This window comes from Mobula hypostoma, chromosome 5, assembly GCF_963921235.1.
Source record: "Mobula hypostoma chromosome 5, sMobHyp1.1, whole genome shotgun sequence".
Taxonomy (NCBI): Eukaryota; Metazoa; Chordata; class Chondrichthyes; order Myliobatiformes; family Myliobatidae; genus Mobula; species Mobula hypostoma.
In genome coordinates this window covers 12,771,320-12,915,498 of record NC_086101.1, presented here as the reverse complement: position 1 = coordinate 12,915,498, position 144,179 = coordinate 12,771,320, and the positions used below count along the sequence as shown (strand labels likewise).

General features: G+C 46.8%; 3 protein-coding genes across 5 annotated transcripts in view; all 3 read right to left on the bottom strand.

Moving 5' to 3' along the window:
• The window catches only part of LOC134346606 (valine--tRNA ligase-like), a 37,459-nt gene extending 14,531 nt beyond the window's left edge, over nucleotides 1-22,928 (bottom strand). The window contains exons 1-10 of one of the 2 annotated variants that reach the window (XM_063048043.1): nucleotides 22,659-22,928; nucleotides 16,408-18,812; nucleotides 15,369-15,474; nucleotides 14,375-14,445; nucleotides 12,686-12,811; nucleotides 11,952-12,056; nucleotides 10,409-10,487; nucleotides 7,485-7,612; nucleotides 1,639-1,794; nucleotides 1-94 (exon numbers count right to left, since the gene is read on the bottom strand). The exon at nucleotides 1-94 is cut by the window's left edge and continues 113 nt beyond it. In XM_063048043.1, the coding sequence (XP_062904113.1) occupies nucleotides 1-94; nucleotides 1,639-1,794; nucleotides 7,485-7,612; nucleotides 10,409-10,487; nucleotides 11,952-12,056; nucleotides 12,686-12,811; nucleotides 14,375-14,445; nucleotides 15,369-15,474; nucleotides 16,408-16,524 (982 nt within the window). In that variant the 5' untranslated portion in view covers nucleotides 16,525-18,812; nucleotides 22,659-22,928. Of the gene's footprint in view, nucleotides 95-1,638; nucleotides 1,795-7,484; nucleotides 7,613-10,408; nucleotides 10,488-11,951; nucleotides 12,057-12,685; nucleotides 12,812-14,374; nucleotides 14,446-15,368; nucleotides 15,475-16,407; nucleotides 19,034-22,658 lie in introns of those variants that run through there. The other variant, XM_063048045.1, reaches the window with a different exon arrangement.
• Nucleotides 22,929-25,725: 2,797 nt separating this feature from the next.
• LOC134346604 (zinc-binding protein A33-like) lies at nucleotides 25,726-41,014 on the bottom strand. The gene is made up of 6 exons (XM_063048040.1): nucleotides 40,568-41,014; nucleotides 40,393-40,488; nucleotides 34,529-34,762; nucleotides 33,879-33,901; nucleotides 33,673-33,791; nucleotides 25,726-26,333 (listed from the first exon to the last, which is right to left on the bottom strand). Exons 1-6 carry the CDS (start codon nucleotides 40,976-40,978, stop codon nucleotides 25,801-25,803), a joined length of 1,416 nt encoding a protein of 471 aa, XP_062904110.1. The 5' UTR covers nucleotides 40,979-41,014; the 3' UTR covers nucleotides 25,726-25,800.
• Nucleotides 41,015-44,194: 3,180 nt separating this feature from the next.
• On the bottom strand, nucleotides 44,195-132,586 carry vars1 (valyl-tRNA synthetase 1). 2 transcript variants are annotated; one of them, XM_063048041.1, is made up of 31 exons: nucleotides 132,261-132,586; nucleotides 128,817-129,201; nucleotides 122,799-122,942; nucleotides 118,225-118,369; nucleotides 114,128-114,321; nucleotides 113,858-113,942; nucleotides 110,325-110,425; nucleotides 107,392-107,516; nucleotides 104,780-104,944; nucleotides 103,746-103,827; nucleotides 100,126-100,245; nucleotides 99,249-99,357; nucleotides 97,874-97,962; nucleotides 94,648-94,738; nucleotides 91,904-92,028; nucleotides 90,445-90,548; nucleotides 88,707-88,865; nucleotides 82,072-82,162; nucleotides 81,034-81,139; nucleotides 80,047-80,117; nucleotides 78,360-78,485; nucleotides 77,439-77,543; nucleotides 75,729-75,797; nucleotides 74,352-74,430; nucleotides 71,697-71,824; nucleotides 65,759-65,914; nucleotides 62,060-62,266; nucleotides 55,106-55,217; nucleotides 53,800-53,972; nucleotides 47,034-47,183; nucleotides 44,195-46,342 (listed from the first exon to the last, which is right to left on the bottom strand). In XM_063048041.1, the coding sequence occupies exons 2-31, from the start codon at nucleotides 129,177-129,179 to the stop codon at nucleotides 46,274-46,276; spliced, it is 3,843 nt and encodes a 1,280-aa protein (XP_062904111.1). In that variant the 5' UTR covers nucleotides 129,180-129,201; nucleotides 132,261-132,586; the 3' UTR covers nucleotides 44,195-46,273. The 2 variants fall into 2 exon arrangements, with proteins under 2 accessions (XP_062904111.1, XP_062904112.1); XM_063048042.1 differs by lacking the exon at nucleotides 132,261-132,586 and adding an exon at nucleotides 132,061-132,124.
• Between the last annotated feature and the right edge of the window lie 11,593 nt (nucleotides 132,587-144,179).

The following is a 144,179-nucleotide window of genomic DNA, read 5'->3' as shown; positions in this document are numbered from 1 at the left end:
GGCCGAGGGCCACGTCCAGGCAGGTGTACAGTATATTCCTGGCGACACGGGCAGCATTCTCGTCCGTGCCCGCGAGCACAGGCTTCAAACATTCCTGAACAAAAATATGATCAACCTCTCAGGCACAAGACCAACTCGCACTTACGAGGACTTTATAATCAGCAAGGGAGAGAAAAAGTACCATGGGGCAGCGGCAAACAAAGCCCAACTGGGGTTCAGGGACTTGGGTGGGGTTTGAGGCTGGAGCCAGGACCCGGACTGGGTCCAGTATCTGGTGAACGGACTGGACAGTGTGACTGGAATGTGGGCCAGAGAACGAACCCAGAGCCTGTACCAGACCAGAGCATGCAGCTGGCGACGGGGTCTCGAACGAATTTGGGAGCCAGCACCTGCAGCTGGAGCAGGAAATGGAGCCCACATCTGGAGTAGAGAGTACAACTGGAGCAGGGGTCCTGGAGAGTAGACCGGACTGCGGCCCAGAGTAGACTGGATCCCGGACTGCAGCATATAGGTGGAGGAGGGCCCGGACAGTAGAATGGAGCCTGGATCCAGAATGGAATCTGTATCTGGAGCTAGGGCCCAGAACATGGACCATGACTGGGATCTGGATTAAAGTGTCCAGCCAGAGCTCGGACCCCAGAGTGCAGCGTGCAGCTGGAGCCCGGAGCGTGGATCAGACCTGGATCCGGACCTGAGCGTCCAGCTGGAGTCCGGAGCGTGGATCAGACCTGGATCTGGACCTGAGCGTGCAGCTGGAGCCCGGAGCGTGGATCGGACCTGGATCCGGACCTGAGCGTCCAGCTGGAGTCCGGAGCGTGGATCAGACCTGGATCTGGACCTGAGCGTGCAGCTGGAGCCCGGAGCGTGGATCGGACCTGGATCTGGACCTGAGCGTGCAGCTGGAGCCCGGAGCATGGATCGGACCTGGATCTGGACCTGAGCGTGCAGTTGGAGCCCGGAGCGTGGATCGGACCTGGATCAGGACCTGAGCGTCCAGCTGGAGTCCGGAGCGTGGATCAGACCTGGATCTGGACCTGAGCATGCAGCTGGAGCCCGGAGCGTGGATCGGACCTGGATCTGGACCTGAGCGTGCAGCTGGAGCCCGGAGCGTGGATCAGACCTGGATCTGGACCTGAGCGTGCAGTTGGAGCCCGGACCGTGGATCGGACCTGGATCTGGACCTGAGCGTGCAGCTGGAGCCCGGAGCGTGGATCAGACCTGGATCAGGACCTGAGCGTGCAGCTGGAGCCCGGAGCGTGGATCGGACCTGGATCTGGACCTGAGCGTGCAGTTGGAGCCCGGAGCGTGGATCAGACCTGGATCCAGACCTGAGCGTCCAGCTGGAGTCCGGAGCGTGGATCAGACCTGGATCCGGACCTGAGTGTGCAGCTGGAGCTGTGGCCCAGACCGGAGATGGGACCTGGGACAGCAGCCACAGAGGAAAGCAAGGGATCTATTTCAGTGTCTTTTCAAAAGCTGAACAAAACTCACTAGTTTCTATTCTCCGATCAAGGGCCACACTGAAAAACTCATTATTCTGCTTTGTAAAACATTAAAAGTAATGAAATAAAACACATTTGCTGCCACATTAACCAGATATCTAATGAGGACATTGTGACGGGTCAGTTTGGAACTCACCAGGTAGACATTAGACAGCTCATACAGCCAGAAGTTGTAGATGGCAGTGGTGACCTCCGGGAAGTCGTACTGCTTGAAGCTGCGGTCGCAGGTCTCCACCGCGTGGCTGAGGCGGCTCAGGATCCAGCGGTCCATCAGACTCTCCTGTGACGAGCGCTGTGCAGGGAGGGAGAAGGGGGAGAACACAGGGGCGGATGGGCAAGACAGGAGAAAGAACAAGTCAGAGAATCCCTATCAGCCCAGCCTCTGCCACCTCCAAAAACAATCCCAGCTCTCCAATCCCATTCCGAGATTCCACACTGCAGGAATTTATATCTTTAATCCATTTCGAGAAGTAAACTCAGGATATGACTTTCACAGTGAATGACATGGTCCTGGCAAGTGTTCTGGACCAGAGGGACTAAGGAATACAAGTATATCAGACCATAAGATATAGGAGCAGAATTAGTCCATTCGGCCCATCGAGTCTGCTGCATTTTATCATGCCTGATCCAATTTTCCTCTCAGCACCAATCTCCTGCCTTTCTCCTACCCCCCATATCCCTTCATGCCCTGACCAATCAGGAATCTATCAACCGCTGCCTAAAATAAAGTCTTGACCTCCACTGCTACCTGCAGCAACGAATTCCACAGATTCACCACTCTCTGGCTGAAGAAATTCCTCTTCATCTCCATTCTAAAAGGATGCGCCTCCACTCTAAGACTGCATCTTCTGGTCTTAGACTCCCCCCACCATAAGAAGCATCCTCTCCCTATCCACTATCAAGGCCTTTTAGCATTCGATAGGTTTCGACAAGGTAGGCCAAAGCCAGTGTGGTTTCCTGAAAAGAAAATCTTGCCTACTGCAATGCTTTGAGGAAATTACAAGCAGGGTAGACAAAGGAGATGCAGTACATGGTGTACTTGGATTTTCAGAAGGACTTTGACAAGGTGTCGCACATGAGGCTGCTTAGCAAGATAAGAGCCCATGGCATTACGGGGAAGTTACTAACGTGGGTGGAACATTGGCTGGTTGGCAGAAAACAGAGAGTGGGAATAAAGGGATCCTATTCTGGCTGGCTGCCGGTTACCAGTGGCTAAATTTGCCAATGATACAAAGACAGGTGGAGGAGCAGGTAGTGTTGAGGAAACAGAGAACCTGCAGGGAGACTTAGATAGTTCAGGGGAATGGGCAAAGAAGTGGCAAATGAAATACAATGTTGGAAAGTATATGGTCATGCACTTTGGTGGAAGAAATAAACAGGCAGACTATTATTCAGATGGGGAGAGATTTCAAAATGCACAGATGCAAAGAGACTTGGGAGTCCTTGTGCAAGATAGTCCAAAGGTTAACCTCCAGGTTGAGACAGTTGTGAAGAAGGCTAATACAATGTTGACATTCATTTCTAGAAGTATAGAATACAAGAGCAGGAATGTGTTGTTTTGGCTCTCTGAGGGTACTCGTGAGACCACACTTGAAGTATCGTGTGCAGTTTTGGGCTCTTTATTTTATAAAGGATATACTGTACTGACATTTTAGAGGGTTCAGAGAAGATTCACGAGAATGATTCCAGGAATGAAAGAGTTACCGTATGAGGAACATCTGGCAACTCTTGGGCTGTATTCCCTGGAGTTCAGGAGAATTAAAAAGGGGGATCTCATAGAAACATTCCGAATCCCATGGTTGTGGAGTCTAGGACAAGAGGGCACGACTTCAGCATTGAAGGACATCCTTTTAGAACTGAGATGCGGAGAAATTGCTTTAGGTACAGGGTGCTAAATCTGTGGGATTTGTTGCCACGAGCTGCTGTGGAGGCCAAGTCATTGGGTGTATTTAGGGCAGAGATATATAGGTTCTTGATTAGCCAGGGCAACAAAGGGTATGGGGTGAAGGCAGGGGAGTGGGGATAACTGAAAGAATTGGATCAGCCCAAGATTGAATGGTGGGGCAGACTCAATGGGCCGAATAGCCTACTTCTGCTCCTATATGGTCTTATGGTTTCATTGAGGTTACCCCTCATTCTTCTGAATTTCAGAGAATACAGGCCTCGAGCAATCAAATACTTTTCAGAGGACAAGCAGTTTAATCCTGGAATCATTTTCAAGAACCTCCTTTGAACCCTCTCCAGCGTCAGCACATCCTTTCTAAAATAAGGGGCCCAAAACTGCTCACAATACCCCAAGTGAGGCCTCACCAGTGCTTTATAAAGTCTCAACATTACATCCTTCCTTTATATTCTAATCATCGTGAAGTGAATGCTGATATCACATTTGTCTTCCTTACCAGACTGAACCTACAAATTAACCTTTGGGGAACCCTGCACGAGAACTCCCAAGTCCCTTGGCACCTCAGTTCCTTTTTTTTTAATTTTCTCTCCATTTAGAACATATTCAACCCTATCATTTCTTCTACCAGAGTGCATGACTACACACTTCCCGACACTGCATTCCATCAGCCATTTCTTTGCCCATTCTCCCAATCTGTCTGTCCTTCTGTATCCTCTCTACTTCCTCAAAACTACCTGCCCCTCCAACTGTCTTCATATCCTCTGCAAACTTTGCAACAAAACCATTAATTCCATCATCCAAATCATTGATATATATCACGTAAAAAGAATCGGTTCCAACACAGACCCCTGTGGAACACCACTAGTCACCGCAGGCAGCTCGAAAAGGCTCTATTTATTCCCGCTCTTTGCCTCCTGCCAGTCAGCCACTGCTTTACCCATGATAAAATCTTTCCTGTAATACCACAGGCTCGTAGCTTGTTAAGCAGCCTCATGTGTGGCACCTTATCAAAGGCCTTCTGAAAATCCAAGTACGCAACATCAACCAATTCTCCTTTGTCTATCCTGCTTAGTATTTCTTCAAAAAATTCCTACAAATTTTCCCTTGAGGAAACCATGCTGACTATGGCCTATTTTATTATGTGCCTCCAACTACCCTGAAACCACTTCCTTAACAATGGACTCCAACACCTTCCCAACCACTGAGGTCAGACTAACTGGCCTGTAGTTTCCTTTCTTATGCCTCTCTTCCTTCTTGAAGAGTGAAGAGACATTCGCAATTTTCCAGTCTTTCAGAACCACTCCAGAATCTACCGAGTCTTGGAAGATCATTATTAATGTCTCCACAGTCTCTTCAGCCACCTCTCTCAGAACCCTGAGGTGTGCACCATCTGGTCCAGGTGACTCACCTGCCTTCAAATCCTTCAGTTTCCCCAAGTACTTTCTGCCTAACTTCTCATACTTATGACCCCTGACACCTGGAGCTTACAGCAAATTGCTATTGTCTTCCACAGTGAAGACTGATGCAAAATACTTAATTCAGTTCACTCACCATTTCATTGTCCCCCATTACTACCTCTCCAGCATCCGTTTCCAGCGGTCTGATAGCCACTCTTGCCCCTCTTTTACACTTTATGTGACTGAAGAAACTTTTGGTATCCTCTTCAATACTGCTGGCAAGCTTACTTTCATATCCCATCTTTACATTCTTAATGACGTTTTTAGTTGCCTTCTATTGGTATATTTAAAAGCTTTCTGATCTTCCAAATTGACACTAATTTCTGCACTACAGTATTACATTCCCTCTCTCTGGCTTTTACGTTGGTTTTGACTTCCTTTGTTGGGCATGGTTGTGTCATCTTGCCTTTAGAATACTTCTTCCTCTTTAGGATCCTGTGCCTTCTGAATTGCTTCCAGAAATTCCAGTCAATGCTGCTCTGCCCTCATCCCTGCCAGCGTTCTTTTCCAATCAAATTTGGCCAACTTCTCCCTCATACTTCTGTCATTCCCTTTATTCCACTGTAAACTGATACATCTGATACTAATAACATTGAAGAGAAAATTGGATAGGTACGTGAATGGGAAGTGTTTGGAGAGATGTGGTCTGGGTGTCGGTCGATGTGACTGGACAGAAGATTATGTTGGTAGAGACTAGATATCTGATGGGCAAGTCCACTGAAAATTGTGTGCAGGTGGACAGGGTGGTGAAGGAGGCGTTCGGAACGTCGTCTTTCATCAGTCATGGGCACTGAGTGCAGCAGTCGGGATGCTGTGTTACAGTCGTACAAGACACTGGTGAGGCTGCATTTGGAATATTGCGCACAGTTTTGGTCAAACACCTGTAGGTAAGATGTTACTAAATGGGAAGGAGTGCGGAGACCATTTACAAAGATGCTGCAACGACCTGGGGACCTGTGATATAGATATAGCTTTGGCAGGATTGCATTCAATTCCTTGGAGCCTTGGAGACTGAGAGGTGATCTTAAGGAGGTGTATAGAATCTTGAGGGATAGATAGGGCAAATCTACAGAGTGTTTTCTCCAGGGTGGGGAAGAGATCATCGGAGCACAGGCTTAGTGTGAGAGGAAAGAGGTTTAATGAGAAATTAAAGCACAACTTTAAGAAAAAACTCAAAGGGTAGGAATGAGTTGCTGGAAGAAGTGATTAACTTCATAAGTTCAAAGTAAATTTGTCATCAAAGTACACATCGTTGATCATGTGCAGCCTTAAGCAGGCAGGGACAATTACACATTTCAAGGTTGTATCATTTATACATTCTTTGATAATGAATGAATCTCAGATGTTTTAAAGCTTGAGGTCCTGTGGGACAATTGCATGAACAGGAAAGGTTTAGAGCAGGCGTACCCAACGTTTTTAAGCCATGGACTCCTGCCATGAAAAGAGGGGACTGTGGACCCTAGGCTGGGAACCCCTGGTTTAGGGGGATGTGGACCCACAATGGAAATGGATGGGCATCTTGGTTGGCATGGAACAGATGGGCCAAAGGGATGTCCACGCCACATGACTCGAAGAAATACTTTTACTGTCTTCTGCATTTCCTCTTGAGAGGTGATATGGGGCACCAAGTATTTTTAGAGGCCATTCTAAGAGTCAACCACAGTGATATAGGTCACGTATTGACCATCCTGTGTCAGGACAGCAGGTTTCCTTCCTGAACTTCCTGAGGACACGGGGGCAGTTTGGCCAACTCATTGAGTCATGCCATCCCATCACCCCATGGGTGTTCCCTGTATCCTAGTCACATCAGCTGTTCCCATTTCAAAGGCTCTTGGATAGGCACTTGGATGAAAGTGAAGTGGAGGTCTATGTGGGAGGGAAGGGTTAGATTGATCTTGGGGTAGATTAAAGAGTCGGAACAACCTCGTGAACTGAATGGCCAGTATGGTGCTGTAATGCTCCATGTTTTTAATCAACATCCATGAGTCCATTTTGTCCTTGAGTCGGAAAATACATAAAAATCACTAGATATGACAATCATGCCTCTACAGTATTGTAATGGACCGCAACAACAAACACACAAATTGCATTTATTATCAACGAATGTATAAATTCAACAACCTTGAGATTTGGTTGCCTACAGGCAGTTACAAAGCAAGAAACCCAAAAGAACCCCAAAAAATAAATAAGACCAACCCCCATTGCCCACAGAGCAAGAGATAAGACTGACAAGACGAATTATTAGAAGGGCAGAGCGAAGGGAGGACACGAGTTCTGTCTTTCAGTAGATGTACACATGTATCTACCTGTATGTATGCTGGATTTTCGAATTTAATAATCTTACAGGAGTTTGATCATATATAGGGGTGTCCATAACCCAGGGAGAGACTGAAGAGGAACAGGCACTTTTTTTAGGCAAGTGGATGGAAAAAAATGGAGGGCTCTGGAGGATAGAAGAGTTAGATTGATCCTGGACTGGGCGATAGAGTTGGCACAACATCATAGGCCAAAGGGCCTGTCCGGTGCTGTACTGTTCTACGCTCACTGTCTCATGATGTCTCAATGCAGTCACAGCCGATGAAACACTGGGGTGGGGGGGAAGAGGCGGTCCCCGTCACCTACCTGGGCAGAGGCCTCTGGAGCGAAGTCCTGTCCGAGCCCACGGATGGCAAACTTGGTGGCGTTCCACAACTTGTTACAGAAGTGCCGGTAGCCGAGGACACGGTTAACGTCCAGGTTGATGTCCCGGCCTGTTGGCACAAACAGGAGAGGTCTCACCATGGGATCACAGAAGTGTTACAACACAGGTGGTTACTTGGCCCATCAAGTCTGTGCCAGACCCAGGCAACAGCAATCCAACTCCTTCCTCTTGTTGGATTAGAGTATAAGCTTGTTATTTTCTTGTAGCTTAACTTTCTCTATGGTTGCTTCATTTCTTAATATAATAATTTATTTGTGTGTTATTCATGTTCAGTGAATTTTCAGTTATTGTAGTATAGCTGACTCTGTATCTTTCCAGAAGGTTGTCTGCAGCCTATAGCATATACATGAAAATGAGTAATTCATAGGCTATTTTGGTACATTGGCCTTTGTTAATCAAAGTATTGAGTATAAGAGCTGGAATGTTATGATGAGGTTGTATAAGGCATTGGTGAGGCTGAATCTGGAGTATTCTGTTCAGTTTTGGTCACCAAATTACAGGAAGGATATAAATAAGGTTGAAAGAGTACAGAGAAGGTTCACAAGGATGTTGCCGGGACTTGAGAAACTCAGTTACAGAGAAAGGTTGAATAGGTTACGACTTTATTCCCTGGAGCGTAGAAGAATGAGGGGAGATTTGATAGAGGTATATAAAATTATGATGGGTATAGATAGAGTGAATGCAAGCAGGCTTTTTCCACTGAGGCAAGGGGAGAAAAACACCAGAGGACATGGGTTAAGGGTGAGGGGGGAAAGGTTTAAAGGGAACATTAGTGGGGGCTTCTTCACACAGAGAGTGGTGGGAGTATGGAATGAGCTGCCAGATGAGGTGGTAAATGCGGGTTCTTTTTTAACATTTAAGAATAAATTGGACAGATACATGGATGGGAGGTGTATGGAGGGATATGGTCCGTGTGCAGGTCAGTGGGACTAGGCAGAAAATGGTACAGCACAGCCAAGAAGGGCCAAAGGGCCTGTTTCTGTGCTGTAGTTTCTATGGTTCTATGGTTCTATTTCCTATCACAGGAATGTGCTTTATCTATCTTGCTTATAGAAATCAATCACAACTTTTTTCCACTTGGCTTTTGTTCATCCTTTGATCTTAAAACATTCTAAGAGCTGGATTATTGAGACTCAAGAGACTGGAGATGTTGTAATCTGCATCAACAGACAATATGTTGCAGGAACTCAGTGGATCAAGCAGCGTCTCAGGGGCGGGCAGGAGTCGGGGGGTTAGACTAGACCATCGAGATGCTTTTGAGTGTGGTTCTCATGCAATACCACAACCCAAAATGTCAACAGGTCCTTTCCTCCCACAGATGCTGCTCGATCACTGAGTTTCTCCGGCAGATTGTCCTCCAGAGTCTGGCATCTGCAGTCTCTGTGTTCCAAACATTGGTGTTCCTTTTGAACACTGCCCCCACCCTCGACAGTCCCCATCCAAATTACCCCCCCCTTTCCACTCGTCACTTTTGACCAGCTGGGTACGGCAACTGCTCGGCCCCTGACCACAAGGAACTGCAGAGAGTTGTGGACACAGCTCAGCACATCACAGAAATTTCTCATGCCTTGGAAAAGAAGCCAACGTCATCAAAGACCCCGCTCACCCCAGACCATCACACTTTTAAAAATTTACTGAGATACATTGTGGAATAGGCCCTACAACCCCTTCAAGCCACATTGCCCAGCAACGTCTGACTTATCTCTAGGCTAACCACAGGACAATGTACAGTGACCAATTAACCCACCAACCAGTACACCTTTGGACTGTGGGAGGAAACTGGAGCACCCTGGGGAAACCTACGCAGAGACGGGGAGGACGTACAAACTCCTTACAGACAGCAGCGGGATATGAACCTGGGTCACTGGTTCTGCAAAGTATTGTGCTAACCACTAGAGTACCATTCAACCTCACCCATCCTATCATGCAGATGATACAAAAGCTTGAAAGCATGTAAGACCGGGCTCAAGGACAGCTTGTGTCCCACTGTTACCACAGCCTTGAATGGACCTCTTGTACAATAAAGAGGCACCCTTCATCTCACAGCTTACCTCATCATGACCCTTGGACCTCATTGCCTTTGATCTGAATGGACAACGTGTAAAACAAAAGCTTATCACTCTTCGCTGCTACTGGTGACAAGAGTAAATAAATTCCAGTTCATCTCCATTCATAACCTCTGGTTCCACCAGTGATATTTTACCTTCTCACTGTCCACTCTACCGCGACCCTTCAGTGTTTAAATGTTTCCTTATTTCCTGGAGCACAGGAGAAGGAGGGGAGATCCACTGGATACATAAAAAATTATGTGGGGTAGAGATGGGGTGAATGCTTGCAGGCTTCTTCCTCACAGGTTGGGTGAGACGACAACTAGAAGCTTAGAGTGAAAAGTGAAATATTTAAGTGAAATCTGAGGGGAAGTTCTTCACTTAGAGGATACAGCGAGTGTTGAACAAGACACCAGCAAAACTGGTAGATGCGAGGTCAATTCTGATGTTTTAAGTAAGTTTGGATAGGTATATGGATGAGAGGGATATGGAGAACTGTTGTCCAAGTGTAGGTTGATTGGACTAGGAAGACCAGGCTGGTCCAGACCAGATGGGCCAAAGGGCCTGTACCTGAGCCGTCGTGATCTATCATTTCACTTCCATCTCAGAGCCCCACGTCTTGAGAACACCAGCTCTTCCCAACGTCAGCTGGCTAAACTGCCCTGAAACTAACCGGGATCAGTCCTCTAAAGTTCTTCCGCGCCATTGCTCGTTGGCCGGCTGCCCCAGTGACCCACTTCCTGTTCCTGTCCCACTGACTCCTGCCCCCCGGAGCCACCGTTCCCCAGCCAGGTTACCTTGAGACGTGTAGGCACACAGAGCGAATCTCAAGGCGTCCATCCCACATTCCGGAATCCCATCCGGATAATCTGATTTCTGACAGGGAAAATGCAGAAGAGATGGAGATCAAACACGGAGGCTCAAACAACTGGATGGGGAAAGCAAGCTCATGAAAGACTCACATTTACAATTTACATTGTCGTTCTTGGACTTGAGCCAACAAAATGTTATAAAAGTTGCTCTAATCAGGCAGGGTCTTTCCCCAATCTGTGCACAGTAACATCTGAGTACATGTCTGGTCAGTTTCTCTCAACATCACCCTGTCCCACACAGAAAGAGGCAGTGTGCTTTTTCCAAATTAATGGTCACCACTGTTCCAGAGACAAATTACAGCTTGCTTCAATATGTCCCAATGCTCTCAGAAACCTCTCTCCTGTTGTGTGCTTTATCTGCCTGGAATTCCCAACTGAGAATTCCCTATCTTCTCCTGGAACATTCACCACCGACAGGAAGTCTAAGAAGTTAGACCATAAGATTAGGCCATTCAGCCCATCAAGTCTGCTTCACCATCTGATCATGGCTGATTTATTTTCCCTCTCAACCCCATTCTCCTGCCTTCTCACTGTAACCTTTGGTGCTCCTGTTAATCAAGAACCGATCAACCTCCACTTTAAATATACCCAGTGACAGCTGTCTGTGGCAATGAATTCCACAGACCCACTGCCCCCGGCTGAAGAACTGTACAGAACTCTTCATTAGAAATGAGTGAGTGAGAAAGAATTTCATTTCAAGTTACAGAGAAGGTGATGAGAGGGAAGGAAAGGACAAAAGGAACACCCTGATGGAATTAAAGCGGAGGTTGATAGGTTGAAGTTTCTTGATAGGCAAGGGTGTCAAAGGTTACAGGGAGAAGGCAGAAGAATGGAGTTCAGAAGGAAAATAAATCAGCCTTGATTGAATGGCGAAGCAGACTCGATAAGTTGTAGACACACACACACACTCACACACAGACACACACAGAGACACACACACACACACAGACACACACACACAGACACACACACACTCACACACAGACACACACACACACAGACACACAGAGACACACACAGACACACACACACACACTCACACACAGACACAGACACACACACACAGACACAGACACACTCACACACAGACACACTCACACACAGACACACTCACACACAGACACACACAGACACACACACACACACCAAACAGGAGTGCTGCCTCGCAGTGGGAAGGTGTTAATGGAGAGGGAGAAGCTGTGGTAACAATCACAGCAAACGAGCTGGTTCTGATGTAGACGGGCAGCAAGATAGTCACACACCCTCACTGATCTCCATTGGTTGATACCTGCTGCATTCCTCCAGCATCTTGTTTTCCTTTGTTCAGTTTCCAGCACCTACAGACACTTGTGTTCAGTATTTGTGTTCAGAAACTAATCTGCCTCCCTGGATCGACCCAACTCCCACACACCAGTCTGTAGGTTCACAAACACCAAAGTGCTAAAGGCATGGCCTCTCCCAGCCTCACCTCCAGCGAGATGCCCGTGATCACATCCAGGGGATCGATGACGTTGCCCAGGGACTTGCTCATCGTTCGACCGTGGGCATCGCGGACGATGGCATGGAGGTAGACCTGAGTGAGCGAAGGAAAAATCCTGTCAGAACAAATGAACGGGGGTGGGGGTAGGGGGGTCTCAGCTGAAGATGCGTCTCTCAGCAAGGTTTATTCCTTACAATGCAAGGGCTCAGAGACAAAGGGCACACGAACCTTAACACCACTTTGAAACATCCCTGCTCGTAAACATAACGACAAGGTAACAGAGCAGTTAGTGTTACACTGTTATTCTACCAGCAAACTGGGTTCAATTCCCACTGCTGCCTGCAGGGAGTCTGTAGATTCTCCCTGTGACCACACGGGTTTCATCCGTGTGATCCGGTTTCCTCCCGCAATCCAAACACGTAGAGGGTCAGTAGGTGAGTTGGTCACATGGGTATGTTTGTGTGGACAAGCTCGTTGGGCTGGAAGGGTCTGTTACCATGCTGTAACTCCTTGTATAATTTAAAGATTATTTGTTTTTTTTTTAAATTTGTGAATGCTGCGTATCTGATGATGTTTGCCTCTGCTGGTCAGACTAGATTTTCATTGCACCTGTACACACGTGTACATATCACAATGAACTTGACTGACCTCAGCACTCCATCCCCCACAGGCCGTGCCGCGAGCCCGCAGCCCCTGCCAGTAAATTTCAGTGCTAACGTCACCTCTTTGAATGGAAGCTTCCCGGTCAGCTTCAGTCCCAACATCACCATCCGGGCTACCCAGAAGAAGAGGATGTCGTGACCCGTCTTGAGCAGCGTGCCTGGGTAGAAGACTTTCAAGTCCTCCGTCTGCAGAAGGAAATTACGTTCATTAATTTCACGAGGCAAATCTATGGCACGGGGTCTCTGCTCTTTTTTATGCAATGGACCAAGACCACTAAGCAATGAGGCCACAGATCCCAGGTTGGGAACCCCTGATCTACGAGAAGGGAAAAGGCCATTCACACCCACTGGGTTATACTCCTCTGGTGTACTCCCAATAACTTCCACAAGAGGCAACAAAAATTCAGCATGACCCCATTCAGCATCACCAATTTATAGACAGAAAGCATCCTATCCAAATGCATCATGGCTCGAGATGGCAACTGCTCTGCCCGTGACTGCGAGAAACTGCAGAGTTGTGGACACAGCTCAGTCAGTACGTCACAAAAACCAACCTCCACTCCACGGACCCTGTCTCTACAACCTCAGTAAAGCAGTAAGTATAATCAAAGACAAACAAGAGGAAATCCAAGCAACATACACAAAATGCTGGAGGAGCACAGAAGACCAGGCAGTATCTGTGGAAAAGAGTACAGTCAATGTTTCAGGCCAAGACGTCGACTGTACGCGTTTCCATCGATGCTGCCTGGTCTGCTGAGATTCTCCAGCATTTTGTGAGTGTAATCAAAGACCCCACCCACTCCAGGCATTCTCTACTCTCCCCTCTTCCACCGGCAAAGATAAAATCTGAAAGCACGGACCACCAAACTCAAGGACCAAAAGACCATAAGCCATACGAGCAGAATTCGGCCATTTAGCCCATCAAGTCTGCTCTGTCATTCAACTACAGCTCATATATTTCCCTTGCAAAACCATTTTCCTACCTTCTCCCCATAATCTTTGGAGCCCTTATTAATTAAGTACATATCACACATCACTTTAAACATACTCAATGAATTGGCCTCCACAGTCTTTTGTGGCGATGAATTCCACAGCTGAACCACCTTCTGGCTAAAGCAATTCCTCATCTGTGTTCTAAAGGGACACCCTTGTACTCCGAGGCTGTGCCCTCTGGTCTGAGACTCCCCCGACTATTGGAAACACCCTCTCTACATCCACTCTATCTATGCCTTTCAATATTCAATTGGTTTCAAGAAGATCCCACCCACCACCGCCCCTCCCCCTGCAATTTCAAGCCAAGAGCCATCAAATTCCCCTCATACATTAACCATTTACTTCCCAGGATCATTCTCATAAACCTCCTCTGGACCATCTCCAATCTTTTCTCAGATAGAAGCCCACAAGTGAGGTCTGGCCAATGCCTTATAAAGCCTCATCATTACATCCTTCCTTTTAAATTCTAGTCCTCTTGGAAATGAATGATAACACCGCATCTGCCTTCCTTACTGCCAACTCAACTGGCAAAAGTCAACGTTCTGGGAATCATGCACTGGGACTCCAAGTCCCTTTGCACCTCCAATTTATGAATTTGCTCCCCATTTAGAAAATAATCTACATCTTTATTCATTGTTCCAAAGCGCATGACTTGAAGTGATCCGTGCACAAAGAGACTGGTGCTCTCTGCCACCTTCACGGCTCCCCCCGACACTCATGCTCCCCGAGTTTCTGATGGAGTGAATCCTGACTCACCTCATCCGGCCAACCGAAGATGGAGAAGGGGAAGAGGCCAGAGGAGAACCAGGTGTCCAACACGTCCTCATCTGTTGGACAAAGAGACTGGGTAAGGACCAGGCAGACAGACACCAGCTCACCCGAACAGGAATCGCGTGGCGCTGAAAGGATTTGACCCTCTGCTCCGTGCAGGGGTTGACCAGCCATCCAGCTCGCTTTGCTACTTCCCCCCTCAGCAACACCCCCCTCCCATTCAATGCACCTTCAGTGCTCCCAACGGGAGATTCTCTGCTCTCCGGGAGAAGGAGATTCCCTCTCCCCCCTCCACCAAGTTCCTCACTGGAATCACCGGTGACAGTGCCACATTCAAAGCTCCCCTCACAGCTGCTCTCTGCATCAGCAACCGAGCATGCAGGAAGCGCATCCTGCAGGCCAGCACACAAAGGCACCCATGCACCAAGGAGGAGGCATCCATCACAAAGGACCCTCACCAGCAGGGACATGCCCTCTTCTCATCACCACCATCAGAGAGGAGGGACACGAGCCGGAGACCCACACTCACATCTTCCACTCCACCATCAAATTTCTGATCGGAATGGTCCATGAACCCATGAACACTGCCTCACCGTTCCTCGATTGCACTGTTTATTTATTAATTTACAGTAATTTTTGTTTTCACTCTACTACTGCCACAAAACAACACATATTACAGCATATCTCAGTGACAAGAAACTTGATTCTGACGTGATCTTCCACGCTTACCCGACACACACACACACACGCACTCACACACACTCACACACAGACACACACACTCACACACGAATGCCACCGAAACCTCTAGTTTCTACACTTTATTTCCTGCACCCTTTCCACTACTGGTGACATACACGTTTATAAAACCTGCTCCCCCCACTCCCCCAGCTCGATCAACAATCAGGAAAATGTCCCACACACCACATACACCCAACACACTGCTTCTGGTAAAGACCGGGTCACCCTGCAGACTCACCCTGTCGGAGTGAGATCAGCTCAGGAGAGACGTTGAACCTCCTGGCTGCCTTCTGCCTGGCAATCTCCGCAGTGCGGCCGCTCACCCAGTAGTGGCCATCGGCGTCCTGGACGAGCAAGGACAAGGGGGATTTAAATTGAGCTGCGACACCCTCAGAAAGAGGAGACTTGTTTCTCCAGCCAGTTAGACCCACCAATCATTACGTTGCCTCTACTCCATCCAACCAATCAACACAGTTAAGGCATCGTCTCAGCTCCACCCACCCAATCAGCTCGGCTGACACGCCCCCTCACTTCCATCCACCCAATCGGCAAGGCCAATACGTTGTCTCAACAATGTCCACCCAATCAACATGGCCGAAACATCACCCTGACTCCAACAAGGGACATGTGCAAATGCGCAAGCAGATTTTGTTGATTTCACCGATCAAAACGCAGAGAGGGGTTGATACGTTGAGGTGGAATGTGGAGGTGAGCGAGTGTTCAGCGCCGACTACCTGCCTCTTGCTCACTGCTGTGACGGACCTCTCGTTGCTGCTGGATACGGTGTCTGTGTGTGACGGCCTATTGCTCGCTGATTCTGATCTCCCTCTCCCCCTCGATGCCATTTGACAATGTTATCGAACTCCTGCGGTTTATGGAATAGACGGGGGGCTGTTTCAGTCCTGTGTTTTTTACATTCTGTGTTTTCGCCCGTTCCTTCTTGTTGATGTTCGGAGCAATTTGTTAGTTTTTTTATGTGTGGTGGTGGAGTTGGGGGTTTGGGGTTTGATGTTCTTGTTGCCATTTGCACAATTTTTTTCATGGGAGGGGGTTTGATCATGTTGCCACTTGCAAGGTTTGTTTTTTCTTTGTGTGTGGTGCTGGTGGGGGTTGTGGGGGTGTTGGTGCTCATCTTTGAACAACGTCCATGGTTTCGTGGCTATCTGGGGAAGACGAATCTCAGAGATGTGTACTGCATACATACTATAATAATAAATGAACCTTTGAACCTTCCAGAAGCTTTAGACGAGACTGGTCAGCGCATGCAAGGGGCTTACCTCTCCAGCAGGGACTGCGGGATCATTGACGGTCACAAAATACGCCAGCGTCTGATGTCCCCACCACAGCTGCCGAGAGCTGCACCAGTCTCTGCGGAGAAAGCAGGCCACAGGCATCAGCGCTGAGGGAACTGATAGAGGGGGGTAAAGGGGGGAGCCTGGAGCTGGGCAGTTCACTGGCACAGCGGGTAGAACAGCTGACTCACAGCTCCAGGTTCGATCCTGACCTCTGGCACTGTCTGTGTGGACTCTGCAAGTTCTCCCTGTGGCTTTCCTCAAGGTGCTCCATTTTCCTCCCAGATCCCAAAGACAGGCAGTTAATTCTAAAGTGCTGCAGGTGCAGGTGAAAAGTAGAATCTGGGGGCAAAGGGAATGTGGGAAGAATAAAATGGGATTAACGTAGGTTTGGGTGCATGATGGTCAATGGTCCGAAGGGACTGTTGTACGGCTTCCAAACACTGCCCCTGGAGCCATCCAAACAACTCCACTAATCCCTAACAAAAAAGGATGAACAAATGAGAACAAAATGAGAGAAACCTACCAATTACTAAACCTCGCCCAAGCCTGATGAGCCAAAGCCACACTAAACACTGGCTGCTCGCCACACCACACTCTCAGACACACACAGACACCCCTAGGCTGAGGCACAGAAAACATTAATCACTTTGTTGGAGTTTAATAATAGGAACTCAACAGTCAGTGGGAATTATGAGAGTCCAAATGTAGGGAGATTGCAGATCCTGGTTGGAATATTAAAATTGCAACAAGAGGTGATTTCAACAATGTTAGTATTGACTGGGATATCATTGTGCTGAGGGATTTGACAGGGCAGAGTTTGTAAAATGTGTTCCTGATTGTTTTGACAAATGCAGATAGTTTGACGAGAGAAGGGAGCACACTTAACCACCTCACAATAAGTGTGACTGGGAAAGTGGTTAACATGTCAGTGCAGAAGTACTTTGTCCCAGTGAGCATCGTTCAATTAGTTTTAAAATAATTATGTAATAAATGGACCAGTGCTGAATCTATATCTATCTGGAAAGCTGAGAAGTCTCAGAACTTCTCTCTCTGTCTCTGATACACACACACACACCATGCAAACTCAGGCATTTACCTTTATCCAAGCCTTGTCTTCACTTACACCCAGACTCACCTGATCCTCCCTCAACCTTGCTCCAGGGTGCCATGGTAGCGTACTGGTTGGTACAATACTCTACACTACCAGCGGCCCAGGTTCAATTCCTGCTGCTGCCTGTGAGAAGTTTGTATCTTCTCTCCATGACTGTGTCCGTTTTCACCGAGTGACCACAAGACTATTAGATATAGGAGCAGAATTAGGCCATTTGGCCCATCAAGTCTGCTCTGACATTTAATCATGGCTGATCCATTTTCCTTCTCAGCTCCAATCTTCTGCCTTCTCCCCGATAAGACCTCAGGTTTCCTCCTACTGACCAAAGACATACCAGTTGGCAAGGTAAGAGGTCATTGTAAATTGTCCCATCATTTGACTAGCATTAAATTGGGTGGCATAGTGCAAAGGGCCAGAAGGGCCTATTCTGTGTTTTCCTAATAAATAAATAAAATAAAAATCCCTCACGTCCTCTCCTCCAGGATTTCCCCTGCCCCTTACCTTCTGTGCGCCCTTTCTCATATCTCATGCCTCCAACACTTGCCCACCACTCCCTTCGCTACGTGGTAGCTCCCTGTGACCCCTGCATTGGCCTCTCCTTCCCACCCAAGTGTCTCACTCAACCCTTGCTCAGGTGACTCGTATCCCAAATGATCATGTGAGTGAGGCTGAGTGACGGATGGAGTGAACGAGACTCTGGAACACCGCGTGAAGGAGGGGCAGAAAGAAACACACACGGGGGAACAGTGTGTGAAGACCTTTGACCCCTCACTCCCTGGTGGGGGGCCTTTCGGTTCACAGGGCTCGAGAGTGAGTGGGGGGAAAGCAATGAAGTTGAGAATTACATCGAGGAGGGGTGAGAGGAGAAAGGTGTACACCACTCCGTGACCCTCAACCTCAGTCATCCGTCGTTAACGCTCTGAATTCAGGAGCACGCCAATCCACCTGATGAATGTTTGGAAGTTCTGTTCATGGCAGTACCGCTTTCAACCAGACGATGGAGGCAGCGAGCGGCCATAACATCAGTTCACGGCGAGGGTCGCCACCTGCTGTTGGTAACCGGTACTGCAGGAAAATGCTCCAACTCACCTGGAACAGAATCAGGTTTAACATCACCATCCGACACGAAGGGAGGGATTTCCCGCTGGACACCCATTTCAATTCCTCTTCCCATTCCCATTCTGATATGTCGGTCCAGGGTTTCCTCTACTGCTACGATGAGGACACACTCAAGTCGGAGGAGAAACACCTGATATTCCGTTTCGGTTGCTCCAACCTGATGACATGAACATTTATTTTTCCAATTTCCAGTAACTCATCCCCTTCTCCCTCTCTTTTTGCATTCCCCATTCTGGTTCCACTGCCATCCCTTCTCTTCTCTGCACCGGTCTATCACCTCCCTCTGGAACCCTCATCCTTCCCTTTATTCTGGGTCCATCTCCTCAACATCAGATTCTCTTCAGCTCTTCCCTTTCCCATCTGTCACCTCCCAGCTTCTCCCTTCATGCTCCCTCCCCTGCCTCACCGATCCTTACCCTCCCCCATCTAATTTTGGCTTCTGCTGCTTTCTTTCAAGTCCCGATGAACATTCTCGGCGCAAAATATTGACTGTTTATTCCTTACATTTAATGCTGCCTGACCCACTGAGTTCCTCCAGCACTTTGTTTGAGATTCTTGGGATTTCCAGCATCTGCAGAATGTTTTGTGACAGATAGACCACAAGACCGTAAGACAGAGGAGCAGAATTAGGCGATTCAAACCATCGAGTCTGCTCCACCATTCCTTCATACTGACTCTGGATCCCACTCAACCCCAAACACCTGCCTTCTCACCATATCCCTTGATGCTCTGACCCATCAAGAAACAATCAATTTCTGCCTAAAATATACCCATGGACTGGGCCTCCACGCAATCTGCGCAGAGAAACGCACAGATTCACTACTCTCTGGCTAAGAAAAATCCTCCTTACCTCTGTTCTAAAAGGTCGCCCCTCAAGTTGGAGGCTGTGCCCTCTAGTTCTGGATATCCCCAGCACAGGAAACATCCTCTCCACATCCACCCTATTTAGTCCTTTCAACATTTGGTAGGTTTCAATGAGATCTCCCCCGCATTTTTCTAAATTCCAGTAAGTACAGGAACAAAGCTGCTGAACGCTCCTCATATGTTAACCCCTTTATTCCTGGAATCATCCTTGTGAACCACCTCTGGACTCTCTCCAATGACAACACATCCTTTCTGAGATATGGAGCCCAAAGCTGTTGGCAAAATTCCAAGTGTGGCCTAACTAGTGTCTTATAAAGCCTCAGCATTATCTCGGGGATAAAATAATTCCAAAGAGAATAACTGATTCCATGTGGAAGCTGGTTGTGATCCCGGCTCCATTTGTCTCCTAAATGAGAGGAACAGCTGCTCACGCTCCACCAGGGCAGCCTGCAAACTGGTTCAATGTTCAAAATTCAAAGTAAAATTTATTATCAGAGTACATACATGTCACCACATAGACCCTGAGATTCCTTTTCTGCGGGTATAATTAGCAAATTACAGAACAGTAACTGTAAACTGTAAACATCAGGAACTGTAAACAGTAAACAAACTCGGGAAATACAAATAAATAGCAATAAACAACGAGCATGAAATAACAATATAACAGAGTCCTTAAGTGAGTGTAGTTATCTTCTTTTGTTCAAGAGTCTGATGGTTGAGGGGTAGTAACTGTTCTTGAACAAGTCCTGAGGCGTGTGTATCTTCTACCTGATGGCAACAGTGAGAAACGAGCATGGCCTGGGTGGAGAGGATCTTTAGAAACATAGAAACATAGAAAATAGGTGCAGGAGTAGGCCATTCGGCCCTTCGAGCCTGCACCGCCATTTATTATGATCATGGCTGATCATCCAACTCAGAACCCAGCCTTCCCTCCATACCCACTGACCCCTGTAGCCACAAGGGCCATATCTAACTTCCTTTTAAACATAGCTAATGAACTGGCCTCAACAGTTTGCTGTGGCAGAGAATTCCACAGATTCACCACTCTCTGTGTGAAGAAGTTTTTCCTAATCTCGGTCCTAAAAGGCTTCCCCTCTATCCTCAAACTGTGACCCCTCGTTCTAGACCTCCCCAACATCGGGAACAATCTTCCCGCATCTAGCCTGTCCAATCCCTTTAGGATCTTATACGTTTCAATCAGATCCCCCCTCAATCTTCTAAATTCCAACGAGTACAAGCCCAGTTCATCCAGTCTTTCTTCATATGAAAGACCTGCCATCCCAGGAATCAATCTGGTGAACCTTCTTTGTACTCCCTCTATGGCAAAGATGTCTTTCCTCAGATTAGGGGACCAAAACTGCACACAATACTCCAGGTGTGGTCTCACCAAGGCCTTGTACAACTGCAGTAGTACCTCCCTGCTCCTGTACTCGAATCCTCTCGCTATAAATGCCAGCATACCGTTCGCCTTTTTCACCGCCTGCTGTACCTGCATGCCCACTTTCAATGACTGGTGTATAATGACACCCAGGTCTCGTTGCACCTCCCCTTTTCCTAATCGGCCACCATTCAGATAATAATCTGTTTTCCTATTTTTGCCACCAAAGTGGATAACTTCACATTTATCCACATTAAATTGCATCTGCCATGAGTTTGCCCACTCACCCAACCTATCCAAGTCACCCTGCATCCTCTTAGCATCCTCCTCACTGCTAACACTGCCACCCAGCTTCGTGTCATCCGCAAACTTGGAGATGCTGCATTTAATTCCCTCATCCAAGTCATTAATATATATTGTAAACAACTGGGGTCCCAGCACTGAGCCTTGCGGTACCCCACTAGTCACCGCCTGCCATTCTGAAAAGGTCCCGTTTATTCCCACTCTTTGCTTCCTGTCTGCTAACCAATTCTCCACCCACACCAATACCTTACCCCCAATACCGTGTGCTTTAAGTTTACACACTAATCTCCTATGTGGGACCTTGTCAAAAGCCTTTTGAAAATCCAAATATACCACATCCACTGGTTCTCCCCTATCCACTCTATCTTTGATGATGGATGCTGCTTTTCTACGGCAACGTTTCATGCAGATGTGCTCAATGGTGGGGAGGGTTTTTACCAGTGATGTACTGAGCTGAAGCCACTACCTTTTGTAGGATTTTCCACTCAAAGGCAGTGGTGTTCCGAAACCAGGCTGTAATGTGGCCAGTCAGCACTTCCCACCTCACCTCCATAGAAGTTTGCCAAGGTTTTTGATGTCATGCCAAACCTCGACAGACTCTCGAGGAAGTTAAGTCGCTGTCCTGCTTTCTTCACAATAAAATTTATGTGATGGGTCCAGGACAAGTCCTCTGAGACAGTGACACCCGGGAATTTAAAGTTATTGACTCTCTCCACTCCTGATCCTCCGATGAGTACTGGCTCATGGACCTCCGGTGACATGAACATGGAATTCTCAGACTTTCAGTAGCCGTTCCACCTGTCTTTTTTTTCCTTTTTAGTTTTCTTTCTCCTGATCCACCTGTCCCCATCACCCTACATCTTTACCCTCCTCCCTCATCCTCTCCATCTGCCCATCACCCACACTCTCCTGCCCACCTTCCTCCCTTTGTTCCAGGCTCCACTTACCTCTCCTACCAGATTTCATCTTCTTTGTCTCTCCCACCTCTCACCTCCCAGTTTCTGACACATTTCCACACTCCACCCCTCCTTCTCTGGATCAGCTGCCAGCTCTCACTCCACCCTTCCTCCCACCTTTCTATGCTGACTGTCCCCGCTCTTCCTTTCAGTCCAGATGAGGGGCTTCGAGACAAAACGTCAACTATCTACTTCCCTCCATAGACAGAGTCACAAAGAAGTACAGCACAGCAACAGGCCCTTCAGCCCATCTAGTTCCTGCCATAACCATTTAAACTGCCTATTCCCATCAACCTGCACTGGGACCATAGCCCGCCATACTCCTCCATCCATGTAACAATCCAAACTTCTCTTAAACATTGAAATCGGGCTCACATAGACCATGTGCTGGCAGCTCCTTCCACACTCTCATGACCCTTCGAGTGAAGAAGTTTCCCTTGTGTCCCCTTAAACTTTTCACCTTTCACCCTAACCCAGGATCTCTGGTTGTAGTCCTACTCACCTCAGTGGAAAAAGCCTGCTTGCATTCACCCCATCGATTGGTGTTGGCATCCATCTGTCTCGAAGGACAATGGGTGATGATGATCGTCATAACAATCCTGGGCAGAAGGTATGGAGATCCTGAGATGCCCAGTCGTCAAAATCCCCCTCTCACCCTCAGGAGTGTGGTCGAAAGGAAAGCTTATGAAGCTTGTTTGGCACCAGCTTGGTTGTCGGATCTGCTGGAAGGATGTTCAATTATGTCCAGCTGCCTTAGGGACTCCACTCTGGATTTGCTGTCTGGGTTTATTCCCGCAGCTTCTGTCTCTCCCGAGGCTGCTCACGAGGCAGTGGGGATATTTACCCATATCTGGGGCTCTGGTTCACGAGCACCAGGGCGTGTCGAGAGACTTACACACTCAGCTCTCCTTTTCACAAAACTGCTAGCCAGTGGTGGAAGCTGAAAGTGAGAGTGACAAGCACTCACAATGTTGTACACCCCGATCAAATCTCCTCTCAATTGTTTACATTCTACGGAGTACAGTCCTAACCTAATCTATCTTTCCTTATAACTCAGGTCCTCCAGACCCGGCAACATCCTTGTCATTTTTCTCAGTACCCTTTCAACCTTGTTTACATCTCTCCTGTAAGCAGGTAACCAAAACTGTACACAATACGCCAGATTAGGCCTCTCCATCATCTTATACAGCTTCAACATGAGATCCCATCTCCTGTACTCAATACAGGATTTCGATAGGTCAATGTGTCAAAAGCTTTCTTTATGACCCTATCTACCTGTGACGTTACTTTTTACAAATCATTGGCCTATATTCCCAGATCACTTTGCTCTACCTGTGACGGAATCCTAAGGATTATTCATTATGGACTGTCCCTTTAAACAGAGAGAGAGTGTGTCCCTGTTTCAGAGAGAGAGAGAGAGACATCGAGCAGCTCGTGAGTTGCTATGGTGACGGAAGGGAGGAGCTACATGATGGACAGCTGGTGTTTCGTGCACCAGTATTTAAATCAGCGTAATTGTCTCTTTCGTAGACACATGTAGACACACAGGAGAATACACGCAGATGCTACTGAACTTTTAAGTGCCCACAAGGGTGCGGCTGAGGATCGATTAAGAAGAGTCGATCCGTGACTATCAGTGCGTGTAAGAGGGTGACTGGTGAAAAGCTATCCGTGTGTTTAACCCTTGCCTGGGTTGATCGCTTTACCACGTGAAGACGGTCCCATTAGTGTGGTCACAGTCGGTGACCTTAAAGGAGTTGGAGAACCACGGAAGGATCGATGGTATCTGCATACTTGTGTACCACAACACCTCTCTCTCTCTCCTCAATTCGACTCAACTCAATATCACGAACTGAACTGACTTCATTTACCTCCCATCGAAAGACCGTATCAAATACCATCCTAAGTTTGAGGTTTGATATTTACACACCTATAAATGTATAACTTTTGTTAACCTGCTTGATTTATCTGGTTTTATGTTACTTTATTACGCAGTTACTAATAAATAGCATTTGTTAACAGCAAAACCAGACTCCAGTTGTGTTCCATTTCTGCTGGTTCTTTTAACCCGTTATGGGGTACGTAACATACCACACTGCTCAGTGTCCGACCATTCACTGTGTAAGAGCTACCCCGGTTGTCCTCACACTTGTTGACATTAAATTCCATCTGCCATTGTTCAGTCCATTTCTCCAGCTGATGCAGAGCCCTCATTGTCCACTACACCCCCAATCTCAGTGTCATTCACAAATTTACTGATCCAGTGACCATATTATCATCCAGATCAGTGATATCGATGACAAACATCAAGGGACCCAACACCAATCCCTGCAGCACACCACTAGTCACAGGTCTCCAGTCTCCAGGCATCCATCTAACCATCTACTACCACTCTCTGGCTTCTCCCACAAAGCCAATGTCTAATCCAATTTACTAGCTCATCTTGAACGCTGAGCGACTGAACCTTCTTGACCAACCCCTCATGCAGGACCTTGTGAAATGCCTTGCTAATGTCTACGTAGTCAACATCCACTGCCTTGCCTTCATCCACTTTCCTGGGAACTTCATTAAAAAACTGTAAGATTGGTTCGACTTGATCGACCACACACAAAGTTATGCTGACTATCCTTAATCAGTCCATGTCTCTCAAAAATTATACATCCAGTCACTTAGAATACCTTCCAATAACGTTCCCACAACTGACGTCAATAATTTTCTGGGTTTTGTTTGGAGCCTTTTTTAAACAGTGGATCAATATTGGCTCTCCTCCAATCCTCTGGTAACCAGTCAATATGTAGAAACTTAAAATAATTTACTTTACCAATCTTATGTTTGTTGCTACGGTCTGTGATCTCTCTACAAATTTGTTCCTCTAAATCCCCGGTATGGTTGGCTGGTCTGTAATATAATCCCATTAATGTGGTCAGACCTTTCTTATTTCACAGCAGCTGTCGACCACACCCCTCCCAGAGCACCACAATATCATCATTCCAGGTGTTGATCCATGTCCTGAGCTCATCCCCCTTTCCTACGGTACTTCTTTTATTGAGATTTACACAGCTCAGATACCAGTCACACCACGCTCAACATTCTGATTCCTGACTTGGTCTGAGGTCTTACCAATATCTGTCTCAACAACTTCTCCACTCGCTGTTCTCATCCCCCTGCAACTCTAGTTTAAACCTCACCATGCAGCATTAATAAACTTTCCCACAAGCATATGAATCCCCTTCCAGTACAGGTGCAGACAGTCTCTGTGGTACAGGTCCCACCTCCCCTGGAAGAGAGACCAATGATCCAAAAATTTTATACCCTCCTCCCTACACCAAATCCTCAGCCACGTGTTAAACTGTATAATCTTCCCAGTTCTCACTAGCACATGGCACAGGGAGCAATTCTGAGATCACAACCCTGAAGGTCCAGCCCTTTAACTTAGTACAGAACTCGCTGAGCAGAAGCTGTCACTCGCCCGACCCAGGTCATTGGTACCGATATGGACCACGGCTTCTGGCTGCTCACCCGGCTAATGCGGTGAAAGAGTTAAAATTAATGGATCGATAATTCTCAAATCGTGTTTATTTCACTCTCCACACATTTATATTTACACTGACTTACTCCTGACGCCGGTCCCGGACCCCACCCGTTTACAGACCCGGAGCGGAACCGGAGCAGATTCTCAGCCACTCGTTTTCATATCCAATCGCGAATGAAGGATAAAGTTTCTCCGTGAATTTATTCCCAGTGAAGGTGTGGAGATGGGACTTGGTCTCCGCGTTGTAAAATGAAACTGTCCCGGACTGGTAACTGAGATAAACTCCCACCCTCCCGGGGATGGGACCGGCAGGGAGACGGGAGTCAGGGGAGGTGAGAACCCACATCTCGTCATTAAACCGCCCGATGATCCAGAATCCGGTCTCCGGACTCGGTGTGACCGATCCCTTCCTCTTCACAGACTCTGCGGCGACTCCCAGATCCCACCACCGATTCCCCGTCACCTCCACCTCCCAGTAATGTCTCCCCGATGTGAATCCCTCCGATCCCAGCACACAAGCCCGGTCTGTGAACCTCTTCCCGGTGTCAGGGAGATTCCTCCGGGTCTCGGTCCGTCTCACACTCTTCCGATCCTCAGACACCTCGAGCCACGGATTCGCCGTTTCCACATCCAGGGTGACAGAGACTGGGGGGAGAAGCAGAGAATTAGAGAGTCCCCGGGGATCGGGGGCAGACTCGGGCAGCGCGGCCCCAGGATCGGACCGGGGGAGAGGCCGCTGGGCCTCAGGCTCAGTCGTGTGGCCGACAGGACCCTTTCCCAGGGTTTTACACAAACACAGTGGATCGACAACTAAAACGTTTGCGAGGATTAACAAAATCTGAGGAAACTCAGTGGTTTAAGCAGCAGATGTGGAAGGAGATGGACGATGGATGTTTCACATAAGAAATGGGAGCAGGAGTAGGCCATTCGGCCCATCCAGCCTGTCCGCCATTCAATAAGATCATGGCTGATCTGTCCGTAAACTACCGGACTTTCCCCCATAACCCTTAATTCCCCTACTATGTAAAAATCTATCTAACTGCATCATAAATATAATTAGTGAAGAAGCCTTAACTGCTTCCCGGGGTAGAGAATTCCACAGATTTACCACTCTCTGGGAAAAACAGTTTCTCCTTATCCCAATCCGAACTCCTCTCCCCTGTATCTTGAGGCAATGTCCCGGAGTTCTAGTCTCACCGAATGGAAACAACTTTCCTACTTCTATCGTATCTATCCATTTCAAAATGTTGTATGTTTCTATAAGATCCCCTCTCATTCTTCTGAATTCCAGAGAGTATGATCCCAGGCGACTCAATCTCCCCTCATAGGTTAACCCCTTCATCTCTGGAATCAACCTGGTGAACCTCCTCTGCACTGCCTCCAAAGCCAGTATATCCTTCCTCAAGTATGGAGACCAGAACTGCACACAGTACTCCAGGTGTGGCCTCACCAATACCCTGTACAGTTGCGACATGACCTCCCTGCTCTTGAATTCAATCCTTCTAGCAATGAAGGCAAACATTCTGTTTCCCTTTTTAATATCCTGTTGTACCTGCAAGCCAACTCAACAAGAGAAAGGAAAAAGGAAGATAACCAGTGGAAATGTTTATGAGAAAGGGGGGGAGCAACACCGGAGTTAGATGAGGATGGGGTGAGTGAATACTGGAGGCATTTAAAGAGGAGGTAAGGCAGGCTGTTCAGCCAAATTCACTCGTGCTGACCAAATTGTTTCAGCGAGCTGGTCCCGTTTGCCCATCATTGCTTTAACCCTTTCCTATCCTTGAACCAGTTCAATTCTATTTAAGAATATATAACAGCACCCACTTCTGCACTTCCTCTGGCTGCCTCCTAAGCTCCAGGGAAAATTCCCAGCCTATCCAGCCTCTCCTTATAACCCAAGGACTTCAACTACTGCACAGAGTCTTGTCATCTTCAGAAGTTTTCAGATGACTCTGCCATAGTTGGATGCATCAGCAAGGGAGATGAGGTTGAGTACAGGACTACGGTAGGAAACTTTGTCACATGGTGTGAGCAGAATTATCTGCAGCCTAATGTGAGAAAGACTAAAGAGCTGGTGGTTGACCTGAGGAGAGCTAAGGTACCGGTGACCCCTGTATCCATCCAGGGGGTCAGTGTGGACATGGTGGAGGATTACAAATACCTGGGGATATGAATTGACAATAAACTGGACTGGTCTAAGAACACTGAGACTGTCTGCAAGAAGGGTCAGAGCCGTCTCTATTTCCTGAGGAGACTGAGGTCCTATAACATCTGCCAGACGATGCTGAGGATGTTTTACCAGTCTGTGGTGGCCAGTGCTCTCATGTTTGCTGTTGTGTGCTGGGGCAGCAGGCTGAGGGTAGCAGACACCAACAGAATCAACAAACTCATTCGTAAGGCCAGTGATGTTGTGGGGATGGAACTGGACTCTCTCACGGTGGTGTCTGAAAAGAGGATGCTGTCTAAGTTGCATGCCATCTTGGTCAATGTCTCCCATCCACTACATAATGTACTGGGTGGGCACAGGAGTACATTCAGCCAGAGACTTATTCCTCCGAGATGCAGCACAGAGCTTCATAGGAAGTCATTCCTGCCTGTGGCCATCAAACTTTACAACTCCTCCCTTGGAGGGTCAGACACCCTGAGCCAATAGGCTGCTCCTGGACTTATTTCATAATTTACTGGCATAATTTACATATTACTATTTAACTAGTTATAGTTCTATTACTATTTATTATTTATGGTGCAACTGTAACAAAAATCAATTTCCCCCGGGATAAATAAAGTATGACTATGACTATGACTATGAAGTCCTCCAGTCATCAATGTCCAACAATTTTAGAGTCCTCCACAAACATACAGAACATGTCACCTACTCCCACTTCCAAATCATTCATATGAATGATGAAAACAGTGGACCAGCGCCCAACCCTGCAGAACACCACTGGACACAGGTCACAACCCAGGCAGCTCTGTATCCAATTGGCCAGATGGTAGTGTAGCCCATGTGATCTAATTCTCTGGAATATTCTACCATAAACTACCTTTACAAATATCTCATTAAAGTCCATGTAGACAATGTCTCCTGCTTTTCCATCATTGGTCTTCTTCATCCATGCAGAAAGCCACACTGGGTATCCCTGATTAGTCCTTGCCTTTCCAAATGATTGTAGATCGTGTCTCTCAGAATCCCCTCCATTAATGTACCCACCACGGACGTTACGCTCACCGGTCTGTACTTCCCAGGCTTTTCCCGATAGTCTATCATAAATAAATGTTCAACAATAGCCACCCTACAGTCTTCTGGCCCCTCACCCGTACCAACTGATGATACACATATTGTAACGAGAGTCCGAGGTGAGGATGGTTAGGACCCAGGTGCTGGAGTATCCGAGACGAGAATCGATACACGATACGAGACTGAGACGAGAATCCAGAGTCCAGCTGACAACTGAGCACCGAACCTTCTCCTTCCACTGACTTTTGTGCTAATGGCAGCTCGCACTGATCAGGAAGGTGCATTACCGCCACCTACTGGACTGGAGTGTGATAGGAGCTGTCACAGGGATCAGGTCCTGCCTCCCAAACCTCTTTTAATTAAAAAGTTAACAACGGTCCTACATGACTTATCCATCCCTGCTTCAGGTGCCAGAATATCCTGCAGCCCAGGGACCACAGATCTACCCAATAATTGATTAAACAGCTTCCTACGTTTACCAAATATCTGTGGCACATCATGATCTCATGTTCCACTGTCTCTGATACCTTCAAAAAAATCACACGACTCATTCCCATACTTACCAACAAGCACCAAAGTGGAGTGAAAATCTGTGTGTCCTAACCCCAATCTCGCCAACCAAGCATCTTCCCTCTCATTCCTTCCCAAATGGCCCCTCTCCTGAACTCATAGGCAGCCATCAATCCCAGGGGATTATGGATTTACACCTCTGGTGGACTGTGTCCTCTCCAGGGTGCAAGCCCGTGTGGGAAGATCTGAAGAACCGGCTGTTGCCCATGCAGCAGCATCAAACTAATGATAATGGCCATAACTTCTGCTGTATGGACAGATAATCCTCGTGTCAGCCTTTTCCCCAACTCGACACTAAACCAGGGGATAAATATCACAGACCCCACCCACTATCGACTGGGTCTTTAGATCCATCGGTGAAAATAGGCAAAAAGGGCAAAATACTGCTGCCATAAATGACCAGACACCATCTCATCACCCACAAGACCCTGTCTATCCCCAGTAATGACAAATCTATTTCCACATCTGGAAATATCCAAATTTGAACTCCTGGCCAGGCCAATGTTGGGTTAATCTGCAAATCGACAAGACCATACTCCTACACGAATTCCCTAATTATCCACCCAAAACATTTACCAAATCTGTTAGTCTGTTCGCAACAATCCATTAAAGCCGGGTCACAGATGGAGCAGATGGTTGAAATCTTCTTCTCACAGGAGTGGGATCAAATACAAGTGGTCACATGTCTGAGGTGGGAGGAAGGAGTTTAAGGTGAGTCTATCTGAACAGTGAGTGGTTGATGTTGGAACTTGCTGCTGGAGGAGATGATGGAATCAGATACAATCACTGTGTTTAAGAGACACTCAGACAGACACTACAGTTCACAAGACACAAAAGGAGACTGACCTAATGCCAGCGAATGGGATGAGTATAGATAGGTAAATAGGTTAGCACAGAGTTGATGGGTTGAAGGGCCTGTTTCTGTGCTGTAAGACGCTGACTCTGTGACTCTAAATGAACTGAATGACTGAGACCCCACAGCCTCCGGTGCAGAGAATTCCAAAGCTACCCCATCCTCAGAGGGTTCATCCATCCTGAGACAGTGACCCCTGACCCTCAACTCCTCAGACAGGGGAAACATCCTCCCTACATCCCGTCTGTTGAACCCGGGAAGAATTTTGTGTTTCCCTGATATCTCCTCTCATTCGTCTGAACAGAGAACACAGAACAGTACAACACAGGAACAGATCCTTCATTCAATGTGACAGTGATTGATCGATACCGGTATCAATTCCTCTTCTGTACCAGTTCCCCAAAACCTCAATCTCTCAATCTTTCAGAAGTTTCTCTAAATCCACCTTAAATATATCAAATTATCAGGCCTCACATAATCTGCTGGAGGAACGCAGTGGGTCGAGCAGTATCTGTGGGAGAAAACGGACTGTTGACGTTTTGGGTCAAACCCCTACATCAGAACTGAGAGTGGTGAGGGGAGTCAGAGAGGATAAAGTGAGAGGGAGATGGAGCAAGGAGAGAGTGTGAAGGAACATTATCAGTAAAGGAGGTGATAATGGGAACTATTAGGAGAGAGATGAATGACAGATGGAACCAGAACCGGATGGGCCAGTGGTGAGAAGCATGTGGATGAACTGTTAATGCAGATGGTAACAGAAGATCTTTGTCCCCTTTGCCACAAACCCACCTCCACCACCCCATCACCCACATTCCACTCTCAGTCCTGATCCAGGGGTTCAGCCCATTCAGGATCAATGTGGTCGTTGATATCTGGAGTCACAGGACGTGGGAGAGGCATTTCACGTACTTCCCATGGAGACAGGTATGGGAGATTGGGAATTAAGACAAATGTGTTGCTATGTCTTGCAACGTATCCATATTACTAAACAGGAATGTCGATTGGATTCACAATTGGCTTGGCCACAGAAGACAGAGGACTGTGGTGGAGGAGTGTTATTCTGTCTGGAGTGCTGGTAATTCTGTTGGTGAGTGATATATGTGGCCTGCACACTTGAATTGGCACAAATTTGGTGGAGTTGTGGATAGCAAGAAGATTGTTGAAGGGTACAGTACGAAAGGATCAGTTGGAGATCTGGATGGAGAAATGGCTGATGGAGTTTAACCTGGAGCAGTGAGGTCCAAGAGCACAGCTCCCTCAAGTGGCAACACAAGTGCAGAGTCTGGTCAGGAAGGTGTAGGACAAGCTTGTCTTCACCAGTCAGGGCATTGAACGTGGAAGTTGGCAAGTCCTGTTGCAGCCATTGAAACTTTGGTGAGGTCTCACTTGGTCTCACAAGAGACCAGAGAGGCAGGACTCTGATGAAGGGTCTCCACCTGAAACTTTGACCATCTCTTTGTCTCTGCAGATTCTTCCTGACCTGCTGCGTTCCTCCAAATGCTTGTTTTTGGCTTTGCAGTATCAATAATAATAATAATAATAATAATAAATACATCATCATTTATTACTATTCGTAATGTCTACAACTGGTATCATCCCAAAGTCACCAGATAATAGCATTGACAAATTAGTTCCACACGGGAATATTTCTGTAAATCTTCAGAAGGCCACAATACTAAACACCACTAGAATAGTCGAAAGTTCCGAGCAATTGAGAAATTAGTGGCTTGTCCGTGCCCGTACCTCAGGCTTTACCAGCTTGAGCTGAGAGAAAAATAGAAGTACAATGATAATAAGAATTAATTTACAGAGCACCTTTCGTACAAACAATGTAACTCAAAGTGCTTCACAATGGGATAAAGTGGAGACACGAAACATGTCTGTTGAATGCCAGGTTAAATAAATAGGAGTATTGAGGAAATGGATACAACAGCAATGTTTAAGAGGTGATTCGACAGACAGATGAACAGGCAGGGAATGGAGGGATGTGGAACGTGGGCAGGCAGGTGGAATTAGTTTAATTTGGTCTCATGGTCAGCACAGACACAGAGTGATCAGGTTACTGAGGGAACTGAGAAAATACATCGTGGAGACTCTGGTCACAAAGAGTGAACAAGGGAGGATTGAACTCTGAGAACTGCCTGGTCACAGATCTCTGACCTGAGGAGTTTCAGAGACAGAGGAGTATACGGATGAGGGAAATTTAAGGGCAGAAAGTGAACATGTGATCACTCCGGCATTGAGGTAAAGGACAGTTTTAAGGGGTTCGATATGTATATTAAATGAAAGAGTAGCTCATGAAAGAATTGGTCTATTTAAGGAACAATCTGGAGCCATTGCCCAACGAAGTGGTTTTAAATTGATATTTCTTATCTGTATTTCCCAGGGAGGTCACGGAATCCAAGGAATTGAGGAAAATAAGTTCAGCAAATTACTTTTTGGAACATATGACATTACAAAATAGGAGGTGCTGGTGAAATCTTGACCGGGGTCAATCCTGGTTGGTGTGTCCGGGCTCAGTCTGATTCAATGATTCAATGTGGTGGTTTGTTAACAACAGTGAGACTCGTGAGTCCAGCAGGGGGCAGAGCTGAGTCTGCAGTCACAGACAGGTCAGACAGGGTCAGTGGCTCACGAGGGTCTCATGTGTATCTTTCTGACAATACTGGACGCCACACTGATACAAGCTTTATTTTATTTAGAGATACAGTATGGAACAGGCCCTTCCAGCCCAACAAGCCACACTGAGCAACAACCCACCTATTTGACTCGAGTCTAACCACAGGACAACTTTCAATGCCCAACTAACTTACCGACAGCTACATCTTTAGACTGTGGGAGGAAACCGGAGCACCCGGAGGAAACCCATGCGGTCAAGGGACGAACATACAAATCCTTACGTATGGTGCTGGAATTGAACTCAAAATCTGACACCCAGAGCTGGAATAACTTTGCACTAACCACTACGCTACAGTGACTGGCCTTTATTCCCTGTAATGTCATTAAATGAATATTAAATCCCCAGATTATGTGGTCGGGTTCAGAATTGTGTCCTGTCGGGTTTGTACAGTCTGGATGGGAACAGGATGCAGTGGGACATCTAACAGTCCCGTGTATTGGTTGTATTGTGCCCCTGTGTCTGTGTGTTCAGGGGTCAGACATCTCCAGCTGACAATGTGACACTGATGTTTCCCAGCACGTAGGATTAAAGCTGGAATAAAACTACAATTCCCCTTCAGCCCATTGTTACAGACAATCTTTGCTTCTAATTCTAATGACTTGTGTCTCGTAAATAAGGACAAATGAATCAGTGTAAGTTTTACCTCGATTAATGTCATCAAGTGTTTCTCTCAACGCTGAGTTCAACAAATAGAGGTAATCGAATTTTTCAACTGGAAGGACACCATCTGTCACTGAGAATTGCTGGGTGTCATCACTAATTCTGCAAATATAAAATTGTTGGTTATGAACTGCAATGTTGAACTGGTTTACAAATCCATACAGAGATTCAGCAAAGAGCAGATCCTACCTCCTCTTTCGACGAGTTTCCTCCTGAAATAAATAAAACACAAATCTGAACAGACTGAGACTTACAGTCCTCATCCTGAATTTCATCCAAATCATTACAAGATGTTGTAAATTCACATTCCTACAGTCACACGCATGTACGAACAACACAGAACCACTTGGTAAATGACCAGGAGTATTTCTGAAAATGTAAAAACAGTGTAGGTTTCCCTTAATTCTCTAACCTAATAGAAAGCACATTTACCTATTGATGATAAATCTGATGTGTGGGTCACATTCTGGAATTGATCCTTTGCTCTCACTTATTGACAGAGAGACCCTCACACCCACGGCACCAGACACACTCACAGTGTGTGACTGCAACTAGATATTAATGTAAGTTTCAGGGATGTTTGATATGGGAATTGAGGAAACAATCACCGGTTCAGTGTTATCTTCAGAGTAACTCATTCACAAGAAGATTGCAGATGGTCCACTGACATACCAATATTGTGGAAGTCCAGTTTTGGGACAACAAAAGTCCTGAACTTCTGAAACATTTCTCTGTCATAAATCAGTTTACAACCAACTGTAAATGTCACAGTTACTTCAAATGTATTGATCACAGTTTTGTCTACTTTTACAAAAGCAAACAGAAATATAATCTCTCACCTTGAGAAATATCACATTCTCTTTTTGATCCATCTGTTCCTGTAACCTTGAGATCTCCTCCTGAATAGAATTTAAATTCTTTTGAATCTCTCGAAGATTTTTCTCCATTGGATTTAGGATCCTCTCCTCTTCTTCCCTGAGATCTCTGAGTATGCGCTGCTCTTTCTCGGTGAGAATCTGGTGCAGTTCAGCAAACTGTGATGTGACGTGGGACTGAAGGATGTGTGACTGTTTCTGTCAAGTGAAAGGTGAAGATTAATTTACTACAACATACATCAAAGTTGCTGGTGAACGCAGCAGGCCAAGCAGCATCTATAGGAAGAGGTGCAGTCGACGTTTAAGGTCGAGACCCTTCGTCAGATTAATTTACTATATTGTTTTGTTGTACTTCCTTCTGACATGGAAGGTGTGTGTTCAAATCATCAAATCTATTTTGGTTCTCAGAGCAATCGCATCAATCCCATTTCCTCATGTCGTCCTGATCCTATTTCTCCCTCATGTGCCCATTAACTCTGACCTGAATCACATACCCCATCTTCATCTCAAAGTTCAATGCAAGATTATTATCAAAGTACAGATGTATCACCATGTACAACCCTGAGATTCCTTTTCTTGCAGGCAGTCACGTTAAATACAAGAAACACAATTGAACCAATGAAGGACTGCACCCATCAATGTGCAAAGAAAAAGCAACAAATGTCCAAATACAAGAAGAAAGACAAAAAAAAACATCATAATAAATAAATAAATAAACAATATAGAGAATGTGAAATGAAGAGTCATTGATCGTGAGTCCAGTTCAGTGGGAAACGTTCAGTGACGGGTGAATGAAGTTATCCCTACTGGTTCAGGAGCCTGATGGTTCAGTTGTAATTGATCCTGAACCTGGTGGTGCTGGATCTGAAGTTCCTGTACCTTGTTCCCAATGGCAGCTGCGAGAACAGATCATTGCCTAGATGATTTGGGTCCATGATGAAGGATGCTGTTTTCCTGTGACAACGCTCCAAGTCAATGTGCTCAATGGTGGGGAGGGCTTTACCTGTGATAGACTGGGTTGGATCCACTTTTTTGTAGGTTTTACTGTACAAAGGCATTGGCATTTACATACCAGGCCATGATGCAACCTGTAAATATAGTCTCTTCCACAGATCTATAGAAATTTGTCACAGTCCTAGATATCATGCCAAATATTCACAAACTTCTAAGAAAGTAGAGGTGCTGCCGAGATTTCTTTGTCACGCCACGAACGTGCTGGAACTCGGACAGATCTTCTGAAATGATAACACGTGGGACTTTAATGTTGCTGACCCTCTCCTCCTCTGATACGCCAATGAGGACTTGCTTATGTACCTACAGTTTCATCCTGCTGAAGTCAATAATCTCCTTGGTCTTGCTGATATTGAGTGAGAGGTTGTTGTTATGACACCACTCAGCCATATTTTCCATGTCCCTCCAATATCCTGATTTGTCAGCACCCTTCATTCAGCCAATGACTGTGATGTTATCAGCAAACTTAACTATGGCACTGGAGTTGCACTTCACCTTCCAGTCATAATGTGAGTAGAGCAGGGGGCTGACACATAACATGGTGGTGTTCTTGCACTGAGGGAAATGGTGAAGATGTTTTTACCAATCTGAATGGACTGCGGTCTGAAAAATGAGGATCCAGTTGCCAAGGAGATATTGAGACTTAGGACATGAATTTTATTGATTAGATTTGAGGGGCCGAGCTGTTGGCAGTGAAGAGCGTTCTGATGTACAGTGCCAATAAAAGGTTTTCACCCCCCTTGGAAGTTTTCATGTTTTATTGTTTTTCAACAGTGGATTTAATTTGGCTTTTTCTGACACTATGCAACAGAAAAAGTCTCCTTTGTGTCAAAGTGAAAACAGATCCGTACAAAGTGATCTAATTATAAATATAGAACACAATATCATTGATTGCATAAGTATTCATCCCCTTCAAGTCAGTATTTAGTAGATGTACCTTTGGCAGCAATTACAGCCTTGAGTCTGTGTGTACAGGTCTCTATCAGCTTTGCACATCTGGACACTGCAATTTTTCCCCCTTCTTCTTTACAAAAGTACTCAAGCTCTGTCAGATTGCATGAGGATCGTGAGTGAACAGCCCTTTTCGAGTCCAGCAATGAATTCTCAGTTGGGTTGAGGACTGGACTCTGACTTGGCCAATCCTGGACATTGTTCTTTTTAAGCCATTCCTGTGTAGATTTGACTTTCTGCTGGGAGCCATTCTCTCTCTGGAAAACAAACCTTATCCCAAGTCGCAGTTCTCTTGCAGACTGTATCAGGATTTCCCCTTGGACTTCTGTGTATCTTGCTGCATTCATTTTACCCTCTACCTTCACAAGCCTTCCAGGGCCTGCTGCAGTGAAGCATCCTCACAGCATGATGCAGCCACCACCATGTTTCACAGTCGTGATGGTGTGTTATTGATGATGGGCAGTGTTCGGCTTACACCAAACATAGCGTAAAGTCTGATGGCCAAAAAGCTCAATTTTCATTTCGTCAGACCGTAGAACCTTCTTCCAGCTGACTTCAGAGCCTCCCACATGCCTTCTGGCAAACTCAAGGGGAGATTTCATGTGAGTTTTTTTTCCCCACAGTGGCTTTCACTTTGCCACTCTCCCATAAAGCTGTGACTGGTGAAGCACCCGGGCAACAGTTGTTGTGTGTGCAGTCTCTCCCATCTCAGCCACTGAAACTTGTAATTTGCCAGACCAGAATGTTACTGATCTGATTCATCCAGGTTTCTGGTTAGGGAAAATTCTGAATTATTTTGTGGGGACAACTTGTGTACAACTGTTTTTATAAAGTCTTGATAGCCGTGATTTATTCATTCAGACTGTCTGTTGAGTCTTTGAACACGGCCCAGTCTACCGACTTTAGCAAACCTGCAGCCGCTCCTCAGCCTCCCACAACTACCTCAGTGTTGTCCTCATCTCTGGAGTCTTGCTCTTCACCCTCTGCCTGGATGCAGGTCGGAGGAGGACGGCCAAATGATCAGATTTCCCAAAATGCGTCTGGACATGCGGTCTAGGGAAGCTTTCCTCATCACAGTGTGACAGTGGGCAAGAGTATTTGGACCCCTGGGGCTGTAAGTGATATGCTGATGATAATTAGGCAAAGTCTTCTTCAAACAAGCCTGATTGAAGTCCCTAACCATTAGTTGAAAGTCATCAGGATCGGCTGTTGCCTGTTTGCTAATTGCGATCATTTGGGAGGCTGAATTGGTGATAGATTGGACATGTAGAGAGGTAGTTACACCCAAGGTGCAGGACACAGGAAACTGGGTGACAGTCAGGAAGGGGAAAGGTTTTAAGGAGCCAGTGCAGAGTATCCCTGTGGCCATCCCTATCAAGAATGGGTATATCACTTTGGACACTGCTGGGGGTGGTGGGCTCTTGACCTAACAGAGGAAAGTCACAGTGGTCGGGTCTCTGGCACTGAGTCTGGCTCTGTGACTCAGAAGGGAAGGAAGGACAAGAAGCACGCTGTGGTGATAGGGGATTCGTTAGTTAGGGGAACGGACAGGAGGTTCTGTGGGTGAGAACGAGATTCCCAGATAATAAGTTCCTCCTCGGATACCAGGGCCTGGGACATCTCAGATAGAGTCCTCTTGTGGGAGGGTGAACAGCCGGAAGTCGTGGTTCATGTCAGTACCAATGACGTGGGTAGGATGAATGACGAGATTCTGCAAAGACAGTTCAGGGAGTTAGGTGCGAACTTAAAGGGTGGGACCTCCAGGGTTGTGACCTCAGGAATCCCCATGCCACGTGCTAGTGAGGCCAGAAATAGGAAGATTATACAGTTTAACACATGGCTAAGGAGTTGGTGTAAGAGGGAGGGAATAAGATTTTTAGACATTGGGCTGTTTTCCATGGAAGGTGGGACTTGTACAGAAGGGGTGGTTTGCACCTGAACTGGTGAGTTACTAATATCCTAGCGGGAAGGTCTTTTAATGCTGCATGGTGGGGTTTAAACTAAAGTTGCAGGGAGGTTGGAACCAGAGTGCCAGAACAGTTTGTAGGAACTTTGTGGAGGCAGATGTCTGGTAAGATCTCAGACAAAGTCAGAAATCTAAATTTTGAGCATTGTGTGACGAATGTCTTGAGCTGCGTATATTTTGATGCAAGAAGTATCGTAGGAAAGGCAGACGAGCTCAGGGCATAGATCAACACCAGGAATTATGACTTTGTCACCATTAGTGAGATGGTTGCAGGAGGGACAGGACTGGCAGTTCGGTATTCCGGAGTTCCGTTGTTTTAGACATGACAGAGTGGGAGGGATTAAAGGAGGGGTGGCATTCCTAATCAGCGAACATGTCACGGCAGTGCTCCGTCAGGACAGACTAGGGAACTCAGCTAGTGAGTTGTTAGGGGTGGAACTGAGTATGACCGTGTCAATGGGGATATATTAAAGACCACCCAACAGTCTGAGGGGGGGATTTACAGGAACAAATTTGTAAAGAGATTTGTTGCAAGAAACACAAGGTTGTTGCAGAAGGTGATTTTAACTTTCCACATATTGTCTAGGAATCCCATACTGTAAAAGGACAGTTTGTCAAATGTATTCAATTGAGTTTCTTTAATTAGTATGCAGAAGTCCTGTCAAGAGAGTGTGCAATTCTGGATCTGCAGTTAGGGAATCAGACAGGGCAGGTGACAGAAGTTTGTGTCGGGGAACATTTTGGATCATTTGAACACAAAGCCATTATTTTCAAAGTAAATATGCAAAGAGATATGTCTGGTCCCCAGGTTCAGATTTAGAATTGGATAAAGGCCAGTTTTGATGGGATCAGAATGATCAGGCAAGTGTGGATTCGGACAGTCTGTTTTCCAGCAAAGCTGTACTTGGAAAATGGGAGGGTTTCAGAAGGAAAATTTTGAGAGTACAAAATCTGTATGCACCTGTCAGAATAAAATACTGACTATCATGGCTTGTAGAGGTGCCTGCATCAGCTGGGAAACATGCTGAAAATGGCAGATGGAAACTAATGCAGACAAGTGTGAGGTTTTCCTCTTCAGTAGGACCAACCAGGGTAGGTCCAACATGGTGAATGTTGGACACTGAGGAGTGTGGTAGAACAAAGGGATCTGGGAATACAACCCCATAATCCATTGAAAGTAGTGTCCCAGGTAGATAAGATCCAATGAAAGCTTTTGGCACGTTCACCTTCATAAATCAATGATTTGAGTGCAGGAGATGGGATGTTATGTTGAAGTTGTAGAAGACATTGTTGTGGCATAATTTGGAGTACTGTGTGCAATTTTGGTCACCTATCTACAGGAAAGATTAAGCAAGGCTCCTAATTAAATTATGAGATGTATAGGTAGGGTAAATGCAAGGAGGCTTTTTCCACTCAGGTTGGATGGGAATACAACCAGAAGTCATGGCTTAAGGGTGAAAAGTGAGAAATTTAACCTTCATCTATTTAAACGTGCCATAATTGTATGTTTGACAGCTATGTCCACAGAGTGCTTCAGAAGATAGAAAAATTGCAAATTAGTTAAAACGTTTGAGAAGTGTGTTGCTTAAAAGGAAATTACAGACTACAGTTTACAGTGAGAGGCAATTTAGAAGAAATACATTTAGTTTTGTCAGCAGCCCGCAGAACATTGCTGAGGTTCACCGGTGCCGTCTTTGAAGAGTCAATGGGGTTAATTCCAGGAACCAATTAACCATTTAACCAACTTATGTGACTGAAACTGTCGTGGTCACAGGGAGAACATGCAAACTCCACACAGACAGTACCAGATGTCAGATTGAGCCCAGGCCACTGGAGCTGAAATATTCAGCTATTCTACACTAAAGGGGACAATATCAGAAATTCTGCTCAGAAGCCTCACCCGAACTCCGGAAATCTTCTCCTTCTGTTGCTGCTCCATTTCCTCAAAGTCTGCTTTGCTTTTTGTCAGAGAGTCGAAGGAAGATTTAACCCGATCCTGGGAATTAAAGAGTGAATAGATTGGACACAATACTTGGTACAACAGAAACAGACGATCGAAAGTGATTTGTTTTTACCTTGTAGACTTGAACAGCTTCTTTAACCGGTATGAAGTTGTGGGACTTGTGTTCCCGCGCAGTCACACAGATCACGCAGATCAGTGTCTTGTCCGTCTCACAAAACAGCTTCAGTTCTTCCTCATGTTCCTCGCAGTAAAATTTACTTTGCTTCTCTTTCGGATTCAGGTTTAGTTTTCGAGCTTTCTCAGACAGATTTGCTAAGGCCCGATTGATCTTTAGGGTGCGGTCTGCAATCTCCTCTCTACATTCCGGGCAGGAGTTTCTCTGCTGCCTTTCCCAACACTGTGTGATACAGGAGCGACAGTAGTTGTGTCCACATTCCAGAGTGACAGGTTCGGTGAAGAAATCCAGGCAGATGGGACAAATTACCTCCTCGGTTAAACTCTCGACCTGTCGTTTCGAAGCCATGTTAACGCCCGGTACTTCCTGATTCAGAATGGTTTCGCTTTCGGGGAACTGCCGAGTCCCTGCAGTACCGAGACTGTCCACTACACGCGCCATTCTCAGTGATGAACGGTCCTGCTGCAGCGGTTCGGCCCGAAATGTCGACTGTACTCGTCTCTACAGATGCTGCCTGGCCTGCTGAGTTCCTCCAGCATTTTGTGTGTGTTGAACGAACATGATATTGCTGCAAGTGTTCAACGGGAAGGAATGGCAGCCATTTCTACATCAGGGTGGGATCAGAAACACAGTAAACAGGCCGGAGTATAAAAGAAACAGAGAGAAGAGGCTGGTTCATTGCAAGACAGGACTGACAGGGACAATTCCTGAAAAGCGAGACAGTTTTCAGATGAAGGATCTCGACAAAAGTGATGAACTGAGAGCTTGGATACAGACATGGAATTATGATGTAGTGGCCATTACAGAGACTTGGCCGGCACCAGGGCAGGAATGGACTCTCAATATTCCTGGATTTCAGTGCTTTAAAAGGGATAGAGAGGGCGGAAAAAGGGGAGGAGGGGTGGCATTACTGGTCAGGGATACTATTACAGCTACAGAAAGGGTGGGTAATGTAGCGGGATCCTCTTTTGAGTCAGTATGGGTGGAAGTCAGGAACAGGAAGGGAGCAGATACTCTATTGGGGGTATTCTATAGGCCCCCTGGTAGCAGCAGAGATACAGAGGAGCAGATTGGGAGGCAGATTTTGGAAACGTGCAAAAATAACAGGGTTGTTATCATGGGTGACTTTAACTTGCCTAATATTGATTGGCACCTGATTAGTTCCAAGGATTTAGATGGGGCAGAGTTTGTTAAGTGTGTCCAGGATGGATTCCTGTCACAGTATGTGGACAGGCCGACTAGGGGGAATGCCATACTAGATCTAGTACTAGGTAATGAACCGGGTCAGATCACAGATCTCTCAGTGGGTGAGCATCTGGGGGACAGTGACCACCGCTCCCTGGCCTTTAGCATTATCATGGAAAAGGATAGAATCAGAGAGGACAGGAATTTTTTTAATTGGGGAAGGGCAAATTATGAGGCTATAAGGCTAGAACTTGCGGCTGTGAATTGGGATGATGTTTTCGCAGGGTAATGTACTATGGACATGTGGTCGATGCTTAGAGATCTCTTGCAGGATGTTAGGGATAAATTTGTCCCGGTGAGGAAGATAAAGAATGGTAGGGTGAAGGAACCATGGGTGACAAGTGAGGTGGAGAAATCTAGTCAGGTGGAAGAAGGCAGCATACATGAGGTTTCGGAAGCAGGGATCAGATGGGTCTATTGAGGAATATAGGGAAGCAAGAAAGGAGCTTAAGAAGGGGCTGAGAAGAGCAAGAAGGGGGCATGAGAAGGCCTTGGCGAGTAGGGTAAAGGAAAACCCCAAGGCATTCTTCAATTATGTGAAGAACAAAAGGATGACAGGAGTGAAGGTAGGACCAATTAGAGATAAAGGTGGGAAGATGTGCCTGGAGGCTGTGGAAGTGAGCGAGACCCTCAATGAATACTTCTCTTCGGTATTCACCAATGAGAGGGAACTTGATGATGGTGAGGACAATATGAGTGGGGTTGATGTTCTGAAGCATGTTGATATTAAGGAAGTGTTGGAGTTGTTAAAATACATTAAGACGGATAAGTCCCCAGGGCCTGATGAAATATTGTAATGTAACGGGGCAACCTGAGTGGTAATGGTTATATAGTGTATAGTGTTAACATGAGTGAATATATTGACCATATGGTACCAAGAATGTAAAACAATTTTTTCACCATGTTTTGTCTTTTCTATATACTTTATTATGAATAGAGTTAATTTTTAAAATACAAAATGCAGCTCAGAAACAGACCTTCTCCACTCAATTCATCGCCAGTCGTTACCCATCCACTTATACAAATCCTACACTGCAGCTCCCACATTCGCCTCTTCAGTCACATCGGTTCTGGAGTGGAAGCGAGAAATGGGACACTGGAGAAGGTGCAATGCCCTGTGCGGCCAGCAGGTGGCAGAATTGCTCCGGTTATTCGTCCTCACACTCGGCTCTCACAGTCCGTAGAAGGAAGCTTGTGAAAGCAATATACTTTGTAGTTTTTCCCTGTAGTCTTTCAATCTTATTTACATCTTTCCTGTAGACAACTGCACACAATGCTCCTAATCTGAGTGTCCTGACCAGCCGTACCACCGTCTGGTTCGGGAATCCGTCCGCAGAGGACTGCGGGGACTGCTGAGAGTATCATCGGGGTCTCTATTCCATTCACCAGAGATAGTTATCAGAATCAGGTTTAATGTCACCGGCACACGTCATGAAATTTGATAATTTTACGGCAGGAGTACAATGAAATACATGCAACCAGATGCTGCTTGGATCAAGGAGCATTTCTTAGGAGCAACACACATAAAAGTTGCTGGTGAACGCAGCAGGCCAGGCAGCATCTCCAGGAAGAGGTACAGTCGACGTTTCAGGCCGAGACCCTTCGTCAGGACTAACTGAAGGAAGAGCTAGTAAGAGATTTGAAAGTGGGAGGGGGAGGGGGAGATCCAAAAATCAGACATATCAGAGAGGGTGCAGAAAATATTTACCAGAACGCTGCCTGGATTGGAGAGCATGTCTCATGAGGAATGGTTAAGTGAGCTGGGGCTTTTCTCTTTGGAGAGAAGGAGTCTGAGAATTGACTTGATCGAGGTATACAAGGTAATAAGAGGAATGGATCGAGTGGACAGCCAGAGACTTTTTCCCAGGGCGGAAGTGTATAATAAGAGGGCATAATTTTAGGGTGATCGTGGTAATGTGAGGAGGCTGATACACGGGCAGACACCATACGGCCTTTGACAGATAAGGGTCAGGGCCCTGTGCAATGGAATGCAAGTCAGCTCGGGATCCTCTACTGCTGCCAACTTCCTCCACTGTGATGTGTCATCATCTTCCACCTGCTCCACTGCTGAACTATTGTTTCGGTCACTTCTTGTCTGTAACTTTCCCCTTTGACCGTACCACCAGGGGTGGCCCTTCCAGGAGCTGAGCTCCACAAGTCATCACTGTCGAGGTCTCAGGAACTCGCAGGTCTCTCCACCATGACAAGGTGATGATTCTCAGAGAAGAAAATTACTTGCCTTTCCTCATACCTTTGAATTCCTTCTCCCACCCATCACCACCCCACCTCACTCTTCATTACTTCACATAAGCACCACACTTTCAAAGAGAATTATTTTTATTTCAGTTACTTTCAATTACAAATTGTATTTTAACCACTTGTTATTTCTTGAGGCAAAGTGATTCAAACTGTCGAACTGGCAGAGGTCAGCATTATCAACATCATCTGGTCAAGCAACGCACACAAAATGCTGGAGGAACTCAGCAGGCAAGGCAACATCCATGGAAAAAAGTAGTCCACATTTCGAGCCGAGACCCTTCGACAGGACTGCACCCAAAACGGTGACTGTACTTTTTTCCACAGATGCTGCCTGGTCTGCCTACCTCCTGTAGCATTTTGTGTGTGTTGCTTGGATTTCCAGCATCTGCAGATTCTCTCGTTTGTGATCATCTGGTCAAACCCATTTTTCCAACAAATGTTCTCAGTTAATAATTCTGCAAATTAAAATAATAATTCACATCAGCAGAACCATTTCAAGAGCCTGAAGTTTATAGTATCACTTGGTCACAAATTGAAGACTCCAAACAAGCCAACATTCTTGCAACAAAACAATAGTTTTTTTTATTTGAACTCATGCCAGCTCTAAATTGGGAGATGGAGGAGAGGGCTGGGGTGGGGAAATGGTCAGTGTGTGCCAGTGCACAATGGGAGAAGGGTGAATGAATGATGGGAGGGAGCAAGTAAACAGGCCGGCAGGTGGGGAGAAAAAGGATCGGGGGTTGGCGGTGGGGGAGTCAAGATGGAATCAATTTCCCAAACGACCAGAACAACGTGGAGATTGTCACAGACTGACGTGGCTGGAACTGACTGCACTACTGGGCAGTCACTTTATGATGCCAAGACAGATCGATGTGAGGGAGTCCTTCATTAAATATTCAGTTTTTGTTCCTTGTTGGCACTGCCTTGTGACGTGCAGCAGAACACAAATCCTTTCCCAACTCCACACGTTGGAGATCCCAAAACCCGGACTTAATGCCGGTACTGGAAGTGGATTCCAGCTTGTCAGTGTGAGGCGAGAGAACCTGCACAGGATTTCCTGTAAACTCCCAGGGGAACAGATGGCGGCTGGGGGATGTTCACAGCCTTGGGCCACAAGCCATCATCTGGATATTCTGGAGGGGGTGGGTGGCTGAAATCCAAGCCCACCCCTCTGAAAAATCCCTGGTGGTTCAGGGGCACAGCGGGTGAAGATGCTGCATCACGGCTCCAGACCCGGGTTTACACCCGACCCCACCCGGCAACTAGAACAAAGATTGGCAGCTGATCAGTTCCTCCTCCCACAACCTCACATTGCAACTCCCTGAAGCTCCCTCTTCCCCACATCCATTAGCTACTGAAGCTTGTTGCTTCCCTTCTCACCCTTCTTCCAAACGAACGCAGCCTGACCACTTTGTCACAATAAATCTCTGCAGCAGATCATTCAGGTGAAGCCCAGAAACCTAAAACCTGGAGACCATCTCCAGGTGAGAGTGAGAGGGAGAACAGGAGGGAACAAGTTTGCCGACAGTTTCTGGTGGACTGGTTAGGAGACAGACACGAGGTCTGTCTGCAGGGCTGCATGGCCTCAGTAAACGAGGAGATGGAAAGGGGATAGGGGATGGTGAATTACGAGAGGGAGGAAAAGGCAGGGAAAGAAACAACAACTTGGAGAAATGAACGAGATGGAAAGTGAAACAGCAAAACAGAGGCACTGAGGAAAAACAACATGGAAGTGAAGGTAAAAGATTGAAGGGAGAAATCAGAAAGAGGAAAGAGGGAGAGAGAGAAAAATGGGAAGAGTTGGGTTACAGAGAGAGAGAGAGAAAGCATGCCACTGGGAGAGGGAGAGTGGGAAAGAGTGAGTGCAGGTAATTCCCTCTGAGGCGGAGGTGGAAATTGACCAACCTCTGTCACCCATAGATCAGGGAACGGTGAGGCTTGGCACACAGATGGGACTGAATGGAAAGGAATGAGACAGCAGGCATTTCATGTCACCCATCACCAACCCGTCCACACCAGAGCTGGGTTTGTCCCCGGAAAGTCAGGTCTGGTGCCAAGAAGGGCCACACCATCCTTCAGGCACGTGCATCACAGGAGAGCGGTTAAAATCCCGGCACACTCCCTGCTGCACGCAACAGGTCAGATCATCTTCGCAAAGGTCCTCATGGCCTCTTCCACCTTCTGCAGTTCAGTTTCACTTTGCTTCAACTGTGGAAGGAAAGGAGAAAATCAAATCCAGCTCGGGATGCACTGCACAGTAAGGTTCAGGTGAGGTGTAGGGACTGCAGGAAGCTCAGCCCCTCGACCACATTCCACCACTCAAAGAGGACCATGGCTGACTTATTGTCCCACCACCCTCACCTCGGGATTCCTTCATCAGTTCTGGTTTTAAAACAGGTTAAACACAATCCCAGCCGAGGGTCGATACAGAAGACATCTCCCTCTGCACTCCTCTATCACACGTTTCCAGGGAAGGTACACTGTGCAAAGCTCTCTCCTCACACTCCCAGTGTAAGAACAACACAGGTTAGATACAGAGTAAAGCTCTCCCTATACAGTCCCATCACATGCTACCAGGGTGGGTTCAACACAAGTCAGATACAGAACTGTTTTGGCACAGACCACCAGCACAAAACTCACACTCTGAATGTGCAGATTCAGCTGTGTTTTAACCTGTGGGAGGGGTTTCTGTCTCTGGAACCATACATCCAGTGACTGCCTTCAGCTGACGGACACGTCCCATGAATCACACAGACTGAGTGGGGCCACCCACAGGGTCCAGTGTGAGAGATGGCCACACCTCCCTCGATCACTGCGGACCAGATCGACAAGGTTAACCTGCGTGTGAACCCTCCAACTGACCCTGGGCACAAACTACTTTCAGATTCACCCTCCTCACCTTCTCCACCTCCATGTCCCGGATTTTCTGAGGCACTTTGGTGCTGTAGTCAGCTTTGGACATTTTCTCCCTGAGTTTCGCAATCTGCTTCTGAACCTCTCCCTGCTTGGTCTTGAGTTTTGTGACCTCCTTTTCTGCATCAATTAGTCCCTTTGAAACAAAAGGCAAAAGAAAGTGGAAACAGTTAAAGATTTGAAGATCAGCTCACTACATTCTGCATCCTGTTTTCCTTTGTACCACATGGAAATATCTGTTTGGATGGCAGGTGAACAAAATCCTTTCACTGTGCATGTGACAGTAATAAATAGTAATGTCTGTATAACACTGGGGGCAGCCAGATGTTGAGGTTAACATGTCCCTGACCCCACCTTCATTTATTTCATCCCACCACACACCTCCTCCATTCTCTCCCAAAAATTAAAAACTCCCAAATTGCCCCTTCCCCGAGTGCTCCGGTTCCCTCCCCGACCCCATCCTAAAGGTGCGTTTGTGGGCTGCTGGGAGTTACATCTAGTGGAGGCAGTGACAACATAGCCTGCCCAAAATGTTCAGTAAACCAACACAAACAACAGCAAAACTAACCCCTTTTCCACCCACCTACCCAACCAGACACACAGACAGGAGTATAAACCCAGCACTGTTTGCCTCTGAGCCGACAGTCCTTGGTCCCAGACTCTCCGATATGCCTCCAATTAGAGACTTTGTCTATCACTGAGAGAAAATACACCCAGGCTGCACACTCCCTCCTCAAAGCTGTAATGTTGCCGCCCTCCATTCATCTCCTGTGTGCTGTCATGTTCTCCCTCCGACACAAGATCAGAACTGTATGTACCCTGCGGTTTAACCTGAGTTGGAAACAGTTCCAATGAGGCTTTGACATTTCTCCTTCCTTGCCTCAGAAGACACATGATCCAACCACACAATGTGTGAGAGTTGTTCCTCCAGGACAGGGGTCCCAACCTGGGGTTCATGAACCCCTCGGTTAATGGTCGGGGTCCATGGCATTAAAAAAAGCTTGGGAAACCCTGCTCTAGCACTGTGTGAAAGTAGACAAAGTGGTAGAGGAATTCAGCAAGTCAGGAGGTATCTATGGAAGGGAATAAAGAGCCGACGTTTCTTGCCCAGACCCTTCATCAGGACCAGCCTTGGCCTGAAATTTCAACTCTGTATTCCTTTCCATGGATGCTGCCTGACCTGCTGAGTTCCTCCAGAATTTTGTGTGTTGCTCTGGATTTCCAGCACCTGCAGAATCACTTGAATTTATCTGCTCAATATTTTGTTCACTTTTTGCACTATTTAGTGGTTCCCTGATGGGGATGGCACGGTAACGTAGTAAATGGTGTAAAGCTGTTACAGAGCCAGTGTTCAGCAGTCGGGGTGCACTTCCCACCACTCTCTGTAAGGAGTATGTACATTCTCCCCGTGACTGTCTGAGTTTCATCCGGGCACTCCGGTTTCCACACACCGTCCGAAAACGTATGTTTACATGAATGTGAGGACAATGGAAGATATGGACGTTGCGTAGCTGTAAGAGATTAGTTTAGTTGGCAACACACACAAAACGCTGGTAAAACTCAGCAGGCCAGGCAGCATCTGTGGAAAAGAGAGAAAAGAATATCTATCAGCCACTTCACTGCCCATTCTCTCCATCTGTCCAAGTCCTCTGTATAGCAACATAGAAACATAGAAAATAGGTGCAGGAGTAGGCCATTCGGCCCTTCGAGCCTGCATCGCCATTTATTATGATCATGGCTGATCATCCAACTCAGAACCCCGCCCCAGCCTTCCCTCCATACCCCCTGACCCCTGTAGCCACAAGGGCCATATCTAACTCCCTTTTAAATATAGCCAAAGAACTGGCCTCAACTGTTTCCTGTGGCAGAGAATTCCACAGATTCACCACTCTCTGTGTGAAGAAGTTTTTCCTAATCTCGGTCCTAAAAGGCTTCCCCTCTATCCTCAAACTGTGACCCCTCGTTCGGGACTACCCCAACATCGGGAACAATCTTCCTGCATCTAGCCTGTCTAATCCCTTTAGGATCTTATACGTTTCAATCAGATCCCCCCTCAATCTTCTAAATTCCAACGAGTACAAGCCCAATTCATCCAGTCTTTCTTCATATGAAAGTCCTGCCATCCCAGGAATCAATCTGGTGAACCTTCTTTGTACTCCCTCTATGGCAAAGATGTCTTTCCTCAGATTAGGGGACTAAAACTGCACACAATACTCCAGGTGTGGTCTCACCAAGGCCTTGTACAACTGCAGTAGTACGTCCCTGCTCCTGTACTCGAATCCTCTCGCTATAAATGCCAGCATACCATTCGCCTTTTTCACCGCCTGCTGTACCTGCATGCCCACTTTCAATGCCTGGTGTATAATGACACCCAGGTCTCGTTGCACCTCCCCTTTTCCTAATCGGCCACCATTCAGATAATAATCTGTTTTCCTATTTTTGCCACCAAAGTGGATAACTTCACATTTATCCACATTAAATTGCATCTGCCATGAATTTGCCCACTCACCCAACCTATCCAAGTCACCCTGCATCCTCTTAGCATCCTCCTCACTGCTAACACTGCCACCCAGTTTCGTGTCATCCACAAACTTGGAGATGCTGCATTTAATTCCCCCATCCAAGTCATTAATATATATTGTAAACAACTGGGGTCCCAGCACTGAGCCTTGCGGTACCCCACTAGTCACCGCCTGCCATTCTGAAAAGGTCCCGTTTATTCCCACTCTTTGCTTCCTGTCTGCTAACCAATTCTCCACCCACACCAATAACCTTACCCCCAATACCGTGTGCTTTAAGTTTGCACACTAATCTCCTGTGTGGGACCATGTCAAAAGCCTTTTGAAAATACAAATATGCCACATCCACTGGTTCTCCCCTATCCACTCTACTAGTTACATCCTCAAAAAATTCTATGAGATTCGTCAGACATGATTTTCCTCTCACAAATCCATGCTGACTTTGTCCGATCATTTCACCGCTTTCCAAATGTGCTGTTATCACATCCTTGATAACTGACTCCAGCAGTTTCCCCACCACCGACGTTAGGCTAACTGGTCTATAATTCCCCGGTTTCTCTCTCCCTCCTTTTTTAAAAAGTGGGGTTACATTAGCCACCCTCCAATCCTCAGGAACTAGTCCAGAATCTAACGAGTTTTGAAAAATTATCACTAATGCATCCACTATTTCTTGGGCTACTTCTTTAAGCACTCCAGGATGCAGACCATCTGGCCCTGGGGATTTATCTGCCTTCAATCCCTTCAATTTACCTAACACCACTTCCCTACTAACATGTATTTCGCTCAGTTCCTCCATCCCACTGGACCCTCTGTCCCTTACTATTTCTGGAAGATTATTTATGTCCTCTTCAGTGAAGACAGAACCAAAGTAACTATTCAATTGGTCTGCCATGTCCTTGCTCCCCATAATCAATTCACCTGTTTCTGTCTGCAGGGGACCTACATTTGTCTTTACCAGTCTTTTCCTTTTTACATATCTATAAAATCTTTTACAGTCAGTTTTTATGTTCTCTGCCAGTTTTCTCTCATAATCTTTTTTCCCCTTCCTAATTAAGCCCTTTGTCCTCCTCTGCTGAACTCTGAATTTCTCCCAGTCCTCAGGTGAGCCACTTTCTCTGGCTAATTTGTATGCTTCTTCTTTGGAATTGATACTATCCCTAATTTCTCTTGTCAGCCACGGGTGCACTACCTTCCTTGATTTATTCTTTTGCCAAACTGGGATGAACAATTGTTGTCGTCCATGCAACCTTTAAATGCTTGCCATTGCATATCCACCGTCAATCCTTTAAGTGTCATTTGCCAGTCCATCTTAGCTAATTCACGTCTCATACCTTCAAAGTTACTCCTCTTTAAGTTCAGAACCTTTGTTTCTGAATTAACTATGTCACTCTCCATCTTAATGAAGAATTCCACCATATTATGGTCACTCTTACCCAAGGGGCCTCTCACGACAAGATCGCTAATTAACCCTTCCTCATTGCTCAAAACCCAGTCCAGAATAGCCTGCTCTCTCGTTGGTTCCTCGACATGTTGGTTCAAAAAACCATCCCGCATACATTCCAAGAAATCCTCTTCCTCAACACCTTTACCAATTTGGTTCACCCAGTCTACATGTAGATTGAAGTCACCCATTATAACTGCTGTTCCTTTATTCCACACATTTCTAATTTCCTGTTTAATACCATCTCCGACCTCACTACTACTGTGAGGTGGCCTGTACACAACTCCCACCAGCGTCTTCTGCCCCTTGGTGTTACGCAGCTCTACCCATATCGATTCCACATCTTCCCGGCTTAAAACCTCCCTGTACATGGATGACGTCACCGTCTTCTGCTCTGATCCGAGGTCAGTTCGCAGGTTGATTGGCACCTGCGAACAGTTCGAGCTAGCGTCGGGGGCCAGGGTCAACCGCACGAAGAGCGAAGCCATGCTCTTCGGCAACTGGCCCGACCAATCCAGCTTCACCATCAAGTCTGACCAGGTGAAGGTGTTGGGAATCTGGTTCGGAGGGGCGGAGGCGTGCAACAAGAACTGGCAGGAGCGGACTGCCAAGGTGAAACAGAAACTGGGACTGTGGGGAGGGCGCTCCCTGTCGATAACAGGCAAGAACCTGGTCATCAGGTGTGAGGTGCTCTCAGGGCTGCTGTACTTGGCGCAGGTCTGGCCCGTCCCCCGCTCCTACAGCTCAGAAATCACCCGGACTGTCTTCAGATTCATCTGGGGATCCAAGATGGAGCGGGTGAGACGGACCGCCATGCACAAGTCCCTGGACAACAGGGGCAAGAACGTCCCCAATGTCGCCCTCACCCTGATGGCCAGCTTCGTATGTGGCTGCATCAGGTTGTGTGTAGAACCCAGGTATGTGGGCACCAAGTACCACTATGTGCCCAGGTTCTACTTGTCACCCTGGCTACGAAGGATGGGTCTGGCCCCACTCCCGCGCAACGCCCCAATCAGCTGGTCGTTGCCGGCATACCTGTCCTACGTAGCAAAGTTCTTCCAGGAGAACGCCTTTGACCACAGGGCCATCAGGCAGTGGTCGACACGTAGTGTCCTGCAGGCTCTGCAGGAGAAGGACGTGATGGACACAGTGGGGTGGTTCCCTGAGCAGACTGTCCAGTTCATCTGGCAAAACGCCTCATCGCCAGATCTAACCAACAGGCACCAAGACGTCACCTGGCTGGCGGTGAGAGGGGCCCTCCCAGTCAGAGCCCTCCTGTACGCCCAGAACGTCGTCTCCGCACCCCACTGCCCACGGGAGGACTGCAGTGAGGAGCAGTCTGTGATCCACCTCTTCGCACACTGCCAGTTTGCAAAGAGGGTGTGGAGGAGGATGGACGGGCTAGTGTCACGGTTTATCCCCAGCAGCTGCGTAACAGAGGACTCTCTGATCTACGGGCTGTTCCCGGGGACACACACGGAGACCAACGTCCGGTGCTGCTGGCAGATCATCAACTCGGTGAAAGACGCTCTTTGGTCGGCCCGAAACTTGATGATCTACCAGCACATGGAGATGTCCGTGGGAGAATGCTGCCGACTGGCACATTCTCCGCTGCAGGAGTACGTGCTGAGGGACGCACTGAAACTCGGTGCAGCCACCGCAAGGGCCCGGTGGGGAAGGACCACAGTATAGGTTTCTCCACCCGTGGGAGTGGGAGGGGTCGGAGGGCGGGGAATATACCCCTCAACAATGAAATGATATGGTAAGCTGAACTTCTGGAGTGCCACGTGGGTGGCTATAAATACGAATATGTACTGTGTAAAATGGAAACGTATGTAAAGGATGAAAAGTTATTGAATGGTTTATTGTATATATTTATTTTTGAATAAAGTATATTTTGAAATTTAAAAAAATGTCCTTCCTTTCTATTGCGTTAATCTCTTCTTTAACCAGCAACGCCACCCCACCTCCCCTTCCTTCATGTCTATCCCTCCTGAATATTGAATATCCCTGAACATTGAGCTCCCATCCCTGGTCACCCTGGAGCCATGTCTCTGTGATCCCAACTATATCATAATCATTAATAACAATCCCTGCTTCTTCAACAGTACCTGTCCCTTTACCAATCTTCATATCATCTGCAAACCTGGCCAGAAAGCTATCAATTCCATCATTCAAATATTGACATATAATGTGAAAAGCAGTGGTCCCAACATCGAGCCCTTGTCAACAGCAGACAACGAGAATGAGCCCACTTGCTTCCCAGGTATTGCCTCCTACCAGTCAGCCAATCCTCTATCCATGCTTGTATCTTTCCTCAAATACCACAGACTCTTGTTAAGCAGTCGCATTTGCAGCACCTTGTTATAGGCATTCTGAAAATCCAAGTAATTACTGCACTGTAATACTGATACAGCTGACTTTAACTTCCAATGAACCTTCTGGCCAATATCATCCCCAGATCCAACACTGGTCATGGCAAGGCGAGAAGCTTAGTGCTGCTGGTGACAAAGAAACAGTTAAGAACAGACATTCCAACAACCACAATTGGCCCTCCAGGTGTCCATACCATGAGCCCACAAAGACACGGCCAACAAGAAGCTTGCCATATCCTGGGCGGTGGAATATTATCACTGAAATGGGAATTGAGATGGGCAGCATCTCCAGGTTCAGGAATGTTGACTTCCCTGCAACCTCTCGGCTCCTCTTCGCAAGGTGCTGGAGGAACTCAGGGGGTCAGGCAGCATCTGTGGAAGGACTGTGTCAGGGAGATGATGTTGAGATCAGCTTACCTTCAGCATCAGGTGGACAGAGCAGCGGTCCGAGGCGATGGCGACGGCACAGCCAGCTGGACAGTCCTTGTCCACCAGCACGGTCACCGTCTGGCAGGAGGACAGCGTCTCGATGTAGGAGGTGAACAGACCCACCAGGTCGGCTGTACTTTGGTCCAAGCATTTCAAGTAACCTTCAGGCAACAAGCAGAAAGACTGTGAGCCCGAGAGTTCTCAGCAAAGTCATGGTACAGGGACGACTCCACCACGGCACCACGATCTGGGACGTCAGTCTCCTGCACCTCCTGTCCAGCGGTAGCTGTGAGGAGATCTTTCGTGTCAGAGGGAGGGAGGTTCGTTCAGACAAGCATGGTGTACAGGTAGGGCAGACAGCAGGAAACAGTTTCCCCATCTAAAACCAGACGGTATACTTCTCCAAACTTCTCCTCAATGTTACAATCAAACCCGCATCCACCACTTCCACTGGCAGCTCGTTCCACACTCTCACCACTCTCTGAGTGAAGGAGTTCCACCTCAGGTCCCCCAACTTGTACTGCTCTATTATTGGTTTTGGTGTATTATTGTCACAAGTACCGAGAGACAGTGAAAAGCTAGTCTTGCAGAGTGTTCATACAGATCAGATCATGACACAGTGCATTGAGGTAGATCAAGGTAAAACAATAACAATGCAGAATAAAGTGTAACAGCTACACAGAAAGTGCAGTGCAGGGAAACAATAAAGTGCAAAATCATAACGAGGTCGATCGGGCGCCAAGAGTCCATATTATTGTACAAGAGGTCTGTTCAATAGTCTATAACAGTGTGACAGAAGCTCTCTTTGAGCCTGGTGGAACATGCTTTCAGGCTTTTGTGTTTTCTGCCTGATGGGAAGGGGAGAAGGGAGTCCAGATTGGGTGGGTCTTTGATTATACGGGCTGCTTGACTGAGACAGTGAGAAGCATCGACAAGAGATGATAGGGGAGATGCTGCTTCCTGTGATGTGACAATCATAATCATAAAACAATATCAATATGACAACTGATAACCCACTTGGCTGTGAAACCCCAGAGATCCACACGAGGGAGGGGAGTAGGGTTCACCGTCCAACATTTCTCTCAAGGACAGCATCTCCCCCAGCGCTGACTCTCCTCTGTGCTGCACCGGACAGCCGTCAGCTGGGATCCGATCGACCGCCCCCACCAGCCAGGGGAGACTGAAGCACCGACCCGACTCTGGTAACAGCGCCACACAGAGGCAAGCGTGGGAAGTGCGGCCAGGGAAATTCACGTGAACGGTGCGGGGCAGCGGTGTGGAAATGCAGACTCACAGTCAGCCTTGGTCTTGGTGAGGTTGTAGTCGGCTCGCAGGGACCGGACGGTGTGGATGATGGACAGGACAAACTCCATGTTCCGGTCGAGTTCCTCGTCCCTCCAGTTGTACTGCAGGAAGAGAGGAAGAGGAGGAGGACTGAGGCACAATAGCATGAGTTACATTCACAGACAATGAGAACAGTCTCAGATCCACTCTCCTATTTGCCTCCACCACCACTCCTGGCAGCCCGTTCCAACCACCCATGGGAAAACTCACCCTACACACGCCCTTAAAACTTTCCTCTTGCTCAATGTAATGCTGAGCTCTCTATTATTTGACATTTGTACCCTGGGATAAAGACACTGAGTGTCTGTCCTATCGATGCCCACTTCGTCCTCCAGCTGCAGTGAACCTCGGTAATCCCAATCCACCAGCAACATTTTTGTTCCCTTTGGAACTACCTGCAGGTACTTGGATATGGAACAGTCTTCAATGAAAAAACCTACCCCAGACATCTACACTGTCAATGCTCCCTCCCATCTCCCATCCGTCCAACAATCTCTCTGACACCACCTCCTCCCCACCACCACCTCTGGCAGCTCAATCAGCACCAGTAGTCAGAGACCGCTTCACCGTGCACCTACGCCCCATCCATCAGAAAAAGCGGGATCTCCCAGAGACCACCCATTTTAATTCCACTTCCCATTCCCATTCCGACATGTCAGCCCATGGGCTCTTCTACTGCCACGATGAGCCCACCCTCAGGTTGGAGGAGAAACACCTTATGTTCCATCTGGGTAGCCTCCAACCCTATGGCATGAAGATCAATTTTTCTAACTTCCCATTGATAATGGCCCCCACTGCCCTCACCGTTCCCCATTCCCATTTTCCTTTCATATTATCTCTTCACCTGCCCATCGCCTCCCTCTGGTACTCCTCCCCCTTCCCTTTCCTCCTTGGCTTTCTGTCCTCTCCTATCAGATTCCCCCTACTCCAGCCCTTCATTTCTTTCACCAATCAATTTCCCAGCTCTTTACTTCACCCCTCCACGCTTCCCGGTTTCACCTCTCACCTACCACCTTGTATTTCTTCCACCCCTCCCCTCAACATCTTCCTCTGACTTCTCATCTCTTTTTCTCCCATCCTGATGAAGGGTCTCGGTCCAAACTGTCGACTGTACAGGAACAGGAAGTTACGGCAGATGAATGTGCGGCTGAAGAGTTGGTGCAGGGGGCAGGGGTTCAGATTTCTGGATCATTGGGATCTCTTCTGGGGAAGGTCTGACCTGTACAAAAAGGACGGGCTGCACCTGAACTGGAAAGGGACCAATATCCTGGCGGAATAGGATGGGAGTAGAAAAGTGGGGGGTGGAAGTAGCATTACTGGGCAGGGATAGTATCACGGCTATAGAAAGGGAGGACGCTGCAGAGGGAGTGTCCACTGAGTCGGTGTGGTTGTAAGTCAGAAATAGGAAGGGATCAATCACTGGGTTGGGAGTAGTCTATAGGCCCCCAAATAGCGCTCAGGACACCAAAGAGCAGATAAGCAGGCAGATTTTAGAATGGTGCAGGAAATACAGGGTTGTAGTTATGGGTGATTTCAACTTCCCTCATATTGACTGGCACCTCCTGACTGCAAGAGGGATAGATGGGGCTGAATTTGTCAGGTGTGTTCAAGAAGGATTCCTGACACAGTATGTGGACTGGCCGACGAGAGGAGAGGCAATACTGGATCTACGTTTGTAGGACTGGGTAATGAACCTGGTCAGGTGGCAGACCTCTTGGTGGGGGAGCATTTTAGTGAGAGTGACCACAACTCCCTTAGCTTCAGCATAGCTATGGAAAAGGTTAAAAACGGACAAAATGGGAAAATGCTTAACTGGGAAAGGGCTAACTATGAAGGGATGAGGCAGGAACTAGCGAGAGTAAATTGTTAACATATGTTCAAGGCTGAAAGCACAGAAGTAATGTAGAGGAAGCTTAGGGATCACTTGTGCTGGGTTCAGGGTAGGTTTGTCCCACTGAGACAAGGGAAAAATGGAAGGAAAAGGGAACCGTGGCTGACGAAACACGTGAGGCAACTCGTCAAGAGGAAGAAGGAAGCATATGCTAGATATAAGAAGCAGGAGGGGCTCATGATAAATATAGGGTAGCCAGGAAGGAGCTTAAGAAAGGACTTAGGAGAGCTCGAAGGGGGCATGAGAAGGCCTTGGCATGTAGGATTAAGGAGAACCCCAAGGTGTTCTATGCGTATATGAAGAACAGAAGGATGACAAGAATGAAGGTGGGGCCGCTAAAGGATGAAGAAGGTAACATGTGCCTGGAGGCGGAGGAGGTTGCAGAGGTCCGAAATGAATACTTTGCTTCAGTATTCACAAGTGAAAAGGACCTTCATCAGGGTGAGGTCGAAATAGAACAGGTCTGTGTGCTGGACAATGTGGAGATTAAGGAAGAAGTAGTGTTGGATCTTCTTAAAAACATCAAGATTGATAAGTCCCCAGGGCCAGAAGTGATATACCCCAGGTTGGTGTGGGAAGAGAGAGAAGAGATTGCTGGAGCAGTAGCTATGATCTTTGAATCCTCTTTGGCTGCAGGGGAGGTGCCAGAGGACTGGAGAATGGCAAATGTAGTTCCCTTGTTTCAGAAACGTAATCGGGAGAATCCTGGGAACTATAGACTGGTGAGTCTTACGTCGGTGGTCTGCAAACAATTGGAAAGGATTCTTAAGAATAGGATCTACGAGCACTTGGAGAAGTACAGTCTACTCAAGGATAGTCAACATGGCTTTGTGAAGGGAAGGTCATGCCTCACGAGCCTATTTGAGTTTTTTGAAGAGGTTACAAAAGACGTTGATGAGGGTAGGGCAGTAGATGTGGTCTACATGGATATTAGCACGGCATTTGACAAGGTCCCCCACGAGAAACTCATCCAGAAAGTCGTGAGGTATGGGATCAGTGGAACCTTGGCTGTTTAGATAAAAAAAATTGGCTTACAGGAAGAAAGCAGAGGGTGGTAGTGGAAGGAAAGTATTCTGCCTGGAGGTCGGTGTCTCGTGGAGTGCCGTTATGATCTGTCCTGGGACCCCTGCTCTTTTTGATTATTATAAATGACCTGGATGAAGAGGCAGAAGGATGGGTGAGTAAGTTTGAGGATGACACAAAGATTGGAGTAGCTGTAGGCTGTTGAAGGTTACAACAGGATACAGACAGGATGAATAGTTGGGCAGAAAAGTGGCAGATGGAGTTCAATCTGGATAAGTGTGAGGTGATGCATTTTGGAGGGACAAACCAGAAGGCTGAGTACAGGGTTAATGGTCGGTTAGTTTAGAGTGTGGATGAACAGAGGGACCTTGGGGTTCAAATCCATACAACCCTCAAGGTCACTGCACAGGTTGATAGGATAGTTAAGAAGGCCTATGGGATGTTCGGCTTCATTAATAGGGGGATTGAGTTCAAGAGTAGAGAGGTCATGTTGCAACTCTACAAATCTCTGGTGAGACCACACGCAGAGTACTGTGTTCAGTTCTGGTCACCGTATTATAGGAAGGATGTGGAAGCTATGGAGAGGGTGCAGAGGAGATTGACCAGGATGTTGCCTTGATTGGAAAACAAGTCTTATGAGGCAAAGTTAGCAGAGCTGTGACTTTTCTCCTTTGGAGCGTACAAGGATGAGAGGGGACTTGATAGAGGTCTACAAGATTATGAGAGCATAGATAGGGTGGATAGCCAGTACCTGTTTCCCAGGGCACGAATAGCAAACACCAGAGGGCATATGTACAAAGTTAAGGGAGGGAAGTTTAGGGGAGACATCGAGGGTAAGTTTTTTTACACAGAGGCTTGTGGGTGCCTGGAATGACCTGCCAGGGATGGTCGAGGCTAAAACATTAGGGGTATTTAAGAGCCTCTTGGACAGGCTCATGGATGAAAGAAAAATAGAGGGTTAGGGGTAGTGTGGGCTTAGTACATTTTTAAGGAATATATGGGTTGGCACAACATCGAGGGCCAAAGGGCCTGTACTGTGCTGTAGTATTCTAGTGTCTATACTCATTTCCATATAATTTGCCTGATCTGCTGTGTTCCTCCAGCATTTTGGGTATGTTGTCGCATTTCCAGCATCTGCACATTTTCCCTTGTTTGCCAGTAGCATTATACAGTTAACTTTTTAAATTTGTGACATAAATGCATCTTATAATTTGTCGATTTATTTGTGGTAATATTACTTTAGTGTTGTGTGTGAGTTACATGTACTATGCTGTGCACCCTGGTCAGAGGAATGTTGTTTCATTTGGCTGTATATGTGTACATTTGAAATGACAATAAACTTGAACTTACACTTTCTCTCCCTCATCGTAAAACTGTCTCTCGGTTTGTTTGACATAAGTAAACATCTTCTCGTGACTACCATCAGGAAGGAGGCACAGAAGTCTGAAGACGTGCACTCAACATTTTAGGAACATCTTCTTCCCGTCTTTCTGCTCCTGTATCTTATAGTCATATCAGATTTCCAAACCGACAATGAACACATGAACCATACCTCAGTATTTCGAGCAACATGCACAAATTTCTGGAGAACTCAGTATGTCAGGCAGCATCTATGGAGGAGAAAAGATCCTGATTCCAGTCTCAGTCTGAAATGTTGACTGTTTATTCCTCTCCATGGATGCTGACTGCAAGGGTGTATCTACGGAAAGTAGTGCCCCTGGCAAGCACTGAAATTGCACCCCTGTCCAAACATCTGACACCCATCTTTTAGATAACTTTACCATAATATCAGCTCAAAAATACGAGTCAAATTCGTTAACCTAATTAACAAATTATGGCACTCCATGAAAATTATAACTGCACCTTCCTTGCTTTCACTGATGCTAATTGGTCTATGATGTGATCAAAGTCTGCTTTTTCAGTTTCTGCTCTTTCTACACTCAGCAGAGCAAGATCACAGAGTCTGCCTTGACCCATAGAGACTCTCAAATATGAAAGTATTAGTTTTAATTTGCTGAACCATCTCTCACAGCTGGCGATGGAAAATGCAATGGTTACCATTATCTGAATAGCAATGTGAAGATGGGGAAGACTCTCTCATCTCCATACTGAACAATAAATTCAAGAAGCTCTTCAGGTCTTGGTATTTTCATGTTGACCCGCCTCGATAGCAACATTCTGCAATCCAAAATTTCTTCATATAGCTTCTGTCCGTCAACATCAGAGCTGTACAATTCTCCCAAATTTTCGCACTTCTTCTTCAGGTCATTACTGTTGGCGCCGTAACACAGTCCCTCGACATCGAGACAGAACCCAAACTTGGTGTCAGAGCCGTGCAAACGAGCAAACCTTTCGTCCATTTCTTTGTGAAGACGGTCGAGTGTTCCCTTCATGACTGTTTACATTTCCTCCTTAGCTGTTAACCCAGCATCTCTCGAGTTCTCATCAGCCATTTGTTTCTTTCGTCTCTGATGTCTTTCAACTTCAATATTCCACTCTTGACAGAGACCGACTCCTTCTTCGAGTGACTCACTGACCAACACTTCTCTTTCATCATAAAAATGACCTCGGCGGGCTTTCAAATCCAGGGCAGCATCATGGAAGCTCATGCTAGGATCCTGCAGCCTCTTTTGAATACGGTCAATGTGAATGAGGCCTTTGTTCCAAAATCCTAGCAAAATCAGAAAATCGTAACTCAACATGCGTTTGTACAGCTGCCTTCCGTCACTTCTTGTTTGACTGGTCTCATTTTCATTGTCTATCATGTCCTGGAGAACTTGAAGCATCTCCCCAAGGTACTTGTTGACAGGCTTCACTGCTTCTGTCCTTGCACTCCACCTGGTTTTGGACTCCGACTTAACACTCACAGGCACAGCGTTTTTGAGTTTTTCCCAGCACTGTATTGAACGAGAGAAAAACACGTGGACAGCTTCGTCCAAAAAATGTGACCATCATTGTATCCTGCTTGGCTGCATGTACACCCACCAAGTTGTGTGAGTGATTGTCGCAATTCACAAACACCGCCAGGTTGTTATTCTCACTTATTCCTTGATGAACACCACTTCTGTGTCCAGCCATCACGGCAGCATTGTCACAGCACTGTGACCAACAAACTTGTAGCTCCATTTCGTCCTTCTCTAGCTGTTTCAAGATGTCTTCAACCAAGCTCTCTGCATCCTTCTGGCTTATCTGGATAAAACCAAGGAAGGACTCTCTAACACGGACTGCTTTCCTCTCAAAATCAACTTCCACATACCCCACTACTTCTGACATCTGCTCACGGTGTGCCTGAACATGAGTCGAGTCGAACATCAGACCATAGTCCTTGGCTTTACGAATGCTTCTCAGTAAACTCTGGTGAACAGTGGATGCCACCATGTGGATGAATTCGCTCTGGACACCCGGCGAAAGATAAGACGTGGATCCAGGATGACTTTCCAAATGAGTGAGGTGTTTTTTTATGTCAGGGTCAAAGATGGCCAGTAGTTTCAGTAAGCCAAGGAAATTTCCCACACTGGAGTCATCGTCTAGCTGAAGTGACTCCTTGTATCCTCGCAAAGCCAGGTTCTGAGTCGCAAGGAACTTCATGCAGTGAAGGATCTCATCAAGATATCACGCCATTTCTGCTTTTCCTTCTCAATCTGTGACTGAAATACCGCGTCAATAACTCCACGGTTTCCAGCTTAATTCCTTTCCATTTCATTCCACTGTCTGAAGCATTCCCGATGATTCTTGGCATTTTCATGAACACTAAACCTTTCAGGTGCTTTGTGTTTAGGTGTTCTATTTTGCTCATTTTTCGCACTATTTATTTATTTTTTATAGATATTTCTTATTGTAACTCAGTAATTTTTATGTCTCGCTCTGTATGTATTGCTGCCACAAAGCAACACATTTCACGACAGACGTCAGTGGTAATAAACCTGATTCTGATTACCGGTAACTTGCGAGAACTACAGTGAGCAAATACACACACAGACGCACACATACCTCATCACTCTCGGGGTACGAGGTCACGGTGATACTCGGCGGGTCCTGAGCAGGTCGCCTTGGCAACCTTTGGTACAACTCCTCGGTGATGAAAGGCATGAAGGGGCTCAGAAGGCGGAGGGCCACGTCCAGGCAGGTGTACAGTGTATTCCTGGCGACACGGGCAGCATTCTCGTCCGTGCCTGCGAACACAGGCTTCAAACATTCCTGAACAAAAATATAGAAACATAGAAACATAGAAAATAGGTGCAGGAGTAGGCCATTCGGCCCTTCGAGCCTGCACCGCCATTTATTATGATCATGGCTGATCATCCAACTCAGAACCCAGCCTTCCCTCCATACCCCCTGACCCCTGTAGCCACAAGGGCCATATCCAACTTCCTCTTAAACATAGCCAATGAACCGGCCTCAACAGTTTGCTGTGGCAGAGAATTCCACAGATTCACCACTCTCTGTGTGAAGAAGTTTTTCCTAATCTCGGTCCTAAAAGGCTTCCCCTCTATCCTCAAACTGTGACCCCTCGTTCTGGAACTCCCCAACATCGGGAACAATCTTCCCGCATCTAGCCTGTCCAATCCCTTTAGGATCTTATACGTTTCAATCAGATCCCCCCTCAATCTTCTAAATTCCAACGAGTACAAGCCCAGTTCATCCAGTCTTTCTTCATATGAAAGACCTGCCATCCCAGGAATCAATCTGGTGAACCTTCTTTGTACTCCCTCTATGGCAAAGATGTCTTTCCTCAGATTAGGGGACCAAAACTGCACACAATATTCCAGGTGTGGTCTCACCAAGGCCTTGTACAACTGCAGTAGTACCTCCCTGCTCCTGTACTCGAATCCTCTCGCTATAAATGCCAGCATACCATTCGCCTTTTTCACCGCCTGCTGTACCTGCATGCCCACTTTCAATGACTGGTGTATAATGACACCCAGGTCTCGTTGCACCTCCCCTTTTCCTAATCGGCCACCATTCAGATAATAATCTGTTTTCCTATTTTTGCCACCAAAGTGGATAACTTCACATTTATCCACATTAAATTGCATCTGCCATGAGTTTGCCCACTCACCCAACCTATCCAAGTCACCCTGCATCCTCTTAGCATCCTCCTCACTGCTAACACTGCCACCCAGCTTCGTGTCATCCGCAAACTTGGAGATGCTGCATTTAATTCCCTCATCCAAGTCATTAATATATATTGTAAACAACTGGGGTCCCAGCACTGAGCCTTGCGGTACCCCACTCGTCACCGCCTGCCATTCTGAAAAGGTCCCGTTTATTCCCACTCTTTGCTTCCTGTCTGCTAACCAATTCTCCACCCACACCAATACCTTACCCCCAATACCGTGTGCTTTAAGTTTGCACATTAATCTCCTGTGTGGAACCTTGTCAAAAGCCTTTTGAAAATCCAAATATACCACATCCACTGGTTCTCCCCTATCCACTCTACTAGTTACATCCTCAAAAAATTCTATGAGATTCGTCAGACATGATTTTCCTTTCACAAATCCATGCTGACTTTGTCCGATCATTTCACCGCTTTCCAAATGTGCTGTTATCACATCCTTGATAACTGACTCCAGCAGTTTCCCCACCACCGACGTTAGGCTAACCGGCCTATAATTCCCCGGTTTCTCTCTCCCTCCTTTTTTAAAAAGTGGGGTTACATTAGCCACCCTCCAATCCTCAGGAACTAGTCCAGAATCTAACGAGTTTTGAAAAATTATCACTAATGCATCCACTATTTCTTGGGCTACTTCCTTAAGCACTCTGGGATGCAGACCATCTGGCCCTGGGGATTTATCTGCCTTCAATCCCTTCAATTTACCTAACACCACTTCCCTACTAACATGTATTTCACTCAGTTCCTCCATCTCACTGGACCCTCTGTCCCTTACTATTTCTGGAAGATTATTTATGTCCTCCTTAGTGAAGACAGAACCAAAGTAATTATTCAATTGGTCTGCCATGTCCTTGCTCCCCATAATCAATTCACCTGTTTCTGTCTGCAGGGGACCTACATTTGTCTTTATCAGTCTTTTCCTTTTTACATATCTATAAAAGCTTTTACAGTCCGTTTTTATGTTCTCTGCCAGTTTTCTCTCATAATCTTTTTTCCCCTTCCTAATTAAGCCCTTTGTCCTCCTCTGCTGAACTCTGAATTTCTCCCAGTCCTCAGGTGAGCCACTTTCTCTGGCTAATTTGTATGCTACTTCTTTGGAATTGATACTATCCCTAATTTCTCTTGTCAGCCACGGGTGCACTACCTTCCTTGATTTATTCTTTTGTCAAACTGGGATGAACAATTGTTGTAGTTCATCCATGCAACCTTTAAATGCCTGACATTGCATATCCACCGTCAATCCTTTAAGTGTCATTTGCCAGTCTTTGCCAGACTGACTGGCAAAAAATATGATCACCCTTTCAGGCACAAGACCAACTCGCACTTACGAGGACTTTTTAATCAGCAAGGGAGAGAAAAAGTACCACGGGGCAGCGGCAAAAAAAGCCCAACTGGGGTTCAGGGACTTGGGTGGGGTTTGAGGCTGGAGCCAGGACCCGGACCGGGTCTAATATCTGGTGAACGGACTGGACAGTGTGACTGGAATGTGGGCCAGAGAACGAACCCAGAGCCTGTACCAGACCAGAGCATGCAGCTGGCGACGGGATCTAGAACGAATTAGGGAGCCAGCACCTGCAGCTGGAGCAGGAAATGGAGCCCACATCTGGAGTACAGAGTACAACTGGAGCAGGGGTCCTGGAGAGTAGACCGGACTGCGGCCCAGAGTAGACTGGATCCTGGACTGCAGCATATAGGTGGAGGAGGACCCGGACAGTAGAATGGAGCCTGGATCCAGAATGGAATCTGTATCTGGAGCTAGGGCCCAGAACATGGACCATGACTGGGATCTGGATTAAAGTGTCCAGCCGGAGCTCAGACCCCAGAGTGCAGCGTGCAGCTGGAGCCCGGAGCGTGGATCGGACCTGGATCTGGACCTGAGCGTCCAGCTGGAGTCCGGAGCGTGGATCAGACCTGGATCCGGACCTGAGCGTGCAGCTGGAGCCCGGAGCGTGGATCAGACCTGGATCCGGACCTGAGCGTGCAGCTGGAGCCCGGAGCGTGGATCAGACCTGGATCCGGACCTGAGCGTCCAGCTGGAGCCCGGAGTGTGGATCAGAGCTGGATCCGGACCTGATCGTCCAGCTGGAGCCCGGAGCGTGGATCAGACCTGGATCCGGACCTGAGTGTGCAGCTGGAGCCCGGAGCGTGGATCGGACCTGGATCCGGACCTGAGCATGCAGCTGGAGTCCGGAGCGTGGATCAGACCTGGATCCGGACCTGAGCGTGCAGTTGGAGCCCGGAGCGTGGATCAGACCTGGATCCGGACCTGATCGTCCAGCTGGAGCCCGGAGCGTGGATCAGACCTGGATCCGGACCTGAGTGTGCAGCTGGAGCTGTGGCCCAGACCGGAGATGGGACCTGGGACAGCAGCCACAGAGCAAAGCAAGGGATCTATTTCAGTTTCTTTTCAAAAGCTGAACAAAACTCACTAGTTTCTATTCCCCGATCAAGGGCCACACTGAAAAACTCATTATTCTGCTTTGTAAAACATTGAAAGTAATGAAATAAAACACATTTGCTGCCACATTAACCAGATATCGAATGAGGACATTGTGACGGGTCAGTTGGGAACTCACCAGGTAGACATTAGACAGTTCATACAGCCAGAAGTTGTAGATGGCAGTGGTGACCTCCGGGAAGTCGTACTGCTTGAAGCTGCGGTCGCAGGTCTCCACCGCGTGGCTGAGGCGGCTCAGGATCCAGCGGTCCATCAGACTCTCCTGTGACGAGCGCTGTGCAGGGGGGGAGAAGGGGGAGAACACAGGGGCGGATGGGCAAGACAGCAGAAAGAACGAGTCAGACAGTCCCTATCTGCCCAGCCTCTGCCATCTCCCAAAACAATCCCAGCTCTCCAATCCCATTCCCAGATTCCACACTGCAGGAATTTATATCTTTAATCCACTTCGAGAAGTAAACTCAGGATATGACTTTCACAGTGAATGACATGGTCCTGGCGAGTGTTCTGGACCAGAGGGACTAAGGAATAGAAGTATATCAGACCATAAGATATAGGAGCAGAATTAGTCCATTCGGCCCATCGAGTTTGCTCCATTTTATCATGCCTGATCCAATTTTCCTCTCAGCACCAATCTCCTGCCTTCCTCCCACCCCCCATATCCCTTCATGCCCTGACCAATCAGGAATCTATCAACCGCTGCCTTAAATAAAGTCTTGACCTCCACTGCTACTTGCAGCAACGAATTCCACAGATTCACCACTCTCTGGCTGAAGAAATTCCTCTTCATCTCCATTCTAAAAGGATGCGCCTCCATTCTAAGACTGCATCTTCTGGTCTTAGACTCCCCCCACCATAAGAAGCATCCCCTCCCTATCCACTATCAAGGCCTTTTAGCATTCGATAGGTTTCGACAAGGTAGGCCAAAGCCAGTGTGGTTTCCTGAAAAGAAAATCTTGCCTACTGCAATGCTTTGAGGAAATTACAAGCAGGGTAGACAAAGGAGATGCAGTACATGCTGTACTTGGATTTTCAGAAGGACTTTGACAAGGTGTCGCACATGAGGCTGCTTAGCAAGATAAGAGCCCATGGAATTACGGGGAAGTTACTAACGTGGGTGGAACATTGGCTGGTTGGCAGAAAACAGAGAGTGGGAATAAAGGGATCCTATTCTGGCTGGCTGCCGGTTACCAGTGGCTAAATTTGCCAATGATACAAAGACAGGTGGAGGAGCAGGTAGCGTTGAGGAAACAGAGAACCTGCAGGGAGACTTAGATAGTTCAGGGGAATAGGCAAAGAAGTGGCAAATGAAATGCAATGTTGGAAAGTATATGGTCATGCACTTTGGTGGAAGAAATAAACAGGCAGACTATTATTTAGATGGGGAGAAATTTCAAAATGCACAGATGCAAAGGGACTTGGGAGTCCTTGTGCAAGATAGTCTAAAGGTTAACCTCCAGGTTGAGACAGTTGTGAAGAAGGCTAATACAATGCTGACATTCATTTCTAGAAGTATAGAATACAAGAGCAGGAATGTGCTGTTTTGGCTCTCTAAAGGTACTCGTGAGACCACACTTGAAGTATTGTGTGCAGTTTTGGGCTCCTTATTTTATAAAGGATATACTGTACTGACATTTTAGAGGGTTCAGAGAAGATTCACGAGAATGATTCCAGGAATGAAAGAGTTACCGTATGAGGAACATCTGGCATCTCTTGGGCTGTATTCCCTGGAGCTCAGGAGAATTAAAAGGGGGATCTCATAGAAACATTCCGAATGTAAAAAGGCCTGAACAGATTAGATATGGCAAAGTTATTTCCCATGGTTGTGGAGTCTAGGACAAGAGGGCACGACTTCAGCATTGAAGGACATCCTTTTAGAACTGAGATGCGGTGAAATTGCTTTAGGTACAGGGTGCTAAATCTGTGGGATTTGTTGCCACGAGCTGCTGTGGAGGCCAAGTCATTGGGTGTATTTAGGGCAGAGATATATAGGTTCTTGATTAGCCAGGGCATCAAAGGGTATGGGGTGAAGGCAGGGGAGTGGGGATAACTGAAAGAATTGGATCAGCACAAGATTGAATGGTGGGGCAGACTCAATGGGCCAAATAGCCTACTTCTGCTCCTATATGGTCTTATGGTTTCATTGAGGTTACCCCTCATTCTTCTGAATTTCAGAGAATACAGGCCTCGAGCAATCAAACACTTTTCAGAGGACAAGCAGTTTAATCCTGGAATCATTTTCAAGAACCTCCTTTGAACCCTCTCCAGCGTCAGCACATCCTTTCTAAGATAAGGGGCCCAAAACTGCTCACAATACCCCAAGTGAGGCCTCACCAGTGCTTTATAAAGTCTCAACATTACATCCTTCCTTTATATTCGAATCATCGTGAAGTGAATGCTGATATCACATTTGTCTTCCTCACCAGACTGAACCTACAAATTAACCTTTGGGGAACCCTGCACGAGAACCCCCAAGTCCCTTGGCATCTCATTTTCCTTTTTTTAATTTTCTCTCCATTTAGAACATATTCAACCCTATCATTTCTTCTACCAGAGTGCATGACTACACACTTCCCGACACTGCATTCCATCAGCCATTTCTTTGCCCATTCTCCCAATCTGTCTGTCCTTCTGTATCCTCTCTACTTCCTCAAAACTACCTGCCCCTCCACCTGTCTTCATATCCTCTGCAAGCTTTGCAACAAAACCATTAATTCCATCATCCAAATCATTGATATATATCATGTAAAAAGAATCGGTTCCAACACAGACCCCTGTGGAACACCACTAGTCACCGCAGGCAGCTCGAAAAGGCTCTATTTATTCCCGCTCTTTGCCTCCTGCCAGTCAGCCACTGCTTTATCCATGATAAAATCTTTCCTGTAATACCATGGGGTTGTAGCTTGTTAAGCAGCCTCATGTGTGGCACCTTATCAAAGGCCTTCTGAAAATCCAAGTACACAACATCAACCAATTCTCCTTTGTCTATCCTGCTTAGTATTTCTTCAAAAAATTCCAACAAATTTGTCTGGCAAGATTTACCCTTGAGGAAACCATGCTGACTATGGCCTATTTTATTTTGTGCCTCCAACTACCCTGAAACCACTTCCTTAACAATCGACTCCAACACCTTCCCAACCACTGAGGTCAGACTAACTGGCCTATAGTTTCCTTTCTTATGCCTCTCTTCCTTCTTGAAGAGTGAAGAGACATTCGCAATTTTCCAGTCTTTCAGAACCACTCCAGAATCTACCGAGTCTTGGAAGATCATTATTAATGTCTCCACAGTCTCTTCAGCCACCTCTCTCAGAAACCTGAGGTGTGCACCATCTGGTCCAGGTGACTCACCTACCTTCGGATCCTTCAGTTTCCCCAAGTACTTTCTGCCTAACTTCTCATACTTATGACCCCTGACACCTGGAGCTTACAGCAAATTGCTATTGTCTTCCACAGTGAAGACTGATGCAAAATACTTAATTCAGTTCACTCGCCATTTCATTGTCCCCCGTTACTACCTCTCCAGCATCCCTTTCCAGTGGTCTGATAGCCACTCTTGCCCCTCTTTTACACTTTATGTGTCTGAAGAAACTTTTGGTATCCTCTTCAATACTGCTGGTAAGCTTACTTTCCTATCCCATCTTTACATTCTTAATGACGTTTTTAGTTGCCTTCTATTGGTATATTTAAAAGCTTTCTGATCTTCTAAATTGGCAACTAATTTCTGCACTACAGTATTATATTCCCTCTCTCTGGTTTTTACGTTGGTTTTCACTTCCTTTGTTGGGCATGCTTGTGTCATCTTGCCTTTAGAATACTTCTTCCTCTTCAGGATGTATATAATCCTGTGCCTTCTGAATTGCTTCCAGAAATTCCAGTCAATGCTGCTCTGCCCTCATCCCTGCCAGTGTTCTTTTCCAATCAAATTTGGCCAACTCCTCTCTCATGTTTCTGTCATTCCCTTTATTCCACTGTAAACTGATACATCTGATAGTAATACTGATATTAATAACATTGAAGAGAAAATTGGATAGGTACGTGAATGGGAAGTGTTTGGAGAGATGTGGTCTGGGTGTCGGTTGATGTGACTGGACAGAAGCTTATGTTGGTAGAGACTAGATATCTGATGGGCAAGTCCACTGAAAATTGTGTGCAGGTGGACAGGGTGGTGAAGGAGGCGTTCAGAACATCGTCTTACATCGGAACATCGTCTTTCATCAGTCATGGGCACTGAGTGCAGAAGTCGGGATGCTGTGTTACAGTCGTACAAGACACTGGTGAGGCTGCATTTGGAAGATTGCGCACAGTTTTGGTCAAACACCTGTAGGTAAGATGTTACTAAATGGGAAGCAGTGCGGAGACCATTTACAAAGATGCTGCAACGACCTGGGGACCTGTGTTATAGATATAGCTTTGGCAGGATTGCATTCAATTCCTTGGAGCCTTGGAGACTGAGAGGTGATCTTAAGGAGGTGTATAGAATCTTGAGGGATAGATAGGGCAAATCTACACAGTGTTTTCTCCAGGGTGGGGGAAGAGATCATCGGAGCACAGGCTTAGTGTGAGAGGAAAGAGGTTTAATGAGAAATTAAAGCACAACTTTAAGAAAATACTCAAAGGGTAGGAATGAGTTGCCAGAAGAAGTGATTAACTTCATAAGTTCAAAGTAAATTTGTCATCAAAGTACACATCGTTGATCATGTGCAGCCTTAAGCAGGCAGGGACAATTACACATTTCAAGGTTGTATCATTTATACATTCTTTGATAATGAATGAATCTCAAATGTTTTAAAGCTCGAGGTCCTGTGGGACAATTGCATGAACAGGAAAGGTTTAGAGCAGGCGTACCCAACGTTTTTATGCCATGGACTCCTGCCATGAAAAGAGGGGACTGTGGACCCTAGGCTGGGAACCCCTGGTTTAGGGGGATGTGGACCCACAATGGAAATGGATGGGCATCTTGGTTGGCATGGAACAGATGGGCCAAAGGGATGTCCACGCCACATGACTCGAAGAAATACTTTTACTGTCTTCTGCATTTCCTCTTGTGAGGTGATATGGGGCACCAAGTATTTTTAGAGGCCATTCTAAGAGTCAACCACAGTGATATAGGTCACGTATTGACCATCCTGTGTCAGGACAGCAGGTTTCCTTCCTGAACTTCCTGAGGACACGGGGGCAGTTTGGCCAACTCATTGAGTCATGCCATCCCATCACCCCATGGGTGTTCCCTGTATCCTAGTCACATCAGCTGTTCCCATTTCAAAGGCTCTTGGATAGGCACTTGGATGAAAGTGAAGTGGAGGTCTATGTGGGAGGGAAGGGTTAGATTGATCTTGGGGTAGATTAAAGAGTCGGAACAACCTCGTGAACTGAATGGCCAGTATGGTGCTGTAATGCTCCATGTTTTTAATCAACATCCATGAGTCCATTTTGTCCTTGAGTCAGAAAATACATAAAAATCACTAGATATGACAATCATGCCTCTACAGTATTGTAATGGACCGCAACAACAAACACACAAAGTGCATTTATTATCAACGAATGTATAAATTAAACAACCTTGAGATTTGGTTGCCTACAGGCAGTTACAAAGCAAGAAACCCAAAAGAACCCAAAAAAATAAATAAGACCAACCCCCATTGCCCACAGAGCAAGAGATAAGACTGACAAGACGAATTATTAGAAGGGCAGAGCGAAGGGAGGACACGAGTTCTGTCTTTCAGTAAATGTACACATGTATCTACCTGTATGTATGCTGGATTTTCGAATTTAATAATCTTACAGGAGTTTGATCATATATAGGGGTGTCCATAACCCAGGGAGAGACTGAGAGGAACAGGCACTTTTTTTAGGCAAGTGGATGGAAAAAAATGGAGGGTTCTGGAGGATAGAAGAGTTAGATTGATCCTGGACTAGGCTATAGAGTTGGCACAACATCATAGGCCAAAGGGCCTGTCCGGTGCTGTACTGTTCTACGCTCACTGTCTCATGATGTCTCAATGCAGTCACAGCCAATGAAACACTGGGGTGGGGGGGAAGAGGCGGTCCCCGTCACCTACCTGGGCAGAGGCCTCTGGAGCGAAGTCCAGTCCGAGCCCACGGATGGCAAACTTGGTGGCGTTCCACAACTTGTTACAGAAGTGCCGGTAGCCGAGGACACGGTTAACGTCCAGGTTGATGTCCCGGCCTGTTGGCACAAACAGGAGAGGTCTCACCATGGGATCACAGAAGTGTTACAACACAGGTGGTTACTTGGCCCATCAAGTCTGTGCCAGACCCAGGCAAGAGCAATCCAACTCCTTCCTCTTGTTGGATTAGAGTATAAGCTTGTTATTTTCTTGTAGCTTAACTTTCTCTATGGTTGCTTCATTTCTTAATATAATAATTTATTTGTGTGTTATTCATGTTCAGTGAATTTTCAGTTATTGTAGTATAGCTGACTCTGTATCTTTCCAGAAGGTTGTCTGCAGCCTATAGCATATACATGAAAACGAGTAATTGATAAGCTATTTTGGTACATTGGCCTTTATTCATCAAAGTATTGAGTATAAGAGCTGGAATGTTATGATGAGGTTGTATAAGGCATTGGTGAGGCTGAATCTGGAGTATTGTGTTCAGTTTTGGTCACCAAATTACAGGAAGGATACAAATAAGGTTGAAAGAGTGCAGAGAAGGTTTACAAGGATGTTGCCGGGACTTGAGAAACTCAGTTACAGAGAAAGGTTGAATAGGTTAGGACTTTATTCCCTGGAGCGTAGAAGAATGAGGGGAGATTTGATAGAGGTATATAAAATTATGATGGGTATAGATAGAATGAATGCAAGCAGGCTTTTTCCACTGAGGCAAGGGGAGAAAAAAAACCAGAGGACATGGGTTAAGGGTGAGGGGGGGAAAGGTTTAAAGGGAACATTAGGGGGGGCTTCTTCACACAGAGAGTGGTGGGAGTATGGAATGAGCTGCCAGATGAGGTGGTAAATGCGGGTTCTTTTTTAACATTTAAGAATAAATTGGACAGATACATGGATGGGAGGTGTATGGAGGGATATGGTCCGTGTGCAGGTCAGTGGGACTAGGCAGAAAATGGTACAGCACAGCCAAGAAGGGCCAAAGGGCCTGTTTCTGTGCTGTAGTTTCTATGGTTCTATGGTTCTATTTCCTATCACTGGAATGTGCTTTATCTATCTTGCTTATAGAAATCAATCACAACTTTTTTCCTCTTGGCTTTTGTTCATCCTTTGATCTTAAAGCATTCTAAGAGCTGGATTAATGAGACTCAAGAGACTGGAGATGTTGTAATCTGCATCAACAGACAATATGAAGCAGGAACTCAGTGGATCAAGCAGCGTCTCGGGGGCGGGCAGGAGTCGGCCCGTGACCACAAGGAACTGCAGAGAGTTGTGGACACAGCTCAGCACATCACAGAAATTTCTCATGCCTTGGAAAAGAAGCCAACGTCATCAAAGACCCCGCTCACCCCAGACCATCACACTTTTAAAAATTTACTGAGATACATTGTGGAATAGGCCCTACAACCCCTTCAAGCCACATTGCCCAGCAACGTCTGACTTATCTCTAGGCTAACCACAGGACAATGTACAGTGACCAATTAACCCACCAACCAGTACACCTTTGGACTGTGGGAGGAAACTGGAGCACCCTGGGGAAACCTACGCAGAGACGGGGAGGACGTACAAACTCCTTACAGACAGCAGCGGGATATGAACCCGGGTCACTGGTTCTGCAAAGTATTGTGCTAACCACTAGAGTACCATTCAACCTCAGCCATCCTATCGTGCAGACGATACAAAAGCTTGAAAGCATGTAAGACCAGGCTCAAGGACAGCTTGTGTCCCACTGTTACCACAGCCTTGAATGGACCTCTTGTACAATAAAGGTGCACCCTTCATCTCACAGCTTACCTCATCATGACCCTTAGACCTCATTGCCTTTGATCTGAATGAACAACGTGTAAAACAAAAGCTTATCACTCTTCGCTGCTACTGGTGACAAGAGTAAATAAATTCCAGTTCATCTCCATTCATAACCTCTGGTTCCACCAGTGATATTTTACCTTCTCACTGTCCACTCTACCGCGACCCTTCAAGTGTTTAAATGTTTCCTTATTTCCTGGAGCACAGGAGAAGGAGGGGAGATCCACTGGATACATAAAAAATTATGTGGGGTAGAGATGGGGTGAATGCTTGCAGGCTTCTTCCTCACAGGTTGGGTGAGACGACAACTGGAAGCTTAGAGTGAAAAGTGAAATATTTAAGTGAAATCTGAGGGGAAGTTCTTCACTTAGAGGATACAGCGAGTGTTGAACAAGACACCAGCAAAACTGGTAGATGTGAGGTCAATTCTGATGTTTTAAATAAGTTTGGATAGGTATATGGATGAGAGGGATATGGAGAACTGTTGTCCAAGTGTAGGTTGATTGGACTAGGAAGACCAGGCTGGTCCAGACCAGATGGGCCAAAGGGCCTGTACCTGAGCCGTCGTGATCTATCATTTCACTTCCATCTCAGAGCCCCACGTCTTGAGAACACCAGCTTTTCCCAACGTCAGCTGGCTAAACTGCCCTGAAACTAACCGGGATCAGTCCTCTAAAGTTCTTCCGCGCCATTGCTCGTTGGCCGGCTGCCCCAGTGACCCACTTCCTGTTCCTGTCCCACTGACTCCTGCCCCCCGGAGCCACCGTTCCCCAGCCAGGTTACCTTGAGACGTGTAGGCACACAGAGCGAATCTCAAGGCGTCCGTCCCACATTCCGGAATCCCAACCGGATAATCTGATTTCTGACAGGGAAAATGCAGAAGAGATGGAGATCAAACACGGAGGCTCAAACAACTGGATGGGGAAAGCAAGCTCATGAAAGACTCACATTTACAATTTACATTGTCGTTCTTGGACTTGAGCCAACAAAATGTTATAAAAGTTGCTCTAATCAGGCAGGGTCTTTCCCCAATCTGTGCACAGTAACATCTGAGTACATGTCTGGTCAGTTTCTCTCAACATCACCCTGTCCCACACAGAAAGAGGCAGTGTGCTTTTTCCAAATTAATGGTCACCACTGTTCCAGAGACAAATTACAGCTTGCTTCAATATGTCCCAATGCTCTCAGAAACCTCTCTCCTGTTGTGTGCTTTATCTGCCTGGAATTCCCAACTGAGAATTCCCTATCTTCTCCTGGAACATTCACCACCGACAGGAAGTCTAAGAAGTTAGACCATAAGATTAGGCCATTCAGCCCATCAAGTCTGCTTCATCATCTGATCATGGCTGATTTATTTTCCCTCTCAACCCCATTCTCCTGCCTTCTCACTGTAACCTTTGATGCTCCTGTTAATCAAGAACCGATCAACCTCCACTTTAAATATACCCAGTGACAGCTGTCTGTGGCAATGAATTCCACAGACCCACCGCCCCCAGCTGAAGAAATCCTTCCTCATCTCTGTTCCAAAGAGGGCGTCCTTCTATTCTGAGACTGTACCCTCAGGTCTTTGACCTCCCGACTACAGGAAACATCCTCTCCATGTCCACTCTATCTAGACCTTTCAATATCTGATGGGCTTCAATGAGATCTCCCCTCATTCTTCTAAACTCCAGTGAGTACACACCCAGAATCATCAGACTCTCCTCACATTTTAACCGTTTCATTCCTAGAATCATTCTCATGAACGTCCTCTGGACCCTCTCCAATGTCAGTACATCCTTTATTAAATAAGGGGCTCAAAGCTGCTCACAACGCTCAAAGTGTGGTCTGTCCAATGCCTTATACAGCCTCAACATTACATCCTTGTTTTTATATTCTAGTCCTCTTGAAATGAATGCTAACATTGCACTTGCCTTCCTTACCTGAGAGTCAACCTGAAAGTTAACCTTCAGGGAATCCTACACAAGAACTCTAAAGTCTCTTTGCACCTCTAATTTTTGAATTTGCCCCACCCCCATTTACACCTTTATTCCTTCCACCAAAGTGCATGACCATGCAGTTCCCTGCACTGTATTGAATCTGCTTTGCATCACTGAGTGGGGAGGCCACTCAGCGCCTCCACATCTACTGGAACAGGGGACATGTAACCACCACACTGACCTGACCAGCCTTGGCTCGCTCGATCTCGGTCGGCTCGAGGTTGCTCTCCAGCAGCTGAGTGTGAAGACCCTGCAGGAAGGGAAAGCGGTGAGAAACCATCACAGGCATCTCCCACCACCACTCACGAAAGAACGTGACAGCCACAGGCTCCCTGAACACAAGAGATTCTGCAGATGCCAGAAATCCTGAGCAACACACACACACACACACAAAATGTCGGTGGAAGTCAGCGGGTCAGGTGCCATCTATGGAGGTGAACGAACACTTTGTGTGTGCTGCCCAAACTCCGTATGGAATTCTTTATGGGAAAATAGTCCTTCCCTCCTCTCGTTCCCACCGACATCAGACATTCACCAGTAACCAATGACCTGCTGGAGGAACTCCAGTCTGTGGGGCAGGAGTGACACTCCCTGATCTGCTGAGGTCCTCCAGCAGGTTGGGTGTTGCTCCAGATTCCAGCAGCTTGAGTTGGGTGTCTCCATTTTCTCGGTGGTCCTCACATACACACACTATTGAGAGGACCAAAGGCTGAGCCCAACACCTTGATGCAATCATGTAGAAGGCTCCCCAATGGCTCGACTTCACTCCGAGTCTGAGGACGTTTGGTACGTCACCAATGACACTCACAGACTTCTACAGACGCTCCATTGAGAGCATTCTGACCGGTTGCATCCTGGCCTGATCTGGAGAAGACAGTGTGCACGACGAAAAGAGGCTGCACAGGGTTGTAAGCTCAGCCAGTTCCACCACAGGCACAACCCTCCCGGACATCGAGGACATCTTCAAGAGGCAGTGGCTCAACAAGGTGCCATTCAGCACCACGGACCCTCACCATCCAGGACAAGCCCTCTTCTCATAAAACCATCGGAGATGAGGTACAGGAGCCTGAAAACACACACTCAACGACCCATGATCAGTTTCTTCCCCTCCACCATCAGGGTTTCTGGGCTCGACCTTGTTACTCACGTTCTGTGCATTATTTATTTATTTACAGACCTTTATGTGTTTGCACTGTACAGAACTCTTCATTAGAAATGAGTGAGTGAGAAAGAATTTCATTTCAAGTTACAGAGAAGGTGATGAGAGGGAAGGATAGGACAAAAGGAACACCCCTGATGGAATTAAAGCGGAGGTTGATAGGTTGAAGTTTCTTGATAGGCAAGGGTGTCAGAGGTTACAGGGAGAAGGCAGAAGAATGGAGTTCAGAAGGAAAATAAATCAGCCTTGATTGAATGGCGAAGCAGACTCGATAAGTTGTAGACACACACAGACACACTCACACACAGACACACACAGACACACAGAGACACACAGAGACACACACACAGACACACTCACACACAGACACACACAGAGACACACACACACACACAGACACACACACACACCAAACAGGAGTGCTGCCTCGCAGTGGGAAGGTGTTAATGGAGAGGGAGAAGCTGTGGTAACAATCACAGAAAACGAGCTGGTTCTGATGTAGACGGGCAGCAAGATAGTCACACACCCTCACTGATCTCCATTGGTTGATACCTGCTGCATTCCTCCAGCATCTTGTTTTCCTTTGTTCAGTTTCCAGCACCTACAGACACTTGTGTTCAGTATTTGTGTTCAGAAACTAATCTGCCTCCCTGGATCGACCCAACTCCCACACACCAGTCTGTAGGTTCACAAACACCAAAGTGCTAAAGGCATGGCCTCTCCCAGCCTCACCTCCAGCGAGATGCCCGTGATCACATCCAGGGGATCGATGACGTTGCCCAGGGACTTGCTCATCTTTCGACCGTGGGCATCGCGGACGATGGCATGGAGGTAGACCTGAGTGAGCGAAGGAAAAATCCTGTCAGAACAAATGAACGGGGGTGGGGGTGGGGGGTCTCGGCTGAAGATGCGTCTCTCAGCAAGGTTTATTCCTTACAATGCAAGGGCTCAGAGACAAAGGACACACGAACCTTAACACCACTTTGAAACATCCCTGCTCGTAAACATAACGACAAGGTAACAGAGCAGTTAGTGTTACACTGTTATTCTACCAGCAAACTGGGTTCAATTCCCACTGCTGCCTGCAGGGAGTCTGTAGATTCTCCCTGTGACCACACGGGTTTCATCCGTGTGATCCGGTTTCCTCCCGCAATCCAAACACGTAGAGGGTCAGTAGGTGAGTTGGTCACATGGGTATGTTTGTGTGGACAAGCTCGTTGGGCTGGAAGGGCCTGTTACCATGCTGTATCTCCAAACTTACAAGCATTTACAAGCAGAGCTAAGGAGGTTATGGTGCCGAACAGCAACTCCTTCACCTGCATCTTCGAAAACAGCTCTATTTCCATCTTTAGTATCTCTATTTTTTCCCTTTCAGGGTTCTTTTGAAGACCCTGACCTGGAATTACACGTTGACTACCGTTCTTTCCAATTGTGCTCTTCCTTGTATAATTTAAAGATTATTTGTTTTTTTTTTAAATTTGTGAATGCTGCGTATCTGATGATGTTTGCCTCTGCTGGTCAGACAAGATTTTCATTGCACCTGTACACACGTGTACATATCACAATGAACTTGACTGACCTCAGCACTCCATCCCCCACAGGCCGTGCCGCGAGCCCGCAGCCCCTGCCAGTAACTTTCAGTGCTAACGTCACCTCTTTGAATGGAAGCTTCCCGGTCAGCTTCAGTCCCAACATCACCATCCGGGCTACCCAGAAGAAGAGGATGTCGTGACCCGTCTCAAGCAGCGTGCCTGGGTAGAAGACTTTCAAGTCCTCCGTCTGCAGAAGGAAATTACGTTCATTAATTTCACGAGGCAAATCTATGGCACGGGGTCTCTGCTCTTTTTTATGCAATGGACCAAGACCACTAAGCAATGGGGCCACAGATCCCAGGTTGGGAACCCCTGATCTACGAGAAGGGAAAAGGCCATTCACACCCACTGGGTTATACTCCTCTGGTGTACTCCCAATAACTTCCACAAGAGGCAACAAAAATTCAGCATGACCCCATTCAGCATCACCAATTTATAGACAGAAAGCATCCTATCCAAATGCATCATGGCTCGAGATGGCAACTGCTCTGCCCGTGACTGCGAGAAACTGCAGAGTCGTGGACACAGCTCAGTCAGTACGTCACAAAAACCAAGCTCCACTCCACGGACCCTGTCTCTGCAACCTCAGTAAAGCAGTAAGTATAATCAAAGACAAACAAGAGGAAATCCAAGCAACATACACAAAATGCTGGAGGAGCACAGAAGACCAGGCAGTATCTGTGGAAAAGAGTACAGTCAATGCTTCAGGCCAAGACGTCGACTGTACGCGTTTCCATCGATGCTGCCTGGTCTGCTGAGATTCTCCAGCATTTTGTGAGTGCAATCAAAGACCCCACCCACTCCAGGCATTCTCTACTCTCCCCTCTTCCACCGGCAAAGATAAAATCTGAAAGCACGGACCACCAAACTCAAGGACCAAAAGACCATAAGCCATACGAGCAGAATTCGGCCATTTGGCCCATCAAGTCTGCTCTGTCATTCAACTACAGCTCATATTTCCCTTGCAAAACCATTTTCCTACCTTCTCCCCATAACCTTTGGAGCCCTTATTAATTAAGTACATATCACACACCACTTTAAACATACTCAATGAATTGGCCTCCACAGCCTTTTGTGGCGACGAATTCCACAGCTGAACCACCTTCTGGCTAAAGCAATTCCTCATCTGTGTTCTAAAGGGACACCCTTGTACTCCGAGGCTGTGCCCTCCGGTCTGAGACTCCCCCGACTATTGGAAACACCCTCTCTACATCCACTCTATCTATGCCTTTCAATATTCAATTGGTTTCAAGAAGATCCCACCCACCACCGCCCCTCCCCCTGCAATTTCAAGCCAAGAGCCATCAAATTCCCCTCATACATTAACCATTTACTTCCCAGGATCATTCTCATAAACCTCCTCTGGACCATCTCCAATCTTTTCTCAGATAGAAGCCCACAAGTGAGGTCTGGCCAATGCCTTATAAAGCCTCATCATTACATCCTTCCTTTTAAATTCTAGTCCTCTTGGAAATGAATGATAACACCGCATCTGCCTTCCTTACTGCCAACTCAACTTGCAAAAGTCAACGTTCTGGGAATCATGCACTGGGACTCCAAGTCCCTTTGCACCTCCAATTTATGAATTTGCTCCCCATTTAGAAAATAATCTACATCTTTATTCATTGTTCCAAAGCACATGACTTGAAGTGATCCGTGCACAAAGAGACTGGTGCTCTCTGCCACCTTCACGGCTCCCCCCGATACTCATGCTCCCCGAGTTTCTGACGGAGTGAATCCTGACTCACCTCATCCGGCCAACCGAAGATGGAGAAGGGGAAGAGGCCAGAGGAGAACCAGGTGTCCAACACGTCCTCATCTGTTGGACAAAGAGACTGGGTAAGGACCAGGCAGACAGACACCAGCTCACCCGAACAGGAATCGCGTGGCGCTGAAAGGATTTGACCCTCTGCTCCGTGCAGGGGTTGACCAGCCAACCAGCTCGCTCTGCTACTTCCCCCCTCAGCAACACCCCCCTCCCATTCAATGCACCTTCAGTGCTCCCAACGGGAGATTCTCTGCTCTCCAGGAGAAGGAGATTCCCTCTCCCCCCTCCACCAAGTTCCTCACTGGAATCAACAGTGACAGTGCCACATTCAAAGCTCCCCTCACAGCTGCTCTCTGCATCAGCAACCGAGCATGCAGGAAGCGCATCCTGCAGGCCAGCACACAAAGGCACCCATGCACCAAGGAGGAGGCATCCATCACAAAGGACCCTCACCATCTGGGACATGCCCTCTTCTCATTATCACCATCAGAGAGGAGGGACACGAGCCGGAGACCCACACTCACATCTTCCACTCCACCATCAAATTTCTGATCGGAATGGTCCATGAACCCATGAACACTGCCTCACCGTTCCTCGATTGCACTGCTTATTTATTAATTTACAGTAATTTTTATGTTTTCACTCTACTACTGCCACAAAACAACAAATTTTACGGTATATATCAGTGACAAGAAACTTGATTCTGATGTGATCTTCCACGCTCAAAGTGCACCCGACACACACACACGCTCACACAGACACACACACACACACACACGCACGCCACCGAAACCTCTAGTTTCTACACTTTATTTCCTGCACCCTTTCCACTACTGGTGACATTCACGTTTATAAAACCTGCTCCCCCCACTCCCCCAGCTCGATCAACAATCAGGAAAATGTCCCACACACCACATACACCCAACACACTGCTTCTGGTAAAGACCGGGTCACCCAGCAGACTCACCCTGTCGGAGTGAGATCAGCTCAGGAGAGACGTTGAACCTCTTGGCTGCCTTCTGCCTGGCAATCTCCGCAGTGCGGCCGCTCACCCAGTAGTGGCCATCGGCGTCCTGGACGAGCAAGGACAAGGGGGATTTAAATTGAGCTGCGACACCCTCAGAAAGAGGAGACTTGTTTCTCCAGCCAGTTAGACCCACCAATCATTACGTTGCCTCTCCTCCATCCAACCAATCAACACAGTTGAGGCATCGTCTCAACTCCACCCACCCAATCAGCTCTGCTGACACGCCCCCTCCCTTCCATCCACCCAATCGGCAAGGCCAATACGTTGTCTCAACATTGTCCACCCAATCAACATGGCCGAAACATCACCCTGACTCCAACAAGGGACATGTGCAAATGCGCAAGCAGATTTTGTTGATTTCACCGATCAAAACGCAGAGAGGGGTTGATACGTTGAGGTGGAATGTGGAGGTGAGCGAGTGTTCGGCGCCGACTACCTGCCTTTTGCTCACTGCTGTGACGGACCTCTCGTTGCTGCTGGATACGGTGTCTGTGTGTGACGGCCTATTGCTCGCTGATTCTGATCTCCCTCTCCCCCTCGATGCCATTTGACAATGTTATCGAACTCCTGCGGTTTATGGAATAGACGGGGGGCTGTTTCAGTCCTGTGTTTTTTACATTCTGTGTTTTCGCCCGTTCCTTCTTGTTGATGTTCGGAGCAATTTGTTAGTTTTTTATGTGTGGTGGTGGAGTTGGGGGTTTGGGGTTTGATGTTCTTGTTGCCATTTGCACAATTTTTTTCATGGGAGGGGGTTTGATCATGTTGCCACTTGCAAGGTTTGTTTTTTCTTTGTGTGTGGTGCTGGTGGGGGTTGTGGGGGTGTTGGTGCTCATCTTTGAACAACGTCCATGGTTTCGTGGCTATCTGGGGAAGACGAATCTCAGAGATGTGTACTGCATACATACTATAATAATAAATGAACCTTTGAACCTTCCAGAAGCTTTAGACGAGACCGGTCAGCGCATGCAAGGGGCTTACCTCTCCAGCAGGGACTGCGGGATCATTAACGGTCACAAAATACGCCGGCGTCTGATGTCCCCACCACAGCTGCCGAGAGATGCACCAGTCTCTGCGGAGAAAGCAGGCCACAGGCATCAGCGCTGAGGGAACTGATAGAGGGGGATAAAGGGGGGAGCTTGGAGCTGGGCAGTTCACTGGCACAGCGGGTAGAACAGCTGACTCACAGCTCCAGGTTCGATCCTGACCTCTGGCACTGTCTGTGTGGGCTCTGCAAGTTCTCCCTGTGGCTTTCCTCAAGGTGCTCCATTTTCCTCGCAGATCCCAAAGACAGGCAGTTAATTCTAAAGTGCTGCAGGTGCAGGTGAAAAGTAGAATCTGGGGGCAAAGGGAATGTGGGAAGAATAAAATGGGATTAACGTAGGTTTGGGTGCATGATGGCCAATGGTCCGAAGGGACTGTTGTACGGCTACAACTTCCGATTTTCACAGAGGAATGAAGGGCGATACTATAAAACAAACAAGACACATTTTAATTGGGTTCCAGAGTAGAAGGACTGGGAGCGTACAGGCAGCAAACGTGGAAATGGCAGTACAAGTAGAGAGTGGGTTGAAAACGAAGAAAACCGAGGTGCTGGAAATCAAAATCAAGCAAAAAATGTTGGAAGCCCTCAGCAGGACAGGCCACATCTCTCCATTGGGCAGAGAATACAAAAGCCTGAAAGCACGTACCACCAGGCTCAGGGGCGGCTTCTATACGACTCGGAACAGACTTTTGTTTGATAATGATGGAGCCTTTTCCTCACAATCTCTCTCATCTTGATCCTGCTCCTTGTTGTTTAGCTGCACTTTGTCTGTAGTCATTAGATTTTATTCTGCATAGATATTGTTTTACCTTGTTCTCCCTCAGTGCACAATGCAATGAACTGATCTGTCAGAACAAGCGTGGAATTAAAATGTGTGGCCACTGGGAGATCCTGCTTTCTCTGGCGGACAGAGCGTAGGTGTTCAGCGAAATGATCTCCCCGTCTGCGTCGGGTTTCGCCAATATATGGAAGGCTGCATCGGGAGCACCGGACGCAGTACATCACCCCAGCCAACTCAGGGGCGAGGTGTTGCCTCACCTGGAAGGTCACCCCAGCCGACTCATAAATAACGGATGGGGATAATAGCTCTGTCCGCCAGAGAAAGCAGGATCTCCCAGTGGCCACACATTTTAATTCCACGTCCCATTCCCATTCTGATATGTCTATCCACGGCCTCCTCTACTGTAAAGATGAAGCCACACTCAGGTTGGAGGAAAAACACCTTATATTCCGTCTGGGTAGCCTCCAACCTGATGGCATGAAAAATGACTTCTCTAACTTCCGCTCCCACCTCCCCCTGGTACCCCATCCGTTTTTTAATTATTTATATACACACATTCTTTTTCTCTCTCTCTCTCTCTCCTTCTTCTCCCTCTGTCCCCCTCAATATACCCCTTGCCCATCCCCTGGGCTTCCCCCCTCCCCCTTTTCTTTCTCCCTAGGCCTCCTGTCCAATGATCCTCTCATATCCCTTTTGCCAATCAACTGTCCAGCTCTTGGCTCCATCCCTCCTCCTCCTGTCTTCTCCTATCATTTTGGATCTCCCCCTCCCCCCCCCACTTTCAAATCTCTTACTAGCTCTTCCTTCAGTTAGTCCTGACGAAGGTTCTTGGCCCGAAACGTCGACCGTACCTCTTCCTAGAGATGCTGCCTGGACCAGCAACTTTAATGTGTGTTAACTTAGAGATGCAGCAGAGTAACAGTCCCTTCTGGCTTAACCACAATCTTCGGCGTCAGCATAGACAATAGACAATAGGTGCATGATTAGGCCATTCGGCCCTTTGAGCCAGTACCGCCATTCACCGTGATCATGGCCGATCATCCACAATCAGTACCCCGTTCCTGCCTTGAATCCGCTATCTTTAAGAGCTCTATCCAACCCTTTCTTGAAAGCATCCAGAGAATTGGCCTCCATTGCCTTCTGAGGCAGAGCATTCCACAGATCCACAACTCTCTGGATGAAAAAGTTTTTCCTCAACTCCGTTCTAAATGGCCTACCCCTTATTCTCAAATTGTGCTCTCTGGTTCTGGACTCCCCCAACATCGGGAACATGTTTCCTGCCTCGAGCGTGTCCAATCCCTTAATAATCTTATATGCTTCAATCAGATCCCCTCTCATCCTTCTAAATTCCAGAGTATACAAGCCCAGTCGCTCCAATCTTTCAACAGATGACAGTCCTGCCATCCCGGGAATTAACCTCGTGAACCTACGCTGCACTCCCTCAATAGCAAGAAAGTCCTTCCTCAAATTTGGAGACCAAAACTGCACACTCGGTGTGCAGTTTCCATGCACACCTAGTCTCATCAGGGCCCTGTACAACTGCAGAAGGACCTCTTTGCTCCTACACTCAACTCCCCTTGTAATGAAGGCCAACATACCACTAGTTTTCTTCACTGCCTGTTGTACCTGCATGCTTACTTTCAGTGACTGATGAGCAAGGACACCTAGATCTCGTTGTACTTCCCCTTTTCTTAACTTGACACCATTCAGATAGTAATCTGTCTTGCTGTTCTTGCCACCTCACATTTATCCACATTAAACTGCATCTGCCCACTCACCCAACCCGTCCAAGTCACCTTGCATTCTCATAACACCCTCCTCACATTTCACACTGCCACCCAGCTTTGTGTCATCTGCAAATTTGCTAATGTTACTTTTAATCCGTTCATCTAAATCATTAATTTATATAATAAGTAGCTGTGGTCCCCACACTGAGCCTTGCGGTACCCCACTAGTCACTGCCTGCTATTCTGAAAGGGGCCCGTTAATCCCTACTCTTTGTTTCCTGTCTGCTAACCAATTTTCTATCCATATCAGTACCCGACCCCCAATACCATGTGCTCTAATTTTGCCCACTAATCTCCTATGTGGGACCTTATCAAAGGCTTTCTGAAAGTCCAGGTACACAGTTGGACTGAATGGTCTTCATCTCCATGCTGTGTTCATGTTTCCATGGTACCGAGGTGTGAAGTTTATAACCCTGTTTCCATGGTACCGAGGTGTGAAGTTTATAACCCTGTTTCCATGGTACCGAGGTGTGAAGTTTATAACCCTGTTTCCATGGTACCGAGGTGTGAAGTTTATAACCCTGTTTCCATGGTAGCGAGGTGTGAAGTTTATAACCCTGTTTCCATGGTAGCGAGGTGTGAAGTTTATAACCCTGTTTCCATGGTACCGAGGTGTGAAGTTTATAACCCTGTTTCCATGGTAGCGAGGTGTGAAGGTTATAACCCTGTTTCCATGGTAGCGAGGTGTGAAGTTTATAACCCTGTTTCCATGGTACCGAGGTGTGAAGTTTATAACCCTGTTTCCATGGTACCGAGGTGTGAAGTTTATAACCCTGTTTCCATGGTAGCGAGGTGTGAAGTTTATAACCCTGTTTCCATGGTACCGAGGTGTGAAGTTTACATCCTGGCTTCCTGCTCAAAGTAAACATCCTGTGAGTGGGAAACACTGCCACCTGCTGGTACAGTGAACACAGTACAGGCACTTCAGCCCTCAATGTTGTGCCGACCTTTCAACCAACTGCGGGATCAATCTAACCCTTGCCTCTGACATAGCCGTCCAGTTTTCTTTTATTCACGTGTTATCTAAGAGACTTTTAAAATGTCCCTAATGTTTTCGCCTCTACCAATGTCTCTGGGCAATGCTTTCCATGTGCCCACCAATCTCAGTGTAAAGAAGGTGGGTATGACTCGGAAAAATTGCCCGATGAGGTGATGGAGGCAGATACTCTCACGAAAACTAAGAACTCAGAGTTTGGGAAACTAAGAGATAGAGGGGCAGAGGTTTAAAATGGGAGGGGAGAGATTTAATAGGAACCTGAGGAGCAGAGATTTGTGGACACAACTCAGCCCATCACAGGGACCAGCCTCCTCTCCATGGACTCTTGTCTATATCGCTTGCTGCTTCAGTAAAGCAGCCGACATACAGTACCGTACAAAAGTCCTCAGCACATGTAAAAAAAAGTCTGTAAAGTGAAGATGCTTTCAAAAATAATGAAAAGTCTCAAAATATCAAAAAAGAGCAGTTAACAGTGAAAAATGAAATCAAATCAATATTAAAAATAACCACCCTTGAGGTTCACCAGGATGATTCCAGGAACAAAAAGATTATCATACAATGAATGTTTGATGGCTCTGGGTCTGCACTCACTGGAATTTAGAAGGATGAGGGGCATCTCACTGAAACCTTTTGTATATCGAAACACCCAGACATAATAGATGTGGAAAGGATGTTTCCCATGGTCGTGGAAAGGATGTTTCCCATTGTCGGGGAAAGGACAAGAGGTCACAGCCTCAGGATAGAGGGGTGTCCATTTAAAACAGAAATGTGGAAAAATTTCTTTAGCCAGAGGGTGGTGAGTTTGTAAGCACAGACAGATGTGGAGGCCAGGTTGTTGGGTGTATTTAAGGCAGATTGATAGGTTCTCGACTGGCGACAGCACCAAAGGTTATGGCGAGAAGGCCAGCAAGTGGGGTTGAGAAAGGGAAAAAAGGGATCAGCTGTGATTGAATGGCGGAGCAGACTCGATGGGCTGGATGGCCTAATTCTGCTCCTATGTCTTATGGTCTTATATTTGATGTCACCTCTCTTTGCCCTTAAAACTACATCAATTCTCTTAGGCACACTGTTGTGTCGTTTTATAAGAAAATCGGCTGGAAGGTTGTTCCAAACACCTTGGAGAACTTGGCACAGTTCTCCTCCACACTTCGGCTATTTCATTTCCTTCTGTCTCTCTAGGTAATCCCAGACAGCCTCAATGTTGTTGAGAACTTCCACCACACTTCACTGTTGTCTGCAAACACTCATTCATGTCGCACTCTCCAGCTCTGCTATGGACGAACCATCTCCTGTTTGAGCCAAACATTTCAAATTTTGACTCATCAGTCCAGAGCACTTGCTGGCATTGTTCAGCACCCCAATCCTCCTGTTTTTGTACGTAGATGAGTCTCTTGGCTTCGTTTCCACTTCAGAGGAAAGGATTTTTGGCAGCAACTCTTCTGACAAGACTTCTCCAACTGTAGAGGGGTGCAGTTGGGTTCCAGTGGTTTCTATGAATTCAGAGATGATAGACTTCTGATTCAGATGGGATGTCACTTTGATGTATCTCTCATCTGCTGCACTCAAGTTTCTTTGTTTTTGGTCCTCAACCTTGCCTGTTTCGTTGTGCTTCTTAAAAGAACTTGGACAGCACATCTTGAAACTCCTGTTTGCCACCAAATTTCTGCTTGGGAGAGACCCTGCTGATGCAGGATGATCACCACGAAGGGTCTCAGCCCGAAACGTTGACTGTTCGTTTCCACGGATACTACCCGACCTACTGAGTTCCTCCAGCGTGTTGTACATGTTGCTTTGATCCCAGCATCTGCAGTGTATTTTGTGTTGAACACCATGTTACTCTGCTCACTCTGACCATAGTGCAAGAATTGATGATATGAAGGTTAAACTATCACATCTGAAAACGCCCTCAACCTATTAGACTGGATGTCCTTCACCCAGTTTGATTCCTTCTACACCCATTTCTGTCTCAGTTAATCAGTTTAGTTCATTCAACTCATTATGTCATTGATCATTAGCATCCTGTTTGCTATCTATGTTTAATCATGCACTGGGCTATATACTTACAAAGGAATCAAGTTTTTATTTGAAAAGTGCGCTATCACTTAATGTTACCTATTTTAACAAAATATAAAAATTTCTCTGTAACATTTAATTTTTTTGGAAAATATATGTTTGGAATGCTCTTTTCTACCAACACACTAACCCAGAAGACAAAAATAAACATCTAAAACAAAATTTATATAAAAAACCTAAGATGCCCAAGACTTTTGCACAGACCTGTAATCAAAGACTCTTCCCACCCTGAACGTTCTTCCACCATCTCCCGTCAGGCAGAAGATACAAAAGCCTGAAAGTACATAGTACCACCAGGTGAAGGACAGCTTCTGTCCCGCTATTATTGACTCTTAAATGGACTTCTTGTATGACAAGGAGGATTCTTGACCTCACAATCTACCTCGTTATAATCTTGTACTTCATTGTTTCCCTGCACTGCACTTTCTTGATGGCAACTACACCTTATTCTGCATCGTAATTGTTTGAACCTGTTCTCGCTCAGTGCACTGCGTAATGATTTGTTCTGTTTGAACGGAATTTAAGACGAGCTTTTCACTGTATCTTCATACGTGTAACAATAATAAACCAGTACCAATATCAGAAGGTGGTGTGCACATGGAATGAACTATCAGAAGTGGTTGAGCAGGTACAGTAACATTACAAGAGACAAATGGACAGGCACGTGGATTTAGATCAGTGAGCAAATGGGACTCGCTTGAATCAGCAGCTTGGTCGGTACAGAGCAGTTGTGCTGAAGGGGCTTACTTCTGTGCTGTGTGACTCCGTGACGAAGCTCTCGATACAGAAGGCTACAGACAGAGGGTAAATGGGATCAGTGTAGATGGCTACAACACGCAACATGATTACTGTGGGCTGAAGGGTCTGATTCTGTGCTGTACCAGTTTAAATACAACACACAGGCAACACGATCGCCAACCACTGGGTAAGTACCTGATATTGTCCATCCAGTTAAACCACGTCTTGAGGTGAGTCTCCGGGATGATCTTCAGTTCCCCGTTGCGCACGGCATCAGCCGCCATCTTCGCCATCTCACCGCACTTGACGTACCACTGGGGCTTCAGCAGGGGCTCCACGATGTCCTTGGAGCGACTGAAGAGAGAGGTTTATTAGTTCGCTGAGCAGACTCATTGTCACAGCAACACACCGGGCTCCATCTTTGTGTCCCTTTCATTTGCCACCCACAAGGTCAATGTTTACCAGCCTCTCTTCCCACCGGTTCACCTCCAGAGCAAAGCAATCAGAACCAGCTTCATTATCACTGACATATGGCATGAAATTTGATGATTTCCAGCTGTAGAACAGAGCAATACATAAAAAGTCACTACAACTTACAATTAGAAATAACCTTCAAGTTCCTGAGCGTCAACATCTCTGAACATCTACGTTGTGCCCAACATATTATGGAGAAAACACGCCAGGAGCTCTAATTCATTTCCAGTCTGAGGAGATTTGCTCCGTCACCAAAGGCACACTCAAATTTCTCCAGGTGGGTTGCGGAACATTCGAACTGGTTGCATCACCAATGTGTGTGCAGAGGGTCGTAAGCTCAGCCATCTCTATCAACGGCATGAGCCTCCCACCCTCGAGGACATCTTCAAGAAGGTCGTGCCTTAAGAAGGCAGCATCCATCACGAAGGACCCTCTCCACCCAGGACGTGCCCTCTTCTCATTTCTACCATCAGGGAGGAAGAAGAGGAGCCTGAAGAGACACATTTTGATGATTTAGGAACAGATTCTTTCCCTCCGCCATCGGATTTCTGAATGGCCCGTGAATCCACGAGCACCACCTGTGATTTTTTTCATGTTTTGCATAAAAATTCCGACATGTTATTGTGCTGTACTATCCTGCAACTTCGTCACTCTTTCCCCATTGTCTCTGGGCCTGAATCTTGAAGTCCCAAGTAACACACAAAATGCTGAAGGAACTCAGCAGGTCAGGCAGCATCTATGGAGAGGAATAAAAGGTCATATCAGGCTGAGACCCTTCATTGACAACGGTGATGGAGGCAGATACAATAGAGTCTTTTAAGAGACTCCTGGATAGGTACATAGAGCTTAGAAAAATAGATGGCTAAGGGTAACCCTCGGTAATTTCTAAAGTAAGGATATGTTCGGCACAGCATTGTGGCCCGAAGGGCCTGTATTGTGCTGCAGGTTTTCCATCTTAAACCTGTCACTCTCCAGCTTCTTACTTCAGCCACAGTCTGCTAACCCAGCCACTTCCCCCTCACCTGCCTTCACCCATCACCTGTCAACTTGTACTCCTTCCCTCCGTCACCCCACCTTCTTACTCTGGCTTTATCGCCCTTCCTTTCCAGTCTTGATGAAGGGACTCAGCCCGAAATGCAGACAGCCCCTCCATGGGTGCTGCCTGACCTGCTGAATTCCTCCAGCATCTTATCAATGTTAATTAAATATTGTCCAACAATTGACTCTAAACTCGAAGTAGATTAATAAGACAGGACTATGGGTCAAACGCAGGCAAAGGGGACTGACTCAGACAGACATCTTGGTTGGCACGGCTGGGTCAGTGCTGAAGAGCTGTTTCTGTGTTGTGTTTCTCTTCGGCCCAACTCGTCGCTGCTGACCAGGATGTCTATCCAAGCTCGTCCCATGCACTCAGACTGGCCCACGCCGTGGGGCAGGGACCAAGGTCTCAGCTCCTCACCTGCAGACTGGCACCACCATGGGGTTGTCCTTCACCTCCTTGAAGAGTCCTTTCTGTTGCAAGGCTTCCAGTACTGCCTTACGGGCGTCAAAACGCTTCATTCCCTGGATAAACGAGCAAAATTAAAAATCCCACAGCTTATATGTCGCTCTGGAGCGTGTGATGTGATGGTTTACGTTAAAACAAAGCTTTATTGGAATTGCTATAACACAACGACTATTCACCACGAACTACAACTCACCAGCTAAATTGAAATACTACCATGGCAATCCAGGATGTGCTGATTCCCTGCAATATCCAATGATTCCGGAATACCTCTGTGGTCCCTGTTCTTTCTCCACGGTTATCCGGGCACAGACATACCCCGAGAATACTGACACGCAGTCAGTCCAAGTAGAGCCCTCCACTACCTGCCTCCAGGACTCGTAGGTGGCTTGCTTAAGAGGGTGACGGCAAAATGTAACCAGAAGGGGAAGAGCAGCCCCCACAGACATGTGAAAATCGGCTGAAATGACACTCGCTCCACTGCAACAACCACGTGATACACAGCGTCTTCCTGCCCGGCAAAAGGGGTGTGCCTAGGAGATCTGTGTCGCAACTTTAAAACCTATTCCTACTCTGGGAGTGTTTGACTGGTCAGCGTAGAGGGAGCTTTGCTGTGAAGTTTGTGCCGTCCCATTCTGGTGTGTGTGATGGGACAGTGCAGAGGGAGTTCTACACTGCATCTAACCTGTGCTGTCCCTGCCCTGGTTTGCGTGTGAGACAGGGCAGCATAGAAGCTGTTTCACTGCAGGTCTAAGTTGTGTTATCCTTGCCCCGAGCTGGAGTGATCATTGCAGAGGGAGCTTTATTCTACATCTAACCTGTGATGTACCTGCTCTAAGATAGTCTTCGATAGAACAGTGTGGAGGGAGTTTTAACCACGACGTCTCTGCCCAGGGAGTGCCTGATGCCTTCTCCCAATCTCCAGGCCAACAGGCTAAGTTTACTGAGATGGGAGCACACCACTTCACAGGAAGAACACTGCTCACCACTACGAACAGAGCAACACTGTAGCATAGTGGTTAGCGCATTGCCTGATTAGGGATAGTCGACGTGACTTTGTAAACCGCAGGTCGGGCCTCAGGAGACAGACTGAATTCCTTGAGGAAGTGACAAATCAGATTGATGAAGGCAGAGCAGCGGATGTGGTGAATGTGGATTTTAGTGAGGTGATGGACAAGGGTCTCCATGGTAGGGTCATTCAGAAAATCAGGAGAGACAGGATCCAGAGAGACTGGCTGTGTGGATTCACAATCGGCTTGCCCATAAAGGGCAGGAGGTTGTAGTAGATGGTGTGCATTCTGCCTGGGGGTTTGTGAGCAGTGGTGTTCTGCAGGGTTCTGTACTGGGACCCCTGCTCTTTGCGGGTCAGACGTCACAAAGGTTGGTGGTGTTCGGAATATAGCTCAATGCTTACCAGGAAAGGCTCAGGAACATTGATGAGATAGCCATTGTCGTCCATGATGTTGATGAACTCAAGCTGATGCCTCATTCCTACTTCATAGTCATTCTGGTCGTGAGCAGGAGTGATTTTAACAGCACCTGAAGGAGCGGATAACAGGGAACAGAGTTCAGAGCTCCTCTGCCTCAGTATCACTCAATCACACTCAGATCCCTCTGCTCTGGAGGGCTTGAGTTATCAGGAGAAACGGGATGGGCTGGATCATTGGACGTGGGTTCAATTTCCACTCCAGAGACTCGAACACACGATCCAGGGCTGCACATCTACATTGGTACCCGGTTTAAAAAGTAAAATCACGTGGGGCTATTTCAAAGCAGAGAAAGGGTGTTCCCCCTACTGAAGGAAGCTGAGAGTTGTCCTGAGAGGCACATACAATCCAGAATCAGAAACAGATTTACTGTCACCTACAGATGCCATGAAATTGCAGCAACAGCACAATGCAAGGCATAAAAAGTGTTACAAAGAAAAAATTATGATTAAAAACAAAATTAGGATTAAATAAATTAAAATTATTAGAGGTATATACAGGACAGATAGAGTCAGTTTCCTACAGTCGTCACCATCATTATCATTGTGCACCTTGTCTTATGACGTGGGTGATCATAGTCTTTCCATGACCATGATTGTTCTTGGCAAATTTTTCTGCAGAAGTGGTTCTACAGAAGGCCATTGCCTTCTTCTGGGCAGTGTCTTTACAAGATGGGCGACCCGAGCCATTATCAATACTCTTCAGAGATTGCCTGCCTGGCGTCAGTGGTCGCGTAACCAGGACTTGTGTTGTGCACCGGATGCTCATAGGACCATCCACCTCCTGCTCCCACGGCCACACGTGACCCTGATCTGGGGGCTAAGCAGGGTGACCTGCAGGTTAGTGGAGGGAAGAGGCGCCTTGTAACTCCTTTACTGGAGACACATCTCCACACCACCACCCAGGTTGATAAGAGTCTCCTGGGTAATAGCCAGCGCCCTTTAGCCAGGGCAGAAATGGTTGATATGAGAGGGCATAACTGTAAGGTGCAAGGTATGGGGCTGGGGGTGGGGGGGATGTCAGAGGTAGGTGTTTTACATGGCAAGTTGTAGGTGTGTGGAACACACTGCCGGGATGCTGGTAGACAGACACATTAGGAACATGAGTGAGACTCCTAGATACACACGTAGATGAAAGAAAAGTGGAGAGCTATGGGGGAGGGACGGGTTAGATTGACCTTATAGTAGGTTAAAAGGTCAGCACAACATTGCGGATCGAAGGGCCCCTACTGTGCTGTAAAGTTCTATGTTCGATGTTCCTCTACAGTCGGGATTCCCAACTGTTCTTATGCCATGGACCAACACCATTCAGCAAGAGATTACAAGTAGGTTAGATAAAGGGGATGCACTGGATGTTGTATATTTGAATTTTCAAAAGGTCATTAACAAGATACCACACATGAGGCTACTTACCACATTAGGAGCCCATGCTATTACAGGAAAGTTATAGAGCATTGGCTGATTGGGAGAAGGCAACAAGTGGGAATAAAAGGGTCTTTTTCTGGTTGGCTTCCAGTGACCAGTGGTGTTCCGCAGAGGTCAATGTTGGCACCACTTCTTTTTATGCTGTACAGTATATAAATGGTTTGGATGATAGAATAGATGACTTTGCTTCCAAGTTTGCAGATGATACAAAGATTGGTGGAGGAGCAGGTAGTGTTGAGGGAACACGTAGGCTGCAGAAGGACTTAAGACAGATTAGGAGAATGGACAACAAAGTGGCAAATTAAATACAATGTTGGAAAAAGCATGGCCATGCACTTTGGTAGAAGAAATAAATGTGCAGACTATTTTCTAACTGGGGAGAAAATTCAAAAATCTGAGATGCAAAGGAATTTGGGAGACCTTGTGCAGACCATCCTAAAGGTTAACTTGCACGTTGAGACGGTGGTGAGGAAGGCAAATGCAATGTTAGCATTCATTTCAAGAGGCTTAGAATATAAGAGCAGGGACGTGGTGCTGAGGCTTTATAAGGCAATGGCGAGGTTTCACCTTGAGTATTGTGAACAGTTTTGGGTTCCTTATCTAAGAAAAGATGTGCTGGCATCTGAGAGGATCCGGAGGAGATTGACAAGGACGATTCCAGGAATGAAAGGGTTATCATATGAGGAACGTTTGATGGCTCTGGGCCTGTACTCACTGGAGCGTAGAAGAATTGGGGTGGGGGGGGGATCTCATTGAAACCTTTTGAATGTTGAAAGCCCCAGACAGAGGAGATGAGGAAAGGATGTTTCCAGTGGTGGGTGAGTCGAGAACAAGAGGCCACAGCCTCAGGATGGAGGGGCGCCCTGTCAAAATAGAGATGCAGAGAAATTTCTGTAGCTCGAGGGTGGTGAATTTGTGGAATTTGTTACCACGGGCATCTGTGGACGCCAAGTCGTTAGGTGTACTTAAGGCAAAGATTGATAGGTTCTTGATTAGCCATGGCATCAAGAAGGAGAAGAAGACCAGAGGGTGGGGCTGAGGAAGGGAAAAAAGGGGTATCAGCCGTGATTGAATGGCGGAGCAGACTCGACGGGCTGAATGGCCTCATTCTGCTCCTGTGTCTTGTGCTCTTTTGGACCCCAGGTTGGGATATCCAGAGATTGGGAAATTCACCACAGATATGGAAACCACTCTTTCCAACAGGACAATGGGAAAAATTACATCAAAACCACCATCGGCCATCTTACCAGTCCCAAAGTTCATGTCCACAAACTCGTCAAAGACAATGGGCAATTTCCGGTCACAGAAAGGATGCAGAGCAAACTTTCCTCCCAGGTTCTGGAAAGAGGAAAGAAAAATTAATCAGGACTTCAGTAAAAATGTACTGACATTGTAACCAGAAGGGTTAGAGTCAAAGGTTCCCTGTTCCTCCAAATAGGACCACAGCTTCTCTTTCTATGGAATATGACCATTTCACAGTTCAAGTTCAAAGTAAATTTATTATCAGTACATGGATGTCACCATATACAACCCTGAGATTCCCTTTCGTGTGGGCATCCTTTTCTGTAAATCCAAAGGCCATAATAGAATCAATGAAAGACAGCACCCATCAGGCTGTACAACCAGCGTGAAAAAGACAACAAACGCAAATACAAAAGAAATAATCATCATAATGGGAATAAATAAATAAACAAGAAATATCAAAAACATGAAATGAAGCGTTCTTGAAAGAGAGTCCTTGAGTTGAGGGAACAGTTCAGCGATGGGGAAGTGAATTTGAGTGAAGTTATCCCCCTCTGGTTCAAAAGCCTGTTGGAAGAGGGGTGATAACTGTTCCTGAACCTGGAGGTGTGAGTCCTGAGGTCCCTGTCCCTTCTTCCAGATGGATGTCGCCAGAAGAGAGCATGACCTGGGTGGTGGGGGTCCCTGATGATGGATGCAGATTTCCTGCGACAGTGCTCTCTGTAGACGTGCTCAGTGATAGGGAGAGCTTTACCTGTGATGGACTGGATCGTATCCACTACTTGTTGAATGATTTTCTGCTCAAGGGCATTGGTGCTTCCATACCAGGCTGTGATGCAGCCAGCCATTAAACTCTCCACCACACATCAACAGAAGTTTGTCAAAGTTTTAGCTGTCAAGCGGTTTCTTCACAAACTTATAAGCATAGACAAAAGTTACATAGCATTTTGGCATTTTTTTTTATTGTCACATAATGAAGCTTACTGCAATTCCATAACAATTCGACACTTCTACACTTCCAAGCGCTCAGTTCAATCTACCACACCTCCTTGCATTTTAGTTTTTCTCTGCAGAAATGTGCTGTAATTGCTCATTTTTCCTGGTAGCATATATCACCTCTGTTCTCTCAGCAACCCTCAGACATTCCTTGTACTTTCCTGCTCAGCTTGAAGTCCTACAGGTCGTGCGATCACTCGGATCGAGTGTGATCTTCTCCTTAGGGGTTGCCCTTAATGGAGAACGTCTGAATGTGACCTTGTTTTACACGGGGAAGCTGACGCACAGGCGGCCACCAGACAGATCGTGACAGATTGGGGTCGGGGTCGCAAGACGACTGGGGACCCTTCAATGCTGCAGCTTTCCTCTGCCACTGTGATGTGTCATCACCTTCCACCAGCTCCACGGCCGAGGTCCTGGTCGGATCGCTCTGTGTGGAACCACGCCTTGAGCTGACTGCCACGGGTGTCCCCACCAGCAGCTACGCACCAGACATTGATCTCGGGATCTCGTGAACTCGAGAAGCCTTTCCACCATGACAAGGTGAAAATCCTCAGACACATTTTGAAGTAAGGAGACAGAAGACTCCCGCTCTTCAACAGGCCTCTCGTACTACAGCATGGACCCTTGGCCTCACAGTCTGCCACTTTATTGTTTAAATGTCGGTCTATGACAACCTCTTCTGCCTCAATGAGGCCACTCACCTGCCTATCACCTCCCACTTCCCTTTCTCACAGGGTCCACACTCCTCTCCTATCAGACTCCTTCTTCTCCAGCCCTTTGCCTTCTCGACCTTTCACCTCCCAGCTTCTTCCTTCATCCCCTCCCAATCCACCTGTCTTCACCTGTCACCTTCCAGCTGGTCCTCCTTCCCACCCACCCCCCCCCACCTTCTTATTTTGGTATCTTCCCCCTTCCTTTCCAGTCCTGGAGAATGGTCTCAGCCCAAAACATCAAGTGTTTATTCATTTCCATAGATGCTGCCTGACAGGCTGATCTCCTCCAGCGTTTTGTGTGTGTTGCTCCACACTTTCCCCAGAGCTTTTACACTGGGTAGAGGCCAGACGAAGAGTGATCCACCAGTCCTCCAGGCTCAGGGGTTCAGCTCAGAGCTAACAATCATAACTGATCAAAAAATTGTTTCAGAAACAGCTATGAAGATTCCTCTACATCTGAGTGTGATGGTATTCCTGAGTCTCCACCTGGGACTTGCATGACTGACTGCAGTGAAAACCAAGGGGAAGCTGCTGACATGATGAAGGAAACCCGGTACACCACCAGAGATAGAGGACCTTCACTGCTGCTCTGAACACCAGTGGAAACAGGCAGTAAGTAAGTACCGAGGCTTTTCTGCGTTTGTGGATATGGATTTGGATTATGGTCTATGGACTCTTTTTCAGTTTTCTATGCTTTTGCCCATTCTTTCGCAGTTTTTGGTGGGGAGGAGGGGATTTGGGGGTCAATAATCTTGCTGCGGTTTGTTGGGGGGGGGAGCAGGATGATGTTCATGTTCCATTTGTTCTTTATTGGTCGAGAGAGGAAATTAGGAGGCAAATGTTCTTTTTGCATTTAATGCAGGGAGCCATCTCGGGGGGGCGGTGGTGGTGAATGTTCTTGTTGCGTTTTTGTTAGTTTTTTGTGTGGGGACAGGAGTATTTGGGGGCCAATATTCCAGTTGCATTTCATGTGGGGGATTTGGGGGTTTGACAATTGGGTTCCCGTTTTTTTTTTCTTATTTTCATGGCCATCTGGAGAAGAAGAATCTCAGAGTTGTATACTTTGACAATAAGTGACCTTTGAACCCATTGAAGTAATAAACACCCTTGCACGAAAGTGCTGAGCAACTCTAGCCACCTTTTCTTCAACCATAACACACAATCTAACATAAATCAATACCAATACCAATTATATAACTTTTCCCTTTGAAATCTTCTGATTTCAAAACCTATGCCCTCTAGCCTTTAATTCCCTTTCGCTGGGAAGGAGAGCCTGGTTTGATCAGATGGTGTTTTATTCTCACAATCTACCTTGTTATGATCTTGTACTCTCATTTCCTTGCACTGCACTTCTCTACAATAAATAATAAATCAATCCCAATTTCAATCCAGTGATGAGAGGTTTTGTACAACCGAGGAGCGGTGAATGAAGAGACACGAGAGACTGCAGATGCTGGAATGTAGATTAACAAACATGATTGGATGGCATGGCCCGTGTGTTTGGGAGGGGCATGTTTACCTGGTATCTCGGATCCTGGGGATGGACAGCCACAGCAGTGTCTCCCAGCATGGTCTCGATACGCGTGGTGGCCACCACCACCTCCTCATCTGCGAAGGAGAGGGAGAAGGGGAGTTACTCACGGACAAATGTTCACCGCTGAGCCCACGCCCAGCAGCGCCACAGGTTGGGATTGAACCCAGGTCTCCGACACTGCCAAGCAGTGGCTCTACCAGCTCCATCACTACACGGCCAACACAATAAACATCTTGAAGGCAGGTACGAGGTGATTGTCGGGATTCTTAGCGGTGTGGAGGAACAGCGGGATCGTGGGATCCACATCCATGGGTCCCTCAGATCTGCCATGCAAGGTGATCTGGGGGTTTGAGAAGATGTGTGAGGTGCTGGTCTTCAACCGTTGACGATTGCTGGATCAAGAGCGGCTCTATAATGTTGCAGCTCCATAAAACTCAGGTTAATCCGCACTTGGAGTATTGTAAACAACAGGAATTCTGCAGATACTGGAAATTCAAGCAACATACATCAAAGTTGCTGGTGAACGCAGCAGGCCAAGCAGCATCTATAGGAAGAGGCGCAGTCGACGTTTCAGGCCGAGACCCTTCGTCAGGACTAACTGAAGGAAGAGTATTGTGTTCAGTTCTGGTCACCTCATATAGAAAGTATGAGGAAACTTTAGAGAGAGTGCGGAGCAGAATTACCAGGATGCTGTCTGGATTGGAGAGCCTGTCTTATGAGGAGACATTCTGTGCACTGGGTCTTTTCAAAGGGGAGGAAGCTAGGGCTTTTCTCTTTGGAACGAAGCAGAGTGAGAGATTACTTGATAGAGGTATAAACATGATTAGAAGCATAAAGTGGACAGCCAGCACCATTTTCCTCAGGACAGAAATGGCTAATACAAGGGCATAACCTTTAGAAAATTTGGGAGGAAAGTATGGGGTGGAGGGGGGGCGGGATGTCAGAAGCAGGAATTATTTACACAGAGCACGCTGGGTGTGTGGAACGTGTTGCCAGCGTGGTGGTAGAGGCAGAAACATTAGGGACATTTAAGGGTCTCTTAGACACATGAATGATAAAAAAATAAGAGTGCTTTGTGGGAGGCAAGGGTTAGATTGACTGTGGAGTAGATTTACACCATGTGCTGAAGGCTCTGTACTCTACTGTATAATTAGACCATAGAGCACAAAGAGCAGATTAATGGGACCGACATCAGCATCAAATTGAAGGGCCGAATGGCCTCTATTTGAATCTGGATAGCTCCAAAGCTCTAAGGGGTAATGCCAAAGCTGTGGCAGTCAATGCCGGTGATAACTGAGCGGCCAAACATGATGTGGAACTGTGCTCTTTAGTCGTAGCGGCAGGCTCCCCAAGGACTCACCCGATCCCTCCAGCTTGTAGGCAAAGGAGACGAGAACGCCAAACTCCACTTTGTCTGCATAGTTAGGCACGGGGAGGAGAGTCCGACCCGTCAGCTCCTTCTTATCGACCTGGCAGGGAATAAGAGCTCTTCGTAACCTGCAGGACCCGATGCCAAACCCTCCCACTGTAACTCAGTCTGTCCGCTTTAGAATTGGCCATTCCCGCCCCTGCAGGGGTTTGGTCCTCATCTGATTCATATTACTGTGGCCCTTTGGCCAGGTCCACAGCCTTTGCTAGTGTAACATGTTACACACACACACACACACACACACACACCACACCACACCACACACAGTAGCTCAAGACGCTGGTAACTGACCCACTTGGTCTCTCCTCATCACAGGTGATTCCCTTGTTCTGATAACAGAGGGAGAAATGTGTAGGTATGTGCTCGAACCCGGGGAGAGTCGACGGGAGTACGCCAAGAGTGCAGACGTCAGGAGAATTCAGGGACTCTTGGGATCAGCCTGTGAGCCAGCATATACTCAATGAGTCGAATGGCCTCTTTCTACAATGTAAGAAGATTGTTCCTCCCACATTTAGTGTGCATGTTGCACAGTGCTAAATGAGCCCTCATTTCAACAGGTCAGACTCCAGGAGATAGTCTCAGTGCAGAATTCGAACCCCGCTAAATTTCCAAGTCAGCCGGACAACAGGGCAAGTTAATCGTTTGGCTGCGGTGCCCAAGCCAAAACTGTGCAACACCCGGCCAGGAGCCACAGCATTTCGGTTTGGGCCGAACCAGCAGCCTGGGCAGTCAAGAGAATTTCTGAGCACGTGGCGCAGGGCAGAGAACTGTAACCACCAATCCAACCTCCCACACTCTCCCCTGGTACCTCAATGTCAGAGATGGCGGAGTTCAGCGTGCAGGACCAGTTGACCAGTCTGGTGCTACGGTAGATCACGCCGTCATCGTGTAGTCTGACGAAGGCCTCCTCGACTGCAGCCGAGAGTTTCTTAGAGAGGAGGAGAAAAAGAGAGACACGGGTGCTTTAGCATCACCGATGTGAGGGTGGTGCAGTGGATAGACTCACCACCTTGTGGCTACAGGTCACTGGTTTCCATCCCAACCTCAGACGCTGTCTCACCGGTTTCCATCCCAACCTCAGACGCTGTCTCACCGGTTTCCATCCCAACCTCAGACGCTGTCTCACCGGTTTCCATCCCAACCTCAGACGCTGTCTCACCGGTTTCGATCCCAACCTCAGACGCTGTCTCACCGGTTTCCATCCCACCCTCAGACGCTGTCTCACCGGTTTCGATCCCAACCTCAGACGCTGTCTCACCGGTTTCCATCCCAACCTCAGACGCTGTCTCACCGGTTTCCATCCCAACCTCAGACGCTGTCTCACCGGTTTCGATCCCAACCTCAGACGCTGTCTCACCGGTTTCCATCCCACCCTCAGACGCTGTCTCACCGGTTTCGATCCCAACCTCAGACGCTGTCTCACCGGTTTCCATCCCAACCTCAGACGCTGTCTCACCGGTTTCGATCCCAACCTCAGACGCTGTCTCACCGGTTTCCATCCCACCCTCAGACGCTGTCTCACCGGTTTCGATCCCACCCTCAGACACTGTCTATCACCGGTTTCCATCCCAACCTCAGACACTGTCTATCACCGGTTTCCATCCCACCCTCAGACGCTGTCTCACCGGTTTCCATCCCAACCTCAGACGCTGTCTCACTGGTTTCCATCCCACCCTCAGACGCTGTCTCACCGGTTTCCATCCCAACCTCAGACGCTGTCTATCACCAGTTTCCATCCCAACCTCAGACACTGTCTGTCACCAATTTCAGTCCCAATCTGGAGCACTGTTTGTCCAGAGTCTGTATGCTCTCACTGTTACTGCGTGGGTTTCCCCAGGTGCTCTGGTTTCCTCCCACCTCGCAGAGACCTGCAGGAGGGTCAGTCAATCGGCCACTGTAAATGCTCGGGGTGTGCGTTGGGGGCAGGGGGGGTGGTGGTGGTGCCAGTGTGTGAGGCGGGGGGGAGAGGTGTGTGCATGTGGGGAGAGATCATGTATGTGAAGGAGGGCGCGTTTCTGAATGGGGGGGTGAGCGTGGGTGCACGGGAATGGGTGGGGTGTGTGCATGGGGAGAATAAATGGAATCAGTGTGAATGGGTACTTGTCGTCCAGCAGGGACTCAATGGGTCAAAGCGCCTCCTTTCTCCCTGCTGTATAATTCAGAGTTTAGATCTGATTGATTCAACGCCAGAGAAGGCTGAGATCCAGCACTGGAGTCGGGGTGGGGGAGCTGACCTTCTACTGAGATGAGTTGGGGTAGGGACAGGAGCAAAGGGGGTGGGGTTATCCAAAGCCCCCCAGGAAGGCTGGAGAGGAGAGGTCGTCAAATCTTCCACAGCACACGCAGCAACCTGTGTCAGATAACTTAATCCTCCATGACTCAATGGGTACAAACAACATGTTTAAAACTAAATATCAGATCAAATAAGCCTCATCAAGAGATGTGGACCAAGTGCTGGGCAATAGGATTAACTTTGCAGCAGAGACGCTGAAGCCTGAAAGCACGGACTACCAGGCGAGGAACAGCTTCTGTCTGACTGTTATCAGACTGTTAAATGGACCTCCTGCATAATAAAGGTGACCTCATCTTGGCCCTTGCCCCTTATTACCTGCCTGCACCACACTTTCTCTGCATCTGTGTTTGCTTTTCCCTTGCAATGCCACAATATACTGACGTTTCAAAGTCAGGGATGGCAAACCAGCCCAAGATGGCACTCGTAAAATGTATTGATAATTCGCGACACAGAGTGTCGCCCCCTCAATATTATTTAAAGAGATTAAATATTGGCTTTATTAGTCACAGTGAAACACACAGTGAAATGGGGCCTTTAAATCAAGTCAACGAAGATTGGGTTGGGCTGCCCACAAATGTCACCACACTTCTGGAACCAACATAGCCCCCCACCCCCACAGTTCGCTAACCCCAAACCAAGGGTTCCCAGGCTTTTTTAAGCCATGGGCCCCTACCATTAACCGAGGGGTCTGTGGACCCCAGATTGGGAACCCCTGCCCGCTTTGGAATGAGGGAGGAAACCAGAGCACCCAGAGGAAACCCATGCAGTCACAGGCTGAACTCCTTACAGAGAGTGGTGAGGATTGAACCCAGATCGTCATCATTGACAATGTAAACAGGTCAACTAACTGCTACGCTACCGTGCTGCCATCCCGAATAAAGACATGCACAATGATCACCTTTACTGACAGGTGAAGCAGCAAATGACTTTCTGCAGCCTGAGGGCAGCGTGATGCTTTCACAGGAAACGTCTCACGCCTGCTTGGCATCAGCTGGACAGTTGCAAAAACACATGATGTTGGATGATGCGCTCTGAAATCCTCACAGACGTGATGTGTGCATCAGTATTTGGATGTTACGATAAAAAAGCCACTTGGAAATTATGTCACAGAAGTTACTCTCTAACTTCCGTTAATGCCCCTCCTCCCCCTTGTACCCCGTCCGTTACTTATTTATTATATATATATATATATATCCCTCTGTCCCTCTCACTATACCCCTTGCCCATCCTCTGGGCTTCCCCCCTCCCCCTTTTCTTTCTCCCTTGGCCTCCTGTCCCATGATCCTCTCATATCCCTTTTGCCAATCAACTGTCCAGCTCTTGGCTCCATCCCCTCCACTCCTGTCACCTCCTGTCATTTCGGATCTCCCCCTCCCCGTCCCACTTTCAAGCCTCTTACTAGCTCTTCTTTCAGTTAGTGCTGATGAAGGGTCTTGGCCCGAAACGTCGACTGTACCTCTTCCTAGAGATGCTGCCTGGCCTGCTGCGTTCCCCAGCAATTTTTATGTGTGTTGCTTGAAATTCCAGCATCTGCAGATTTCCTCGTGTTTACTTTTGAATTGTCGTTTTAAAAGGTTAATGTTAACGATTTTTGAACAGGTTTTAGAAAATGCTTCATTTACATTAAAGTGCCTGAGTTATACTTTTTCTAATCGTAAAACAATGAATACCGGTAAATAAACACCAGGAATCATCCTTTTTTCCCCTCAAAAAAGTCCATAACTATTGCTACCAATTCATTAATCATTGATCACCTTCGATCAGAATTACCATACAATACTCAGAAGATTATCACCAACATGGGCACACACTTTGAATAGGTTTCACTGGCTGTTTGAAATGATGGCATTCAAAGCAAACTTTTTCACTGCTTCTCTATCCATCCGATAATAATAATCCTATTACAATTGATAGGAGATACCTAGTCCTAGATAAAATCTTTTTGGGACTTGGGGCACATTGCAGCACTGGACCTGCAGACCCGTCAATTTTCCACACAGGTTGAAACACCGTTCACAGCTCGCTGAATTCTATGCCAAGGGCATTGTCTCTCCAGCTTAGGGAAGCAAGGAATGGCACTGCCTCTGTGCCCCTCGGCACAAACAGCCCACCTTTCCCCAGCACTCAATTCTTACCGGGTCCATGGTGAAACAGGCACGGTCCCAGTCCATGGACGATCCCAGCTTCCGCAACTGGTGGTAAATGCGGTCACCCTTCCTGCAGGGAAAGGGGATAGACGAGAGAACAGAAAGTGTCAGTCACTGTATGACGGGCATCACTCCATACAAACAGCCCGAGTCCCTCCTCATGGGACTTCCCCGGCTAACTCAGTTATAAAATTACAGAGCAGAGCTGTGGTACAATCAGGTGGCCTCTTCACCACCCTTGTTACAGCCTTGTGCCTTGCTGTCATCTGCACTGCACTTTCTCTGTAACTGTTACACTTTATTCTGCATTCTGTTATTGTTTTCCCTTGTACTCCCTCAGGGTACTGATGTGATGAAATGATCTGTATGGAGGGCATGCAAAGCAAAGTTTTTCACTGTGCAGGTTTGTGCTTTCTTCCCTGTTACTGATTGTCTCCTATACGACATCAATACCCCCTCAGCTTGGAGGAGTAACCCCTCATAATCCATCTGGGTAGCCTCCAACCTGATGGCATGAACATCGACTTCTCTAACTTCCAGTAATTTCTTCACCCTTCCCCTTTCTCTCTCTCTCATTCCCATTCTGGCTCCCCTCTTACCCCTTTTCTTCATCTCCTCTGCCATCACCTCCCTCTGGTATCCCTCCTCCTTCCCTTCCTTCCATGGCCCATTCTCCTCTCCTATCAGATTCCCTCTTCAGCCCTCACAGCTTCCCTCCCAGATTTTCACTCCACCAGACACCCAGCTTCCCCCTCACCTGGTCTCACCCATCACCTACACCCTCTCCCCACCTTCTTATTCCGGCTTTAGTCCCCCCTCCCTTCCTTTCCAGTCCTGATGAAAGGTCTCAGCCCAAAACATTTATTCCACTCCATGGACGCTGCCTGACCTGTTGAGATTCTCAGGCATTTTGTGTGTGTTGTTCTGGATAGTCAGCACCTGTCAAATCTCTGGACCGGTGCAGGGAGACTTCCGTCCGACTCCCAGAGACGCAGCAGGAGTGAGAATCGATCCGCACTTACTCGTGCTTCCATTTCCACACCTCCTCCACGAACCGCTGGCGCCCCAGGTCGTGCCGAGTCTTCCGTGCCTCCCGCCACAGCCGCTTCTCCACCACCACCTGGGTCGCGATGCCAGCGTGGTCACAGCCGGGGTTCCACAGCGTCGTCTCTCCCCGCATCCGGTGCCTGGTCGGGGACAGAAACACCGTCATGTCCTGGCGTACCAGACCCTTCAGCAGACCAAGCAGGCGGGGGGAGAGGGGGGAACTTCCTCCTGGCCACAGTCTCGTGGCAAATGAATCAATGCCTCTCAAAACAGAGGGAAGAGATCGTTCGCCCAGGGGGTGGTAATTTTCCACCCGAGCGGCTGACTCGCTCGGGACCGTCAAGACATCAGCTGAGTGGTAGGGTGACCCAGCAAGTAGAGTTGCTGCCTCACTGCACCAGAGACCTGGATTCAATCCTGATTTCCCAACACTGTCCGTGTGTGAAGTTTGCACACTCTTCCTGTGACCACGTGTGTTCCGCACCCACTCCCCCCCGTCCAAAATGTGCCTGGGTCTCCTCGTGCACACCAAGACGAGCAAGGCAGTGGGGTAACACTGTGACAGAACAGCCCGTACAATCGATTTACAGTGCCAGTGATGAGGGGTCAATTGATCACTGTAAACATCCCCCAGTGTGAGGGTTAGCATTGGGGCTGAAGGGCCTGTTTCCGTACTGCCAGACTGACTGCAAGGCAAGCTGACAAGTAGTTCCTGTAGTTACTGGCCCCGTTATTTTGCGTACAACTTTGGCTAAATGTCCTACAGACAACGGACATCACTTGCAGTCACATAAAGGAAGGTAGTTACGGTTGTTGGAAGCGATTTACTTCAATCGCAGGGGCCCAATATCAGGGCAGTCTTCAGACCCTGAGAGCAGAGAGAGGGGAGAATAGGTGTTGGCGGCGGAAAGCAGGGCAAGTAAAAGACAGAAGTAGGGGGAGGAGGTAGAATAGGAAAGGGGTGTTCAGGAGACAGAGACCACAGTGACCAAGCAAGGCAAGCTGGAGGTGGTGCCAGTCAGGGGAACAAAGGGTGAATAAACTTCCAAGGGAAGGTGAGGGTGTTAAAGGAGAGAGGGAGAAGAGAGTCAGAGAGACCTGCTGGAAGTGTCGAATACCACAGCGTCACAGCCCTCAGTTCACAGAAGATCCAGGTTTGAGCAAGACCCAATATTGACCCCAGACGGGTCTTTAACCATCAGTCAGTCTGGAGTTGAACTCAAAGTGACTGGGTTCCAATGCCAGCCCATCACACGCCAATCAACTGGCCCAATTCCTTCCCCAGAAAACCAGAGCAATCCCAGGCACTTCCTGGCTGGACGGCAGCAGCAGGCCCGGGGGGTGGGGGGGGGCGTGGTGTGGGAAGAGGCGAGACTGGATCACTGTGGGGCATTAAATTAACAATTATGATACACATTAACAATCTGGAAGACGGCACTGGGTGTAGTGTATCTAAGTTTGCTGATGGCACTAAATTGAGTGGAAAAGCAAATGGTGCAGAGTCTGCAGAGTGATATGGATAGGTTAAGTGAGAGGGCGAGGGCCTGGCAGACGATGTACAATGTTGGTTATTGTGAGGTCATCCAGTTTGGAAGGGAAAACAGATAAGATCAAAGCAACACACACAAAATGATGGAGGAACTCAGCAGTCCAGGCAGCATCTCTGGAAAAGAGTATGGTCGACCTTTTGTGCCAAGACTAGTCCTACTGAAGGGTCTTGGCCTGAAATATCAACTGTACTCTTTTCCACAGATGCTGCCTGACCTGCTGAGTTCCTCCGGCATTTTGTTTGTGTTGCTTGGGTTTCCAGTGTCATCAGATTTTCTCGTTTGTGATAGAAGGTCAGATTGCTGTTTAAGTAGTGAAAGATTGCAGTGCGTTGTTGTGCAGATTGACTTGGGAGTGATTGTGTACGAATCACAAAAAATTGATTTTCAGGTACAACAGGTTATTCAGAAGGCAAATGGAACATTGGCCTGCGTTGCTAGAGAGATTAAATTTAAGTGCAGGGAGGTTATACTGCACCTGCACGGGGCACTGGTGAGGCCGCACCTGGAGTGTTGCGTGTAGCTTTGGTCTCCTTACTTGAGGAAAGATTGACTGGTTTTGGAAGCGTTCAAGAGGCTCGATAGGTTGATTCCGGAGGTGAGGGAGTTAGCCTATGAGAGATTGCATCACTTGCTGGAATTCATAACAACGAGAGTGATCTTATAGAAGCATATAAAATTATGAAATAGATAGATCAAAGCAAGGAAGTTGTTTACACCGGTAGGTGAAACTAGAACTAGGGCACATCGTCTCAAGATTCGGGGGAGTACATTTAAGATGGAGATGAGGAAGAACTGCTTTTCCGACAGAGTAGTAAATCTGAGGAATTATTTGTCCAGGGGAACAGTAAAGACTCACTACATATGCTTAAGACACAGTTAGATAGACCTTTGCATAGCAGGGGATAAGGGTTATGGGGAAGAGACAGGCAGGTGGAGTCGAGTCCACAGCCAGATTAGCCACGATCTTATTGAATGGTGGAACAAGCTCGACAGGCCAGATGGCCGACTCCTGCTCCAGGTCCTTCTGTTCACATTACCAGCGGGTGAGCGAGTCCTGGATGGCGTTGGTCAGGGCGTGGCCCAGGTGGAGGGAGCCGGTCACATTTGGCGGAGGAATGCAGATCATGAACAGGCCCCTCGGGTTGGGTTCGCAGATACTGCGCTGCAGGAACCAAAAAGAAAACATGCTTTACAGCTTCTGAACCCAAAAACCATTTCCATCAAGTATTTGTTTAGAGAACAGCCCCTTCCAGCTCAACGAGCCACACCACCCAGCAATCCGCCTATTTAACACTAGTCTAACCTCTACAGTGACCAATGAACCCAGCAACCGGTATGTCTTTCCACCATGGGAGTAAACCTGAGCACAAAGAGGAAACCCAAGTATTTCATAGGGAGAACACATGGACTCCTTACAGACTGCGGCAGAATTGAACTCCAAAATCCGTAATGCCCCAATCTCGAAGAGCGTTGCGCTCACCGTCACCTTAACCTTAAACTGCACCCTGAAGATGATAAAAACAGCCCCAAGAAACATTATTGATCCTTTCCAGGCATTGTCTTTTTTTGTTCCACCTCCAAGAATCCAATGTGTACTCCATAAAAAACACACCTTTGGAAACTGGATTTTCCTCCAACAGGAGCATTCCAGATTACTGTTCCTTGGCTATTAATTAATCAATGTATTTGCTTCCTTAAGGTTGCAGTAGCTGAAGGAGCTAGTAGGGAATGCTCTAATGGCATGCGTCTCAAATAGCCTCTGACAACCAAGTCCAGCTCCTAGCCTTCACGTGTGGCTTAGCTGAGCCCAGCAGGCATGTTTCTCGTAGGCAGCCGTCGCCCCCAGGGGATCAAAGAACCGGCGGTTGCCCACGCAGCAGGTTCCCCCTCTCCACGTCAACGATGTAATCCAAGGGAAGGGCAAGCACCAGTGTTATCGCAGAGGTTGCCGGAGTGAAGTTGTAAATAACATCAAACTGCCTTAGGGACCCTGGCTCCGAATTTCTTCCTCGGGGTTTACTCCTAAAGCCTTTCCCATGGGTGGGCATGGCCACAAGGCAGCGGAGGTTTAAAATCAGAGTTTTCTTTCTCCTGCAGTCCAATGTCAACGGGCCCCACCTGCCCGAATTGTTTCTACTGACAGCAGAAAGGGTAAAGGCAGGTTACTGACATGGTAAAACCTGTCGGTTCCGGCAGATGGGACTCATCAGCTGTGGTTGACAGCTCATCTCGGAGAAGGAACCCAATCTCAAACCTCCACTGCCTTGCAGCCTTACTGACTCATGAGGAAGTTTTCGAAAGTAAACCCCAAGAAAAGATCCGCAGCTGGAGTCCCCAAGGTAGTCTTAATGTTGAGTTCAATGCTGAAAGGCAACTCCTACAATGCTGTATCGGTCTCTGTCATTCCTTTGGATTCATTAGCTGCACGGAGAGGGGAAGCCTACTACCAGGTCAATAGGTTGCTCTCATACCGTACTGCCCTGGCTCGTATCAGGTAGTTGGCTAGGATGCTTGATCCCAACTAACAGAAGGCCCCGCGTTGTATTCTATGAAATGTTGTCACATCAGTAAAATTCATCATTTGAACAGGGCCATTTGACCCAACCAGAACAACAACCAAAACGCTGGAGGAACTTAGTGGGTCAGGCAGCATCTGCAGAAGGAAAAGGACAGTCGACTTTTCAGGTCGAGACTTCTCATCTTTTCCTCCATAACAATAAATTATCAAATGTATTGTTCAATAAAAATAAACCTTCGAAACAGAGGCAATGAAAACTCCAGTAATGTTAAGATCTAGACTGCACCATCTGAGGGGGAGTGGGGGGAAGATGAGACGGGAACTTTGCAATGGTTGTGCTGAGGGCAGGGCAGACAATCAATGAGAAAGCACAGTTATGAATAGGCTGAATGAGCAGTGCATAGACCTTTGAGAGGACGCAGAACAGGTTTGCCAGGATACTACCTCGATTAGGGGGCATACCGGGGGGGGGGGGAACCCATGGCATGTGTGCCCAAGATGGCACAAGCAAAAAACATTTGTTGGCACACGGCATGTAATACAACACCACCCCCCCGACTCCTTAACCCCTACCCATAATGAAAAGACACATAATGAGCATCTTTACTGTCGAGTGAAGCAGCAGATGATTTTTACAACCCGACAGCAGTGAGATCGTTTCACATGAAACGTCCCACACTGGCTCAACATCAGCTACAGGTCTGTAGGAACGTTTTGAATTCCTCACAGGAACTGATGCGCAGATCAGTACTTGCAAAGTAAACCATTACAATAACAATACTATTTAAAAATGATGTTACTTTTCAACTGTCCTTTTAAAAAGGTTAATAATTTTTGAACAGGTTTCCTGAACTTCAGTCCACGAAGTTATAACAGGCTAATTAACTGGCAAACTCAACTTGTCCCATCTGCTGATTCAAGGCCAACTTCCCTCCATCCTCTGCATGTTCATCCCCCTACTTGGGAGGCAGAAGGGGTACAGCAGTTGGCAAGCAATAGGTGGATCTAGGTGACAGCAGGGGTGGTGAGAAGGGGTTTTAACGACAGGCAGTTGGGGATTCAAGAGAGTGGGAATGATAGCAGAAGCTGGGAGCCGACAGATGAGAGTGGCAGAGGGCTGAATCTGATGAGAGAGGAAGATGAGTCATGGTGGAGGATGACAGATGCGAAGATCGCGGATGGGTGGTGGGGTAGGGAGTCACCCAGTGGGATGTGGCTAGCGCTGATGGGGAGATTAGGGGAAGAGTCCTGTGTTAATACTGAAAATCAAAGCCCGACATCCGATCGAAAGCCTAGATCAAAGTGCAAAGTCCGATCGGAAGCCCAGATCGAAGCGCAAAATTCACTGTTTCTGCTGCTGTACCTCAGTTCAGAGCCCGATACAGATATGGCAATACAACTTCTACGCTGTGTGGCCTACAGTGACAATACTGACCACCCACCCAAACTTACCCCATACTCAGGTTTGAAGAATCCTTGCTTCTCCCACCAGGAGTACCAGGCTGCTTCGACATACTGCGGGCTATAGGAATCTGGCATTGGGCAGGTCACATCTGTGGCCCAGACAGAGAAGCTCGTTAGGTTAAGTATCGCACGCTCCAGCATCCTAAGCCAGCGATACTACAAGCACTGACAATCAGTCAGAAACACTCAGCAAGACTGCGGAGAAACAAAGCTGAACAAATATTGCAAAAACTCATTGTGGACGTTGAAAGGGTCCTGTTTACTAAGGGTGTCAAAGATGACGGGATCAAGGCAGGAAAATGAGGTTGCGGGACCTTAAGACACAGGAGCAGAATCTGGCCAGCCAGCCCATCAAAATGGCTGCGCTATCCCATCATGACTGGTTCATTATCCCTCTTAACTCCATTTTCTGCTTTTCCCCGTAATCGTTGCCACCCTTATGACCAGAACCTATCAACCTCTGCCTTATACGGTGCCTGTAAGTAGTATTCAATCCCCTTGGAAGTTTTCATGTTTTATTGTTTTACAACATTGAATCACAGTGGCTTTTTTGACACTGATCAACAGAAAAAGACTTTTTCATGTCAAAGTAAAAACATACCTACAAAGTGATCTAAATTAATTACAAATATAAAACACAAAATAATTGATTGCATAAGTATTCAGCCCACCCCTGTAATATGACACAGCAGATCATCGCTGGTGCAGCCAATTGCTTTTACAAATCACATAATTAGTTACATGGAGATCTATTTTTGGAGATCTGTGTGCAGCCAAGGTGATACAATTGATAGTAGTGAAAATACACCTGTATCTGGAAGGTCCGACTGCTGGTGAGTCAGTATCCTGGTAAAAACTGCACCATGAAAACAAAAGAACACTCCAATCAACTCTGCAAAAAGGTTATTGAAAGCACAAGTCAGGGGCTGGATACAAGAAAATTTCCAAGTCACTGAATATTCCATGAAGCACAGTTAAGTCAATAATCAAGAAATGGAAAGAATAAGGCACAGCTGTAAATCTGCTAGAGCAGGCCGTCCTCAAAAACTGAGTGACCGTGCAAGAAGGGGACAGAGTGAGGGAGGCCAATAAGAGACCTAAGACAACTCTGGTGAGTTACAAGCTTCAGTGGCTGAGAAGGGAGAGACTGCACACACAACAACTGTTGCCTGGGTGCTTCACCAGTCACAGCTTTATGGGAGAGTGGCAAAGAGAAAGCCACTGTGGGGAAAAAACTCACATGAAATCTCAGCTAGAATTTGCCAGAAGGCATGTAGGAGATTCTGAAGTCAGCTGGAAGAAGGTTCTATGGTCTGATGAAACCAAAATTGAGTGTTTTGGCCATCGGACTAAACACTATGCTTGGTGTTAGCCAAACACCGCAAATGATCAAAGACACACCATCTCTATCGAGAAACATGGTGATGGCTGCATCATGCTGTGGGATAGGGGGTAAAAAGAATGCAGCAAAATACAGGGAAATCCTGGACGAAAACCTAACGTAGTCTTCAAGACAACTGCGACTTGGGAGAACAATTCCAGTGAGACAATGACCCCAAGCATAAAACCAAGGCTACACAGGAATGTCTTATAAACAACAAAGTTAATATCCTGGGGTAGCCAAGTCAGAGTCCAGATCTCAATCCAATTGAAGATTTGTGGCTGAATTTGATAAGGGCTACTTATTCACGATGCCCATGCAATCTGAAAGAGCTTGAGCAGTTTTCTAAGGAAGAATGGGGGAAAAATAGGAGGCAAGAGGAGAAGATGGCAGCGCGACGCAGCTCTCCGGTGAAATTATATCGTATCTGTTAAATAGGGGCCGTGGACAATTCTGATTTGATGGAGACAGACGTGAAACCTCTGGAGAAATCTCTGAAATGCCGGTTCGCTGCCGCTGTTATCGTGCGATCGAGAATCTTCCGGAGGGAAGGCCCCAAAATCCCCGGCTTTGCCTGCTGCTGGTGACCAAGGCTGAGGTCCAAACATTCAGAAAGAGATGGTGCTCGGTGTCGGAGGGCTGATCAGAGGCTCGAAGTTTTCGGATGAATCAGAGTCGGACTGTGGTCGGGCATGGCAAGGAGAGTTTTCTTCCTTCTCCCGTCTGCGCGAGATGTGGGACATTCGAGAGACTTTGAACTTTTTTTACTGTGCCCATGGCCTGTTCTTCATCAAGTTATGGTATTGTTGCACTGTTGTAACTATATGTTATAATTTTGTGGTTTTTATTAGTTTTTCAGTCTTGGTCTGTCCTGTGATATCACACCGGAGGAATATTGTATCACTTCTTAATGCATACATTACTAAATGACAATAAAAGAGGACTGCGTGTCCTCATAATCTAAATTGCAGTGTCCAGATGTGCTAAGCCGATAAAGATCTATCCACACAGACTCAAGGCTGTAATTGCTGCCAAGAGGTGCACCTACTAAATACTGACTTCAAGGAGGTGAATACTTATGCAACAAATTATTTTGTGTTTTATATTTGTAATTAATTTAGATCACTTTGTAGAGATCTGTTTCCACTTTGACACGAAAGAGTCTTTTTTCTGTTGATCAGCCTCAAAAAAGCCAAATTAAATGCACTGTGATTCAATGTTGTAAAACAATAAAACATGAAAACTTCCAAGGAGGGGTGAATACTTTTCATAGGCACTGTATGCATATCCAATGTCTTGGCCTCCACAGCATTCTGAGGCAATAAATTTTACAAATTCACTACCCTCTGGCTAAATAAATTCCTCCTCAGCTCTGTTCTAAAGGAAGTTTACTCTGACGCTGTGCCCTCTGCTCCTAGACGCCACCACCCCCACCCCCCAGCATAGGAAACATCCTCTCCATAGCCACTCGATCTAGTCCGCTCAGTATTTGCTCAGCTTCACTGAGATCCCCTCAGTCTTATATCTCCAGTACCAGTAATACATTAACACTTTCACTCCCAGGATCGTTGTTGTGAAACTCCCCCGGAGAGGGAAAACACATCAGCCGTGTTCATATGGCGCAGCAGACTCAATGGCCTAATTCTGCTCTATGTCTGATGGTCCTGAACCAATTCTCACCCCACCGATGCTGCAGGAACTACTGAGCACCTTTGGTAAAGCAGAGGTGCTCTCGAGGCTGTGTGAAAGTCTGAAAGGGGATTGTGCTGTCTGAGCGTCTCTCCATGCATGTCTGTGTAGGTGCCTGAGTGTCTGCACGCACGCCTGTCCGTGTGTCTGTCTGTGCATGTGCCTGTGTTCACACCACCACTGTCTCCCCTTCTGAACGAACAGCGACCGTGGAATAACAACGGCCCCACTGACACAGCGGGCAGAGCTGCTGCTATGGATGTCGTGACAAGGCGAAGGTTAAGACAACGTGCAGGCAATGATAGTCCACTGTCAACCCAGGTGAGAAAAGTCTTGGAAGAGCATGGCACCCCCTCTGCACAGCAGGGGACCAGAGCCATTTGGGATACACAAAGACAAGGTAAGGATACAAACAAATTGAACTCAGGTCGCTGGGAACCCCCACCCTCACCTTTCTTCTCTCCTGCGGGAGTTGCAATGTCATATGTGGTTACTCCAAGATCCTTCTTTTCTTTCTTGTCTCCCTTGGCCTTTTTCTGGGAAAATACATAAATGAAAATAAAAGTCAGCATGGGATTTATAAGCTGGGGAGAAGATTCTATCAAAAAGTCTGTGACCTGAACCGTTAACATATTCCCGCTATACCAGCACCTATTTACCCACCCTCCTCCACCCCAATCCAACGACCTGACCCAACCCCTTGCACCCACTACCTCCCCACCTCGGGCTGCCTCAGCTGCTGCTCCTTCAACTTCTCCTGCTTCTGCAGGAACCTCTCCATCTTCTCCCGCTTCAGCTCCTCCTTCTTCAGCTGTGCAGCCGTCTTCTGCACCGGCTTCCCTTCTGCCCGCTCTGCGGGCGTAGCCGGCTCTGGGACCCCCGGGCTCTGCTCCGTAGCGGCTGACCGTTCCTGACCTGTGGCACAGAGCGAAGACACCCTTAAACCAGGGGTGGCAAACATATGGCATGCATGCCCAAGGTGGCACACGCAAAAAGTGTTATTCATACGGTATACAGTGCCGTCCCTTGATTTTTTAAACCCCACCCACAATAAAAAGAGACATATTGGTTATCTTTACTGCAAAACAAAGAAACAAATGATTTTTTTACAACTCGAGAGCAGTGAGATGTTTTCACGGGAAGCATCTCACATTGGCTCGGCACCAGAAGATGGTTGTAAGAGCATGTGATGTTGGATGACAAGGTCAGGCATCTTGCAGACCTAGTACATAGACCAGGGGTCCCCAACATTGTTGGCACTGCGGACTGGTTTAATATTGACAATATTCTTGCGGACCGGCCGACCCGGGGGAGGGCGGGTAGGGTTGCCAACGGACAAGAGTAGCAGTCAAATACGTTGTGTTTACCCTGAGAAAGACTACAATGACCATGAAGCCTTGCGCGGGCAGCAGTGCGCATGTGTGACCTGCGCATGCACGTACCTGCGATTTTTTCCCCCTACAAATCGTTTTTGGCAATTCTGTTCGGGGCGGGGGGGGCGGGGGTGTTAATCACGACCGGAATATAGGTGATAGGTGGCTAATACACTCAATTTCGTTTCTAAAAGGGTTTATCTAACAAATTTAATATTAAACACACAGTGCATATTTTCCTCGCATGAATATAGTGATAAGTCAATTATCAGGGGAGGACAGGGGAGCTTGAAGTAAGTGTTGAACAAACTTCCAGTAGAAGTGGCAGAAGCAGGTTCGATATTATCATTTAAAGAAAAATTGGATAGCTATATGGACAGGAAAGGAATGGAGGATTATGGGCTGAGTGCAGGTCAGTGGGACTAGGTGAGAGTAGCGTTCGGCACGGACTAGAAGGGCAGAAGATGGCCTGTTTCCGTGCTGTAATTATTATATGGTTATATAAGTCAATAGCATTATAACATTTTAGGTAACGTTTGGATATTAAACACACAGCACATATTTTCTCCGTATGAACATATAAAATCATTGCAACACACCAATATCGCTGAAATCAGTGGGAGCCCTGGGCTTGTTTCCCTGCAACAAGACGGTCCTATCGAGGGGTGATGGGAGACGGCGAAACTCGAAGGAGGTTCCTTATGTCCAGTCTATTCCGCAATTTAGTTTTCGTTGCATTCATTGCAGAAAACTCCGCTTTGCAGAAAAATGTTGGAAGTGGAAGCAACGCTTTCAGTGCTTTCGTGGCTATCTCAGGATACTTAGCCTTGACTTTGATCCAGAATGCCGGCAGAGATGTTATGTCAAACATACTTTTCAGCCCACCGTCATTTGCAAGCTCGAGGAGTTGATCTCCTTCCCGCGCTGACATGGATGACGCGCAGGTAATGACCTCGCGTGCATTCAAGCTCAACAGTGCGTGACAGGGAATGAGGAAAGGTGCAGCTGACTCATATCGCCAAATCACATCATCTCCTCATGGCCCGGTAGCGCATGCTTTGCAGCCCGGTACCAGTCCACGGCCCGGTGGTTGGGGACCGCTGACATAGATAGTAAACAGCTGGGCCAGTTGGCATTCGTTTTCTCTCTGCTTGTATTTTTTCTTCTACCAGTTGTGAGTAACCACTGGACATTCAGTGACGATAACAGTAAGTAACGTACGTAATTTAGCACCACCACAAATATTTATTTTTTCATAACATTATCTGAACGCACCACCATCAGCAAATGAAATCCATAGGGCAGTAGTAAAAGCATGCTGACATTTCTTGTGTTATATACATGAATTCACTGGAATTCAGAAGAACGAGGGTTGACCTCATTGAAACCCATCAAATGGTAAAAGGCCTTGATAGAGTGGACGTGGAGAGGTTGTTTCCATGGTGAGGACACAGCCTCAGAATAGAGGGATGTCCTTTTAGAATGGCAATGAGGAAGAATTTCTTTAACCAGCAAGTGGTGAATCTGTGGAATTCATTGCCACAGGAAAAAGTGGAGGCCAAGTCTTTATGTATATTTAAAGTAGAGGTTGATAAATTCTTGATTGGTCAGGGCTTGAAGGGATACAGGGAGAGGCAGGAGATTGGGGTCTGAGAGGAAGAATGGATTGGCCATGATGAAATGGCAGGGCTGACACTCTATGGGGCAAATAGCCTAATTCTGACACTCAATGGGGTAAATAGCTTAATTCTCCTCCTATATCTTCTGGTCTAATGGTCCAATTATTTTAACTAATTCATTCATCGACGATAATCTCTGATCAAGATTGCCATGGAATGTGGGAGAGTTTTTTTTAATATTATCGCCAATTTGGTCACATGTTCTCAAAAACATTTGCCCCCCCCCTTCCCATGCTAGACACTACCATCAAGAATGAAAAGGAGAAAGAGGCCATTTGATCCCTTCAGCCCATTCTGTCCTGGTCTACTTACCCAACTCTCTCAACACCTTTGAAACTCGCCACCCAATGAAACTCATCGCCTTGCTTTTGGGATTTTTGCAGTCTTAGCGTTTTAACAGGGAGTGACCACTGGATATCCACTCTCCTTCTCCCAAAGAGTGGCTTTCTGAGTTTTTTCTTCAGTGGTGCACAGAGTGCCAGAGATTCAGGCTCAATCCCAACATCTGGTGCATGTCTGTGTGTGGAGTTCACACACTCCCTCCAACATCCCAAAGAAGTGCAAGTTGGTGGGTTAATTGCCTGATGTAAAATTTCCCCTCGTGTATAGGTGAGTGATAGAAACTGGGTACATCCCCATTGGCTCATGCCAATTGTTATCGATGCACCATTGAAAGCATTCTGTCTGGATACATCACAGCTTGGCACGGTAACTGCTCGGCCTGTGACCACAAGAAACTGCAGAGAGCTGTGGACACAGCTCAACACATCACAGGAACCAGCCTCCCCTCTAGGGACTCTGTCTAACCTTCTCACTGCCTCAGCAAAACAACCAGCATAATCAAACACTCCACCCACCCCAGACATTTTGTCTGCTCCCGTCTTCCAACGGTCTGTGCCAGTGGTGCCCTGGTATTCGCATCCGGACTTCATAGCAACTGGTCCTGGGTTCGAATCCAACCAGCTCCATGCACACTTTCCATCTGTGCTTTATTCTGCATTGTTATTTTCTTATTTATTCTACCTCAATGCACAGTGTAATGGTTTATTCTGTATGAACAGAATGCAAGACAAGCTTCTCACTGTATCTTCATATATGCATCAATATTAAATAAATACTAACATGATGGAATTAATGAGGTGGTGAGAATAAAAGGTGGGATTAGTGTAAATGAGGGTGCTGATGGTCAGCATGGATTTGATGATACAAAAATAGCTGGAGGGACAGGGAGTGTTCAGAAACCACAGAGTCTGCACAAGGACTTAGACACAGTAGGAGAACGGACAAAGAACTGGCAGATGGAATATAGTGTCGGCAAGTCTGTGGTCATGCACTTTAGTAGAAAGAATAAAGGTGTAGAGAATTTTCTAAACAGCCAGTTTATTCAGAAATTGGAGATGCAAAGGGGCTTGGGAGACCTCGTGCAGGAATCCCTGAAGGTTGGCTTGCTGTTTGTGTCAGTGGTAACAAAGGCCAAATGTAATGTTAGCATTCATTTCCAGAGGACTAGAATATAAAAGGATTGCTTAATTGCTTATTTGATGCCTTTAATTGGTAAGGGCATCAAAAGTTACAGGGAGAAGGTAGGAGAGGGGTAATAAATCAGGCAGAGCAGACTTCATGGAGTGAATGGCATTCTTCTGCTTCTATTGCTTATGCTCCCAAACTGGTTTCTCTGGAGCAGTCACAATCCTCCTCTTTCTGGTGGACACTACCACCTATTGAATACTTCTCCATCCGTCACCCACTCCCCCCAAAGTTCTCACCTGCACATTTCTCTCTAGTCACGGATCCAATCTTCTCACACAGCTTAACTTCAGCCAGGGCTCTCTTGAACTCGGGCTGGTTGACACAGGTCAGGAACCAGCGATTCACATTCACATAAGGTTTCCTGAAACCAGGCTCAAAGACCTGTGGGGGAAAACACACAACAGCATGAACATGAAGTGACAACAGAATAATCCAGGGGTCCCCAACCCTTTTTGCACCGCGGACCGGTTTAATATTGACAATATTCTTGTGGACTGGCCGACCGGGGGGGGGGGGGGGGGTGCTCAAGTAGAGTTAAATTCACCTCAACATGTCTTTTACAGTTACGGTTGGCAACTTTCTCACTCCCAAATAAGGGACAAAAGTAGCAGTCAAATCCCGGGACACTTTACCCTAAGCAAAAACTACCATGACCATGAAGCCTTGCACGGGCACCTGTGTGCGCATGCGCGTACGTGCTGAATTTTTTCTCCCCCACAAATCAGTTTTGCCTTCATCTTCCCGACTATACCGTACATACATTATTTCTACTTTATATAGGCTGTGTATTTATATAATTCCTGCTTTTACTATATGTTAGTGTTATTTATTTTCGGTTTTATGTGTTATTTCGTATGATTTGTTAGGTTATTTTTTGGGTCGGGGAACATTCAAAAAATTTTCCCATATGAATTAATGGTAATTGCTTCTGCGCTTTACGCCATTTCGGCACGAAAGGTTTCATAGGAACGCTCTACCTTAGCGGGGGAAATACGGGACAAGGGCGGACCGGCATGGGACAAACCAATTTAGCCCAATATACGGGATGTCCCGGTAAATACGGGACGGTTGGCAACCCTACGTTCAAGTTCAACAGTGCGTGACAGGGAATGAGGAAAGGTGCAGCTGACTCATATCGTTTCCTGACGGCCCGGTAGCACATGCTCTGCAGCCCGGTGCTCGGGGACCGCTGCAATAATCAACACAGCACAATAAATTAAGTACATGCCCTGCACAGCGTTTCCAAGAGCACAGCCTTTATACTAATGGTAAGGTATTGGTAATGGGCCTAGTATCATAATCTGTACAAGATACAGTGAGAAACTTTGCTTTGCATACCAAACATACAGATTATTCCAACAAGAGAAGTACATCCAGCTGGTACAAAAGTAAAAGCACTAACAGAATGCAGAACAGGGAAAATGCCATGCAGGCATACCAATAAGGTCACAAGAGATTCTGCAGATGCCAGAAATCTTAAGCAACGCACGCACAAAATGCTGTAGGAACTCAGCAAGTCGAGCAGCATCTGTGGAGGGGAAGTAAACGGTCAACGTTTCAGGCAGGGACCCTGATGAAGCGTCTTGGTCCAAAACTTTGACTCTCTTATTTCCCTCCACAGATGTTGCTTGACCTGCTGAGTTCCTGCACCATTGTGTGTGAAATCAGCAAAGAAAGTACAACAGCAACGCCAGGTAGACAAAGAGGTCAAGAGTTCATTGCTATTTAACAAGAACACCATTCAAGAGTCTCGTAACAGCAGGACAGAAGCCAAATTATTCACAGCAATGTAAACATTTATTATGAAAGTATAAATATGTTACTATACACCACTTTGAGATTCATTCATAGAAAAATAAAGAAATACAATAGAAATTATGAAAAACAAAAGACTGACAACCAAAGAGCCAAAGTAGACAAATTGCACAAATAAAAAATAATACTGAGAAAAGGAGCTGTACAGAGATCCTGAAAGCGAATCTGCAGGTTGTAGAATCAATTCAAAGTTGAGGTGAGTGAAGTTACCCACACTGATTCACAAGTCTGATGGTTGAAGGTAACTAACTGTTTCTGAACCTGGTGGTGTGGCTCCTCGATCTTCTACACAATGGTAATAGCAAGAAGACAGCATGGCTTGTGTAATTTTGTGTAACATGTTTAATTTGTGCTTTTCTTGTGAATGTTGTGCCTCTGGGAGCCTGTGATGTTGCTGCAAGTAAGTTTTTCACTGCACCCGTGCACACATTTACTTGTGCAGATGACTTCTGTTGTATAAGATTATCAGGACAAGCCCACAACATTTAATTTGATGCAGCACTTGCTTTCCAAATAAGACCATAAGACATAGGAACAGAATTAGGCAGCTTGGCCCACTGAATTTTCACTGCTTTATCATCAGGGCTGATTTATTATCCCTCCCAACCCCATTCTCCTGCCTTCACCCCGTAACCTTTGACACCCTTACTAATCACGAACCAATCAACCTCCACTTTAAATATGCCCAATGTCTTGGCCTCAAAGGCCATCTGTGGCAACGAATCCCACAAATTCACCCCCTCCTGGCTACGGAAATTCCTCCTCATCTCCGTCATTTATAGCTAATGCATGCTGACAAGCAGCTGATCATTTAGACATGCTTTCAGCTTTTATGCTGGTGAGCCAGCATAAAGACAGCACATCTTACCTTTAAGTATTCTCATGCCTTCACGTAAAATAGGAGACCCCACTTGTTTCCTTGAAACCAATACTCTGAGGTCCAAAAAGCTCTGCTCTTGATTCTGTTACCACCTACCATCAGGCAGCCAAATTTATCGGTAATAGGGAAGTCCACGCGGTCCCGGGAAGAAACAGGCAAATTCCACACAGACAGCGCTGAAGGTCAGGATCAAACTCCAGTCTCTGGTGCTGTGAGGAAACAGTCCTCTACCACGGTAGAAAGTATGCCCAGCTGCTCTGCATGAATCAAGGTGTTGGCTTTACGAGCCAAAATGCCATCCTTTCCTTCCTCCAGCAACCACCCAGGCCCCACTTCCCCACCCCCCACCCCCAACAGATATTGCTCGGCCCGCTGTGTTCCTCTAGCAGTCTATTGCCCCAGATTACAACATCTCCAGTTCTCACATCTCAGGTTAGACAATAAGATATGGGAGCTGAAATGGAACACTTCGCCCATGAAGTCTGCACCATTCCACCATGGCCTGTTGCTCCTCTCACCCACATTCTTCTGCCTTCTCCCCGTAATCTCTGATGCCCTGACTAATCAAGACCCCATCAAGAATCCACAGCCGTCTGTGGCAATGGATTCCAAAAATTCACTACCCTCTGGCTAAAGAAATTCCTCTTTATCTCTGTTGTAAAGGGACATCCTCATATCCCGAGGCTGTGCACTCAGGTTATTACAGTCGTATCGAAATAAAGGGATATTTTGGGACTAATTATACCCCAATAGCAAACTGTGCACATTAAGCTCCAAACTTGGGATATTCTGCACAAAAGTTTTGAACAGACCTCCTGTATGATAAGGATGAACTCATGATTTTTCAATCAACCTCATCGTGGCCTTTGCACCTTAATCGGGTCCAGTGTAGCTGGCGCAGTAACATGGCGGTCAGCACGCCTGCTGTACTGCATCACCTTTCACCGATCGTGATTCGATTCCCGCCTCGGCCTGTAAGGAGTCTGTTTGTTCGCCCCGTGATGGCCTGGGTTTCATCGCACGTTCCTGAAGGTGCAGAGTTAGGGTCCCTGAGATGCGGGCAGAAGTGTGGTGATACTTGCATGCTGCCCCCAGAGCAATGCTCACTGGTTTGATTTCACACAAACGGTGTTTCAATGCATATGCGACAAAGAAAGCTGATCTTTACCTACACTGCGCTCCCTGCAACTAAATGTTACACTGCACATTCTTTTAACACTTTTCCATTTGTCGTTCACTGGTGCATGTCATGCCAGCACATCACAGCAAATCCCTAAACAGGACACACAAAACGCTGGAGGAACTCAGCAGGTCGGGCAGCGTCTATGGAAATGAACTTGAGACAAAATGAGACCCAGATCCTTCTTCAGGACCGAAAAGGAAGGGGGCAGACGCCAGAATGAGAAGGTGAGGGGAGGGGAAGGAGGCTAGCTGGAAGGTGATAGGGTGAAGCCCAATGGGTGGGAAAGATAAAGGACTGAAGATGGGGGAATCTGAACGGAAAGTGGCCCATAGGAGAAAGGGAAGAAGGAGGGGCATTAAGGAGACAGGCAGGTGAGAAGAGGTAAGGGGCCAGAGTAGGGAGTAGAAGAGGGAAGAGGGAGGGAATTTTTTTCTAACATGAAGAAGAAATCAATATTCATGCCATCAGGTTGAAGGCTACCCCGACAGAACATGAGGTGTTGCTTCTCAAGCCAGTGGGTGGCCTCATTGTGGCACAAGAGGAGGCTATGGACCGACCCGTCAGAATGGGAATCGTAATTAAAACATTGGGCCACCGGGAAGTAATAGATGTAAGTTATAAGACGAATTAAGTTGATCCTTGATCCTGTTGTACAAACTTAAACTTCCTTACAAGACATGTAAACAAAGCTTCTCACTGCACCTCGGGACTTGACAGTAATAAATCAGGTACCAGCTACCATGGGACATCACTTCCGGAGTAGTTCCTGAAGAGAAATCTTCCTATTTAACTAATCAAGAATGAAAAGGCAAACTCCTTCCCACAATACAAAGGTCACGGCCACTGAAGGAAGCCTCAGTGTGGAAGATAGTTGTAGCTTGTTTGATTCTTCTACCAAGTTGGAAATTGCTTGCAGAAGTCGTGCTACTTACGTGCTGGTAGGGCAGCAGCAGAGCACAGCTCATGGCAATGTCCGCCAAGGTGACCGCCTCTCCCACCAGATAGGTCCGCAGGTTGAGATGGTCATCGAGGAACCGCAGAGCCTTCTGCAAATCCAGCTTTGCTCTTTCGACGGCCTGCAATAACAGGTAACGAGAGGGGGAGGTTATTCAACATCCAAGGCAGCATCAGAAACCTGAAACATTTCAGGGGAGGCACAGAAGTGCAGCAGTGAGCTCCTGTGCCTCACAACCGAAGGACCCAGTTTCAATCCTGATCTCTGGTGCAGTCTTGGAGAAGTCTGCACCTTCTCTCTCTAACTGAGTGATAATCCTCACATGCGGGTGGCAGGTTTCGAGTGGGGCAAGAGAAAATCAAGTGTCAGCTTCCAGGAAAATAAGGGGAGGTCGAATGTGACGGGGGTAGGGGGGGGATTGTTCCGCCAGTAAATGGCATCTACTCTGATTAAATGCACTCTTCCCCCGCCGGAATAAGTTAATAAGTTAGAAAGACAGAGTAGATGGAGGGGATGGAAAGACTCAGTGGATGTTCCCAGAGGGGAAGGATTGGCCTCCTGGTTCAAGGACCGATGGTCTCAATTTAAGGACTCTTTACCTCTTGTTATTTATTGCTATTTATTTATATTTGCTCGGCACAGTTTGTTGTTCATTGATCCTGTTTACAGTTACTATGCTATAGGTTTGCTAAGTATGCCTGTAGAAAAAGAATCTCAGGGTTGTCTGTGGTGACATGTATGTACACTGATAAATTTTACTTTGAACTTTAAAGTGGTGAGTGTAAAAGCACAGGAGTTGTAAGACACATTATTTACACAAGGGAGTGGTTGCCATCTGGAATGCAGTGACTGCTGAATGGAGGCAGGTTCCATTGTTTCAGGCAAAGGGGATAAACACAGAAAATGGAGTCAAGTTAGGAAAAGGGGAAGCACAACGAGATCTCGGTGTTCTTGTACATCAGTCACTGAAAGCAAGCATGCAAGTACAGCAGGCAGTGAAAAAAGCTGATGGCATGCTGGCCTTCATAACAAGGGGAGTTGAGTATAAGAGCAAAGAGGTCCTTCTGCAGCTGTACAGGGCCCCGGTGAGACCACACGTGGAGAATTGTGTGCAGTTTTGGTCTACAGATTTGAGGAAGGACATTCTTGCTATTGAGGGAGTGCAGCGTAGGTTCACAAGGTTAATTCCCAGGATGGCGGGACTGTCATATGTTGAAAGATTGGAGCGACTGGGCTTGTATACACTGGAATTTAGAAGGATGAGAGGGGATCTGATTGAAGCATATAAGATTATTAAGGGATTGGACATGCTGGAGGCAGGAAGCATGTTCCCACTGATGGGTGAGTCCAGAACCAGAGGCCACAGTTTAAGAATAAGGGGTAGGCCATTTAGAACAGAATTGAGGAAAATCTTTTTCACCCAGAGAGTGGTGGATATGTGGAATGCTCTGCTCCAGAATGCAGTGGAGGCCAAGTCTCTGGATGCTTTCAAGAAAGAGATGGAGAGAGCTCTTAAAGATAACAGAATCAAAGGTTATGGGGATAAGGCAGGAACTGGATACTGATAGTGGATGATCAGCCATGATCACAGTGAATGGCGGTGCTGGCTCGAAGGGCCAGATGGCCTACTCCTGCACCTATTGTCTATAAAACTACAGCACAGTACTGGACCCTTTAACCTATTCTAAGACCAAACAACCTAACTCTCCATTTTTCCATCATGCACGTGCCTACCTAAGTGTTAAGTGACCCTAATATATCTGCCATCCCCACCCCTGGCAGCGCATTCCACACACCAAACACTACGTATAAAAAAAACTAACTCTGACACCCACCCGGTATCTTCTTTCAATCACCTTAAAATTATGAAGGGGAATTCAAGGCAAAGTGAGAGGAGAGCAGGGAAACAGGGTGGCTTTTCCGAACAATTGGCAGACTTACAGCCATGGCCCTTTGTCCGAGACTCAGCCAGCAGCAGGCTCAGAACCACAACGACACAAGCGCAGCCCGTCACGATCTGACATGCTTCATCCATCCTACTTCCAAACCCCAAAAGAACATGGCATAATTTTGAGCCACTTGACAACCCTCTCACCCGGGGGAGTAGCCCAGTCATTCCTCCCATCTCCCTTCACTGTCCCCATCTCCCAAGATTGTTCAGCCTGCACTGAAATGTCTGAATCACAGTTGGACCAGAGGACATCAGAAGTCATATGCACACGTAAACGAAATTCTGTAAAGCGAAGATGCTGTCAAAAATAATGAAGTTTCTAAATATCAAAAAAATTACTATAAAGAACAGAAAACGGTAAAAACTGAATCAGATCAATATCTGATGTGACTACCCTTTACCTTTAAATTCGCTAAGTACACTATTGTGTTGTTTGATAAGATGATCAGCTGGTAGATTGTTGGGCAAACTTCTTGGACAACTGAGACCATAAGACCTTGGAGCAGATTTAGGCCACTTGGCCCATCAAGTCTGCTCCGCCATTCAATCATAGCAGATCATTTCTTCCCCTCCTCAACCATATTCCCTGGCCTTCACCCTGTAACCTTTGGTGCCAAGTCCAAACAAGAACCTATCAATCTCTGCCTTAAATATACCGAAAGACCTGGCCTCCACAGCCTCCTGTGGTAACAAATCCCACAAATTCACCACCCTCTAGCTAAAGAAATTCCTCCGCATCTCTGTTTGAAATGGACACCTCCCGTCCTGAGCCTGAGCCCCCTTGTCCCAGACTCCTCCACCATGAGAAACATTCTTTCCTCATCTACAGTCTCAGCCTTTCAACGTTCAAAAGGTTTCAATGAATTCCCCCCTCATCCTTCTAAATTCCAGCAAGTACAGACCCAGAGCCATCAAACATTGTATGATATCCCTTTCATTCCCAGAATCATCCTTGTGAACCTCCTCTGGACCCTCTCCAATGCCAACACATCTTTTCTTATACAAGAAGCCAAAGACTGTTCACAATACTCAAGGTGAGGCCTCCCAAGTGCCTTATAAAGCCTCAGCATCACTTCCCTGCTCTTTATATTCTGGACCTCTCGAAATGACTGCGAACATCATTTTTGCCTTCCTCACCACTGACTCAAACTGCAAGTCAACCTTTAGGGTGTTTGGCATGAGACCCTTTGCATCTCAGATTTTTGGATTTTCCCCGTTTAGAAAATAGTCTGCACATTCATTTCTTCTACCAAAGTGCATGACCATTCATTTTACAACATTGTATTTCATTTGTCACTTTCTTGCCCATTCTCCTAACTCGTCTAAGTCCTTCTGTAGCCTTCCTGTTTCCTCAACACTACCTGCCCCTCCACCAATCTTCATATCACCGGAAAACTTGGCAACAAAGCCATTTATTCCATCATCTAAATCACTGATATACAGCATGAAAAGCAGTGGTCCCATCACTGACCCCTGCGGAATATCACTAGTCACGGGCAGCCAACCAGAAAAGCGTCCTTTTATTCCCACTTGCTGCCTCCTACCAACCAGCCAATGCTCTAACCACGCAAGTAACTTTCCTGTAATACCATGAGTTCTCAACTTAGTAAGCAGCCTGATCGAGTGGCACATTGTCAAAGGCCTTCTGAAAATACAAATATACAACACCCTCTGCATCCCCTTTTATCTATCCCAGTTGTGATCTCCTCAAAGAATTCCAACAGGTTCGTCAGGCAAGATTTTCCCTCAAGAAAACCATGTTGACTTTGTCCTACAGATCATACCTCCCCCAAAAGATATCCCAAAGATCCAAGAACCTGAAGGCTTGCCCCCGCACCAGCTTCTCAGCCACGCATTAATTTGCCAAATCGTTCTGCTTCTATTCTCACTGGTGCATGGCACAGGTAGCAAACCAGAAATGATCACCCTGGAGGTCCTAATCTCAGCTTTCTGCCAACCTCTCTCAATTCTCTCTTCAGGACCTCTTTGCTTTTTCTTCCTGTGTCATTGGTACCAATTTGCACTGAGGCATCTGGCTGGTCTCCCGCCCTCCCCACTAAAATGCTGTGGACGCGATCCAAGACATCCCTGACCCTGGCAGCTGGGAGGCAACATTCCATCCAGATGTCCCATTCGTGTCCACAGAATCTCCCGTCTGTTCCTTTGACTGCTGAGTCCTCTCATCACTGCCACTCCTCTCTTCTCCCTCTTTCGCTTCTGCACCACAGAGCCATCCTTCAGTGCCAGTAACGTGGCATTCCCCTGGGAGGTCATCCCGCATAATAGTATCCAAAACGTTATACTTATTATTGAGAGGAATGGCCTTGGGGTGCTCTGCACTAACTGCCTATACATTGTCCCATCCTTCTCCTGGACAGCCAGCCAGCTACCCACCTCCTGCAACTTAATTCTAATAGATGATCTCCTCGCTCTCCCATATAGGCCAAAGGTCATCCAGCTCCTGCTCCAGATCCCTAACACGGTCTTGAAGGAGCTGCAGCCGGACGCACTTCTCCCACACGCCAATATCCAGCAAGAAAAACACACAAATAAACTGCACTAATTCCCCTGAAATAGTAAGAAAAAAAGGAAACTTAACAGAAACTTACCTGGAAACACACACAAAATGCTGGAGGAGCTCAGCAGGCCAGTCAGCATCTATGGAATAAAGTGCAGTCGACGTTTTGGACCAAGACCCTTTGGCAGGACCAGAGATCTCGGCCCAAAACGTCATCTGTACTCTTTTCCCCATCAACGCTGCCTGGCCTGCTGAGCTCCTCCAGCACTGTGTGTGTGTGTGTCTGTGTGTGTCTGTGTGTGTCTGTGTCTGTGTGTGTGTGTGCACGTGTGTGTCTGTGTGCGTGTGCGTGCGCGTGCGTGTGTTGCTTGGATTTCCAGTGTCTGCAGATTTTCTTTTGTTTGTAATGAGAAACCTACCCGGTCAACTTACCCAGAGCCAATGCCTCTTCTGAGCCAATGCCTCCTTTGAGCCAAAGCCTGACGCTCCCACTCCCAACAATAACCCCTCCACTTGTCCCTTCTGTACTTCTATTCAATCCTCTCTGCACTGCTCCCATCGCTGATTAAGCCACCGGAATGACACAGTTCCGCTGCAGACTTCTACTATCTCACCTGCTTCCGTCTCTCCAGGCAATCCCAGACAGCCTTGATGACGTTGAGATCAGGACTCTGTGGAGGCCGTACCGTCTGAAACCATATAAAAAAAATCTTGGCTGCCTGAGACTTTTGCACAGTACTGTAAGAAGAGAATTAGCCCATCAAGTCTGCTCCACCATTCTACTGTGACCAATTTATTTTCTCTCTCAACTCCATTCTCCTGCCTTCTCCCCATGTATTTAATATGAGGTTGATAAGTTCTTGATTAGTAAAGGTAGAAAATGGGTTTAAGAGGAATAATAATTGCATAACAGAGCAGACTTGATGGGCTGAATGGCCTAATTCTGCTCCTCCATCTAATCAACCTGAGTTTTAAATATAACCAATATTATACAGCCAATTGTGGCAATGTATTCCACAGAGTGACTACACTCTGGGTGGCCGAATTCCATTCCTACAGTACTGTGCAGATTTTTATATGTTTTCAGAAATTCCTCATCTGTTCTAAAGTGATGTCCCTCTATTCTGAGGCTGTGCCCTCTGGTCCTAGACTCACCCACTATAGGAAACATTCTCTCCACATCCACTCTTCAATACTCGAGAGGCTTCAATTTGTTGGCATATTGCACTGACATTTCACACTCCTCCAATCACACAGCCCATTGAGCCCCTGTAGTCAGTCCGCAGAGCAATCCTATTTCACTGATGAAGGGTTTTGGCCCAAAATACTGGCTATATTTCATCAGGAGTTTGAGGAGAATTGTTTCTTTTTATGTATTGCAATGTACTGCTGCTACAAAACAACAAATTTCGTGACTCACGTCAGTGATATTGGAAATGAACTGGGATCCTCGAAGCCGTGAGGCAGCAGTTCTATCTGCCGCACCCCGGGGCTGCCCTCTGGGGGCTCGGTTTGAAGGACAGTACCTGTTTGTTGTGCTTCAGTAAGCCCAGAGCTGGGAAGGCCCATGCGCAGGCTGACGGGACCACCTCGATGTCCGCGTAGCTCACCCACTGCTGCACCAAGGCGGCTTCCTTTGGGCCGCGGCCCCTCATCCGCTCGGGGACCAGGTAGTGCGCCACTGCAGACGCGCCGCAGATGTGCATTTCGGGGGCGGCCTCCAGGGCCGGCAGCCTGTCCAGTGTCGAGCTGGTTAACGCATCACCGGCTGACGGTCCACGGACTTCCACCACCTTCAGCTTCAGCTTCCCGTACTCCAGAGCAATAAGAACCTTGGCATTCTGGAAGTTATGAGGGTGAGGAGAGAGGTAGAGCGATGGCAGGGCCATTGTGAGTTATTCCAGTGTCCAGCTGCAACAGTAGGGAAGGGTTAAAAAAAAAGCACAATCTTGTTTTATTCTTAATTTTTTTTTGCAAATCATGAAGTCATCAGTGTGAAAGCAGGCCCTTCAGCCCAGAGTCTGTACTGACCACCAACCAGCCAGTTACACCAATCCTGCATCAATCCCATTTTTTTATTCTCAAATGTCAAAATAAATTTATTATCAGAGTGCAGATATTTCACCATATACAACCCTGAGATTTACACTCTCACAGGCATTTTACAGAAAATATTGAATTAGAATTTATGAAAACTACACAAAACAAATACTGGCAAACTACACTGTGCAAAAGACGACCAACTATACAAATAAATAAACAAACAAACACTGCGGACATGACGTGCAGAGACCTTGAACGTAATTCTGTAGGTTGTGCACTGAGGTGAGTGAAGTTATGCGTGCTGGTTCGGAGGCCTGATAGTTGTAGGGTAACAACTGTTCCTGAACCTGATGGGGTGAGACCTGCGGCTGCTGCGCCTCCTGCCTGAAGGCCGGATGAGAGGACAACACGGCCTGAATGGTACGGGTCCTCCACGATGGATGCTGCTTTTCTGCAGCAGTGCTCGATGGTGGGGGACAGCCTTACCGGTGAAGGATTTGACGAAATCCCACGTTTTCAGTAGAGATTCTCGTCCACTCCTCTCCCCCTCTCAAGGCTCTAGCACTCACCTGCTAACTAGGGGCAGTTTACTTATCACCCCACGTGTTTGGGATACCGTTTTCAACACAGTGGTAACAATTCGCTGTCAGGTGGTAACGCTGAACCAAAAGAAGAGCCAAGTAACATCCCAGCAGCTGAGACACCTTTTTTTTTAAAAAAAGAGGTAAGTCATGGTAACAGGCCCTTCCAGTGCCCAATTACACACACATGATCAATTATTCTATTAACCCCTTCATCTTTGGACTGTGGGAGGAAACCAGAGCACCCCTAGGAAACCCATGTGGTCACGGGGAGAACACGCAGACTCCAGACAGGCATGAGCAACAATGGAACCCGGGTCACTGGCACTGTACTAGTGCCATGCTAAACACTGTGCCAGCTGCATCTGCACTTGGGAGTTTTTCCCTCGCCCAGCTACCGGAAAGTTCTCATTAATCTGGAACAGGAGGGGTTACCAGCAGGCCTGCATAACCCCTGAACCAGCATGGATAACCTCACGCACCACAACACTGAACAGATTCCACCAGCAATGGACTCACTTTCAAGGACTTTTACAACTCCTGTCCTCAGTGTTATTCCTATCCTATTTATCGTTATTGTTTATATACAATTGCATAGCTCGCACTCTTTTGTACGTTGGTTGTTAGCCTATAATTCTGTAGTTTTTCATCTAACCGATGAACAGAATCTGTTGTTTATTTGTTTTTCGGTGAAGGCCCACAAGAATATGAATCTCAGTGTATTAAATGGTGACATATACCTTTGATACTAAATTTGCATTGTACTTTGAAGGCTCGAGTTACAAGGATAAATTGGATAGGCTGGAACTCCTCCCCCCCCCAAAAAAAAGAATGTAAGGAGGTGGCCTCAGAGGTCTATGCAAAACCGTGAGAGACATGCAGAACGTGGACGATCACAGGGTAGGGGAGTTAGAACTGGAGGACATAGATTTGAAGTGAAATGGGACCCAAGGGGAAACATTTTCATAGGGGATGGAAGAAGCTGCCAGAGGAAGCTGCAGAGCAGGGGACAGTTACGGTGGGTCTACAGATAAAGGAATACCAACCCAACACAAGCAAATAGGACTAGCTCAGGTATACGCCTTGGACCAGTTGAGCCAAAGGGCCTGTTTCAGCGCTGAATAACTGACTCAATCGGACCTGCCAGAGATTAACTAGCCTGCCCAATCACTACTCTGACAGACCTGGGAACCTGTTCGGTAAATATTTGAGTTCCATCCCCAGCGAGCATAAAGTGGTTTAGCAGCAGAAAACTAAGTTCCACTGCATATGTAGTCTCCCCAGGGCGCTGTGTTGTTCGAGCAGTTAAAGGCCAACATGACGTTTGTTTTCAGTGCAAAGATAGCCGCTCCCCCTTGAACATCAACATTTTACCACTCCCACCGCTTGTGAAACCAGACCAGGTTGGAGATGTACAGAGGTGGCAAGACACCACAGAGAACGTACGAAAGATGCGACTTTGAATCGAGGGTTGTTCCGTTTGCAAAGTATGCAAGTCTGGGTAAACAATGGGAGGCGAGGACGTTGTGCTCGCCTGCAGCTTATTTGCCTGCTCGTTATTTGCCCAGAGCACAACAAGAACCAACAAAATCTCAGGAGTGAAAATGAGATTTCCAGTAAAACGAAACCAAAGAAAAACTTGAATACAGTCCTCTTTATAAGCACTCTGGGGATAATCATGAGACTTTAAAAAGGGATGTTAACGTAAGCATTGAGACCCTGCTACCGTGATCTTAACCTATGTTACAGAGATTAACCTCTGCTGCAATGTGACAGCCGGTTGCATCAGCTGGTCAAGTTGCCCCGGCCCATGAGAAGTTCGGGGGAGAGTACTCCAATCGGTGGCGAGGTGACGGAGCAGGGTCCGCCGCCAATGAAACGTGTCCAGTAATTGAAGAGGCTGCCCACGGAAGAAATGAAACGGCGCGACACAGCCCGGAGTTCGAATGAAACGGCGCGGCACAGCCCGGAGTTCGAATGGAACGCCGCGGCACAGCCCGGAGTTCGAATGGAACGCCGCGGCACAGCCCGGAGTTCGAATGGAACGCCGCGACACAGCCCGGAGTTCGAACATTGATACAAAAAGATTGATATATCTCCCTGGTCTATTCTCAACCATCAGCTCGTCCCGCCGCAGTACACTCACCGGTTCCGCGTCCCACACTGACACCCTCGTGGAAGGAGCCGGACTAGGACCCACTCTTACCACCCCCACCCCTCTCAAAGCTGGGTCTGGCCTTCGCTCCTTCCTGAAAAACAGGATTCCGATTGCAACTCAAAATATTGTGCGTCATATCTTATCACTATTTGTCTCTATTAAGAAGGACCTTTTGCTAATTATCTTACCAAGGCGAGTCGCGTCCTTTCTGTTCTCATCCGGCAGTGAAAAGGGCACATAAATAGGCGCATGCAGATTCTTCGTTGCGTTGTCACTGACACCTTGTGGCTGGAGGACTTGAAAGATTTGCACCGTCAACCTGTGTGTTTGGGCTCTGCGAGTTCAGTACATGGAAACTGAAAGATTATTGTATCGTCAGCGTCCTTACTCCATATACGTTTGACCACTCTCTTATTTTGTAACTATATTCCTTAAGACTGTTTCTATAATCGAAATATCTCAACATCGACCCATTATGTTCCCTTAAGATAGTATCTGTTTCAATATTCCTCTTCCAATACCCCTTATTGCTCCCAACTCCAAATACAGATTCAACATCTTTAGTTCAAGGAAGCAGAGTGAAACTTTTTTGGATTGTATACGAAATAGCACAAAGATGGGCACGATAGTAAGTTGAAAGTATACAAAGCTAAATTAATGCCTATAGCCAGATTTAACATTTATTTATTATTATTTCTTTTTATTTTTGTATTTGCAGTTTATTGTCACATTGGTTGTTTGTGCGTCCTGTTGTGTGGGATCTTCCGTTGATTCCATTGTGTTTCTTGCATTTGTTATGAATGCCTGCAAGTAAATCTCAGGGTTGTACGTGGTGACATATGTATACTTTGACAATAAATTTACTTTCAACTTCGTTATCACAGCAGCAAAGACATAAAATTATTGTGAATTATAAAAGAAAATAAATTGTGAAAAAGAGGAATTGAGAGGCAGTTCATAGATTCATCGACCATTAGCAAGTCTGATGATGGAGGGGGGAAGCTGATCCCAAATCACTGAGTGTAGGTCTTCAGGTTCCTGTACCTTATAACCATATAACAATTACAGCACGGAAACAGGCCATCTCGGCTCTTCTAGTCCGTGCCGAACTGTTACTGTCCCCTAGTCCCACCAACCTGCACTAGGCCCATAACCCTCCATTCCCTTCCTGTCCATATATCTATCCAATTTAACTTTAAACGACAACATCGAACCTGCCTCTACCACTTCTGCTGGAAGCTCGTTCCACACAGCTACCACTCTCTGAGTGGTAACATTTTCCCTTTAACTCTCAACTCCTGCCCTCTTGTTTGAATCTTCCCCACTCTCAATGGAAAAAGCCCATCCACATCAACTCTATCAATCCCCCTCATAATTTTAAACACCTCTATCAAATCCCCGCTTAACCTTCTATGCTCCAAAGAATAAAGACCTAACTTGTTCAACTTTTCTCTGTAATTTAGGAGATGAAACCCAGGCAACATTTTAGTAAACCTCCTCTGTACTCTCTCAATTTTATTGACATCTTTCCTATAATTTGGTGACCAGAACTGTATACAATACTCCAAATTTGGCCTCAGCAATGCCTTATACAATTTTAACATTACATCCCAACTCATATACTCAATGCTCTGATTAATAAAGGCCAGCATACTAAAAGCTTTCTTCACCACCCTATCCACTTGAGATTCCACATTCAGGGAACTATGCACCATTATTCCTAGATCCCTCTGTTCTGCAGCATTCTTCAATGCTCTACCATTTACCATGTTGTCCTATTTTGATTAGTCCTATCAAAATGTAGCACCTCACATTTATCAGCATTAAATTCCATCTGCCATCTTTCAGCCCACTCTTCTAACTGGCCTAAATCTCTCTGCAAGCTTTGAAAACCTAATTCATTATCCACAACACCACCTATCTTAGTATCAGCTGCATACTTACTAATCCAATTTACCACCCCGTCATCCAGATCATTAATATATATGACAAACAACATTGGACCCAGTACAGATCCCTGAGGCACACCGCTACACACCGTCCTCCAATCTGACACACAATTATCCACCACTACTCTCTGGCGTCTCCCATCCAGCCACTGCTGAATCCATTTTACTACTTCAATATTAATGCCTAACGATTGAACCTTCCTAACTAACCTTCAGTGTGGATCCTTGTCAAAGGCCTTACTGAAGTCCATATAGACAACATCCACCGCTTTACCCTCGTCAACTTTCTTAGTAACCTCATCAAAAAATTCAATAAGATTTGTCAAACATGACCTTCCATGCACAAATCCATGTTGACTGTTCCTAATCAGACCCTGTCTATCCAGATAATTATATATACCATCTCTAAGTATACTTTCCATCAATTTACCCACCACTGACATCAAACTCAGGCCGATAATTGCTAGGTTTACACTTAGAACCCTCTTCTTCAATTGTAGAAGAAAGAATCTGACAGTAGACCATGGAATAAAGGGAAGGATTTGAGGAACCAGAGCCGGGTGATGAAATGTAGGGAGGCTTGGTTTCAGTCACACGGGACTTTAATGAGACAATGTTTGAACTGTGGACAGCTTTGGTTTCCTAATTTAGTGTCAGATGCAACTGAGAGATGATTTACAAGACTGTCATCCGGATTAGGTGTGTTGTCTTATTCTAAAAGTTTGGCCAAGGATTGAGTTTGGAAGAGGGAGCCTGACTAAAACATATAGTCAAGCCTGACTAAAAGATGCTGAGGGACCTGGATAAGCTGTATGTGGAATGTTATGTATTGTAACTCCAAAACATAAAGCTGATTGAAAGAAAAACACAGAGCCAGGGATAACAAATGTACATTTAGATTTCATTTTAGCGAGACACGCACATATGATGCCGTGCTGTAATGATGCATGTCATCCACGTACTTCGTACAATAAACCCATAACTAATTATGTAAGCAACAAAGAATGTTTAGTTAAACAATTTATTTACAATTTTACTCAAATATTATAGAAATATTAAATCTACAACACTGCTCCCTGCTTATCTATAAACTCCAACTCCAATATAGAATCCAACTTAACTCAAAAATGTAATGTATTGCTCTCTAGTCATTGCGCACACACACACACACACACACACACACACACACACATCCACACACAATATATTATATAATACAACTACTATATAGGCGTCCACAGCCTTGTAAATTTTAATTATCCTGTTCAGGTCTAAAGATTTAATCACTGTGGAGGATTTCTTATTCTTGTGGAATAACATCTTTCCTGATATACACCAGTCATTGAAAGTGGGCATGCAGGTACAGCAGGCGGTGAAAAAGGCGAATGGTATGCTGGCATTTATAGCGAGAGGATTCGAGTACAGGAGCAGGGAGGTACTACTGCAGTTGTACAAGGCCTTGGTGAGACCACACCTGGAGTATTGTGTGCAGTTTTGGTCCCCTAATCTGAGGAAAGACATCTTTGCCATAGAGGGAGTACAAAGAAGGTTCACCAGATTGATTCCTGGGATGGCAGGTCTTTCATATGAAGAAAGACTGGATGAACTGGGCTTGTACTCGTTGGAATTAAGAAGATTGAGGGGGGATCTGATTGAAACGTATAAGATCCTAAAGGGATTGGACAGGCTAGATGCGGGAAGATTGCTCCCGATGTTGGGGAGGTCCAGAACGAGGGGTCACAGTTTGAGGATAGAGGGGAAGCCTTTTAGGACCGAGATTAGGAAAAACTTCTTCACACAGAGAGTGGTGAATCTGTGGAATTCTCTGCCACAGCAAACTGTTGAGGCCAGTTCATTGGCTATGTTTAAGAGGAAGTTAGATATGGCCCTTGTGGCTACAGGGGTCAGGGGGTATGGAGGGAAGGCTGGGTTCTGAGTTGGATGATCAGCCATGATCATAATAAATGGCGGTGCAGGCTCGAAGGGCCGAATGGCCTACTCCTGCACCTATTTTCTATGTTTCTATGTTTCTATGATATGGGGGATCACTCTGCTTGACAGGTGAGACTTGTGGCTGTGAGGTAATCACAGATTTTGGGGCCTCGTCCATGGCGGTTGTGGGAGTTGACTCTGGGACTGCAGGAAGTGGTTCTGACAGCCCTGGACGTCCTTCTTCTCTACCAATTGACACTGTTCTCTTCAACTGATTGACAGAGAAACCTGTCTGGCCAAACACATCAGAATCAGGTTTACTATCACCAGCATATGTTGGGAAATTTGTTACCTTTGCGGCTGCAGTACAATGCAATACATGATAGATACAGGAAAAAAATGAATTACAATAAGTATATAAATTATATTAAATAATTAACTTAAAATAAATAGTGTAAAAGCAAAAATAAATATTAAAAAGTGGAGAGCGTGTTCATGGGTTCACTGTCCATTTAGAAATCAGACGGCAGAGGGGAAGAAACTATTCCTGAATCGCTGAGTGTGTGCCTTCAGGCTTCTGTACCTCCTTCCTGACAGTAACAATCAGAAGAGGGCATGTCCCGTGTCATGCAGGTCCTTAATGTTAGAAACCACCTTCCTAAGGCACCACTCCTTGAAGATGTCTTGGATACCACAGAGGTATCTCTAATTTTCCCTTTCAAGGTTCTTTTGAAGACCCTGATCTGAAATTACACACTGACTTCAGTTCTTTGAGGGAATGAGACCTGCTCTCGAGGTTTCATGACTGGCTATTATTCGACATGCACCAAGGATGCGGCCGAAGAGCTTAGCTCGCCTTCAGAGGTCCAAGATCTCGTGGCTTTGGAGACGGGCGGATCGAAGGTTGGTGACCCGGTAGGAGATCGGTGTGTCATAGGAGTCGAAAGATCTATGGCTCTTTGGCCACAGAGCTCGGAAAAAGCGATACAACGGACTTCTAACATCATAAACCAGCAAGTTGTTTGTTATGTCTCCCCTCTCTCTGTGAAGTGGAGTCATCTCTCTCTCCCTTATTAAGGAGAGAGAGAGAGCCTGTGGCATGTCAAATACCGTGTGAATGAGTAGTCTTTGGGGTACTGCAAGTCTGTGTCTTTGCTGTTGCTTTGCTGCACACTTGAGTGCCTGGTGGTGGGTGCCGATGCTTTTTTTTGCTGGTGAGAGGGGGGATTGTTGTTTGCTGCCGCTTACTCATGGGAGGGAGGGAAACTGGGGGGGAACCTTGGGGTTCTAATATTTAACTGTCATTCATTCTTTGGGGGCACTTCTCTGTTTTCAGGGATGCAAAGCATTTCAGGATGTATATTGTATACATTTCTCTGACATTAAATGTACCTTTGAAACCTTTGATGATGGAGCTGTCTAATTTTACAACTTTCTGTAACCTTGATCCTGCACTACCCTTGTGTTAGTGTTGTTTCAGGGGCTCACATACACCAGACCAATGCAGATTTAAAGGCAAACCTTGCAGAAAATGCAACAAAGTAGGACACATACAAAGAGCATGTTGGGCAGATAAAAATGAATGAACTGCATATAGAAGAGATAAATATAAAAAGTCACGCTGAGTTTCTAAAAGAGAACCAATCTGCATGTTGATGATAAAAATTCTGATAACGATGAGAGTGACATAGGACTGGGTACCCTTGTGATTTAAATTGTGAAAACTAATAGGAGACAAGCAATATGGCTTACATCAGAAGTGAAAGGCAAGTTAATTAAACGGGAATTGGTCACTAGCTCGGCTCTTTCAGTCATTGCACAAAATGAGTTTGAACAACATTTCAAAGATACTGAACTGGATCCTCCAACTGAGAACTTGTACTGGAGAAAAGATAACTCCTATGGGAATGACACTTGTAACAGTGAAATATAACAACCAACAGGCCACATTTGGCATGTATGTGGTATGAGCAGGAAGGCCAGCACTGTGGGGCAGTGATTGGCTAGACAATTACAACTTGATTGGTGATCCATCCACCACTTGCATACCACATCCCCTGCAACAGAGTCAACTGAAAGTGAATTAAGAAAAGTACTGGATGATGGCACAGCGTGTTCAAGGATGGCATTAGAAAACATAATAATAGTGTTAAATGAAAATACCACATGAAAGTTTTACAAAGCCTGTCTGGCTCCTTATACTTTTCATGATAAAGCAGCCAGTGAGCTAGATCACATGGAGCCTAAAGGAATACTTTCCAAGGTTGAGTGGAGTCCAGTGGTCCCAGTAGCTAAAACGCATGGGCTTGTCAGGATCTGTCATGATTTTAATATCACAATCAATCCAGTACTGAATGTGCCCCCTGCCCAGCATAGAGGATATCTTTGCAAACTTTTCAGAAGGGAAGCACCTCACCAAAGTGGACTTCCCTGAGACCTACTTACAAATGGAAATGGAAGCAGTATCCAAAGTTCTTCTCACCATAAGGGCTTTATCACTGTATTAGGTTTATCTTTGGAGTAGTATCTGAACCTGCACTCGGGTAAGAAGCTCTGGGCAAGCTTCTGCAAGTGTAAACAACAGGAATTCTGCAGATGCTGTAAATTTAAGCAACACACATCAAAGTTGCTGGTGAACGCCGCAGGCCAGGCAACATCTTCGTCCTGACGAAGGGTCTCGGCCTGAAACGTCGACTGCACCTCTTCCTAGAGATGCTGCCTGGCCTGCTGCGTTCACCAGCAACTTTGATGTGTGAAGCTTCTGCAAGGCTGCCCAAGGACTGAGTCTTACCAGAAAGACATCATTGCTACTGGTGAGGATGATAAGGAACATCTCCAAAATTTCAAGATAATGTTAAAAAGATTAGAAGATTATGGGCTCTGTGCATGATGCAACAAGATTGAATTCTTTAAACTAGGTATGCCTTACTGTGGTCACAGCTACACAAGTGTGCTGAGATAACTGAAGCAGTGGTGGATGTCTCAGGGTGAAAGGATGTATCACAGACGTGGTCCTATTTTAGGATTTGTCACTTAATATAACAGGCTCCTGCCAAACCTGGCTATTGTGCTCCACCCCTCCAACTCATTACTGCAGATTGGGAAGAAAGGTCAATGGATTAAGTAGTGTGAGATGGCTTTCCAAAAGACAAAAGAAATGATGACATCGGACATTGTATTCACAGATTATGATCCACATCATCCAGAGAAGCTTGCCTGTGACACCTTACCTTATGATATAGGTGCGGTCGTGTCACACGTTATGAGAGATAGAAGTGAACGCCCCATAGCCTGTGCATCATATTCCCCTACGGCTGCAGAGAAAATTATGCACAGACCGATAGAACGGCCTTGAGCAGGGTATGGGGTGTAAAACGTATCAACCAGTACTTGTATGGGAGAGAGTTTACCCTCATTACTGATCATCAACCATTGGCCCGAAACATCGACTGTACTCTTTTCCTAGATGTTGCCTGACCTGCTGAGATCCTCCAGAATTTTGTGTGTGTGTTGTTCGGATTCCCGGCATCTGCAGATTATTCTCTTGTTTGTGATTGGACTACAACACGGTGAAGTCTCTTCCAGGGATGCCTACCCTTTGATGGGAGTTCAGTGAAACCCTCTCTCACTGCTGCGCCTCTGTGATCCCTGCTGCTCTCTGACTCTTTGACCACATGCTCACCCAGTCCCGCTGCCACAGCCATGTATCCTTTCTGGGAACATGTCTTCGCCACCAGCTTGTACCACACGGTTTCCAGATCCATTTAAAAGCTCTTTTACCAATTTACTTCCCAGATCTTTACTTCATCCCCCTTCAGATTTCACCTATCACCTTGTGTTTCTCTCCCCCAATTACCCCCCTTTAAAATCTACTCCTCAGCTTTTTTTTCTCCAGTTCTGCAGAAAGATTTCTGCCCAAAACGTCGACTGTACTCTTTTCCATAGATGCTGTCCGGCCTGCTGAGCTCCTCCAGCATTTTGTGTGTGTTGCTCAGATTTCCAGCATCTGCAGATTTTCACTAGTTTGTGATTGTCTCAAGTTGAAAGGATCTATCACAGATCACAGTTGTGGCCCCATTTTAGGATTTGTCACATAATATAACAAGTTCCTGCCAAACCTGCCTACTGTTCTCCCAGTGGCATACCTAAGGTATGGCAGGTATGGCACGTGCCCTGGGCGCCACTTGAAGAGGGCGCCACTGAGCAGTTTCTATTAAAGTCAGACAAGCCATCCTCGGATAGTGAAAAAAGAATTTTCTTCAGATGTATGATCTGTCTTTAATTATCATGGGTGAGAAGCACTAGGATGGTCTTATTTCAGAGCATTGTGTAAGAAAACACCATGAAACATTTCTTCACGAAGAAGGAAAGTGGAGCTGAAGGATGAAAGAGACGAAAGTTGGAGGTGGAGGAAGCCAAGAAGTCGAGCTAGTTCTTCATGCCCTTCGTTTGAAACAAAGTACTCATTCGCATTGACCGTATTCAAAAGAGGCTGCAGGATCCTAGCATGAACTTCCACGACGCTGCCCTGGATTTGAAAGTCCTCTGAGATGAGATCATTTTTATGATGAAAGAGTAGTGTTGGTCAGTGAGTCACTCGAAGAAGGAGTCAGCCTCTGTCAAGAATGAAATATTGAAGTTGAAAGATGTCAGAGATGAAAGAAACGAATGGCTGATGAGAACTCGAGAGATGCTGGGTTAACAGCTAAGGAAGAAATGGAAAGAGTCATGAAGGGAACAGTGGACCATCTTCACAGAGAAATGGACGAAAGGTTCACTCGTTTGCACAGCACTGACGCCAAGTTTGGGTTCCTTCTCGATGTTGAGGGACTGTGTTACGGCACCGACAGTAACAACCTAAAGAAGAAGTGCGAAAATTTGGGCGAATTGTACAACTCTGATGTTGATGGACAGCAGTTATATGAAGAAATTATTGTTCAGTATGGAGATGAGAGAGTCTTCCCCATCTTCACATTGCTATTCAGATAATGGTAACCATCGCAGTTTCCATCGCCAGCTGTGAGAGATGGTTCAGCAAATTAAAACTAATACTTTCATATTTGAGAGTCTCTATGGGTCAAGGCAGACTCTGTGATCTTGCTCTGTTGAGTGTAGAAAGAGAAGAAACTGAAAAAGCAGACTTTGATCACATCATAGACCAATTAGCATCAGTGAAAGCAAGGAAGGTGCAGTTATAATTTTCATGGAGTGCCATAATTTGTTAATTAAAAGATTAATGAGCTTGACTTGTATTTTTGAGGTGTTATTATGGTAAAGTTATCTAAAAGATGGCTGTCAGATATTTGGACAGGGACGCAATATCAGTGCTTGCCATAGGCACTATTTTCCATAGATACGCCCCTGTGTCCTCCTCCCTTGAACCCATTACTGCAGATTGGGAAGAAATGTCAATGGGTAAAGCAGTGTGACATGGCTTTCCAAAGGAGAAAGGAATGGTGACGTCAGACACGGTACGCACACAATGGTGCAATCATGTCACATGTATGGGAGAGAGTTTACCCTCCTTACTGATCATCAGTTGTGTCCCTTTTCAATCAATGGAATAGTGTTCCCCCAACAGCAGCAGCACAACTGCAGTGATGGGCTCTGTTTCCTGGAGGACACGATTACAAGATCAAATTCAAGAAGTTGACTAATCATGGAAATGCTGGTGGACTGTTCCATTTACCCTTGGAAAAGGAAAAAACTGAAAATCTTACAGAAGCGGATACTCTTCTTGATGTATCCTCTGTAATGCAAATCGGCCTACAATGGCAGAGATACTGTAGTTGAAAGGGAAACCAGAAAAGACCTCACACTGTCTCAGGTCTAGTGGGCAACCAAAAATGGCTAGAATGTGTAGCAGAGTTCCTAGTTCCCTCATTTTTACTGGCACTGAGATGAACTTGCCCTTGATGGGGGGCTGACTAAGTTATGGAAGGACTGAGAGTTGTTGTACCATCCAAGTGTGGGGGAAGATACATGTCAGTCATCTAGGCATGGTCAAAATAAAATTGTAGACTGGTGGCCTGGGATACGTCAGCATTTCGAGCAGCTTGCCAGGCACCGTTCAGGATGCCAACACATCCAGAAGATGCCAAGAGTAGCACCTCTCCATCCCTGGGAATGGCTTGCATTACCCTGCCAGGGGATTCATGTGGATTTTGCTTGCCCATCTTATGGGCGCAAATTTCTTGATATTAGCGGATGCAGCTACACGGAGGCCAGAAATGTTCCTGGTGGCCTCGACTATAGGTTCACACGCTGTTGATGTGATCAACCCCTATCACTGACGTTCTCTCCTCCTACCCCTCCTGTCAGGTAGATTATACAACAGCCTGAATGCACGTACCACTGTTATAAGATCATTGAATAGTCTCCTAGTATGATGAGATGGACTCTTGACCCAACAATCTATGTGCCATGGCCTTGCCCTTTAACATCTGTCTGCACTGCACTCCCTCTGTAACTGTAACACGTTATTCTGCATTCTGCTGCAGCCTTTCCCTTGCAAAGGTAAAAATTAGCTTTATTTGTTACACATACATCGAAACATGGAGTGAAATGTGTTGCTTGCGTCAAATCAGATCAGCGCGGATTGCGCTGGGGGCAGCCCACAAGTGTCACCCGGCTTACAGCATGCCACAACTCACTATCCCTAACACATAAGCCTTTGGGATGTGGCAGGTATCCAGTGCACCCAGAGGAATCCCACGTGGTTACGGAGAGAACATACAAACTCCTTACGGTAGGAATCAAACCCTGATCTGTGGTTGCTGTAAAGTGACTGCGCTAACCGCTATTCTACCTTCCTGCCTTTCTACATGGTTGTTGCCTTAATGCAGTGACATGATGAAGGGATGGATGGCATCTAATGAAAGATTTTCCCCATACCTCGGTACATGTGACAATAATAAACTAATTTACCAAGTTAAATCTCCCAATCTAAAGGTGCTGATGTACCGATGCAGTCATCATCGTTCCAGTGACAGGAGCAGCAATGTGAGGCTGAGTGGCCGCCTTCTGCTTCAGAATCAGAATCAGGTTTAATATCACTGGCATGTGTCGGGAAACTTGTCAACTTTGCAGCAGCAGTAATTATTTATTTTACATATATATTAAAAGTTTTTTTAAAGTATAAAAAAATAATGAGGTAGAGTTCTTCACACACTCTGGATCTTTTCGAGGACTTCAGGTTCCCTGGTCCCCATCATCTTATTTTCACCATGGATTTCCAGTCCCTATACCCTCCATCCGCCGCCAGGAAGGCCTCAAAGCTCCCCTTTTCTTTCCGGACACCAGACCCAACCAGTTCCCCTCCACCTTCACTCTCCTCTGCCGAGAGGAACTAGTCCTCACTCTAAATAATTTCTCCTTTGGCTCCTTCCTCTTCCTTCAAACAAAAGGTGTAGCCATGGGCACGCGCATGGGTCCCAGCTATGCCTGTCTGTTTGTTGGTTACGTGGAACAGTCTATGTTCCAAGCCTACACTGGTGACTGTCCTGCACTTTCCCTACGCTACATCAATGACCTCATTGGTGCTGCTTCCTGCACCCACTTGGAACTTGTCGACTTCATCAACTTTGCCTCCAACTTCCACCTGCCCTCAAGTTTACCTGGTCCATTTCCAATACCTCCCTCCCCTTTCTCGATCTCTCTGTCTCTGTCTCTGGAGACAACTTATATACTGATGTGTATTACAAACCCACAGACTCTTACAGCTACCTGGACTATCCCTCTTCTCACCCTGTTACCTGTAGAAACACCATCCCCTTCTCTCAATTCCTACATCTCCACTGCATCTGGTCTTAGATTGAGGCTTTTCATTCCAGAACAAAGGAGATGTCCTCCTTTATCAAAGAAAGGGGATTCCCTTCCTCCACAATCAATGTGGCCTTCAACCACATAGCTTCCATTTCACACTCATCTGCCATCATTCCATCCTCATCTGCCACACCACCAGGGTCTGTGTCCAGCACATAATTCTTCACAACTTCCACCATCTCCAATGGAATCCCACCACCAAGCACATCTTTCCCTCACTCCTTTCCCCACCACTTTCTGCTTTCTGCAGGGATCACTCCCTATGCAACTCCCTTGTCCAGTCATCCCATCCTACTAATCTCCCTCCTGGCACTTACCCTTGCAAGAGGAACAAGTGCCCCTTCACCTCCTCCCTCATTACCATTCAGGGCCTAAACAATCCTTCCAGGTGAGGCGACACTT

What these genes read in the sequence shown, in the direction of transcription:
- LOC134346604 (XM_063048040.1), bottom strand. Translation starts at nt 40,978, where the DNA reads ATGGCTTCGAAACGACAGGTCGAGAGTTTAACCGAGGAGGTAATTTGT. An exon ending in AAGCTGTTCAAGTCTACAAG is followed by an intron (nt 40,489 to 40,567) that starts GTAAAAACAAAT and finishes TTTAATTCCCAG; the next exon opens with GATCGGGTTAAATCTTCCTT. An exon ending in ACTTGATGACATTAATCGAG is followed by an intron (nt 26,334 to 33,672) that starts GTAAAACTTACA and finishes TTCTCCCCCCAG; the next exon opens with TCTCTGTCACCCTGGATGTG.
- vars1 (XM_063048041.1), bottom strand. Translation starts at nt 129,179, where the DNA reads ATGGCCCTGCCATCGCTCTACCTCTCTCCTCACCCTCATAACTTCCAG. An exon ending in CAGGACTCGCTCACCCGCTG is followed by an intron (nt 104,945 to 107,391) that starts GTAATGTGAACA and finishes GTCCCCGACCAG; the next exon opens with GCACCGGATGCGGGGAGAGA. An exon ending in TCTTCGGTTGGCCGGATGAG is followed by an intron (nt 78,486 to 80,046) that starts GTGAGTCAGGAT and finishes TTCCTTCTGCAG; the next exon opens with ACGGAGGACTTGAAAGTCTT.